General features: G+C 38.7%; 1 protein-coding gene and 1 pseudogene across 9 annotated transcripts; one reads left to right on the forward strand and one right to left on the reverse strand.

Moving 5' to 3' along the window:
* Window positions 1-845: 845 nt before the first annotated feature.
* Window positions 846-69727, reverse strand: SYTL4 (synaptotagmin like 4). Of its 8 annotated transcripts, none has more exons than XM_074323546.1 (20): window positions 69588-69718; window positions 68822-68941; window positions 68545-68731; window positions 68329-68407; window positions 26484-26663; window positions 26016-26231; window positions 25769-25878; window positions 25442-25544; window positions 16428-16529; window positions 15884-15959; window positions 15518-15608; window positions 15299-15402; window positions 14688-14786; window positions 13399-13577; window positions 13087-13189; window positions 12385-12546; window positions 7274-7382; window positions 5383-5482; window positions 4417-4625; window positions 846-2499 (listed from the first exon to the last, which is right to left on the reverse strand). In XM_074323546.1, the coding sequence occupies exons 5-20, from the start codon at window positions 26591-26593 to the stop codon at window positions 2351-2353; spliced, it is 2022 nt and encodes a 673-aa protein (XP_074179647.1). In that variant the 5' UTR covers window positions 26594-26663; window positions 68329-68407; window positions 68545-68731; window positions 68822-68941; window positions 69588-69718; the 3' UTR covers window positions 846-2350. The 8 variants fall into 8 exon arrangements, with proteins under 8 accessions (XP_074179647.1, XP_074179646.1, XP_074179648.1 ...); XM_074323545.1 differs by having other exon boundaries at window positions 68822-68944; XM_074323547.1 differs by lacking the exon at window positions 68822-68941.
* Window positions 69728-88124: 18397 nt separating this feature from the next.
* Window positions 88125-88938, forward strand: LOC109437422 (U2 small nuclear ribonucleoprotein B''; annotated as a pseudogene). The gene has a single exon (XR_002136248.2). The product of XR_002136248.2 is annotated as a U2 small nuclear ribonucleoprotein B'' (transcript).
* The last annotated feature ends 25223 nt before the right edge of the window (window positions 88939-114161 follow it).

Here is a 114161-nt window from a genome sequence, read left to right on the forward strand (position 1 = left end):
AGTTGTGAAAGGCAGGAGGCAAGTTATGGGCAGAAGGCAAAATACAATGAGTTAATGTGGGAAGTCTCCGGTCAGAGAGTCTGCAGTTCCAAAGGCAAAGATTACACATCAGGCAAGGTGAATGTCCTTCCTTGTCTTTATCACTAACACGCCAAGTGGCAAACCAGGGCATGTGAGCAGGTCAAAGGCCCAATGATAACATGAGGAGGCCCAGTGCCTGCTGAACACAGTTCCCCCCTGGGCCTGACTTCCACATATAAATGCTCCTCTAGCTTAAAAAAAATTAAAAAGCTTTGGTTTTGTTTTATTTTAATGAGTAGTCAAGGCAAGTCAATGTTACATTCTTTAGGTCAAGTTTTACTGTAACCTTCTTTGGATTATGATTGAAGAAATATTCACTCCTAAAGTAGGGGGAGAAGACAGCAGAAGAATCAGGCCCAGCCAGACCCAAAGGGGCTAGCCCAACCCCAACCCTGTACATACCTCTGTTTCTATTCTCTGTGCCCCTCTCTGCCCCCTCCCCAAGATATTCAATGGGGGGTGGGGTGGGGGCACAAAGCTAAAGGAGGAGTTCCATTGGTACTTGAGAGAGGGAAAGAAAAGTAGTGCCACTTTTAAGATGGCTTTCCAGTTCTTTCCCTAGATACCAAACACAAAGGATCAGAGCTCAGCGGAGGTATCAGGCAGCAACATGGGGACATGGAAATTTTCTTTGAATCAGCACAGGATGGGAAGGGAAGGACATTTGTCACTTTCGTTCTTATCTTTCAAGCCACATGAAAAGCAACAACAGTAAATCAGACATCAGAGACAAAAGCACCTATAGAACTAACAAATGCAAACACTTGACTAATGAAAACACTTTATTGTAGAACACACACATTTCAGGGGGTGGAGAACAAAGGATCAAGTTACAGCCCAGGATCCCAAGTTATGCCTTCCATTACAATAGCAATCCACACCAAATAAACCTTTTAAAAACACTCCTCCTTTCAATTCATACAAACAACAGAAACCATCCAGCTGCCCTCAATCCAGTGGCCTCCTAGGAGAGTCAGCTAGGATCCAAATGGACTGACAGGGATTTCTTTTCTCATAGAGACTCCTTTCACAAACAACTTTGTGTAGATAGACTTGGAGGAATAAAAAGGTCATTTTGGAACAGTGAGTTTCAGAAAATGAACCTTAGATCACCAGAGCCTTCTTAGAAAGGTCTCAACACACTGCACCCATGTTACATGTAGGTCAAGTTTAGGAAATAATAGAAAAAATAAGAACTGAACTCACTTCAAGAAGGAAGTCAGAGTAACTGGGAGATTCTCTGAACACATTCTCTTGGAACACTAACAGTACCCAACCTGGAGAAACACTGGACCAGTTTAGACAGTACTTGGCTATTCTGGCTGGCATCATGGTATAGAGACCATAGTCTGTGTGGTAACATATTGCAGAAAAAATGCTAAGAAAGATGTGGTACGTGATGAGAGTGAAGATCTCTTGCCTTTCATTAGAGAAATGAGGAGCTCTCCAACAACTGTTGTATTAGTTTAAATGCAAAGAATTCAACACAGACTGGAAGACACTTCACCCTCAGTCACTCTGGTCCTATGGGATCACCAAGAAGCACTTGCTGGGCATGTCCATGACTCCATCAAAAGGCCATGATTTAACTAAAGTGCTTTTCTAAAGCAGCTCCATTATAAGGTCTAGTGAAGGTTTCTACAATCAGAAGGAACTGAAGAATTTTCTTAACATTTCAAAGAAAACCATTAGACCCAAGCAAGGTAGAAACTGCTTAAAAACAAGAGAAGTTAAAATCCAAGTTCCTTTAATGTATCAGGGCAGAAAATGAGTCAAAAGCACACATTAGAGAAGGAGAGGGCCTACTCACCTCTCTCTCATCTTCTCCTCATTAGTAACCCAACCCTGCTTCCCAGAGCCTTGGCCTCAGACCAGGAACACCTTGAAACATAGATTGGTACTAATGCCAGAGGTAGCCACGGCTTCCCGGGGGAATAGGAACAAGGATAGTAAGACAGGAGATAAAACATTGTTTTAAAAGATTTTATAAGTTAATTAAGCCTCAGAAAGATATAAGAAACAATGGACTCTGAAAGTATACTAGATTATGCACAAATAAAAACATTTTGAAGAGATCCTAATTCTTGAGCCCACTTTCAAAAGGGGAACAAGTCTGCATCACTCTACCACAATGAGACCTGTAGAAATACATGTTTGTACACACACATACATAACACGCACACATTAAATTATAAATCTTTGCTCTTGGTTTCTTCACTTCCTCTGATTTTCCCTGGCCAGGGCTTGGCCTGCAGAGAAGGGCAGGTACTCATAAGCCCAGCTTTTGCTTGGCCATCGAGGAACGGAGCTGCAGAGTCCCTTCTGCCCAAGACCCTGGGTACTGTCGCATCTTCTGCCACAGGCTCACTTCTTCCCCAGTCGAGTCCATCCAGTCCACCACTTCCCCATTACTGATTCCTGAGGAGAAACACCAGAGGAGGCTGAACAAGGGCCCCACTCCTCAGCCCACTGGGAAAGATGGGTCATACAACAATGGCAGCCACCCCATAAAAGACAGTGTGCTACGAAGATGGGCTGACGGGGACAGCAGTCTGGAAACTGTTCCTTAATAATCCTGCACTATTTCTGTGCTCCTGAGGCTCTATAAAGAGAATTCAGGTTGATAAAATGGGACTCCAAACGGCACACAGTAGCTAGAGACCTCTTATTCTGAGGTTTGTGTGGAGCTCTGGTGTCTGACACCTCATGCCAGAGCTACTGCCCTTCTGTTATTGTCAACTTGACTGGATTAAAAAACAAAAACAAAAACAAAAAAAACTGAAGAAGCTGAACACCGTTTTCTCCAGCTGTAGATTCCGGGCCTTAAATTAGGATTGTATGTGGCATCATTCCTATTCTCTTGTACATACATTCATTCAAAAAACATTTATTAAGTGCCTACTGTGTGCCAGTCCTCTTCTAGGCTCTGGGGATACAGTGGTAAACAAAACAGAAAACATATGCTCACAGGTAGCTTCCATTTGAACAGGGAGGACAGAAAATATACAAGTAAATCAACAAGAGTATTTCAGATAGTGGGGTAAATGTCATGAAGCTAATAAACAAGGTGATTTGGAGGGCCTAGATCCTTTAGATAGAGTGGTCTGAGGGCCTCTCTGAGAAGGAGACTTTTAAGTCAAGATCTGAAGGATAGCAAGGAGCCGGCCTTTCCAGACAGGGGGAACACTAATTGCCGAGGTTATGAAGTGGGAATAAGCTTGCTGTATTTGGAGAGGAGAAAGAAAGTCACTGTGGTTGGAGCACAGTGAGCAAGCAGGAGAGTGATACAGGGTGGATCATAAAGGAACAGAGAAGGTCTAAATCAGATGGGGCCTGGAGGCACAGTGAGAACTTTGGATTGTTTTCTAAGCACAACAGGAAGCCACTGAAGGGTTTTAAGCAGAGGACTGACACGAACTGGCTTACATTGGTAAAAGCATCATCCTAGATGCTTTGCGTTAAATGCCTTGTGGGAGTTATTAAAATTTACAAGTATTATTTAAGGCCACAGGAATGGAGAGACTAGAGAGAAAAGAAAAGGATGCCTTGAAAAGCACCAACATTCAGAGTTTGGGTATAGAATGAGAAACCCATCAAGAAAATTGAGGTGAGCAGTGAGTTGAAAGGGAATCAAGAGTGTAGTAGCAATGAAAGCTAAGTATTTCAAGAAAAAGGAAGTGATCAGCTACATTAAATAGCATTGAAAATTCTAGTAAGATTAAAACAAAAATTTGACATGAGCAATTGCTCAGTGGAGTGGTGGGAAAGAAGCCAGATCACAGTGGATTGAGGACTAAAGGAAAGGTGAGGAAGTGGAGACAATTCTTTCTAAGAAATTCGAGGGGAGATGTGGGGTCAAAGGAAAGTTTCTTTCTGTTTCTTAAGATCTAGAATACCAGAGCATATGTGTTTTCACCTCCAGTAGGGAGGCAGAGGGAGATGGAAGATGCCAATAGTGAGGTCATTGAGAAGGTGAGGACACTTGGAAAGAGATTGGCCTTTGCCAGAAAGGGCCCTTCTTTCTTTGTATCAGGATGGAAGATGGAAATGGTAGGTACAGATATAAGTAAGTTTTCAGATTGTTTTGGTGGGAGGATGATGGTGTTCCTGACAACCAGGGTCACATTTATCTGTACACATAACAGTGCATGAGCTCAGTCTTCCTCTAGGCCTGTACATAGTAGGCGCTCAGTAAATATTGGTGGAATGTTAACTCAAAGGAAAGAAGACAACTCCTGTCATAGAGAGGCTCTGTAGGGAAGGGCGTGGGTATATTAGGAGTCAAATACAAGAGGCCTTTAAGAAAGACAGTAAGGAAAGGGGAGAGGCTCTCACCAGTGCCAACCCCCAGCCTGACCCCTCCCAGGAAGTCATTGCTGGCCAGGGGCTCCCGGTCCCACACAGTCAGTTCCAGGCACATGTGTTGTAGATCTTCCAGCCTCACTCCATTGTAGACAAATGTATGGTTGTAGTGGGGATTCAGGGTCTTCTTCATCACAGGAGTTTTACGCTTATTGGCCTTGTTCCTCATGGGAAGGAGGTATCTGGCAGAGGGCAGGGAGTAATCAACAACGCACTCAAAGCTGGCAGTGTCTATCTAAATTCCCCTTTCCCCTGCCACAGGCCTACCCCAGGAGAGTGAGTCAACACTTGGATCCTAGTACACACACTCCTGCCCTTGAATCTGCTGAAGCAGAGTTCCTGCTACCTCTACTACATCATTCACCTGATACAATTCATTCAACCTGGAGAGCAAATTAACATAATGTTATTAGTGAGCTGTTATTTCTACTCGACCAAAAATGGGTTTTAAGTATTTGGTTCCATTTCTATTGGGCAAGGTCCTCTTTAAATAAAACCAATGGTAGTAATGATGACACAGCTGAACATGATTTGTTAGAGAACTTAAGTCAGTGTGATGATCTGTAATTTGGGGAAAGCTGGCATTGCTTAAATATTGCGGGGAACAAAGTCATGAGTTCCCAAATCTTGACAATCAGGGAACCGATTTTTATTCAAGATCAATCAAGAGCATAAGTCAATAATAAAGCAAAAGTCAGACCGATCTGTCCACCACCCTCCTCTTTGGCAATGAGCACCACATCCCAGTCCAAACTGAGCTCAGACCAGTGTAAACATGGTAGTGGAGGTTTTGCCATTATCCAATTTCAGGAACAAAGTTGGTTGCTGGAGGTGGTAGGACACACAAGGATAATATTCACAGAGAAAGGTTAAATTGGGTTTGTCTCTTAGCTCTCTTGTCCTGAAACTGGTTAGTTTGGTGCTGGTCCAGGGACTCACCCCTTGACAAAGCTGTCTGAGGTCCCTCCTGATTTGGCAGCCGTCAGGTTCCTGGCTTCTTTGATCCACACTTGGAGCTCTCCCCCTTCCCCACCTTTACCTGTAAGGGATGTCAGCCATAGCAAGTGAGCCCCTATACCTCCAGATTTCGCTCGAGGTATATCTACACAGTACTTCCTTTCCTTGCTCCTGAAGGCAGCAAGCTCAATAATAACTGGACCACACCTGACTTGGATTCTCAGTACCTAGCACAGTACCTGACAGTAAGCAATAGGTGCTAAATTAATAACAACAGCAATAAATGCTTATTGAAAACTAGCTATGTGCCCAATTCTACGTTAAGCGTTTAATTCTCTAAACAATCCTGAGATATATACTATTATCGTCCTCGTTTTGTAGAGAGAAAATTGAGGCTTAGAGAAATAAAGTTGTCTAATATTTGTTGAATGAATAAGAAAAAGAGAAGGACTCCTCCACTTGTGTCCTTGATCTCATCCTCACTTCACATCAGACATCATCAATTTCAACCCCCACCTCTCATTTTTAATATCTGTTCTCCACTGGTGCCATCCTCTCAGTCTAAATATATGCTAATCTCATCTCTCCTTAAAAAAAAAATCTTTTAAAGACAAAATCCCCCTTCATTCTTATCTCATTTTCAAGCTATTTTCCATGTGTCTCCTTTCTTTCACCATCAATTATCCTCCAAAAAAGAGTCCACACTCAACACCTCTACTTCTCAGCCTAGTTTCTAGTGAAATTTGGTTTCTGCTTCATCTAATCCACTGAGAATGTAATCTACCAACCATGAGCCATGTCCCTCAGTGGGCCTGACTTTTCAGTAGTATGTCAATATTGTTGACAACCCCCGCTCCCTTCTTCAAGCTCTCTCCTGATAATACTCTAGCTCACTGGCTTTTCTTCCTCTTTTCATTCTTTATATCATTGCTGTTCCCTATAGCTCTATCCTTGCCTCTCTTCTCTAGTCATTCTGCACAACCTCCTCGGGGATGTCATTGATTCCCCACATCCTATAGTTAGACCTTGCTGCAGGTATCTTTTTAAGAACACTGGCTTCCCATTGCCAATGGATCAAGTTCAACTCCTTACCATTACATTCAAGGCCCTTTTCAGTAAGGCTCCAGCCTCATGAACAATTCCAGTCCCACTCTCACATCTACATACCATAACTCCAGCCCCACCAAAATAAGTTCACTCCCTCACACTCACACACATCCCACATTTATCATACTTTTTTAAAACCTTTGCTCATGCTATCACCTCTCCTGGAAATGCTTTTCTCACACCATCCTCTTCCTTTTTGCCTGGTAAAGTCTTAAGTCCAGTTTCATCATTACTTCCTCTTCAGTGCTCTCCCAAATGTAACCAGACATAATTCATCACTGCTGTATCTGTGTTCTTTTAGCATATGACTGTCTTTCTTGCTAAATGAAGCTCCTCAAGGGATGATAAATGTCATCTCTTATTCATCTACATACCCAGAGTCTCTACTACAGTGCCTGGCACGTTGATTTACTTTTCCTCAGCCTTCAACTTCCTGCCCCTCATACTTCGCCACCCCATCCAACCACTTTTTCTCAGCCCCAAAGTTTCTATTCTATTCTGCCCTCTTAGTAGCCTGCCACAGCTGGACCAAGACCAAGTCATGTTTAATGGCTTCAAATAATGGAATGCAACCCTACGGCATTCCCTTCTGGTTGAAAAATGCAAAAAAGGCCTCCTTAGTAAGCAAAGGACACTTCCCTACAAGATGATCCCAGGCTCATCTCAATCTGGTCTCTCCAACAGTGCTACCCACTAGCCAGCACCACCTCACACAGATCCTGTGCAGAAAATAAGGGCTAAATCCAGGGCCCCCCAAAAAACTCACTCTTTTTCCGGTCACCTCCAACAGGGAGTTTGGAGGCTGGGATGTATTTCAATGAAACCACCAACTCGCCTTTGTGTGATAGCAAGCCAGTCGGGGACTCAGCACTGATCTGAAACACAGGGAGACCCAACAGGTCAAGCTGGGTTTCTCAGGAGTTGTGGGGGCCTCTTGCTGAGGAGATTCTACGATTACCCTCAACAACAGCTTCACAGCAATGAGGATCCTTCTCCTTATGAATACAATCCAGGGTCCCTAGGCCATGGCAGCCACAGTTTTCTAAGGCAGTTTCTTCAGAAGGAGATGCAGAAGAACCAACAAAAAGTCTTCTGCAATGCCCACTATTTTGCTACTTGGGTATATAGCTATTAGATTCCAAATACCCTCAAAGGTCTTCCAGCACGGTTGCCACACAAACTCACAGGGGACTGACACCATGGTAAAGGATCTTGCTACCAGCATTGTAATTGCCAAAAAGTGGAAACAACCTACATGTCAATTGACCTAGAAAAGATTAAATGAGTGATTTTAATGCCTTCATATGGCATATGGTATGCAGTCATCAAAAGGATGCAGTGACTATACATGCTGACATGGAAAGATAGCCAAGATGTACTGTTAGGTCGCCAAAGCAAGACAGAAAAAGTATCCCACTTACGAGGTCTGACAATTAAGTTCGCGAACTTGTTGCAATGATGTTGCTAACTTCTTTTGATATCAGAGGGATTATTCACTATGCGTTTGTACCAATTGGGCAAACAGTTAACCAAGTTTACTATTTGGAAGTGCTGAAAAGGCTGCATGGAAAAGTTAGACGACCTGAACTTTTTGCCAACAATTCATGGCTCTTGCATCACAACAATGCACCAGCTCACAGGGCACTGTCTGTGAGGGAGTTTTTAGCCAGTAAACAAATAACTGTATTGGAACACCCTGCCTACTCACGAGATCTGGCCCCCAGTGACTTCTTTCCTTACCCAAAGATACAGGAAATATTGAAAGGAAGACATTTTGATGACACTCAGGACATCAAGGATAATACGACGACAGCTCTGATGGCCATTCCAGAAAAAGAGTTCCAAAATTGCTTTGAAGGGTGGACTAGGCACTGGCATCAGTGCATAGCTTCCCAAGGGGAGTACTTCGAAGGTGACCATAGTAATATTCAACAATGAGGTATGTAGCACTTTTTCTAGGATAAGTTCGTGAACTGAAGTGTCCGACCTCGTATATTAAAATATACACATATTTGCATATGTGAATATGCATTTATGCAAATGATTATCATCATTATCACTTAAATAGTACTTAATTTGTGCCAGGCACTGTTATAAGTATATCATTTTGTTTAATCCACAAGATAGTCCCTATGAGATAGATACTATTATCCCCATTTAACAGATTATGGAACAGAGGAACAGAGAGGTTAAGTAACTTACCCAAGGTCACACAGTTAGTAATTGGCAGAGGCAGGATTCAAATTCAGACAGACTGGTTCCAGAGTCCATGCGTTCAACCACTATACTACACTGCATAGAAAAATCTATAAGGATACAGACTAACTGAACACTTGTTTCTTTCTAAGGAGGGGAGTGAAATGGGGAAAGGAAAGAGGGCTTTCAGTTTTTACTCTGTATATGTCTATAGTGTCTTTTTTTTTTTCTATGTGGCATGTTTATTTATTTTTTATTAGTTTCAGGTGCACAAGACAAAGTAAAACTTAGACGTTTATCATTTATATCCCTCACACTGTGTGAACCCCCCTCCCCCTATCCACTATCCCTCTGACATCGCACAGAGCCATTACATTTAAAAAAGTATTTTTTAAAATAGAGCTTACAAAGATTTGAGAGCTAGGTGGAATTCTGTTACAAGGATTTCAATATGCCACAATTGTTAACTTTACACTTATTTACATTTAACTTTACATTTATTTATTTACATTTATTTATGTTACTTTTGATTAATAATTATCTCTACCACTAGAAGCTAAATGCCAGGAAGATGCAAATCAAGCCTATTTTTGTTCATCTTACTTAGTATGCCTGACAGCAAAGTACCTGGCACATAGCAGGTGCTCCACAAACATTTACTGAATGAATGCAAAAGTGAATGAATGAACGTCTGGGATGAGCAGTAAGTGGCCAATCATCTTTGGCTGTGGGTGGCAGAACTGTGTCCCTCTATTGGCTCTCTCGGCATGGCTCTGTTCTTTATGCTTTGTATCCAGAATATGAGGTAGTATAGGCTAGAGGTGCCCGATCACCTGCCTGTGTTCACTGGGGCTCCTTTAAACTAGGTCCTCACTACTGAACATATCAATACCAGGATGGCATAATCCCCACGGGTTTGAAAAAATGTACCACATACCCAGAATGTACAAGTTTAGTGTATGGGACAGATAGAAAAGAATAGGGAGGTAATGGTGGTCAGCAGAGAGGAAGGGGGTGGGGGGAGGACAAAGAAGATAAAGGGGATCAAATACAAGGTGATGGAAGGAGACTAGGCTTCAGGTGGTAAGCACACAATAGAGTATATAGATGTTGTATTATAAAGTTATATACCTGAAATTTATATAATGTTATTAACCAATGTTACCCCAATCATTTCAATTTTTTTAAAAAAGAATGGGGAGCTAGATGCCAGGAGGAGAAAACTGACTGGGAGGCAAATGGACTACTGGGCAAAAAAAGAAAAATCAGAGACAATAAATGTAGAATGTTTTAAGTTAAAATAGATATGTAATACTGAAGTGGTCTTTGTGTTGTTTATCAAATGTCTACAAAATTTTAACTTCTAGATTGTGAACTTCAGTGGACCCTTAAGAATTAGAGTTTAGCCTTAGATGGAAATTGGCGTTACGTGTTTCAGTAGCATATTTTTATTCTGGCTCAAAATAATTACAAAGAGAAAATACATCTATTTTGATGCAGCTTTTTCATTTGATGTAAGACATTTTTATTGGCATTAGTTCGTGATGATTTACACTAACATTTCCAATATCAACTGTAGGCCCTTGAGAAAATGACTTGCATGCCAAATGCTTAAGAAATTCTAAATTTCTAATAATACGCTACAGTTTGTGATAATTGCTTTCCTGTTTTTATTAGTACTTAAAGGGACAGATTTAATGCTGTTACTGTTTTTTGGAGGGCAGTAGCTATCAAAATATTGGATGCACATTTCCTTTGACTCAGGAATTCAACCACCAGAAATTTCTCCTATAGTTTACATTCACAAAAGAAGACCAAGCTATATTATAGCATAGGTTTAACAGCAAAAAAAATAAAAAGCAAGCAAACAATTTAAATGCCCATCAGTGGGGAAATGGTAAATAAATTATAATATAGGTACATGAAAGAATACTATACAGCAACTAAAATGAGATAGATCTGTAAGTGATGGCACAGAAAAATGTCCATAATAAATGATAAATTGTTAAATAAAAAAATCGAGACACACACACACAAATGAGGTTTGTATGAGCCCATTTGTGTAAAAAGGAAAAAATATAAATCCATATGTGTACATCTGTGCTGCTAAATAGAAAATTTCTATAAAGATATCCAAGTAGTTGATAACAGTGGTTCTTTCTAGGGAATGGAACCTACTTTTCTTCTTATACATGTCTATGTTGTTTTCATTTTGAACCATGTACATATAAATCCTTTTGTTCTTAATTTTCTTAATAAACTATATATATGTATATATTTTATATATATATATAAATATAAATATAAATATAAATATAAATATATATATATATATATATATATATATATATATATATATATATATATATTTGGTGCCAAAAAAGTATACACATTTTAAGAAAGGAAAGCTGTATTAAAATTGTAATACTCAATATATGCCAATAACAAAAGATGAATACAAGTCACGTTTGACTTCTGCAATTACAAGAGGTGCTCAAAGTGGTTACCATCAGTGTCCAGACACTTCTGAATATGGTGAACTACTGCTTGAGCAACGTTGACCAAAGTGTCCACTTGTACACATTTTTTGGCACCCCTGGTGCATATGTGTGTGTGTGTGTGTGTGTGTGTGTGTGTGTGTGTGTGCGTATAGAAAAGTTCAAACGTTACAAAAGGGCATATAGAGAAAAAAACTAAATCGCCCTCCCACATCAGTCTCTCTTCCTAGAGGCAGCCACTACTACTAGTATCTTGTCTATCTTTTCAAAGATATTTTATGCACCATACTATTTATAGCATTTAAAAATGCTAGTATAAATATGTTTTATGTCAATACATAAGTTGTGTCTTTTTTAATTTAAATAAATTTTAAAAAATTAAAAATAAAAATGCTAGTGTGAAAACTTTTTCACAGAAGAACCTTGCCATTGAACAATTCTGATAATCAAGAAGTCTGTTTTGGCAACCTCATCTTAACCAGAACGATAGTAACCTATTCAATGTCCATTATGTGCCAGGTACTGATTTGTACTTTGCATACAATCCTGCAAAAGAGGAATAGTATTATCTCCATTTTATAGATGAAGAAACTAAGGCTCATGGAAGTTAGGTGCCTTACCTAAATTATTTTATAAATTGGGTGATTTTTCCTGTTATTTGCCAGGATTTAAATCCAGGTCTGCACTCAGATCCCAGGCACTATTATGCACACTGATACACTCTCACCTGAGGTGCCATTCCCATTTCCCTGGCTTGTGTGACCAAGAGCACAGAAATTGGAACTCCATGAATTGCTTCACTTCCCACTTCTTTAGTGAAAAGGTTAGCTTGGAAAAGGAGTGAAGATTAGGTTAGCTCCAAAAGGTTAGCCTGGAGAAGAGGTGCAAGTTAGGATGTTAGAATTTGCCCAGACTCTGAAAGGTTCGGAGGCAAAGCTTGGCACATATATGAAATACTGTTCAAAGGAAAACTATGGCTTTATCTTTTGCCTGGCATAGGCAGAAGAGATTACTCACACTTGACATACAAATGCATACGAGATTACTGTCAAACTCAGCAACCCCAGCAGGGTGCGCTAGAACTCTACAGAAGACTACATTTAAAGACGCTACCAACATATACCAGCAGAGGTCACTGCGAACAATTCTACCTCAGATCCAAACTATGTGAGTTGTTGACTACCTTTCCATGCAAAGGGAGGCAATGATCCAGTTTCTTATCAAGCTTCCAGGAATCCATCTGGACCTCTGCCTCTCCAAGGAAAGTGTTTCTGCCAAAACGACCATGATGCCAAACCGAGAACTGCAATGTCCTCTGGGCCAGGAGAGATTCTGGGATCTCATACTGTGAAAGAAAAGAGAAGCCCAGATAACTAATTATTGACAATTCCTCAATAAAGATTATTCCAAGATCTGAGCAACCATATCCAAAGTGCATAGTCCTAAATATCAAATTACTCTAGTCCCTCAGCACTTTGAGTTTGTTCATTCAAAGCCTCCACCTACCCCATTTCACAAAATCCTACCCTATTCCATGGGAGGACCTGGAAATTAATTTTTCCTTGAGTGGGTGAGAGAACACTGGAACACTAACCCCACCCCACAAAACAAAAACAAAGGTGCCATGGGATGGGTACTCCTGACCCCAAATGACTTTTTAAACTGAGATTTGTGGCCACGTGTATCTCCAACTTCACAACAAGACAGCCCGATCACCTTTGTTCTCTGGGTGGTCAGGATATGAACACATGCCCATAGTATATCCTCAGACACAGACATGGCCACTCAAAACCATGTCAACCAGCCACATAGCCGAGGAATAGCTATAGCTTAGCGCACATGACAGAGAACAAGTTCTCCTTCCTTCAGGGTTTTAGATACTTACACTGAAGATCTCATCATATAGTGGATTGATGGTGTCCCGCTTGATGCTGGTTTTTCTTTTTCCTTGCCGGGACTTGTCAGGCAGAAGATAAGTCTTCACATATCTAGAAACCAAGGAGAGTACTGAGTAATTCACTGTCTTCTCTCAACCCATTCTTCACTTCCCTGCTTTCCATATATATAAGCCATGACGAAATGAAAATGTCACATTGAGCCCTCTTAGACATGCCATTCTCGGTTCAAGTGTGCCCAGATAGATGCCAGGGTCTAAGCTCTCATCTCAGAGCATGAGTCAGGTTCCAGGAACACTCACGGATTAGAGCGCTTCTTGACTTCATCGGCATAGGCCAGCTCATGGCACTCCTTCACGTGGATGACCAGAGTCTGTGTTTGCTGCTCATACTTCAGGGAAAAGGCAATCTTGCCAGTCACAAAGATGTTCCCAAAATCGCCAGCTTCACTATAGATGCTCATCATGCTGCCAATTGTACTCTGAAGATAAAGACCCACAAACATCTGGCAAGGGCATACTCCCCTGCCCACATTGTTCACATCTTTCCTCATGATGAAGCCATAGTCACTGAACAAAACAAAAGTTTCAAAAGCCCCTACAACAAGCCAGTCCTGACAACAAGTTTGTACCCAGAGTACAGAGTACAAGAGAAAGCTAGTAGCACACTCCCAATTGTTCAGTGTAATAAATCAGCTCATGGATCACCCAGGCTTTCAGCTTCTCCTCTTTCCCTCCTTTGACACATTTTATTGTTAATTTTCACCTGCCCCAGAAGGTGAGCAAGGTGTAGAGGTAAGACGGACCTAAGTCCATTTTTGGTATATGTTATATATGCTAAAACACTGGCTAGAAGGGGACCGTTACTAATTAAAACAAGGTGCCTTGATTATCTGTGGGTTTCTTTTATCCACCTTATCCCTATCAAGACCTATAGAGAGAAGTAAATGGGTCAGAACCGGGAGGGGGGATACCCCACCAGAGGTAAAAAGACATCTTCCTCTTGGGTAGTAATCAGCTCTACAAGCCTGTCATTCTCTTCCTGTGTGTGTGGGTGGGAACAAACTCTAATCACCCTGCTTCCTGACTCTTGTTACCCCTAAACATCAATCATCATACTTATGACATAACTAGGCCTTGATTCTTAAGTGTCCCTTTAACTTCATGATTCTGATTAGTACTGCTGCTCCCTAATCATACCCTGATGCCAATTAACCCTGCTAGGGCCCTTCACATGCCACTCACTGCCCTTGAATGTGAGATTTGGGGAGGGCTCTGATGAAGAAATCTGGATCTTGTTCACTTCATGGCCTGGATAACTCTTTAGGGAAGAAGTCACGGGTTACTGTTCACAAAACTGAGAAAGCACATCTCTGGCCCTAATTAGACTCTCTAGGGCAGAGGCTGAGGAAGTCACCTAGCTGTGCACTAAGCAACTACAATCTAAAGTGAGGATAGAAACAAATGCATCTCATTGACCTGGAAGGAGTGAGTAGGATGATTTCCCCAGCTACTGACTCTGCTCCAGGGAGGCACTTCCTTCCTTCCTGGTACCCCAACGTGTCTATAGCCACAGAACTAATAGAACTTACCATGGAAGAGCCGCTTCGCAAGCTGCTTCTGGCTAGCTTTTGGCGATGCAACTTCACCAGGTGGTCAATGTCTTCTTCTTCTTCCTCCTCTTCCTCTTCCTGGAACAATAAATAGAGCTTCAGAGTTAATAAAAATAAGAAAAAGTTCAAAGACTAATATCCTTCCTGTAGTAGGAGCCATAATGGTTGCTAAGCTCTGTGGTGTCATGTACATGTGTCCTCACATATCCTTATTTTTATGTTCCTGCATTTCAGGCTTCCAAACTACATTCCAACCATCTTTCTCAAACACCAAAGAATAAGATAAGAATATCTCTTTCCCATTTGACTGCCCCAACCCCCCATCCCTTTACATTTTAATCAAAATAAGAATTTATTTGAGCCCCCAACTGTATATCAAGCAATGTATTAGAACATAAGAGACAGTGAAGACAATCTTTTTGTTTAAGCGATTCAGCAACCAGATTTACTTTAGAAATGTGGGGGAATCAAGATTCATGTTGCCTTTTCCTAAAGAACTAAACATGTTGGTTGAGAGTATCAGGTACTAAAGTCAAGTCTAAATATATAAAATTTCACATAATGACCAAGTGAAATGCAAGAGTACTTACCATATCCACGCTGAGGCCTGGGACAGATTTGCTTCTGTCTCCCAAGGATCCACTTTCATGCCCCACATCTTCCGGGCGAAGGTCAATCACAGATTTAGTGTATTCTGAGTGGAAGACCAAAAACCCAAATCAAAAGAGACCTACTCTTCTCCATACCAAGAACCCGTCAAGCGCATTCAGAACTTCAATCTCAAAAGGCTATAATGGGAAAACAGCTACCTGAAGGCCTGAGGATCTTTCTGGTGTTCTTCTTGAATATCATGTCACCCTCATCGACTGATACCACATTTTGACCCCCAGACTGAGTTTCCTAGGAAATGGAACAGAACTGTTGGGTAGGTGGGAGGATGGAATAAGGAAGGATAGCCTCAAGAAGAATAAGGCTCAGACTTACACTAAAACATAGCAATCTTAAAGGAAAGGTTAATCTTAGGGATTTAATTTAATACTAGGAAGCAGTCCAAAACCTATTTTCTCACATTTCAACCAAAACCTTAGCAAATGCCCCCAAGTGAATCTGAACTAAAATCTGTTTAGTTGAATTCTTGATTTAAATTCAGAAAGAGAAAAATGACTAAAGTTTACCTTTCCCACTTGAGATTTAGGGGCAGACATCTTCTTCCATTCTGGAAAGTGACCAGATTTATCCAGAGAGTCTCTTCTGGAGGTAGATACAGAAGTTATAAAAAAATCACCTCCTCCCCTTCCCCTTCTATCTGTGGACCCGAACTCTATGGAAGGAGAGCCATTGGCTTGGGGTCATTGTAGTAACCAAATCTAGAAGATAAACATCACATCAGATTTACCTTGAAGGAATGCAGATGATCAGATAAGCAACTGTGCACAAACACAAACACTCACACCCTCATTTCTATAGGACAGCAGCACCAGTTGCTACTGGTCCAGGAAGAATCCTCCAAGGCGTAGCAGCAGCCTGTGGAAGTTGCATGCTCCAGAAGGAAGTGCTACTGAAAGACTTGTGGCAAGGTCAGAGAAAAGACTTCATGTGACTTGCTGAAGAGAGAAGTTGGGTACACTGAAGGCACAGGAGCCCTGCATCCTGATGCTAGAGAATAAAATGGGAACTCAGGTCGAGCAGAGGCGCAGGGACTGGGGCAGGGGATCTCACCTGGACGTGCTATCCGAGTCAGCCGTGTAGCTATCCAGACTCTCACACTCAGCCTCCAGTGCATTCTTTCCACTTTTCAGCTTGGGCACTTCAAATGGCATACTAGAATAAAACCCAAGAGCCAAGATATAAAGAAAGTGGGCTCTCCTGCTGGGAGTCAGGCTTCCTGCCAACCTATTTACAATGGCAGCCTAAGTAATCTTTCTAAGATAAATATATACTTAGAGTATACTTTAAAAACTGTTCAGCAGTTCCCCATTGCTGTTGGGATTGAGTTCAAACTCCTTAGCATGCCAAGAAAACTCTTATGACTTGACCCTTGCTCACCTCTTCAGACTCATCTTTCATTCTCGACCTTTCCTTTTACTTTACATTCCAGAAAGATGAAGTTCTTTCGGTTCCTTGAATATGACATAGCCCTCTCTCTTCCCTCTTTTCTCTGCTTGGGATGTCCTTTTCACAATGGCCATTTTTCTTCATCTGGCTAAATCGACTCCTTCTTCACATCTCTCCTTATATGTCAATCCCTCCAGATCTCTCTGACCACGCCCCCACTTCAAGTCTGGATTAGTAACCTTCCTCACATATATAATTATTTGCTTATGTCTTTTAAAGAAATGATTTAATTTGTTCAATAATTTAAACAAATGACTTGTTTAGTGTCTTTCTCCATTAGACTAAGTTCCATGAGATCAGTAAGCACATGTCTTGTTCACTACTGTGTTCCCAACACCTAGAAGAGAAAATAGCATAGAGTGGGCACTCAAATATTTGGTGACTGAATTCTTGACTACATATATACATACATAAATAAGCAGTATGTTTTGAAGACAGTATTCAGAAGACAAGAATTCTTTTCCAGCTTAATGAAGGATGACCTCAGGAATTCAAAAAAGCAGCCCTCATCTCTAAAGGGAAGGACACAATTCCTGGGCCCCATACCTCAAGAAATTTGTGAGAGCAGCAAGAAAAGAAAGAAAAAGAAAAAAAAAACATTCTTCCTCAAGTACCTCAAGTAATTTCACTTAGCTTCCAGGACACCAAACTCTCCTGGTCCTCTGACCTCACGTCTGCTCCTTCTCAGTCTCCATTACTGGTCCTTCCTCGTCTGCTAGACCTCTAATCTTTGGATTGTGTCCAGGCTTATTCCTTGGACTGCTTCTCTTTACTGTCTAGAATTATTCCTAAATGATCTTATCTAGTCTCATGGCTTTACGTATTCTCTATAAACTAATAACTCCTAAATTTATCTCTCACTCAAATGCCAGACTTATATTTCCAAGAGCCTACTTGACATCTCTGCTTGGATGTCTCAAACACAGCAAGTCCAAAACCAAAGGCCTAATCCTCCCCCAAACCTACTCTTCCCTGAATTTCATCAAATGGCAACTCCTTCCTTTCATTTCTCAGGTCAAAAATCTTAAGAATCACCCTTGACTCCCCTCATTCTCTCACAACACAAATCCAACCTGTGAGCAAATCTCCTTGGCTCTATCTTCAATGTATATCTAGAATCTGACAAGTTCTCGCCCCCTCCCATTGCCATTACTCTGGTCCAAATCACCATCATCTAGCTCCTGGATAACTGTAATAGCCTTCTAATTGAACTCCCTACTTCTGCTCTTGTCCCCAATCTGTCTTCAAAACAACAGCCAAATTGAGTTTTAAAATATAAATCCAATATTGAATTACCACATGACCCAGCAATCCCACTCCTAGGTATATAGGCAAGAGAACTGAAAACATATATCCACACAAAAACTTGTACACAAATGTTCATAGCAGCAGTATTCTCAATAGTCAACTGGCAGAAACAACCCAAATGTCCACCAATGGACGAATGAATAAACGAAATGTGGTCTATGCATACAATGAAATATTACTGACAATAAAAAGGAATGAAGTTCTGATACATGCCACAACATAGATGAACCTTGAAAACATTATGCTAAGTGAAAGAAGCCAGACACAAATGGCCACATTTTGTATGGCCCCATTTATATGAAATACCCAGAAGAGGCAAATCCAAAGAGACAGAAAGCATATGAGGGGCTGGGAGAAATGAGGAGTGACTGTTTAATGGGTACAGGATTTCTTTTTGGAGTGATGAGAACATTCTGACATTAGATAGTAGTGACGGTTGCACAACATTCTGAAGGTACTCAAAGCCACTGAATTGTATACTTTAAAAATGTTGAAATGATGAATTTCATATTATGTGCATTTTACCTCAATGTATAAAAGAAAGAAAAATATCATGTCACTCAGAGCCCTCCTTCTCACTTGGAGTAAAAGTCAGAGTCCTTACAAGTGCCAACAAAGTCTTATGTGATCTACTTTTCACCCCATCTCTGTCTTCATCTCCTGCCACTCCTCCCTTGCTTACTCAGCTCCAGATTACTCAAATGTGCCAAACACAAACTCACCTTATGATCTTTATATCTGCCACTTTCTCTGCCTAAAATGCTTTCCCCCAGATACTCTCAGGGTTTGCTCCCTCATTTGTGTCACTTTTTGCTCAAACATCAATTTACTATTAAGAATTTTCCCTGGCTATCCTAAATAAAACAGCATATGCACACTTGCTTTCCTGGCACACCCTATCTCTTTAGTCTACTTCATTTTCTCCATAGCACTTATCAACATCTGATATACAATATATTTACTTGATTATTTACTGTACATGTCCCCCAACCCCAAATTTAAGCTCCCCAAGCAAGGGACTTTGTTGTATTCACCAGTGTATCCCATTGCCTAACCCAGTGCCTGGCATTCATAGATATTTGTTAACAAATGAACAAATTAATAAATGAACAAAGACTGAAGTAACAAATATCTATATCATAGATATTCATCTCTTAGGCAGTAATAAAGAATAAACTTTCTAAGTTATCAGATAATGTTTGAGATCTCTCTGAAAACCGACAGTAGTGTTTGAAATCATAGGTCATGCAAGAGGTGAAACAGAGGTCATTTCTTAAGAGATGTATTAGCTTTATAGTTCAAGACACAGCAGGGAGCTTGATTTCACTTTTACTTCAGAATAATTTTTCCCCCTTTGCTTCAAAGAATAAAGAACCCAAAGTGGAACCATTCCTCTAGAGAGCTAGTTTAACAATGGTTCATGGAGAGTGTTTTCTGCTTGCATTTTTCCCCTAAAGACTAATATGTACAGATCCAGAGCTGATAACAAATCAACCCTAGGGTAAAAAAGCAATTATTTGACATCTGTGCAGCAAAAAATAAACTAAGAGATGGGAGTCCTGGGCTCTAAGTATCTGTATCATCTCAGGTAAATCACTTATCCTGCCTTCTTTTCTGTAAAAATAAGGGGGTTAAATTAGATTATCTCTGAGGCTCCATAATTTTATGGCCACTTAGTCTGTTTTCATGTTTAGGGTAAATAAGAGGTGTCTGGGTCCAATGAGTAAGAGGTCATAAACAGCCAGAAGCAGTGGGTTTCAGAAATTACATTCTGACTGATGATGTCAGATCTGTTAATCAGATTCAGGACATAAAAATCATTCTTACGCTTATCCACAAAGGAAAAAGGGGGCCTCATCACCTAGAACATATGAATAACCCACCCAAGGCTGTGTGGGTAAAATCACAGTATAGTAAGTCCTCACTTCACATCATCAATAGGTTCTTGGAAACTGACTATTAAGTGAAAACGATGTATAACGAAACCAATTTTACGACAGGCTAATTGATATAAACAAGAGTTAAGTTCCTATGGCATATTTTCATCACAAAAACACCAACAAACTTCTAAATAAAGACCCAAAACACTTTTAATATTAAACACTGAAATAAACATGAGTTATGCATACATGTAAGAAAGATGAATAAAAACAAGTAAGATCATTATTTTCCAATTAGGGTCACAGTGCAGGGTTGCAGGTGGCTAGAGCCTCTCCTGGCAGCTCAGGGTACAAGATGGGACCCACCCTGGACAGGATGCCTTTCGACTGAAGACGCACTCACACACACCCCCACACCCACTCACACTGGGACCATTTAGACACGCCAATTAACTTGCACAGGTTTGGGATGTTGGAGGAAACCAGAGTACCCAGAGAAAACCCATACAGACATGGGAAGAACATGCAAATGCCACACAGTTGCCCTGGCCGGGAATCAATTTTTTTCTTATCAACATTATAATGAAATGATGCTGAAGGAAACGACGTTATTCAAGGACCTGCTGTACATACATACAAAGAAACACCTTACAGATATTAAAAAGAATGAGGTAGACCATTGGTGCTGACATGGAAAATATTGAAGTTACGTTTTTCTATCATTTTTTCCTTTTACACCTTGAGTTATAACTGACATAAACTGCATGTTTAAGTGTGCAATTTGATGAGTTTTGATGATGTATGTATACACTCGTGAAACATCACCACAATTAACTTTCCTTGTGCCCCTTGTAAGCTTTCTGTCACTAAAAGTTAGCATTTTCTAGAATTTGATATAAACAAATTTTCGCAATATGTCCTTTTGTTTGGCTTCTTTCATTCAGCATGATTATTTTGAGATTCATCCATGTTGTTGCATGTATCAGTAGTCCTTTCCTTTTCAGTGCTGAGTAGTATTTCACTATATAAACAAACCCTAATTTATCCCTGTTGATAGACATTTGGGTTCTTTCTAGGTTTTGGCTATCACAAATCAAGCTGTTATGAACATTCATGTATAAGTCTTTGTATGGACATATGCTTTTATTGCTCTTGAGTAAATACCTTTTGACATATGCTTTTATTGCTCTTGAGTAAATACCTAGGAATGGAATGGCTGAATCACAAGGTAGGGATACACTTAACTTGTTAAGACACTACTAAATTGTTTTTCAAAGTGGCTCCAGTGCTCTGCCAGCAGTGTATGAGAATTCCAGTTGCTCTACCTCCTCACCAACAACTGGTATGGTCAGTCTTTTTAAATTTTAGCATTCTAGTAGGTATACAGTAGTATCTTTTGGTGAAATATCTGTTCAACTCTTTTGCTCATTTTCTATTGGATATCTGTGGTATTGAGTTTTTAAAGTTCTTTCTCTTTTATTTTCTTTTTACTTAATGTGCATGAGTATGACCCTCTTTTAAAAAAAAAAAAAATTAAAAAATTAAGAATCCAACCCATATATGTATACTTAGACAGTCTGATAGTCCATACACCAAAACTATTAACAATTATTAACAATAATTGCTTGGGGCAGAAGCAGTGTGGTTACTTACTTTACGTATTTCTATATTTCTTCTCAGCATCATATAAAATGTGATAAAGTTATTCGCCTTTGCGTGAAGGAAAGTTAGAAAAAAACACAAATAAAAAGCCAAATATTGGGGCCGGCCCGGTGGCTCAGGCGGTTAGAGCTCCGTGCTCCTGACTCCGAAGGCTGCCGGTTCGATTCCCACATGGGCCAGTGGGCTCTCAACCACAAGGTTGCCAGTTCAATTCCTCGAGTCCCGCAAGGGATGGTGGGCTCCGCCCCCTGCAACTAAGATTGAACACGGCACCTTGAGCTGAGCTGCCTCCCGGATGGCTCAGTTGTTGGTTGGAGCATGGGCTCTCAACCACAAGGTTGCCAGTTCAATTCCTCGAGTCCCGCAAGGGATGGTGGGCAGCGCCCCCTGCAACTAAAATTGAACACGGCACCTTGAGCTGAGCTGCCGCTGAGCTCCCGGATGGCTCAGTTGGTTGGAGTGCGTCCTCTCAACCACAAGGTTGCCGGTTCGACTCCCGCAAGGGATGGTGGGCTGTGCCCCCTGCAACTAGCAACGGCAACTGGACCTGGAGCTGAGCTGCGCCCTCCACAACTAAGACTGAAAGAACAACTTGAAGCTGAACAGAACCCTCCACAACTAAGATTGAAAGGACAACAATTTGACCATTGTTCCCCAATAAAAAAAGTCCTGTTCCCCTTCCCCAATAAAATCTAAAAAAAAAAAAAAAAAAAAAAAAAAAAAAAAGCCAAATATTCACCAGCAGCAACCAAATGAAGAAAGAAGTAAAGCCTCAAGTCATAAAATTTAAAAAATTATGGCTAAGAAATCAGAAGACAGATTTAGCTCAGCAAAACTCCTCCAATGTGGGGATGTGCAGACTGAGTGAGTAAGTAGGCAGTCCTGTGATAAGTCAAGGAAAACAAAGTACTCAAGTAGCCCCAGGTATTCCTGGGGGACCCCAACAGAGGCAGACAAGACTGTTGGGGTATGTCACCCCTCAGGGCACTGGTATGAGCTAGAGGACACATCCAGAGCTGGACTGAGTGAGCTGGGCCATTTTAGAGAATTTCAGGACACCAAAACCCAGGACTCCCCATGTTGCCTTTTGTGCCTCCCATAGGGTTACAAAAAAGAAGTATATAGAAAGCAATAGTCTATCCTTAAACTAAAGTGTAATTGGGTGTGGGGAAGAGATAAATTGTTTCAAGTTGAGGTGAGAAGCCTCTCAAGAAGAATTTACACACACTGTATCACAGCAAACAAAAGATATGGGCAGAATTCTCTATGTTAAACATGAATAAAATGAAAAGAAATGGTCTGACATATATAAATATGCCATGGATGGGGGGAAAATAGAAACAACTTGCAGAGTGAACAAAGAACCCATTCTGGAGAAGAATATAACCCTAGGAAAATAAGTAGCTTTCTTCTGAGTCTTTTACACTGTACAGGTATTTGGTAAAAATATAGATTTGATGAAGTGCAAGAGTTCAAATAGAAGATGATAAAGCAACATAACTAAATTAAAATAAAGACTGAGAGCACAGAACAAGTTAAAACCTAAACAAGATAATTCATTCAAGTAAGAAAATTAGATAGAGCAAAAAAGAATGGAGGGAGGGAAGAAGGGAAGGAAGGGAAGAAAGAAAATGGATGGAAATCAAAGTAACAACACCGAGAACAGAGCTGGGCTAATCATGGTTTTAATTGTTTTCATCTTTCTCTTTTTCTTTTGCTTTTAAAAGAAAAGGACTGAAATGGAGGATAAAGAAATACAATGTCCCTGGGGTGGAGAACTTAACTAATGAAAAAGAGTTCAGAATATACGGTACAGAAAATTTTTTCCAGTAATGAAGAAAGAATTTATCAAGTATACACCGCATATTAGGGAAAAATGATACACCACTGAGATTATGTCCTTGTTAAGTTACTAAACTTCAATAAGAATTTGCCAGGCAACTACACACACACACACACACACACACACACACACACACACACACACACAGTAAGTTACCTACAAATGAAAAAAAAAACACAAAAAACAAGTGGCTAGCTGGCCTCAGACTTCTTCACAGTTACATCCAGTGGCAGAAGACAATAGGCTAATGTCTACAACTTTCTAAGGGAAAGAAAGTGTGGCCCATGAATATAATATCCAGCCAACATATCGCTGAAGTATAAAGGCACTAGGCAGACATTCTTAACATAAATGAAATAAAAATAGCACCCGCAAGCCCTTCTTGAAGGAACTTCTCAATAGTAAAATCCAGACAATTAGGAAATAAATCAAAGTAAAGAATTCAGAAATATAGAGAAGCCCGGGTACAACACCTGTTATAAGCATACAATTCTTTGAAATATGAACTTAAAACTAAAGACATGGGTAAAACAAGCAGATGATGTACGATAGCATAACCAAATGTAAATGCCGCAAGTCCTGACAAAGTAAAAATAATTTGATTAATAAAAATTGGAAGTAGGGGAAAGAATTGGGAGGAAGTGTAAGAAATCTAATCTCCTCCTCTTTCACAGCAGAGAATCAATCCACTAACGATGTTTAATATTGAAACAGGCAGATTTTTAAAAATGACTAAACGAATGTTTGACCTAGCAACTGCACTCCTATGTATCTACGTAAGAGAAATGAAAACATATGTCCAAACATAAAACTCGTAATGAATATTCATAGCAGCATTACTCATGAAAGCCCCAAAGTGGAAACAACCCAAATGTCTACCAACAGGTGAGTGGATAAACAAATGTAGTATCTACATATAATGGAAATATTATCTGACAGTGAGAAGGAATAAAGTACTGATACATGCTACCCACATGGATGAACCTTAAAAACATTACATTAAGTGAGACAAGATAGTCACAAAGGACCACATATTGTGTGATTCCATTTAAATGAAATGTCCAGAATAGGCAAATATATAGACATTGAAAGTACATCAGTGATTGCTTAGGGATGGGGAAGGATAGGTTGTAGGGAGTGATAACTAAAGGGTTCAGGGTTTCTTTTCAAGGTGATGAAAAGTTCTAAAATCTATTGAGGCAACAGTTAGACAATTCTGTAACTATACTAAAAATCACTGCATTGTAAACCATAAATGGATGAATTGTATAGTATGTGAATTATATGTTGAAAAGGTTGTTAACAAAAAGACATTAGAAAAAAATGACTAACTGCTCAATGTTTTCATGATATTTTTTCTTAAGCTTAGGGGGATGCTAATGACTAGTATCTTTTATGGTAAAGAAACATTTGTCTGAAGATTAGCAATTCTTCAACTTTATTTCAGTGTTTTATTCTGTTAAGTTCAAGTAAAATTAAACAATACTTTTAATTTATTATTGTCCTATATTACAGTTTTATTCAATCTATCCATTTACCCATCTTTCTCTCTCTCTCTCTATATATATATAGATGCACAAATGACATCTGAAATAATTTTCACATAATGTGAATACCGGGGCATTAGGAATTTAGGTGATTTGTTGCCTTCTTTATTGTTTCCTATGTTGGCTAAAATTTAAATAATGAGTATGTGTTATTTGTATTTGTCTTCAAATTGCCCTTATAAAGTGAATATGCCAAAATGTTAATGTTGCATGTGGGTAGTAGGATTAAGAATATTTTTTCCTTCCTTTTTAATTCTTTTCTGTACTTTCCAAATTTTCCTATAATGAACATCTATTATTTTATAAACAGAAGAAAGTAAAACAAAATAGAATTAAAGGGATGTGTAGCATTTCTTTAAATGATTGCTTGGTTCTTACCTGGACACTTTCTGTTGTTCCTGAATGATCTTTCTTCCTGGCCAGACATCACCCATCTGTGACTGATGAAGGAGGGACTGTCCCACTGTCTCTCTTTTATTCACTTCAAGACAAACAAAAGCATGGCAGAGTGGTGGTGACAATGGGGGAAATGGAAACACAACACCTTTGCAGAAGGGATGGCAATATAATCTCTTTATTTCCCACAAACAGGCTGAGCCCATGGAGGTAGGATGCCACCAGTAAGAGTACACAAGGATTCCACACCAGAGGTTCTATCACTGAAGTAAAATACTTCAAGGAATCACCTCCAGAAAGATCCAGTACCTGCAGGTTTCCGGCGCAGGGACATCCTGATTATCTCACTGCCTGTGCGGTAAGCAAAGCGATTCACTTTCTGGTCATAAAACCAGTCTCCAGTTGCCTTCTTCAGCTCTCTGGGAAGGAATAAAAGAAAATGGCAGATAGATAAAGAATGGCCCTTGTCATTCAACCAGCAAGGGCTCAGGGGAGAAATTCTCACCACAGCCAGGGCCTCATTTCCTCTCTCTACTCAGCCATAGGTGACACTCACATCTCCTTGGCGCACACTTTGCACCTCCAGGTACCATTGCTTTCCTGGATACGGCAGTCCCAGCATACCAGGTGATTACAACCCCGACAAGTGTTGGTCTTAGGAGTCAAACGGCCCAGGTTCTCCTGGCACCGGGCACAGGTCCAATCACTATAGTGTTGGCTGCCCCTCTTGGCTCCTTTCCTTTTTATCTCCAGTAACTCATTCTTCAATCGCCTGCCAAGACACAAAAGAGAAGTACAAGTGAATTCGGGAGCTGCATAGGTTAGATGAAGAGGGGTTGTGGGGTAGACACAGTAAGACTATTCAGTTCTGTGAAAGCAACAACCTCAGAGCCCAACCTGACCCAATGAGGAGTTGTAAACCTCATACACAAGTTCCTTTGAAACTCAGATGAGAGGTACAAGGAAAAGTCCGGATATCATTGGTCAAAGGCCTGGGAACCCATGTTTTATCTGGGACTCTTACCTAATCCTTTTCTCATCTGCTTTCTGGAGCTCCTCGTCTCTTTGTAGGACACTAAGGATCAAATCTCTTTCCACCTCAGACAGAAAAGAGAGGTCAAGGATCTCCGACATGACTTATTCTATTTTTTCTTCTATTCTTCTTTCTGTGAAGCGACCAGGCCAGGAGAGTTACCGGAGTTGCCTGAAATAAGGTAAGAACTAATTTCACACAGATAACTTACTCCAGTATAGGCCCACAGCCCTAGCACCTTTCAATAGGCTACTTTCCTCTTGAACCAGGCTAGAGACAATGTAGAAGTATCTGACCTATTTAACATTCCTACTCCCATCTGAATCCTACCCTGAAAATGAAGAGGCTTTCATTTTTCAAGAAGAAAAACTTATTCATGACTCTGGGAAAGGGTTGGGACTTTCAGCATAAGCGTCTTGGTTGGCAAAGAGCACGGAACAGCTGAGTCAAATTCCCCCTCTACCAAGCAGATCCTCAATCATCCAATTTTCAATACATTAAATGTTCTCAAGTCCCAAGTCTATTAATGCAAATGATCAGACAACTAGTCTCTGTAACAGAGGAGAAAACCACATGGGGACTCCTGCCTGGTGAAGCCCGTTTTTCCTTTCCAGACCAGCTTTCATGTTCCCAGGATTCAGTCAGCTTTCTGCTATCGTGCTTCCCCAAAAATAAGACCTAGTCAGACAATCAGCTCTAATGCGTCTTTTGGAGCAAAAATTAATGTAAGACCTGGTATTATATTATATTATATTATATTATATTATATTATATTATATTATATTATATTATATTACATTATATAGACTGGGTCTTATACTAAAATAAGACCAGGTCTTATATTAATTTTTGCTCCAAAAGACACATTAGAGCTGATTGTCCGGCTAGGTCTTATTTTCGGGGAAATACGGTACACTGCAAAATTTCCATCACCCATTTGATCTCCCAAACTTCTTATTGCTAACACTACATCAAGAATATTTTCACTCATTTCATGCACATTTTTTGAGCACCCACTCTGACAGGCATTGTGCAAAGTGCTGGGGATACAAAGATGAGAAAAACAGTTCTGGTCTTTGAGAAGTTCACAGAGTAGTAGGGGAGACCGACACACATAAATACAATACAATGTACTAAGTGTTATCAGTGGGATAATAAATTAAGTGTTATGGAACTTAGAGAAGGTAGTAACTAATTTTATCTTGTATAAACAGGGAAGAGAGAGAGCTGTATACATGGAAGTTTTCACAGAAGAGGTGGATTTTGCCTTGTAGAACAAAGTATATGTTTGTTGGTTGGGGAGAATGGTAGGAGAGACAGGTCAGGCCATGTTATATAATTCTGAAATACTCTTAACAATTAAGAATTTTTAAAAAATCATTATATAGATAATAGAAATTCATCAGACATCTTTGTTGTTGTCTTGTTTTTGATGTTAGGAAATCACATGATCAAATTCATTTTACAGAGATCACCCTACCTATACTATGAAAGACTAATTGAAAGGACAGATTGAAGTGCAATTTGGTAGTACAAAACACTTGTAAAATATGCATATTCCTTAGCCAAGCAATACGACTTCTAAGAATCTGCCTAATAGAGATATTCACACAAATATGCGTGCAACGGTATATATATAAGAATGTTACTACAACATTATTTATAAGAGAAAAAAATTCCTTAAGAGAGGAATCATTAAACCAAATAATAATTCCATATAACGGCATAATATGCAGCCATTTAAAATATGGTAGATCTGGATGAAAATACACCCCTGAGTTAAAAAAAACAACAACAAAAAAAAACAACAACAAACAAAAAAAAAAAAAACAAAGGTAGTTGCAGGACAATATTGAATGATTTCTTTGGTAAAGTATTTATCTATACATTTGTATATGCAAAGAAAAAGTTCTACAACAAAAACCCTTATTGGTTTCTCTTCGGGAGTAGAATCAGAAGGGAGCAACTTTCGCTTTTGAATTTTTATACAGTTCTCATTTTTTTACACATATGTCTCACTTTTAAATATCAAAAAAAGAAAACAAGTTAAATGAAACGGGGATTACTATAATAGTCCAGACAAAAGACAACCTAGGTTTACTAAGTATGCCTCCATCACTCTCTGGTTCCTCATTTCCAACATAGCCTACGAGGTGTGATCAAACATTATGGTGAATGTTTAAATTAAAAAAAACATTATATTAAAAGACACACGGCCATTAATCCCCCTCAAAATAATCCCCCTGACTTCCAACACACTTATCGTTCTTGCCACTTTCTGAAGCAGTTCTGGAAGTCGTCTTTTGTAAGTGTCTTTAGTGGCACTGTTGTGGCTGTCTCGATGTCCTGAATCGATTCAAAACACTTTTCTTTCATGATCATTTTGACTTTGGGGAAGAGTCAAAAGTCACAACGTACCAGATCTGGTGAATAAGGTGGATGAGAACATAGTGTAATGTTTCTATTTGACAGAAATTGCCATACCAGAAGCAATGTGTGAACGATGCCTTTACGTTGTAATCATAAAATACGGTGAATGCTGCTGCTGAGTGCCATCCAATGGAAAGGCAGGGATCTTCAATATGCAAAGCAGTGTGTTGAACCTTAGTAACAGTGTGTGACAAGTTTCAACTTGTTCGGTGCAGTCAGTAGGGTGTGAGCATAGTGCAATCAACCGTAAAACACATGGTTGAGAGACAGTGTGTTTTAAAGTGCACCCTAAGTCATCCTCCATCGTGACAATACTCTGTGGTAAACAAAGCCCATCAAGGTCAAACAACTGACTGGCTAGTGACAATCCTGACAGAGATAAGAGCTACAAGAGAAGAAATGGGATTAGAAGTAAAGCAAATACTGATATTAGATGAAACAGACTTCAGGATAAAAAAGGTAACAAGAGACAATGATGGACATTTCATAATGGTAAAGGGGACTATACAACAAGAAGACATAACAGTCATCAATATTTATGCCCCCAATCAGGGAGCACTGAAATATACCAAGCAACTACTAACAGAACTAAAGGGAGAAATTGACCAAAACACAATTATACTAGGGGACTTAAATACATCATTGACAGCTATGGACAGATCATCCAAACAGAAAATAAATAACGAAATAGCAGCCATAAATGACACATTAGATGAAATGGACACAATTGATACATACAGAGTACTTCATCCTAAAACATCAGACTAACATTTTTTCTAGTGAACATGGAACATTCTCAAGGATAGACCATATATTGGGCCATAAAACCAAACTCAACAAATTTAAAAAGATTGAAATCATACCAAGCATATTCTCTGATCACAAGGCTTTGAAATCAGATATCAACTGCAAAAAGAAACAGGAAATACCACAAATACATGGAGATTAAACAACATACTGTTATAGAATGACCGGGTCAAAGAAGAAATTACAGGAGAGATCAAAAGATACATAGAAACAAATGAGAACGAAAATACAGCCTACCAAAATTTTGGGGATGCAGAGAAAACAGCTTTAAGAGGGAAATGTATATCATTACAGGCCTATTTCAAGAAACAAGAAAGATCCCAAATAAATAACCTCACATTACACCTTAAAGAACTACAAAAAGAACAACAAATGAAACCCAAAGCCAGCAGAAGGAAGGAAATAATAAAAGTCAGAGCAGAACTAAATGAAATAGAGAACAAAAAGACAATAGAAAAAAATTAATGCAACAAAGAGCTGGTTCTTTGAAAAGATTAATAAAATTGGCTAGACTCACTGAGATAAAAAGAGAAAAGACGCAAATAAACAAAATCAGAAATGAAAGAGGGGAAGCTACTACAGATGCCAAAGAAATAAAAGGATCATGCAAGATTACTAAGCAGGACAATATGTCACCAAATTCAACAATCTAGAAGAAATGGACATGTTCTTAGAAACATATTGGCTTCCTAGGCTGAATCCCGAAGAATTGGAAAATCTAAACAGCCCGATCACCAGTAACGAAATTGAATCAGTCATCCGAAACCTTCCCGAAAGCAAAAGTCCAGGACCAGACAGCTTCACTAGTGAATTCTACCAATCAAAGAGGATCTAATACCTATCCTACTCAATCTATTCTAAAAAATTGAAGAGACAGTACTCCATAATCACTTTATGAGGCCAACATTAGCCTGATACCAAAACCTGGTAATGATAACATAAAAAAAGAAAACTACAGACCAATATCTCTGCTGAATACAGATGCAAAAATCCTAAACAAAATTCTAGCAAATCAAATGCAACAATACATTAAAAAGATTATACATCATGACCAAGTGTGGTTCATCCCAGGGGCACAAGAATGGCTCAACATGTGCAAATCCATCAATGTGATACATCACATAAACAAAATAAAGGACAAAAATCATATGATTATACCAATTGATGCAGAAAAAGCATTTGACAAGATACAACATCCATTTGTAATTAAAACACTTCATAAAATGGGTATAGAAGGAAGATACCTTAACATAATAAAGGCCATATATGAGAAACCCTCAGCTACTGTCATGATTAACGGTGAAAAACTGAAGCCCTTTGCTCTACATTCAGGAACACGACAGGGCTGTCCCCTATCACCTCTGCTTTTCAACATAGTATTGCAAGTCCTAGCCAGAGCAATCAAGCAAGAGAAAGAAATAAAAAGCATCCAAATGGGTAATGAAGAAGTTAAATTGTCACTTTTTGCAGATGATATGATGCTATATATAGAAAACCCTAAAGAATCCGCCAAAAAGCTGTTAGAAACAATAAACAAATACAGTAAAGTTGCCGGCTACAAAATCAATGTACAAAAGTCCGTTGCATTCCTATATATACTAACAATGAAATCTCAGAAAAAGAAATTTAAAAAAAATTCCTTTTGCAACATCTACAAAAATAATAAAATACCTAGGAATAAATTTAACAAAGGATGTGAAAGACTTATATATTGAAAACTATAAGACATTTTTTAAAAAAAATTGGAGAAGACACAAAGAAATGGAAAGACATTCCCTGTTCATGGATTGGAAGAATCAACATACCGTGTTTCCCCGAAAATAAGACCTAGCCGGACCGTCAGCTCTAATGCATCTTTTGGAGCAAAAATTAATGTAAGACCAGGTATTATATTATATTATATTATATTATATTATATTATATTATATTATATTACATTATATTATACCCAGTCTTGTATTATAGTAAAATAAGACTGGGTCTTATATTAATTTTAATATTAATATTAAGAGCTCATTCATCTCACAATCCCTCTTCCCATTCCTCCAGTCCTATCAGACATCCTGTCTCACAATTATAAAAAACAAAATGTGTTTAGAGTCAATTAGCCATGACCTCCATCATCTCCTTGTCTCCTCTCCCCCATCATTTGCAAATGTGACTCCTTTTAGAAAAGTCACACCCCACCCCTAGCCCTACCTTCAACCATGGGTTACTGTGATTTCCAACTCTAACCCTGTTATTAGCAAGTTCACTTGAGATGGGATCTTGGAGAATCAGTAGTGTGGAGAATAAAACAAATAAGAAAAAGATTTAAAGGCAAGCAGAAAAAGGAAAGCATACGAAAAAATGAGACAACTAGAAAAAAAAAAAAGATGGTAAAAACAAGTTCAAATATGTCAATAAACATAAAAAGCATATATGAGCAAAACTCACCCTTTAAAATACAGAGATTAACAGACTGAATAAAATTTTAAAATTCAGCTATGTGCCATTTATAAGGGACACACCTAACACATAAGGACAAGGAAAGATTGAAAGTAAAAAAGATGGAAAAAGATATACCAACTAAATGCTAACCTAAAGAAAATTGAGGCTACCTTAATACCTAAAAAATAAAACTTCAAGACAAAAATATTATAAAGGATAAAGAAGATCACTACAGAGTAAACAAACCTTTATATACTAATAAAACACCTCCAAATATATAAAAGAAGACTAAGTACAACTAGAGAGAGAAATGGAAAAATCAACCATTCAAATGGGATATTAACATACCACCTTCAATTACAGTGATGCACTACTTAATGACAGGGATACGTTCTGAGAAATGCTTCTTTACGTGATTTCGTCATTGTTTGAACATCACAGACTGTACTTATGTAAACGTACAGGGTACAACCTACTACACAAATATGCTATATGGTATACCACTATCCTATAAGCAGCATGTCATAGACTGAAACATTATTGCTAGCATCAGAAGATAAAAAATTTGTAAGAATATAGACAAGTCAAACAACAAAATATGTAAGCTTGATTTAATGGACATATGTAGAATTCTATATACACTTAGACAATCACACTGTTTTCAACCACATCTGGAACATTTATCCCCTCAAATGACCATTGTACTAGGTTATAATGCAAGTCTCAGTAATTTCAAAGAAATCATTTTCATGCAGACCATGGTTTCTCACCTCAAAAAAATTAAATATGAAGTAAATAACAAAAGATAATTTTTAATCCCAGTATTTTCTAGAAATTTAAAGAAACTTCTTAATAACTCATAGGTCAAAGAACAAATCATAATAATCCTAAATTTATCATTAACATCTTTTTTTAAAAATTTATTGGGGTGAAAATTGCTAGTAAAATTACATAGATTTCAGGAGTACAATTCTGTATTACATCATCTATAAATCCCATTGTGTGTTCCACCACCCAGAGTCAGTTCTCCTTCCATCACCATATATGTGATCACACATGTCTTTATAGATAAATGTTTTCAGATTTTTTGGGTAGATACCCAGGAGAGGGATTGCTGGGTCATATGGTAAATCTATTCTTAATTTTTTTTTATTCTTAATTTTTTGAGGAACCCCATACGCTGCCTTCAATAATGGCTGCACCAGTCTGCATTCCCACCAACAGTGTATGAGGGTTCCTTTTTCTCCACCGCCTCTCCAATACTTGCTACTATTGGTCTTGTTGATGATAGCCATTCTAACTCATGTGAGGTGGTATCTCATTGTGGTTTTTATTTGCATTTCTCTGATGATTAGTGATGTTGAGCATTTTTTTCATATATCTGTTTGCCATCTGTATGTCCTGTTTGGAGAAATGTCTCTTCAGGTCCTCTATCCATTTTTCAATTGGGTTGTTTTGTTGTTGTTAAGCTGTATGAGTTCCTTGTATATTTTGGATATTAGCCCCTTATCAGAGGCACTGTTTGCAAAAATCTTCTCCCATTCAGTTGGTTGCCTCTTTATTTTGTCAATGGTTTCTTTTGCTGTGCAGAAGATTTTAAGTTTCATATAGTCCCATTCATTTATTTTAGCTTTTACTTCCCTTGCCTTTGGAGTCAAATTCATAAAATGCTCTTTGAACCCAAGGTCCATAAGTTTAGTACCTATGTTTTCTTCTATGCAGTTTATTGTGTCAGGTCTTATGCTTAAGTCTTTGATCCATTTTGAATTAATTTTGGTACATGGTGACAGATAGCAGTCCAGTTTCATTCTTTTGCACATGGCTCTCCAATACTCCCAGCACCATTTATTGAAGAGGCTGTCTTTTCTCCATTGTATGTTTTTAGCTTCTTTGTCAAAAATTATCTGTCCATATTTATGTGGTTTTATTTCTGGGTTCTCAATTCTATTCCATTGGTCTATGTGTCTGTTTTTCTGCCAATACCATGCTGTTTTGATTATTGTAGCCCTGTAGTACAAGCTAAAGTCAGGAAGTGTGATACCTCCAGTATTGTTCTTTTTTCTTAAGATTGCTTTGGCTATTCGGGGTCTTTTGTGGTTCCAAACAAATCTGATGATTTTTTGTTCTATTTGTTTAAAAAATACCATTGGAATTTTGATGGAGATTGCATTAAATCTGTATATTACTTTGGGTAATATGGCCATTTTAACTATGTTGATTCTTCCAATCCATGAGCACTGAATGTCTTTCCATTTCTTTGTGTCTTCTTCAATTTCTTTTAAAATTGTCTTACACTTTTCAGCATATAGGTCTTTCACATCCTTGGTTAAGTTTATTCCTAAGTATTTTATTATTTTACTGAAATTGCAAAAGGAATTGCTCTTTTATTTCTTTTTCTGTAATTTCATTGTTAGTATATAGGAATTCAATGGACTTTTGTACATTGATTTTGTAGCTGGCAACTTTATGGTATTAGTTGATTGTTTCTAATAGCTTTTTGGTGGAGTCTTTAGGGTTTTCTATATATAGCATCATGTCATCTGCAAAGAGTGACAATTTAACTTCTTCATTCCCAATTTGGATGCCTTTTATTTCTTTCTCTTGCCTGATTGCTCTGGCAAGGACTTCCAATACTATGTTGAAAAGCAGAGGTGATAGGGGACAGCCCTGTCGTGTTCCTGAATGTAGAGCAAAGGGCTTCAGTTTTTCACCATTAATTATGAGATTAGCTGAGGGCTTGTCATATATGGCCTTTATTATGTTAAGGTATTTTCCTTCTATACCTATTTTATTAAGTGTTTTAATCATAAATGGATGTTGTATCTTGTCAAATGCTTTTTCTGCATCAATTGATATAATCATATGATTTTTGTCCTTTATTTTGTTTATGTGATGTATCACATTGATGGATTTGCGGATGTTGAACCATCCTTGTGCCCCGGGGATGAACCCCACTTGGTCATGATGAATAATCTTTTTAATGCATTGTTGTATTCGATTTGCTAGAATTTTGTTTAGGATTTTTGCATCTGTATTCATCAGAGATATTGGTCTGTAGTTTTCTTTTTTTGTGTTGTCCTTACCAGGTTTTGGTATCAGGGTAATGTTGGCCTCATAAAATGAGTTAGGGAGTACTGTCTCTTCTTCAATTTTTTGGAAGAGTTTGAGCAGGATTGGTATTAGATCCTCTTTGAAGGTTTGGTAGAATTCACTAGTGAAGCCATCTGGTCCCGGACTTTTGCTTTTGGGAAGGTTTTGGATGACTGATTCAATTTCGTTACTGGTGATCGGTCTGTTTAGATTTTCCAGTTCTTCATGGTTCAGCCTTGGAAGGCTATATGTTTCTAAGAACTTGTCCATTTCTTCTAGGTTATTGAATTTGGTGGCATATAGTCCTTCATAGTATTCTTGGATGATCCTTTGTATTTCTGTGGTGTCCGTGATAACTTCCCCTTTTTCATTTCTGATTTTGTTAATTAGTGTCTTCTCTCTTTTTATCTTAGTGAGTCTAGCCAAGGGTTTGTCAATTTTATTAATCTTTTCAAAGAACCAGCTCTTTGTCACATTAATTTTTTCTATTGTCTTTTTGTTCTCTATTTCATTTAGTTCTGCTCTGATTTTTGTTATTTCCTTTCTTCTGCTGACCTTGGGTTTCATTGTTCTTCTTTTCTAGTTCTTTAAGGTGTAACATGAGGTTATTTATTTGGGATTTTCTTGTTTCTTGAGATAGGCCTGTAATGATATAAATTTCCCTCTTAAAACTGCTTTCGCTGCATCCCAAAAATTTCGTAGTATGTATTTTCATTGTCATTTGTTTCTATGTAACTTTTGATCTCTCCTCTAACTTCTTCTTTGACCCAGTCCTTCTTTAAAAGTATGTTGTTTAATCTCCATGTATTTGTGGTTTTTCCTGCTTTCTTTTTGCAGTGATATCCAATTTCAAAGCCTTATGATCAGAGAATATGCTTGGTATGATTCCAATCTTCTTAAATTTGCTGAGGCTGATTTTGTGTCCGAATATATGGTCTATCCTTGAGAACATCCGTGTACACTAGAAAAGAATGTATAGTCTGATGTTTTAAGATGAAGTGCTCTATATATGTCAATTATGTCCATTTCATCTAATGTGTCATTTAGGGCTGCTATTTCGTTATTTATTTTCTGTTTGGATGATCTATCCATAGCTGTCAATGATGTATTTAAGTCCCCTAGTATAATTGTGTTTTGGTCAATTTCTCCCTTTAGTTCTGTTACTAGTTGCTTGGTATATTTCGGTGCTCCCTGATTGGGGGCATAAATATTGATGACTGTTATGTCTTCTTGTTGTATAGTCCCTTTACCATTATGAAATGTCCATCTTTGTCTCTTGTTATCTTTTTCACCCTGAAGTCTGTTTCATCTGATATCATTATGGCTACACCTGATTTTCTCTGGGTACCATTTGCTTGGAGTGTCAATTTCCACCCTTTCACTTTGAGTCTATGCTTGTCCTTGTAGCTGAGATGTGTCTCTTGGAGACAGCATATGGTTGGGTTTAGTTTTTGATCCAATCTGCTACTCTGTGCCTTTTTATTGGTGAGTTCAGTCCATTTACATTTAGGGTGATTATTGATATGTGAGGATTTCCTGTCATTCTATCTTTAGTTTTCTGGTAAGGCTGTGTCTCCATTGTTTCTTTGCCTTTTTGTTGTTGTCTATTATTTCTGTGTGGTGGTATTCTATGATACTTCCCTCTGTTTCTTCTTTTATTACAGTATATGTTTCAGTTCTGGATTTTTTTTGAGTGGTTACCCTTAAGTTTATGTAAAAGAAAGTTTGATATTTAGAGTATTCCATTTTCTTCAGCACGCTTACTTTCTCCTTTCCCATATTCGCTTCAGGCCTTTACTCTCCCCCTTTTTATGTTTTGGTTGCCACAAATTGTCCCTGTTGATGGTGGTCGAATAGCCTCCTTTCGTATTTCTTGTAGTGCAGGTTGTGTACTAGAAAATTCCTCAGCTTCTGTATGTCTGGAAAGGTCTTTATTCCTCTTTCATATCTAAAGGATATCTTTGCTGGATATATTATTCTTGGCTCATAATTTCTCTCTTTCAATAGTTTGAATATTTGGTTCCACTCCCTCCTGGCTTGTAGAGTTTCTGCTGAAAAATCTGATGATAATCTAATGGGCTTTCCTTTGTAGGTTACTGTCTTCTTTTCCCTGGCTGCCTTGAGGATTCTTTCTTTGTCGTTGATTTTAGACAGCTTCAATACAATGTGCCTTGGAGAAGGCCTGTTGGGATTGAGGTAATTAGGTGTTCTATTTGCTTCTTGGATTCGAGGATCCAGTTCTGTCCACAAGTTTGGGAAGTTCTCATCGACAATTTGTTTGAATATATTCTCTGTTCCCTTCTCTCTTTCTTCTCCTTCTGGTATGTCCATTATTCTTATATTGCTCTTTCTGATGGAGTCAGAAAGTTCTTGTAGAGTTCTTTCATTTCTTTTAAGTCTCAAGTCTCTTTCTTCTTCCATCTGTGTAATTTCCAGGTTTCTGTCTTCGATGTCACTGATTCTTTCCTTCATCTGGTCAACTCTACTACCTAAGCTGGTTATTTCATTCTTAATTTCTTCTATTGAGTTCTTAATCTCCAGAAATTCTATTTGGTTCTTTTTTAAAATTTCAATCTCTTTCGTAAAATGCTCATGTTGTTCTTGATTGTGTTTCTGAGTTAGTTAAACTACCTTTCTGTGTTTTCTTGCATCTCGTTGAGTTTTTCCAGAAGTGCAATCTTGAATTCTCTGTCATTTAAGTCACATATTTCCATATCTTTATGTTTCTTTTTTGGAGACTTTTCACTTTCTTTCTGAGCTGTCTTGTCACCCTGGTTATTCATGGCAATTACTGATTTATTATTTCTCTTCCTAGACATCTACAGGAGTGGCTTCTGCAACAGGTTGATAGGAAGAGGTCTTTCTTTTGTTTTCCAGTATTTGTTCGTAAAATGTTTTATTTTCTCTCTGACTGCAGCCTTTTTTTCTCTCTCTCACATGGTAGTGCTATGTTTTCTCTGCATTATTCCAGCTTCTCACACAATGGGGGGATTCCCTGGGAGACGGGCTTTTCCTCTGTTAAGTTCACCTGGATCACAGGGTGCAGTGTCCGTGTGGGTATGCGGAGAGCTTTTGGAGTTCCAAAGCTCTTCCTGCACCAGATTCAGAGCCCGTATGTTTCATCAGTTCTGTTTACTCCTGCAGGAATCCCCCCAGATAGGTGGGGCCAGGGGCAGGGTGAGTTGTGAGAGGTGGCCCAGAGCAATGGCGGGCGACCACCACCACAGCCGGTCCTGTTTCACAGCTCCCTCCACTTTGCCGGAACTAGTTGGGCTGCGAATCTGTGTCTGTGGTCCATAGTTCTCAGAACAGCAAATATTCTGTTCTTTTGATCTGACACTGCTACTGTTCCTCTTCTCGCACCGCACCGGGCAGGTGGGGGTGGGGCGAGCTCTGGGAGGGCTGGGAGGGGGTGGATAGTCTCAGTGCCTACGGCTTCCGTTCTCTGCTCAGCAGTGAGGGCTTAAACCACCATTTTCAGCCTTCTTCCCTCATTCTTTTCTCCGAGGTCTCTGCCGTGAGCGTTGGGTTCAGCCATGTTATATGCTGTCCCTTCAGCCCTGTGGGCCATAAACGGAGCCCTAGCAGTCCGAGTTCTTCCCTCTCCCGCAGCTGTGGTAGTTCCAGGATGCAGTGAGCTCGGAATACTGAGCTAGGTCTGCGTCCTGCGCCCGAGCGGCTTCGTCTCCGCACTTCTCCCTTCCCTCCTTCCCCACTCATGCGATTCGCCCACCTTTAGGTGAATTCAGTAGTGGGCCTCTTCATCTTGCCTGTCTGCTGTGCAGGGAATCCTTTGTGGAGTTATAGTTGTTTGATTAGTTGTAAATTCCAGGGGAGATTAACAGAGGCTCACCTCACACCACCATTTTGATTATGTCTCCCTCTAAATTTATCATTAACATCTTAAAGAAGAACCCTGCTGCCTAACTCACTACCCCCTTACCGTAGGATAGAGTATTTTCTAGAAACTCAAAAAGGAAAATATGGAATAAATCTAATGCTTTCGTATGCAGTGAGTTATGTGATATATTTTTCATGATAAATGGTAGATCACATTTGGAAAAAGGTAACTCAGAAAAATAATGGAAGCACAAATAAGAAATCCAGACAGATTTGCAGTTAGAAAACTTGTGACCTTTCATATTCACTCAACTGATGGACACTAGGGTTTAGTGGAGAAACCAAAGCCCAAAAATATTTGTTAAGGCCCTTCACTGAAATTCAATCACAGTGTGTGGTCAAAAGAGCACGGATTATCTAGTGAGAAAACCACAGCTCAGATTACATGGGTGACCAAACCTGAGCTCTGACAGGCAATTTGTTCCATGTTAGTCACGAGGTGTCAATACTCAGATGAAATATCTTAATACAGCATCCTTGTGGAACTTCAGTTCCAGAAGAAGATATTTTAGAAAAGATGGTTTGTTTAGTTAGAAAATTACATATATATGTATACATATATATATATATATGTATATATATATATGCACATACATATATATGTGTATGTATATATTTATACTATATATATATATATATATATATATATATATATATATATATATATAATTACATATGTATGCATATTTCTCAGAATTCAGGGTAATATTTTAATGCAAATACTTACAAAAGAGGGAACTGAAAAATGTACCATCAAAATGGGAGGTTAACATACCCCTCTTAAGTAGTAAATGTATGGACGAGTTGAATACAATAAGCTTGATATAAGGAACATATGTAGAATTATATATCCAAATTGATATATACCATTTATATCTTAATCCTATAGATTAGGAGATAATAATAATAAATTAGCATTAATAACAACACACCTAGTTTTCAAGAAGGGGTACAGAGAGCTATCTCAAATTATACTAAATTCTGAATACCAGTTTTAAAAATTAAAAAGTTGGCCAAACAGAAAGGAAGGATGAAATAATGAATATAGTGGTACAAGACAGACTTGGGTTCAAATCCTAGCTTTACTATTTATTAGTTATATTATTTTGTGCAAGGTCCTAGAATACAAAAAATTAGATATAGACTACACAGAATATAGAATTCCTTGTAATAATAGTACTTAGCTTAAAAATTACTGTTGGTGTTCCCAAAATAGAAACTGAAGTGAATTAGAAAAATACCTAATAATGTCTCTGCACTGGGCAGCAAATAAAACAGATTTTGCTGTGCTCAATTAGTTGTGCACATAGGTACTCCTTCCTCCCCTAAACATGCAATGTACATATAAATGGGAAAACGGTAATATTTATGCTCAAACTAGAAACTTCTACCAGACATGACCTACTTGAGGGCAGGCACTATATCTGGACTTCATACCCCCAGGAATCTACTTAGCACAGTGTCGGAAACACAGTATGAATGCAACAAATGTTTGCTGAATGTCTTCACCCAGAAATATATTTGTATTTATATGTTTAAACTTAAACTCACAGAAAATGAAGTGTGGTAATAGAGCAGAAAGAAAAGTGTTTTGTTTTCCTGAGGCAGCATGGTGTTATGGTTAAGAACATGGACTCTGGAGACAGGTTGCCTGAATTTGAATCCCAACTTCACCATTTACTAGCTGTGCAACCTTGGGCAAGTTACTAAACCTTTCAATGCCTACATTTTCTCATTTGTAAAATGAAGATAATAACTGTGCCAACCCTTGTGGGCTTCTTAGAAAGATTAAAAGTATTTTTAAAATAATGTAAAGTGCTAAAGTAATGTGACCACAGAATGCTAAGTGTTAGCTATTTTTACTGTCAGTTTTTATATGTGCATTTGTGTTTTAAGACTGAACTGGGTCTTGCATAACGACATTTATTTCCTTTTAAAGAATATAGATGAACTGTGAGTTAAACTGCATCTAAACACCATTTAAAGTTTCAGGCATTTTTTTTTTAAGTGAGAAATTATGTTGACAACCTTAGAGATGACAGAAGAATTTCAGAAAAATTGATCCATGATCAAGGGCAAAAAGACTGAACAGGCATTAAATTATTCCTCTAAATTTACAAGTAGTAATTATACGATGGTTTTGCATATAAATTCTATTGGATTATCAGTCACATACCACCCAAGTGATGTGATACAAGCTTTATTGTTTGGGCCAAGGACAATGGACAATTTTGGTAAAATGTATGCTTCACTGAACATGAAAACAGTCTTTCACAGGATATTAGTTTAAATGAGAAGCCCTGAATTAAACTGCTATTGTTAATCAAATGACACTATGTTTTACACAGAAACTGGGTAGTGATGTGAGATGTATACTGTTGCATGTCAGATTCTCTACACTTTTGAACACAGATATTTAGAACTGATCCAGCTATATTAAGAAATGTAATAATGTCCACATTTTTGAAAGATTACAATTGAAATTGGGCTACAAATTATAACTTATCATGAAAAAATTGGATTATAAAAATGGCAGTGAACTTCTACTTCTGGCCAACATAGTGTATAATGGAATGGATTTCACTCTGCCTGAAACAAGAACCCCTCAAAATGGATAAAATATTCCAGCAGCCATTTATGATAAAAACTCATAGCAAAGTGGGAATAGTGGGATCATATCTCAACATAATAAAGGCCATATATGATAAACCCACAGCTAACATCATACTCAATGGGGAAGAGCTAAAACCATTCTCCCTAAGATCAGGAACAAGACAAGGTTGCCCACTTTCACTACTTTTACTCAACATAGTTCTGGAAGTTCTAGTCCCAGCAATCAGACAAGAAAAATAAATAAAAGCATCCAAGTAGGAAAGGATGAAGTAAAATTGTCATTATATGCAGGTGACATAATCCTATACATAGACAACGCCAAAGACTCCACCAAAAATCTATTAGAACTGATAAATGAATTTAGTAAGTAGCAAGATATAATATTAATATTCAGAAATCAGTTGCATTTGTATACACCAATAATAAACTATCAGAAGGAGAAATTAAGAAAACAGCCCCATTTACAATTGCTTCAAAAACAATAAAATACTTAGGAATAAATTTAACCAAAGAAGTAAAAGACTGTACTCAGAAAATGATAAGACACTGAAGAGAGAAATCGAAGAAGATACAAATAAATGGAAACACATACCATGCTCATGGATGAAAGAATTAATATAGTTAAAATGTCCATACTACCTAAGGCATAGATAGATTCCACGCAATTCCTATCAAACTACCAATGACATTTTCCTCAGAAATTGAACATATAATCCTAAAATTTATATGGAACCACAAAAGACCCCGAATGGCCACAGCAATCTTGAAAACTAAGCACAAAGTGAAAGGTGTCACGATACCTGACATCAAATCATACTACAAGGCTATGGTAATCAAAATAGCATGGTACTGGTATAAAAACAGACACATAGATCAATGGAACAGAATAGAGGGCCTAGAAATAAATCCACACCTATATGGTCATTTAATCTATGACAATGGAAGCAAGAATTTACATTGAGGTAAAGACAGTCTATTCAATAAATGGTGCTAGGAAATCTGGACAGACACATGCAAAAAAATGAAGCTGGATCACCTCCTTATGCCATAAACGAGAATAAATTTGAAATGGATTAAACACTTAAACGTAAGATCCGAAACCATAAAACTCCTAGAAGAAAATATAGGAAGTAAATTTGCAAATATTACCCTTAATAATATTTTTACTGATATATCCCCTCGGGCAACAGAAGTAAAAGAAAAAATAAACATATGGGATTACATAAAACTAAAAAGGTTTTTTACAGCAAAGGAAACCATCAATAAAACAAAAAGGCATCCTGCTGAATGGGAGACAATATTTGTCAATGATACTTCTGATGAGGGGTTAATATCCAAAATTTATTTAAAAAAAAAACTCCTTCAACTCAACACCAAAAAAAAAAAAAAAAAAATTAAAAAATGGGCAGGGGACATAAAAAGACACTTTTCTAAAGAGGACAGACAGATGTCCAACAGACATATGAAAAAATGCTCAACCTCACTAATCATTAGAGAAATGCAAATAAAAACCACAATGAGATACCACCTCACTCTGCTCAGAATGGGTAGCATCAATAAATCAACAAACAGCAAGTGCTGGCGAGAATGTGGAAAAAAGGGAACCCTCGTGCACTGTTGGTGGGATTGCAGATTGGTGCAGCCACCAATTTCCATACTATGGAAATCAGTATAGAGGTACCTCAAAAAACTGAAAATGGAACTACCTTATCACCCAGCAATTTCACTCCTAGTTATCTACCCAGAGAAATCTAAAACGCTAATTTGAAAAAATATATGCACCCCTATGTTTATTGCAGTGCTATTCATAACAGCCAAGACCTGGAAACAACCGAAATGCCCACCAGTAGATGACTGGATTGAGAAACTGAGGTACATTTTTACAATGGAGTATTACTCGGCCATAAAAAAGAATGAAATCTTACCATTTGCAATGATATTGATGGACCTAGAGAACATTATGCTAAGTGAACCAAGACAGATGGAGAAAGACAAATACCATATGATCTCATTTATATGTGGAATAAAGAACAGAATAAATGAGCAAACTAATCAGAAACAGTCTCAAAAATATAGAGAAAAAACTGAGGGTTGCTAGATGGGAGAGGGATGGGGATGAGGGAGAAGGTGAGGGAATTAGAAAACACAAATTCATAACCACAAGATTGCCACAGGGATACAAAAGACAGTTTGGGGAATATAATCAATAATGTTGTAAAGATTTTGTAAGGTGTCAGATAGGCACTTGTCTTATTAGGGAGAGCAGTTCATGGACGGTGTAGATGTCTGACTACTGCAGTGTACACGTGAAGCTGAAGCTGAACAATACTGAATGTCAACTATAATTTAATACATATATGGTCACAGGATATGGAGTACAGCATAGGGAATAGAGCCAATGGAATTATAACAGCTATATACAATGTCAGAGGGGTAGTAGATTGAGGGAGGGGGTTTATCACTTTGTGAGGGGTGTAAATGTCTATTACATTATTTTGTACACCTGGAACTAATTTTAAAAGTGGATAAAATACATGAAACAATGGTGGTTTTCGAGACACTGAACATCAGACAATAAAGGACTGTGATCCCTGAGAAACAGAAAACAAATAGGATGAGCCCTCTGATTTTCCAGGCCTAGTGCCTTGAGACAATTTGCATGCCATCGCACCGGGAGGAGGAATGTAGGCAGAACCTGGTGAACTCCCTGAGTTGAGGTGACAGAGCTGAGTCTGGGAAAACCTAGGTGGCTAGAGTACATAAGACAGAGTGCCTGAGAGATCTGGATAAAGAAACATCTTCAGAGAGCTACAGAGGGTCTCCCTCGAGTATTCACCAAAGGACTAGTCAGCATACCTGTGAGGACATTACCCTAGACCAGGGAAAGAACCAGCTAAAAGGACTCAAAAGAACAGCGTCTGTCACTCATACAGTGCTTGTTCCACCAGGCAAACTTGAAAACCTCATGATTCACTGGGCACTGGGCAGGGTATGCAGAAGGGTCTTACCTCTGTAATGGAAATAATTAGTTGAAGACTGTGCACTACTCTGGTCTTGCATAACAAATCTAAACAGCAAAGCCTGAAAGGATTAATTTGTTTCCAAGTAAGTCAAACGCATCCCAGAACAGAGCTCAAGAATATTTATAGTAGAGATCCAAGATGGCAGAATAGATTAACACTCTGCTGCCTCCTTCCATGAACACATTAAAATTACAACTAAATTATAGAAAAATCAACCTGGAGATCCATTCTAGCTGAACAGAAGTTTTATAACTAAGGATATAAAGAAGCCAAGCTGAGATTGGCAGGAGTGGCAGAGACGTGAAACAGGCCAGCCCCAAACCTCCATGTGGCAGATGATAATCAGGAGGGATATCTCAGCCGTGGAGGTTTCCCCCTAGAAGGAGTGAGGGACTCAAGCCCCACACCAAGTTCCCCAGCCCAGGGTACTGGTGCCAGGAAGAGGAGCTCCCACAACATCTGGCTGTGAAAAAACAGTGCAGATTCTGACCATCTAGGTGGGATGGAAGGCTGCTGGAAAACCAGATGTTTTCTTAAAGGACCGTGCACAGATTCACTCACTCACAGGCACTCACCCTGGGCTCTGGTAGAGGGATGGTGACTCAGAAAGCTTTGGAGGCATACAGGGGGTACATTCCTGAAGCACCCAGAGCAAGTGACCAGGGAGACTGTACCACTGGGCCCCACAGGGCACCTACTACATGAGACCACCTGGCAAGACTGGGAGACATAGCAGATCTATCTAATACATAGAAACAAACACAGAGAGGGAGCCAAAATTAGGAAGCAAAGAAATACATACCAAATGATAGAACAGGAGACAACTCCAGAAAAAGAACAAAAAATGGCAAGCAACCTACCAGATACAGAGTTCAAAACAATGGTTATAAGGATGCTCAAAGAACTTAGTGAGAACTTCAACAAAGAGATAGCAAGCATTAAAAAGGACATAGAAAGCATTAAAAAAAAACAGTCAGAAGAGAAGTATACAATAATTGAAATGAAGAATGCACCAGAAGGCATCACCAGCATACTATATGAAACAGAGTATCAAATCAGTGATTTGGAAGACAAGGTAGCAGAAAACACCCAAACAGAACAGCAAAAAGAAAAAAGAATCCCAAAAAAATGAGGATAGTTTAAAGGTCCTCTGGGACAACATCAAGCATAACAACATTCGCATCACAGGGGTACCAAAAGGAGAAGAGAGAAAGCAAGGGATTGAGAAATTATATGAAGAAGTAACGATTGAAAACTTTCCTAACCTGAGTGAAAGAAATAGACATACAAGTCCAGGAAGCTCAGACAGCCCCGAACAAAATGAAGCCAAACAGGCCAATACCAAGACACATCAAAATTAAAATGCCAAATGTTAAAGACAAAGAGAGAATTCTAAAAGCAGCAAGAGAAAGGCAACTAGTAACTTATAAGGGAGCTCCCATAAGATTGTCAGCTGATTTCTCAACAGAAACTTTTTAGGCCAGAAGGGACTGGCACAAAATATTCAATGTGATGGAAAGCAAGGACCTACATCCAAGATTACTTTACCCAGCAAAGCTATCATTTAGAATCAAAGGACAGATAAAAGAGTATCTCAGACAAGAAATAGCTAAAGGAATTCATCACTACCAAACCAGTATTACAAGAAATGTTAAAAGGACTTCTTTAAGACAAAAAAATCAAAATTATGAATAAAATGGCAATAGCTACATATATATCAACAACTACTTTCAATGTAAATGGATTAAAAGTTCCAATAAAAAGACATAGGAGACCTGAATGGATAAGAAGACAAAACCCTTACATATGCTGCCTACAAGAGATTCACTTCAGATTGAAAGACACACATAGACTGAAAGCAAAGGGATGGAAAAAGATATTTCATGAAAATGGAAACGAAAAACAAAACAAAACTGGGGTAGCAATACTTATACCAGACAAAACAGACTTTAAAACAAAGGCTATAACAAGAGACAAAGAAGGACCCAGCAATCCCACTTCTGGGTAGTTATCTGAAGAAACCCAGAATGCTATTTTGAGGAGATGTGTACATCCATATGTTCATTGAAGCACTGTTTACAATGGCTAAGATGTGGAGGCAGCCAAGTTGTCTTTCGATAGATGAATGAATAAAGAGTAGGTACATATATACAACGTAATACTGCTCGGCCAGGGAATGGAATGGGTTCTTGCCATCTGCAGCAGGATGGATGGACCAAGAGGGTATTGTACTGAATGGAGTATGCCTGACAGAGAAAGACAGGTGCATTGTGATTTTGCTTATACATGGAATCTAAAGAACAAAATCCAAACTAAACACAAACAAACTCATAGATACAGAAAGCATTTTGATGGTTGCCTGATGGGAAGGGGTATGGGGGTATGGGTGAAAACGAGAAGGGATTAAGAAGTACAAATTGGTTGTTATAAACTACTCATGAGGATGTCGGGTATAGCATAAGGAATATAGTCAATAATATTGTAATAACGGTTCGGTGTCATATAGGTACTATATTTGTTGAGGTGATAGATGGGAGGGAGTTGGGGGCAGAGTTCAAAAGGTAAGGGGATTAAGAAGTACAAATTGGTAGTTACAAAATAGCCATGGGATATAATGTAAAGCATAGGGAGTACAATCAATAATATGGTAATAACTATGTATAGTGCCAGGTGGGTACTAGTCAGGGAGATCACTTCACTAATTATATAAATGTCTAACCACTATGCTGTACATCTGAAATTAATATAAAATAATAATGAATGTCAATTGTAATTGAAAACTTTTAGAGGAGGGAAGGTAAATGGGAATAAGAGGTCCAAATTTCCAGTTATAAAACAAACAAGTTATGGGGATGTAATATACAGTATAGGGAATATGGTCAATAATATTGTGATAGCATGGTGTGGCATCAGGTGGTTGCTAGACTTATTATGGTGATCACTTCTTTAAGTATATAAATGTTGAATACTATGGTGTACCCCTGAAACTAACATATTTTATGTTAGCTATATTTTAATAAAAAACTTTAAATTTAAAAAAGTATTCTTAACAAAAAAAAAGAATATTTATAGTAATATAAAAATGTGCAGCACCCAATGAGGTAAAATGCACAATATTTGGCACCCAAAAAATAATTAACAGGCATGCAAAAAATCAGAAAAGTACATTTCATGATGAGGAGAAAAAGCCATCAAAAACTGACACAAATGTTAGAATTAGCAAACAAAGTAATTAAAACCATTATTATAACTGCATTCCATGTTTCAAAAAGTTAAATAAAGACATGGATGATATAAAAAAATATTTAAATCAAACCTAGAGACCAAATCTACAATGTCTAAAATGAAAAATACTCAGGATGGGATTAACATCAGCTTATACATACTGGTAGAATAGATTAGTGAACTTGAAGACATAGCAATAGAAACTATCCAAATGAAACAAAAAGACAAAAGACTGAAAAAATGGAACAGAGCATGAATGAGCTGTTTAACAACTTTAAGCTGCCTGATATACATGTAATTGGAGTGACCAAAGGAAATGGGGGGAACTGAATACATATTTGAGGAAATAATGTCCATTTTTTCCCCTAAATTTGTTGAACACTATAAACATATAGATCCCAAGCAGCTCAATCAACTTCATGCACAAGAAATATAAAGAAAACTATACCACATGGCACACCATAGTCAAATTGCTTAAAATCAAAGATGAGAACATCTTAAAAGCAGCTTGGGGGGAGAGACATGTTACATACAGAGGAATGAAGATAGTGATGAAAGCAAATTTATCATTGAAAACAATGCAAATGAAAAGATAGTGGAACACCTCTACATACCGAAAAGAAAAAAACAAACAAACAAAAAACCCCCAAAAACTATCAACCTAGAATTCTAAATCCAATGAAATATCATTCAAACGCTGAGGTGAAACAAAGACTTTTTCAAACATGCAAAAGTTGAAATAATCACCAGCAGATCTGCACTATAAAAAATGTTAAAGAAAATCCATCAGGCAGAAGAAAAATTATACCAGATAGAAATATGTGTCTACAAAAAGGAATGAGGAGCTCATGGAATGGTAACTATGTGGGTAAAAATATTTTTTCTTACTATTTAAATCTCTTTTAAAAATATAATTGACTGTTTTGAGCAAAAAAAAACCCCAATATATTGTGAGGTTCAAAACACATGTAGAACAAGTTGGAAAACTAACAAAACCTGATTTCAAGACTTGTTATAAAACTGTAGTAGTCAAGTGAGTGTGATATTAGCACACAAACATACAAATAAATCAATGGACTAGAATAGATTCCAGAAATAAATCCTTATGTTTACAGTCAGTTGATTTTTGATAAAGGTGCGAAGGATCAGTAGAGAAATTATAGTCTTTTCCACAAATGGTGCTGGAAAAACTGGAGATCCACATGCAAAAAAAAAAAAAAAAAAAAAATGCAAAGGTTTCTTAGATATGACACCTAAAATATGATCCAGAACTGGATAAATTAAACTTCATTAAACTTAAAAACTTCTGCTCTTTGAAAGATGCTGATGACAAAATAAAAAAACAAGCCATATAAGTGGAAGAAAATATATGCACATATTACATCTGATAAGGACTTGTATCCAGAATATATGGACTCTCAATACTCTATAATTTAAAAAGCAGATTTCAAAAATGGACAAAAGATTTGAATAAATACATCACCAAAGAAGATATATGAATAGCAAATAATCACATGAGAAGATGCTCAACATCATCAATCATTAGGGAAATGCAAATTAAAACCACAATGAGATACTACTACACATTATTAGAATGGCTAAAATTTTAAATGTACCAAATGTTGGCCAGGATTTGGAACAACTGGAACTTTTATACATTGCTGTGGGAATGTAAAATTGGTATTACCACACTGGAAAAGAGTTAGTAGTTTCTCAAAAAGTTAAACATGTATTTCCCGTATGACCCAGCCTTCCTACCTTCAGGTATTTATCCAAGAAAAGTAAAAGCATATGTCTATGCAAACACTTGCATATGAATATTAATAATGGAAATATTTGTAATAGCCAAAACTGAAAACAAGTTAAATATCCATCAAGTGCTAAATAGATTTAAAAAAAACAAAACAAAACTGTGGTATATCCATACAATGGAATACTACTCAGCAATAGAAAGGAATGAACTACTGACATACACAACAATATGGCTGAATTTCAAATAATTATGCTGACTGATAAAATGTCAGACAAAAAAAACCACATACTACATAATTTCATTTAAACTCTAGAAACTGCAAATTAGTCTATAGAAGAAAACAGATCAGTGGTTGCCTTGGCAGGGGGTATACTACATACTGAGAGGGAAAGAAGGATTATAAAATGGCACAAGGTATGTTCACTATCTTGACTTTGGTGATGGTTTCATGGCAAATGCAGATGTTATAATTTATCAAATTTATACTTTAAATATGTACAGTTTATTATATGTAAATTATACCTTAATAACATTGTTTTTATAAATTTTAAGATTAAGTGTAACTAAACATTATTGTAATCAGAAGTTTTACTATCCTAGAATACCTATAAGGCAGTCAGAGATTTTAAATGCATTCAAAGTCAAAGGTTGTTTTTTTCCATAGAGAATAACTAAAACAGTAGATTTGAAAATGTTTTATTATTATTATTACTTTAATAGAGGTATAATTGACATATAACATTATATTAGTTTCAGGTGTACAAGATGATTCAGTATTTGTGTATATTGCAAAATGATCACCACAAAAGTCTAGTTAATATCAGTCATCATACATAGTTACAAATTTTTTTTCTTATGGCGAAAATTTCTAAGATTTACTCTTTTAGCAACTTTCAAATATGCAACACAGTATAAAGTAACTATAGTAGCCATGCTCTATATTACATCAACATGACTTATTTATTTTATAACTGGAGTTTATCCCACCCCCACTCCACCTTCTCTGGCAACCACCAATTTGTTCTCTGTATCTGTAAGCTTGGGTTTTTTTGTTTGTTTGTTTGTTTGTTTTTTATTGCACATGCAATATTTATTATTTCATGTACGAAAATATACAGCTTTCACCACAATACTGAGATTGTAAGGGCACATTAAACTTTAGATTTTATCCACAAAAGTTGGGTATTAGACATCATACCCTTTATTAAGGCATTACAAATCATATATTGATGACAGGAGCTCTATTACTCTTTTACAGTAAATTAAAGTGTTTTGAAACCAAAAGATTTAAACTTATAAAAGATTTATTGAGTATACAATAGAAAATTCAATTCAGTTAAGCTTGCGTTTTTTTATGCTAAGTGAAATAAGTCAGACAGAAAAAGACAAATATCATGATTTCACTTATATGTGGGGTCTAAAAAAATGTTTCCATTATTATTTAATTTTGTTGCCTAAAAGATGTATTTTATCTTCCAAATGAAGAATTTCAGTAAGTTTTGAACCATTTGTCAAAAATGTGAAAAAGACAGCATACTCCAAACAGCACCAAATCATTTATATAATTGTTTCCTAAAACTATAATATGAGAATCATTATTTAATGAGTGCATCCAATGATGCACTTCTTTTATTTTTAGATGAACAAGGTCAGACAATTATATTCGCAAACTCATCCTAGAAAAAGTGCTATTGAAAGGAAGACATTTTGATGACATTCAGGACGTCAAGGGTAATACAATGACAGCTCTGATGGCCATTCCAGAAAAAGAGTTCCAAAACTGCTTTGAAGAGTGGACTAGGCACTGGCATTGATGCACAGCTTCCCAAAGGGAGTACTTCGAAGGTGACTGTAGTGATATTCAGCAGTGAGGTATGTAGCACTTTTTCTAGGATGAGTTCACGAACTTAATTGTCCAATCTCATATGTTATGGTGATTCTGCTCACTTACAATTATGATGTATGTTAATTAGGAAAGACTAAATCATCCGATGACTGTAATACAGTTGTCCTGATGAAGTAGGGCAGCATAATGGATAAGGATTTGTGCTGCCATAAGGTATATTCCAAAGTGGACTCTATTAACTAATTGGACCAAGGCAGTTACAGTATCTGAAGCAGACCAATCTAAACCACTGTCCGAATTAATATCTATTATGTGTGTGTGTTTCCAAAACATGGGTGAAGCATAGCACTAAAGGCTAGCAAACTCCAGGAAGCCCTACAACTAAAAACAATACAGAAGAAGCCAACTCGAGACCAGTAGGAGGGTCAGAGACACAGAACGAACTGGTCCCACTCCCACGTGTGACCATTAAACATCAGAAGGGATATCTTGGCTGTGGAGGTATCCCCCAGAGGAGCGAGGGTTCCCATAACCTCCCCAGCCCAGGGTTCCAGTGCTGGGGAGAGAAGTCCCCATAACTTCTGGCTGTGAAAACCAGCAGAGATTGTTGCTGAGTGAGACGGAGGGCAGCTGACGTCACAGGCACTCCTCTTAAAGGAACTGCATAATGGCTCTGAGCTCCAGCATTGGTACAGCAGCTGGAGAGGTGACAGGGACATATGGGGGGGAAACTGAGTATCTGGCTTCAGGACAAGGACTGGAGGGGCAGCTTTCTCCCTGACAGAGGAGCTGGCAGAAGCCATTGTTTCCTTGGTAGCCCTCCCCCTTCCCTGCGTGCAGACTCAGGCAGCCGCCATATCTGAGTCTCCATCAAGCTGGCTAACACTATTTGGTCACCACACCCTGGTGATTCTGAGACCCTGCCCCACCCAACATTCAGGCACACCCAAGCTGATTCCAGTGGCTTTTTCATACCAACTACCTGCCTTGGCTCATGCTGCAGACTTTCCTAGGGTCTCTCAAAGGTTCACGGAACCAAGACAAGCAGTATCTGACTTGAGTATGTGCCATACTCCTGGCTGAGTAGCCCTAAGCCTGGCACTAGTGGCAGCCATCTAGGTTTGCAGCTTGGCCTCTCAAGGCACTTCCAAGCACAACGTGGGAGGTGCCCATCTCTGGATTGCTTTGTGGCTCCTGCTGGGTGGCCCCGGGTGGGGCACAGGCTGCAGCTGAACTTGACCTGTAGCGGGTCCCCTTCCAGGTGGTCTCCTCCTAGGCTGGCACACCCAGTGGCCAGCTTCAAAAAGAGCTGGAGCATCACCCAAATACCTCGAAGGACAACACACCTAAGGGGTGGATTGGGCAGGCACCAGAGCTCTGCTGAGGCAGATCCTGTTCTATAGCATCAGCCCCTGCACCACAGCTCCTCCACTGTAGTCACAGCCAGTGCTCACAACCAATGAGCCCAAGAGTCACTCCCTCCTATTGACATGCAAATAGCAACTAAGGCTCAACTACAAGAAGTTGCAAATAGCAACTACACACAACTCACACAAGGAACACACCTGGAGCACCCAGCCCAGGTCACAAGGAAGACTGTGCCACTGAGCCCCACAACACAGCTACTATCATGTTTCCCCAAAAATAAGACCTAGCCGGACAATCAGCTCTAATGTGGCTTTTGGAGCAAAAAATAATATAAGATCCGGTCTTATTTTACTACAACATAAGACTGGGTCTTTAATATAATATAATATAATATAATATAATATAATATAATATAATATAATATAATATAATATAATATAATACTGGGTCTTATATTCATTTTTGCTCCAAAAGATGCATTAGATCTGATTGTCTGGCTAGGTCTTATTTTCAGGGAAACAGGGTACATAAGTCCACTCTACTAAGACCAGGAGACATAGCATCCCTACCTAATACATAGAAACAAACACAAGGAGGCAACCAAAACTGGGAGACAAAGAAACATGTCCCAAATGAAAGAACAGAACAGAGCTCCAGAAAAACAAAATGGAGATAAACAATCCACCAGACACAGAATTCCAAACACTGGTTATGAGGATTCACAATGATCTCAGGGAGAACTTCAATAAAGAGATAGAAAATGTAAAAATGGAGATAGAAAATATAAAAAAGAACCGTCAAAAATAAAGAATAGAATAATGGAAATGAATAATACATTACAGGGAATCAACAGTAGATTAGATGAAGCAGAGGACTGAATCTGCGATTTAGAAGAAAGGTAGCAGAAAACACCCAACCACAACATCAAAAAGAAAAAAGAACCCCAAAAAAATGAGGAGAGTTTAAGGGGCCTCTGGGACAACATCAAGCATACCAACATTTGCATTATATGGGCAGCAGAAGACGAGAGCAAGGAATTGAAAACTTATTTGAAAAAAATAATGACAGAAAACTTCCCTAACGTGGGGAAGCCCAGTAACTGCAGAGTCCCAAACAAGATGAACCCAAAGAGGCCCACACCAAGACAGATCGTAATTAAAATGCCAAAGGTTAAAGACAAAGAGAGAATCTTAAAAGCAGCAAGAGAAAAGCAGTTAGTTTGCTACAAGGGAGCTCCCACATGATTATCAGCTGATTTCTCAACAGAAACTTTGCAGGCCAAAAGAAATTGGCATGAAATATTCAAAGTGATGAAAAGCAAGGACGTACAACCAAGATTTCTCTACCCAGCAAAGCTATCATTTAGAATCAAGGACAGATAAAGAGCTTCCCAGACAAGAAAAAGCTAATGGAGTTTATCACCACCAAACCAGTATTACAAGGAATGTTAGAAGGACTTCTTTAAGATGAAAAATAAAAATAAAAAATATGAATAATAAAATGGCAATAACTACATACCTATCAATTACCTTAAATGTAAATGGATTAAATGCTGCAATCAAAAGATAGGGAAGCTAAATGGATAAGAAAACAAGACCCTTACATATGCTGCCTACCAGAGACTCACTTCAGATCAAAAGACACACAGAGACTGAAAGAAAAGGGATGGAAAAAGGTATATCATGAAAATGGAAACAAAAAAACAAACAAAAAGCTAGGGTAGCAATCCTGATAGCAGACAAAATAGACTATAAAACAAAGACTATAGTTTTGTAAACCTGAAACTAATATAAAAAAAATAAAGTTAAAAAGAACTAGGGCCTGAGCCCAGGTCCTGAAAAAAATAAAACAAAACAAAGACTGTAACAAGAGACAAAGAAGGACCTAGTAATCCCACTTCTGGGTATTCATCTGAAGAAACCAAAAATACCACTTCGAGGGGACATGCCCATCCATATATTCATTGCAGCTTTATTTACAATAGCCAAGATATAAAGGCAACCTAGGTGTCCCGGAGTGGATGAATGGATAAAGAAGAGGTGGTATATATACAATGAAATATTACTCAGCCACAAAAAATAATGAAATCTTGCCATCTGTGACAACTTGGATGAACCTAGGGGGTACTGTGTTGAGTGGAGTAAGTCAGATGGTGAAAGACAAATGTCCTATGATTTTACTTATAAGTGGAATCTAAATAGCAAAATAAACAGAAGCAAACATAGATACAGAGAACATTTTGATGGTTGCCAGATGGGAGGGGGTTTGGGGTGGGCAAAAAAGGGGAAGGGCTTAAGAAGTACAAACTGGTTGTTACACAGCAGTCATGTGGATGTAGGGTATAGCAAAAGGAATATAGTCAATAATATTGTAATAACTATATATAGTATTAGATGGGTAATAGATCTATTGGGGTAATAGATGGGAGGGGGGTTGGAGGCAGGGTGAATAAGGTAAAGGGATTAAGAAATACAAACAGGTAGTTATAAAACAGTCATGGAGATGTAAAGTAAAGCATAGGAAATATAATCAATAATATAGTAATAACTATGTATAGTGCCAGGTGGGTACTAGTTGCTGGGGGGGGGGTCCTTACTAAATTATGTAAATGTCTAACCACTATGCTGTACACCTGAAATAAATATAAAATACTGTCAACTGTAATTGAAAAATTAAAACACGGGAGAAAATAAAGAGGAATAAGAGGTTCAAATTTCTAGGTATAAAACAAGTAAGTCTTGGGGATGCAATATACAAGATAGGAAATGTAGTCAATAATATCGTGATAGCGTGGTACAGTGTCAGATAGTTGCTGGACTTATCGTGGTGATCACTTCTTTAGCACAGGGAATGTAATCAATAATAAGCTAATAACTATGTCTAGTGCCAGGTGGGTACTGTTGAATAACTATGATGTACACCTGAAACTAATACAATGTTGTATGTTAGCTATATTGTAATAAAAATCTTTTTAAAAAGGCTAGCAAACTCCAGTCCCCTTTGGGGGAAAAACCTAATTATTTTAAAATCTAAAGATAAAAGAGAGTTGATTTTAGAGCATGGGAAAATGAGACAAAATGCAGGTTATGTGGTGAGTCAGCAAAACTTAAAAAAAAAAAAAGGATTCCATGTAGAAAAGAAAGTTTCCAGAGATGCAACCATCCCTAAATCCCCTTGTTTGAATCCAGTCACGTATGCACAAAGGCACCCACTGTTAACATCTTTTTTGGTTGGTAATAGCTGAGTGAAAATGCAACATTGCCGACAATCAATAAAATGTTTACATTGGGATATTATATTGATTATTTTATCAACTGTCCCCTTTACATTTAGGGTGATGTCCTTCCAAGAAAACTACTCTAAATATGTTTATTAAAATGTATCTGTCTTAGATATCTAGTCAAGGCCACTCAGACAAATTTAAGGTAGATTCAAATCACAAAGCTGCTAACTCTGGTTTCTCAGATCCTTCCAAGTTCTTTTTGGATACAGATCCCCACTCTCATCCTCCCAAACCCCTTCTGGCTCCTGGAGTAAATAATGTAAATGTATCTGGCCCCGAAGATTCTTCTGTGAAACCTCCCTCTGCTGTCCTGGTAGTTTTCTCTGAATATATGTGTGGTTTCAGGCCTTCAAAATCCTACTTCTTTCCCTGACCTAGGGTTCTGTGTTCTGAACTGTTTACAGAATGCTCACTAGTTAGGAGGGCCAAGTATGTGCTAAGTGCTGTGCTATCTGGCTAAGGATAAAAGAATGATGCATAGACCCTGCCCATAAAGAGCTCACACTCTAACAAAGGAGATGCTTAAATAGATAATCATAAAAGAACACAATAACCAAAGAATACACGTACAGGGCATTATGAGAATATCAAGGTGGGACACCTACTCCAACTTGGGGAAAGGAGAATAAAAAGAGATACCAGCAGTAGAATGTGAACTGGTTATAAATGTTGTGTGCCAGCTGGTTAGCCAGGTAGAGTGGACAGCATTTATAAAAGCATGGTGGCACAAAGCACCGTGGTGTGGGCAAGCAGTGCAGTGATACCAGATAGCAAATTGTAAGACAGCATGTGCAAGAGACAGGGGGGATCACATCCCATGGACAGAGGAGCTCAGTATGTTATGCTCAGAAACAAGATGAATCAGCCTTTGATAATGGGAACCACTGAAGAGTTTTAAGGAAGGCAAGGATGTGTTAGATCACTGTGACAGTGACACAGAATATAGATTTGAGGATGCTGTGATATAAATACAGGGAAAGGATGATGAGAGGCCAAAGTACGGGCCAGCGGTACTAGAGATGGAAAGGGGCATACTGAAGACATAACATGAGGGTAAAATCTGCAGGACCTGTGGATGTTCTGTAACACAGAATAACCTCTTCTATTAGGACTTGGAGTTCTGATGTGCTAGATTTCTAATTAAGAGCAGTAGAGAATGGAATTGTGCCTACAAACTCTGGATCTGGGCCCAGGCTGCCTGGGTTCAAACCATAGCTTCACTATGTTTTAGCCGCGTGACCATGGACAAGTTATTCAACCTCCCTGAGTCTCAGTTTCTGCATTTGTAAAAACAATGACTAAGAGCTCCTGCCTAAGGCTGTGAGGATTCAAGTATATGTCATGAGTAAAGGACATAGCACAGTGCCTGGTCTAGAATAAGCACCCAATATTGGTAGCTTTTGGTTTTAATTATTATTAACCATATGCTTTGGAAAATACATGAGCATATGGTTGTTTTGACATCTTACCATGAAATCTGAGAAATCTAATCAGTATTCTTGCCCAGATGGAAAGCCACGGTACCTCTCTGTATAGAAGTAGGCTGACAAGCATAAATATTAAGCAAATGTTAGTAATTAGACATGATCGGTTTAAAAGTACTTATTTATACACTGTTCCAGACAGGACTTAAAAAGTGACTTACAAAGATACACAAAACATAACAAACACAGCATAAAATTTAAAAATAGGATCAAAAACAAGAGTGGCGTCATAGAGGAGTCGGAATCAAGGCTTCAAAACCAAAGGGCAACTGAGGCTTCCCAGTCGCCGGCTTGGGTCTAGACCCTGGCAAGGTCACGTATGGAGCACATCCATGCCTCAGACAACATGCCCTGGCCTGACCACAGTGGGTCCATTCTCAAAAGTGTTATGGGAGCCAAGTTTTTACTCTCTCTTAACAACAAGAAATTTATAACTAGCTCTCAATTTTACAAGATTCTCATTTTGGTTTTGCACTAAGTTTCTTTTGATCCCACAATCTTTTTTTTTTTTTTTTTTATTAAATTTATTGGGGTGACAATTGTTAGTAAAATTACATAGATTTCAGGTGTACAATTCTGTATTACATCATCTATAAATCCCATTGTGTGTTCATCACCCAGAGTCAGTTCTCCTTCCATCACCATATATTCGATCCCCCTTACCCTCATCTCCCACCCCCCACCCCCCGCCCCCGTTACCCTCTGGCAACCACTAAACTATTGTCTGCGTCTATGAGTTTCTGTTTCTCATTTGTTTGTCTTGTTCTTTTGTTGTTTTTGGTTTATATACCACATATCAGTGAAATCACATGGTTCTCTGCTTTTTCTGTCTGACTTGTTTTGCTCAGCATTACTCTCTCAAGATCCATCCATGTTGTCACAAATGTTCCTATATCATCTTTTCTTACAGCCGAATAGTATTCCATTCCTTCGATAGATGAATGGATAAAGAAGTTGTGGTATATATACACAATTGATCCCACAATCTTTTTCAAAATAGGTTCTACAAAATTGTAGTCTGCATGTACTGAGGCATTTTGCAGTTTTAGTTCCTTTTAAAATGATGATGATGATGATGATGATGATGGATGATGATGATGGAGGAGGGGGAGGGTGGGAGGGAGAAAGGGAGGAGAAGAAGAAAGCAGCTAACACTTCTAAAATGCTCATTATGTACCAGGCACTTTTCAAAGCATTTTACACACACAGAGTCATTTAGTTCTCACAATCATGTTATGAGGTAGGTACTATGTTATCACGTTTTACAAATGAGGAAAGGGAGGTACACGTCAAGCACCAAATTTGCCCAAGGTCATATGCCCTATAACTGATAGTCTGGGTTTTTTTAACCCAGGCAATCTGGTTCCAGAGTCTAAGCTCTTAACCACAATGCTATTGGATCTCTTCATATTCTGACAATATTGCTTATACATGGTGATATTTGGAAAAAGAGACATCTTACACTTAGGCACTAGAGGCAGAGTTTTTAAAAAGTCCTCAGATAATAACAAATAAACGCTTGAGAGGCCCTTGGTCTGGCTTACTTTCTCAGTCCCCTGACCTCCCCCCGCAATCATGTGTAACGGATTCAGAGCAACTCTGCACATGGGAAAGGACCCATTCTCCTCATCTAGGATGTTCCTTCTCAAGGATGGTAGGAGCATATGGGGCGGGGGGAGGAGGATGGTAGTAACTAAAATAGAGTCTCTTTTGTTAGCTCTTAGAATCATAGGTGTGGAAAATTTCCTCCAGATTAAATCTACATGGTTACTTTTCAATACCACTGAATTCTATTCAAAAATGGTTTGAAGAAATTCCCACTGAAAGTAATACATACTTCTCAAAACTGAATCCCAGAGGGAAGCTAGTTGTCTCAATATAATACATATGTTTCTCTTGCAGAGTAGTTACTTGGATACATGGAAGTGTCATCTTATTTTCATGATTTCACACTTTTTTTCCTGCTCCTCAGCAACTCCGAGCATCTTAAATCTACCACCAATCCTAGAAAGCAGACCTCCATACATAGAAGTAGAAAAGATCATAAAAACGAGACTATGCATACAAATACACATACCCCCGCCACCCTGGCAACAGGGGAAATGCATATATTAAGACAAATCCCATTTGGCTTTCCAGCTTGCAAGAGCTACACTGGGAGTTTCCTCTCATATGACCCAGGTGGGCTCACAAGAGCCCCATGAGGTTGATGGGGTGAAGGATGATGAGTTCATCCTCTTCTCTGCCAAAGTCCCTTTCCTTAACAGCCCCAAAGCTTAAAAAGATCGGAAATCCCCAACTAAAAGAACAGAATATTTTAAAATTCATGTCATTTACATGCATAAAACATTTTTTAAACTCTGGTGAGAGCCAACACATTGTCATTTTTAAGCCTCATCATTGTATGGAACCCCGTTATCTTTCCTTAGTCAACAAGTTTTGATATACCAGCACCCCCATAGAGAAGACCCTCTTCTGCTGCCAAGGTCACAGATGGTGGGGCTTTCTAAACTGAACTCTAGCTACCATCTAATTCTTTCTTGCAGGCCACATCACCTAAAAATCACCCACGCAATTCCCTTAAATGAGAAATCATGATGGTTCGTGACTAATCCAGCCCATGTTCACACATAACTGTGATTTCATGCATTTGGTTTCTTTTTAATTTTAGGGATGCTGTGATCTAGCTATGGCCACAGAAACCTTAAACGCAATCCAATAACCTGTAGTTGAACTTAAATTGAACAGTATATGTGACAGATAATTTTAAGGTGTTATTTAAGGCCAATGAGACATAAAATAAACATCGGTATAGATTGGAGAATATAAAATAAAATATTAACATACTGTAAGCCCTCTTTCCCTCTTAAACTGCCTGTTCAACCATAATTAGTTTACACATTACATCAAATCCCTAGAACAAGATTAGTACATGCATTACCAACATCTGGTCTACAGCTAGAAGCAACATCCTAATATTAAAAAAATACTAAAGTGTGAAAATTTAAAACTGCTACAATGTCCAAATTACATGTGTATATACCCTGTTTCCCTGAAAATAAGACCTAGCCGGACCATCAGCTCTAATGCGTCTTTTGGAGCCAAAATTAATATAAGACCCGGTCTTATGTCATATTACATGAGACGCAGTCCTATATTATATTAAAATAAGACCGGGTCTTATATTAATTTTTGCTCCAAAAGACACATTAGAGCTGATGGTCCGGCCAGGTCTTATTTTCGGGGAAGCACGGTATTTGTTTTATCCTTAATTCTGACATAGCATATGAAAGTACCTTAAAAAGTTCTAAGGGGAGGACATAGGAATTTTCATAATTCAGTCAATATAACTTACAATAAAGTAAGGTACTCAAAATATCTAGATGGACTTCCTAGCCCCATATATATGACTATTTGCCCTTGGTAGTATTAGTATTATTTCTAATTAGAACCACACATTCAGTAACCAGCATATCAATGAGGATGCCCTTTTATTTTATAAAAATGAATAATCTCCCCTACTAGATAGAAAACTGTATGAGAAAGGGACTTTTTGTTCATCTCTGTATCTCCACTGCATAGAGCAATGTCTGCCACATAATATGCACACAATAAATATTTGTTGAATGAATGAGCTGGCATCAAAAATACCATATATCACATTCAGCCACACCCAAGAGCTTATGACCCAGGACTTCTCCACTTCTGATATTATTAATTCAAATACTCCACTCCACTCTGAATACAAACCCCTATCCTTCTAGTCTGTTCACACAGGTACTCAGACCTCACAGGGGAGAGTTCGTCTTTCCACAGAACTTCTACGTTCACCTTGTCTTCACTTCCTTTCCTAGACAGTTTGGATTCTATTGTTTCATTTGCACTCTTGTCAATATCCTCAATAACCCGTATCTTCATTGCAAATATCTGGTAAAAAAAACAAAAACGTAACCCTAGAGGAGTCCAACTGTTGTGCTTTTATGCCTGCACTGGGACTCCTGAGATCTCTGGAGAAAATAAAAATTACAAGCTGGTAGATTATTATCAATATGAATTCTTCGTCACCAAGCTTACCTCAACACTGCCTGACACTCCAAGTACGCTTCCCTGATCTTAGTTTACTCTCCTGGTCACCGCAATAACTATTTCAAACCTTCCTCAACCATCTCAAATCTCCAACCCAAACCTTGCCCCATCTCAATCCCTGCTCTAAGAGGATGACCTTTCCTCTTACATCATATAGAAATAAAAATGCCCTCAGACAAGTTCCTGCTGCCAAATCTATAAACTGATTTTCATTTATATCTATTCACTTTTTGTTCTTCCCAACACTAATGCTCTTCCTCTTTCTTGTTTAAGGGTAATCCCTCCACCTCATTCTGGATCCTTTTCTATCTGGTATAAGGACCTTCCCTGTAAAGACTTTGCTATATGAATCATCCCTTACTTCCCATCAGCCTTTCAAAACATCTAAGTCCTTCCTAAATTGAAGAAAAACAAAACATAACAAAACAAAACCTTCCCTGGCTCTCAACCTGTCCCCTACAACCACCCACGCTCTCTCTGCTCTTCAGAGCCAAATTTCTTTAAGGAATTGTCCATATTCACTTCCGCCACTTAGTCATACGTCCAATCATTTCTCAACCCACCAAACTCTAAAATTTCAACCCTCACTACCCTGAATTTCCTCTAAGGTCATCAAGAACCTTCTAAATCCAATGGACGATAGTCAGTCTGCATCTTCCTAGACCTCTCTGAATCTGTAGGACCACTGACCATTTATCGATGGATCCATTCCATTTTGAAAAACTTATCCTACTGATATTCAACTATATGCACAAATATATATCAGAAGAATGCTCAGTGTTTGAATCAGCAAAAAAAACAACAACAGCAATTTAAACATCTATCAATAGGAAACTGATTAAATAAATTATGGTACATATATAAAATGGAATACTATGCCATTGTTAAAAAGAAACAAGCACTTCTATATATACTGATGTTGGAAGCTTGCCACAAATATTAAGTAAACAATACATTGCAAAACATATATATTATGATTCCATTTGTATTTTTTTAATTAAAGTTTATTGGGATGACAATTGTTAGGAAAGTTACATAGGTTTCAGGTGTACAATTCTGTGATATATTTGCATTTTTTAACATTTAAGTGAAGACAGCATGGGAGGAAGGAAGGGAGGGAAGGAGGGAGGGAGGGAAGGAAGAAAGAAGGGAGGGAGGGAGGGAGGGAGGGAAAGAAATATTTAAGTGAAGACAGGGTGGGAGAAAGGAGGGAGGGAGGGAAGGAAGGAAGAAAGAAGGAAGGAAGGGAGGGAGGGAAGGAAGAAAGAACAAAGCGAGGGAGGGAGGGAAATAAATATTTAAGTGAAGACAGGGTGGGAGGAAGGAGGGAGGGAGGGAGGGAAGGAGGGAGGGAGGGAGGGAGGAGGAGGGAGGGAGGGAAAGAAATATTTATGTAGGCATGGAAAATGCCTGGAAAGAGAGACAAATTTAATATTGTTACCTCCTAGGAACAGGATGTGGAAAGAACAGAAATCTTATGTTATCTTTTATTGGGTCAAGTAATAATGTCGTCAGATCCCTAAGCACACCAAGATTTCCAATGCAGGTAAGAAAGAAGTTTAAAAGAGATCAAAAGGGAATGGCCTGAGAGACTGGGTAAAAATCTATTTTAGTGTTTCCAGAGCTAAGGGAGGAGAAAAAGAAGGGTGATTAATTATTTCAAACATGGAAAGAGAGATCTACTAAAAACAAGGAGAGGTAAGTATCCAATAAGCAAAGAGCATGAACAGATAATTCTTGAAGGAGGAAGATTTCATGGCCAATATACGTAAAAAAGTAAAAGTTTCACACCTGCTGATAAGATTTTTTAAATATTTGCCTATAAATTCAGCAAAATTACAAAACATATGCTCAATTTTAAAGAGGGGAAAAGGTAGGAGGTAATCTCATACTTCGCTGGCAAATGTAAATTGGTAAAACCTGTTGGAGAAAGCCATGTGACAATGTGATTTCTAAAAAACTGAACTTCACAGAACTATCACAACTGTGATTAAATTATTGATTATGTGCTACATTGTTCAATACATATCTCCCCTGCTGAAATAAGTTCCATAAAAAAGGCCATCGTCTATCTTCTCTTCTCCACTATATCTCAAGCACCTAGCCTAGAAAGTGGCACATTGTAGGCCCTCAGTAAATCAACACATGCTTTCTCATAAGTTGCAAGCAACAGTTAAAAGACACTGGTACTAAAGTTATTCTGATGCCTGAACTGATAGAGCTACGAACAAAAAACAGTGTAGATGCCATGGAAATTTTCCATGTCTTAAGAATTACTCAAGTTCAAGGTAGGTTTACATAGTCACAGCTAGCCACACTGGTCCGTCATTTCAACTATTCTGCCAGCAGTGACTAATCTCCTGCCCCCTTATATTTCTGTCACAGCCACCCAGAAAAATCCTCCAAACTAGATTGTGCACACTGTTTCTACACCAGGGCTTATGATTGTTGCTGGAGAAAATGGATACAGAGCTCTGTAATGGGGCAGAGACACACTCAAGTTATCAAGACTTTCTTGGCTCACTGATGTGGCAATCTGGATGATATACCTCTTAAAGAGATCCTCTTACCATCCCTCTCAAATGCTATTGCAACCCCTCATCGTTCTCATCAGATGGAACCTCCCTCAAAATCCTGTCTTTCCACAGCTGCTTCCTTTTCCACAGCCTCACCAATCCTGCCCACTTCCCCCTCCTGTCTCAATGGAAGAGCCACCTCCCTTTCTCTAAGGCCAGTCTTTTCACCTCTTTCACTCTGCAGCTCCCATCCTCCTGCTTTCTCAGCGACCTTGCATCATCAAGCTCTATGCCATCTACACACAAATGGGCTCACCTCTCTCCTGTATTTAAAATTAAGCAAAACAAAATTAACAACATTTTCTTGTCCCATGTGCCCTACTGTCTATGAGAAATACTCTCTCATTCCCATCACAGCCAAGCCCCTTCAAAGTGTGTACCATATTCCTTATCAGTCCTCAGTGCTCACTCTCCAACCCTCTACAATCTACCTCCCCTCCTGCTGCTGCACCAATGTCATCATTGACCTCATAATTGCCAAATCTAATGAACATGTTTTTAAAATGTTTTATAGTGTGTTTTATCTGATTTCAAGAGGGGTACACATCATGAACAAAGTTATGACATATGACAGACTAGAGAGAAAAAACCTTGCACTATATAGCAGGTGATGGGTAAATATCCCTAGTAATTACAGTGCTCTTACCAAAAAAATTAAATATATAACCCAAAAGAAAAATGTGCAAAGGATATTAAGGAGCAAGTTTCAGGAAAAATACAAATAGCTAACACACATGAGAAGATACTCAGCCTCACCAGTAATCAGAAAACTGCAAGTTAAATCAGTTAGATACTATTTTTCACCTATCTGATTGGCAAAAATTAAAAAAGACTCACTCTCATGGTGACAATATAAACCTTCTTAGATGTCACTTTGGCAGCGCCTACTCACATTTTTAAATGTACATATCCTTTGACCCAACCATTTCTCTACTAGAAAGCTAACTCATAGAAATATTTGCGTGCATGTGTGTCTTACATCTTATATTTACCCATCCTTCAGCGTTGTGCAAAGATGTTTATTGCAGCTTTGTGGTGGTTTGGACTAGAGCAATAGGCAGAGGAGATGGAGACATGTGGCAGAATATATACACTTGGAAGTTCAGGTCAATAGGACTTGCTGATGACCTGGATGTTGGTGGGGTGAGAGAAATAGAGGAATCAAGGGTGACCCTAGGTTCTTAATTTGAGCAATTGAATGGGTGCTAGTGCCATGTTACTGAGAGGAAGCTGAGGGAAGGGGCTGGGGATGTGAGAGGAATCAGGAGTACTGCTTTGGCCACATTACATTTGAGATGTGTTTTGACATCCAAGCAGAGATGCCGAATAGGCCAGCAGACATATGAGGCTGCAGCTTAAAAGAAGGCTTGGGTCAGAGACATACACCTGGGGGTGATGAGTGTATAGATAGATGGTATTTAAAGCCATGGGGCTGGATGAGTGCTTGTGGGAAGATTTTGGATGGACAAATGTTCATGGACTGAGCCCTGAGCTCCAATGTTCAGAGGTTAGCGAGATAAATTTAGTAGAAGAGGATGCTGAGCAGAAGTTTTTTGTACAAATTTGAGTTTCAAAGTTTACATCAAATGGTGAAGAATCACATATTTTATACCATATCAAGGGTCCGACTCCTTCCAAGCCTATCTTTTAAGGGATTCTAGCCCTTTTTTTCTTTCTGAATATTTCAAGGAGAACTGACTCTGGGTGATGAACACACAATGGGATTTATAGATGATGTAATACAGAATTGTACACCTGAAATTTCAAAACACATTTAAACAGATCAGTACTTTGTTTTCTTTTATGTTACCTAGTGGTTTCAAGCACTACACAAGTAGCACTCAGCAATGTCTTTTCCATAAAGTTAATAATCCAATAGCTATCTCATGCCTAAAAGGCTAAGGGTGACTTGAGGCCAGAAGCTTTATTTGTGGCATCTTATATTCTTTTAGGCTGTCCACTTCCCTATTGCACAGTAACTTACTCCAGCTTCTTACTGAGCTCACCAAATGCCTAAAATGTATCGAGACATCTGACAATCCACACCTCTCCCTCAGTGTAGCCTCCCTTCCTAGCCACAAGAAGCATAGCATCTTTACATTTCCACTTCAAACTTCAGAAGTTTCCATCCAGAGCCTCATGCCTTAAAGAGAGAGAGAAAGGAAGCACTTCCAACTAGGTCAAAGTTGTCATCAGTAATGCAATCTCAAAGCAAAACTCAGCAGAAGGAAAACAGTGAGAACGGGGCCCAGGGCAGCCTAACACTGTAGGGTGACAGACAGGGGACACTTAGTTTCAGTTCCAGGAGAGCACAAAAAAGTGCCAGTTCCTAGAACAGTAATGTCATTCATTAATTCATTGAACAAATGTTGGTAAGTACCTATGTCCCAGGCCCTGTTATAGGTGCTGGGGTCCACTAGTGAATAAAACAGACAGAAATCCCTGCCCACGTGGAACTTACATTGTGGAGGGGGGAGAGAGATAGACAATAAGAAAGAAAAATGAATGAAATATGCAATATGTTACATTAGAGTAATAAGGTAGGGAAGGGGCACATAGAATATTCCGGGAAGGGTTGCAAGTTTAAACAAGATGGTTAGGGAGGGCCTCACTGAGGTGACATTTAAATACAAACTCCTAGCTGTCAGATTTCAAGCGCCTCAAAAAAAGGTGTCTTTTGTACTTCAATCCCACCATTGCCAGACCTCAGGCCCTTGAAGGCATGGGACCCCCAGTTCTTAGCACAAATGTTTGTTGATTTTTCACGCTTAAGACAAAGGGAGCTCCAAGATCCAGACCTTGACCTTAAAGTGGTTAACCTTCCAGGTGGAAAAACAACTGAGGTGTTAAGGGCTTTCCTGAGGTATAAACAAAGAGCTTTTGGACACAGGATAACTGGTAATTCTGCATAGGGGAAGGAATTGTGTTCAGAAAGGCTGTCCCAAAGGAGGTGAGTTTAGAGCTAAATTTTGAGATAAATAGGAATTAATGGCAGGGAGTGGGTATGGGTGGCAAGTTATCTTTTCAGGGGGAAAAAAAGAGCAGTTTGAGCAAAGGCCCAGTGATCAGATCAGGGAAGATATTTTCTCCTGGACTGTCCCTGCCTCAGATATGCCATCCATCCCAGGATAAAATAAGCAAACACTTCCCCTCTGGCCCTCTGGCTTGACTGTTGGGAAATCCTTATCGCATACCACATCCTCATTTCTCCCCAAGAAGGCAGGAAAGGAAGAAGTTGAGTCAGGCACACATCCCTAGAATCCAGTTACCCTCTCTTAACTTCAGGACAATGACTGCTGAACTAAGAGCCCTGGAAGTTTCATTCAAACAGGTACAGTCAGGGGTGTGTACCTAGAGTGGCAATGTGGCAACTGGCCCCCTGCTGGAAGTGAAGTGGTGAAGTGGGCAAGATATCAGTGAGGTAAGAGGTCTAAAGTCTCCTCAGTGCATCCAGGGTAGAGTCAAGGACCAAAACTTATACTTCGGCGTGGAAGGGAAATTTTTAATCACTTAGTCCTCACTCGTGAGCTATTTAGTGTTCCTAACATCCAAGGCAGCAGAGGCGGTATGACAGGGGATAGGAACAGAGCTGTGCATTAAGATGACCCAGCTGTGTCCCTCATCTGTTGGGTGATTTGGAACAAGGCACTTAACCTCTCAGTCTCATTTTCATCATAAGACAATTATAATTGTAGTGCCTACTTCATAGAGTTATCATGAGGATTATATGAGATAATTATGTCAAGAACTTATCACAGCGCCTGGCTCAGTGGATTCTAACAACCATTATTAGTAGCAGCCTTTAAGGGGAAAACTCAAAGAGTATCAACCAGAATGCGACATACACTCACAGACCAGTCATCCCTGAACAGGCTTCATTTCACTATTCTGACTTAGAGTGAGGCTCCTGAAATTGTGTTACCAGAAATGTTTGCCTCCTGCCAGGAAAAGTCTCACAAGCCAAGATGGTGGTCTCTTTCTACTAGGATTTCCAGCAGGTGCTAAAAAACAAAAAACAAACAAACAAACAAACAAAAAAAACCACAACTACAACAAAAAACTTTCTCAGAGTCTCAACTCTGCATTAGACATTATTCTCTCCACAAACCAGTGGGTAAACACATTAGGTCATTAATACCTTAATATTAATGGATTTATGAGGGGTGGTGGCTGGGAGCTAAAAAAGCAGAAAAGCCAGTTTAAAATAGGAGGTCCAGGATGTACTGAAGACTAATGTCTGCCACAGATGTTCAAGGTCTAGGGTCAACCCTGCCAAAAGCTGTATTCTGGAGCGCTAGGTCCTCTGGTCCTGAAGAAGTAGGGTACTAGGGGAGGAAAAGGTTAGTTAATGAGAAACAGATCACTTGTTCAAGCCACCAGAACTCTAACCAAATGATTTCACCACCAAAACTAACCATTTCATTCAACGTTAAGGGCTGGAGACGTTCATAAGCCCCTTTATAAACCAAAACAGAAGGTAGAAGTGTTCTGGGCCCCTTCTGAGGGCTCTGAGGACTCTCCTCCAGGAGCAAAGCCTGCTTGAAAAGTGGCAAGATAAAGCAGTTCAACTCTGGAGCACACAGCCGGGTCCCCCGCCCCAAGTGCAGAAGAAGCCCACTGAGGCAGGAGTGGGACCAACCAGCCAGCAGCCTTTTTACCTGTGGCGTGCCCCCTGAGGTCCGTAAGGAGCACGGGGACAAGACCACGCGCAATGGCCGGGCACTGCCAGAGGACCCCGCGAAAAGGTGACTCGACGCCTGGGAGGGCGCAGTTCCCGCTAGGAGCTCCGGCCCCACCCCTGCCCCCGGGCCGGCTCTCCGGAATTGCCTCAGCTCCCGCAGGCGGGAAAAGCCGGCCACGCCGCTCGAGGCGTGACAGGGAACACAGAGAGGCACAGCCTTCGTTAGTGATCAGGGGGCCTGGGAAGGCGCCCAGGAGAAAGCAAACTGGCGGGGAGGGACTGTCCCGGGGGAGTCAAGCAGACTGGAGTCGAGGCGTGGGAAGGAGGGCTATCCAGGGAGGCAGAAAGGTGACAGGAAAGAGTGGGAGAGCGGAAGGGGTTAGGGAAGGACGCAGGGCCCTGAGATGGGGGTGGGGGCGCTTAGGCAGAGACAAGGGGCTGGGGGCCTGGCAGGAGTCCCCGACCGACGGTAAAGGGGCGGCCTCTGGCCGCGAACCTACCTGTCAGGTGCAACAGGTGCCACGAGAGGGGCTAGATGTCCCAGCACCGGATTCAGGGCAGGGTCTATGGCTCTGGGAAGACCGCAACCCCACTCCGGCGGTGGCCGGCCCGTCTCACCCTCCCGGGAGGCGGAAAAAGCTGCAACTTTCCCTGGAGCGGGGAGGAGCTGGACGCTTAAAGGGGCCGCACAGCGCTCCAGACTCCTTAGTACGGGACCGTGCCACTCCAAGAGGAGCTCTGGGAACCAAACCTTAAGGCACTGGAGGAATGCCCAGGATTATGAAAGGGAGCTTGAGGATTAAGGATAAGGGTCTAAGACTAGACCTGACCCCCTTTTTTTTCCATCTGTGGTCACCCTCTCAGATGATAAATCACAAACCTCTTCACTCAGCTGAGCCAAAAGTTGTCAAACTGTTGTGTACTTTTAGGGAGAAGAAAACTGTAGACCATATACTTTGGTAAGATAAAATATGATACCATTCTGATTCTTCGACTTTCAGCCTTTTATGGCAAAGAAAAGTGTCTAAAATAGAAACGTTTTGGGCAAATAACATAAGACTAAATTCACACACATGGAGACAAGTGGGTAAAACATTCAACTCACTATCTAATCAAAGAGTAAATTAGAACAATAATGAGGTTCCTTGGCAAAGTTTTTATTTGTTTGTTTTTATAACAATGATGACAAACTGGCCACCAGATAAGTTATCTTATAATTGCTGGTAGGAGTGTATTTTGGTTAAAAATCCTTTGACAAATCATGTGAGTAATATTTATCAATAGACTCTAAAATGTTTATATCTACCCAGTAATTGTAAGTTCCCCTCCCATTCTCTTCCTCCCTCTCTCTCTCCCTCCCTTGTTTTCATCACCCATTAACAATGCTCAAGTCCCTCTCACCTGTCATCAGCAAATAAACATGCTCAAGTCTCCGCCATCTTAAAAAAAAAATCCTCCTTACACACCAAATACCTCTCCAGCTCCTCTTTATGAATAAATTTATTCCAAATATACTTTACAGGCACATTTGTAATCTCCACTCCCTTAATTTTCACTCAACAATTTGACTTTCTTCCTCAACACTCCACTGAGACTGTGCTCAACAAGATACCCAGCTAATGACCTCCGTGTCAATAAATAAATAAATAAATAAATAAATAAATAAATAAATAAAAGACATTTTTCAGTCCTTATCTTGCTTGACCTCTTCCCTACATTTAATGCTGTTAACCATTTCCTCCTCCTTGAAAGTCTTCCTGTGGCATCTATGACACCATACTCTTCTGCTTTTCCTCATACCCTTTTGCCCTCTCCTCAGTTCCTTTGTAGATTCCACTCTGCTATCTAACCTCTGAAAGCCAGACATTCTCAAGGCTAGGCTACATATACTCTCTTCCTAAGTGATCTCTTTCACTCACTTGGCTTTAATTATCATCTGTATGGTCACACCTGAATTTTATAGCTTATCCAGATCTCTCCACTGAGCTCTGCTCTCTTGACATCTCCACTTGGATGTCTTGCAGGCACTTCAAACTCAACGCATCTGAAGCTGAACCCGCCATCTTTTCTCTTAAATTTGCTCCTTCTCCATTGTTTCCTGCATCAGTATGAAAAACGCAAGGCAGAAAGTGGGCACCTAGCATACCGTGTTTCCCCGAAAATAAAACTTAACTGGAAAATAAGCCCTAGCACGATTTTTCAGGATGTTCGTAATATAAAATAAGCCCTACCATATTTCCCTGAAAATAAGACTGGGTCTTATATTAATTTTTCCTCCAAAAGACTCATTAGGGCTTATTTTATATTATGAACATCCTGAAAAATCATGCTAGGGCTTATTTTCAGATTAGGTCTTATTTTTCAGGGAAACATGGTGGTACCTGGCACATAGTGGGACCTCGCTAATATTTGTATAATGAATGAATGAATGAATGTGTCCTAAGGAAACACAAACTTTTTGTACAATGATGTTAATTGCAGTATTACTTAGAATAATCAAATACTAGGGGGAAAACCTAATGGTTCAATGGTTAAGTAAATTAGAGCCATACGATGGAATATTATATAGCCAGTAAAATTGACAAGTAGTCTTCCCTTATCCATGGGGGATACATTCCAAGACCCCCAGTGGATACCTGAACACATACTGAACACTATATATGTTATGCTTTTTCCCTTTACTTACAAGCCTTTTCACTTAAAGGAAGCACTTTATGGCTTTTCTTTGGTATATTCGAATTGCCAGCATCACTACACTTGCACTTTGGGGCCATTATTAAGTATAATGTGTTACTTGAACACTGCGACAGTTGATATGATAACCTAGACAACCAAATATTAATAATGGGCAGGTATCATATACAACGTGGATACACTGATCAAAAGGGATGATTCCCATCCCTGGTGGGATGGAGCAGAACGGCACGAGATTTCATCACACTACTCAGAATGGTACAAAATTTAAAACTTACAAATTGTCTATTTCTGGTATTTTCCATTTAAAATTTTCAGATCACAGTTGACCATTAGTAACTGAAACCGTGAAAAGCAAAACCACAGGTAGCAGGGGACTACTGTATTTACACATAGTTCATAATGACAAGAAATACTTATGTGTAATATTAACTGAAAGTAGGATACAATATTTAATATACATATGATCACAACAATTAATGGACATGGGAGGATATGCATGAACAAAAGGCTAGAAAGAAATACGCAAACTATCAATAAGTGGCTGTCTCTAGGTGGTATAACTAAGTGAACTTTTCATTTTCATCCTAATTTTCTGTATTTTTCAACTTTCTTATAATAGTGTGTATAGCTTTGATAATATAAAACATACTTTTTGAAAATCTTTAATAGGGAAAGAAAAAATCATTTTAATTCTAGCAGACAAAACAGTAAAATTCAGCTCCCAGGCTCTACCCAGAGCTTTCTGCCATTCTGGAATCCTTAAATACACCACCCACAGCCTTAAGTGCAAAGAAGACTCTTCAAAAAGGAAACCCTTTTGTTCTGTCTAGCGTTGCTAACTCCATCCTAGGGGCCTCTCTGCCCCAGCTCTGGGCTTTGAATGTGTTCATCTCCCTAACCTGGCCTGTGGGAACTCAGATCAAGCACTTCTCTGCTTCTTCTTTGCAGGTGGTGCTTGGCAGGAGCTGGAAACACCCTCAGCCAGAAGGGACTTCAGAAAACATATAGTCCAATCTTCTTATTCCACAGCAAAATTTCCAGATATTATTTTAAGTTTTTCCTTCTTTATGCATGTGCAGTTTCTCACTCTCCAAGGTCCACCTCATTAAAGAGGATGTGTGAGGATCTGACGCCTATCACAGTTTCACTAAACCATCTGAAAATACTCAGAGACAAACATAAACAATGAACCAAAACCAAGTTAGTCAATGGCCTGTTTACACAGATTCCATGCTTTGCAACCTGCTGTCCACTTCTGTTTGATCCTCTTTGTTTGCCGCAAGGATTCTGTGCTCAAATTCTTATGCCAAATATTGTGAGCGCTCCAATGCAAGAAAACCCAGGCACTATCCTGTGCAACAATGTAAATAGGAACTTATGGATTATTATCTTATGTATGGTATGTAAACTCCTGTCCCATAGTGAATGATCGGATATGATGAGTTGTTTCATTTTACCACATTGAAGTAGTTCTGGATAGTGCAAACTAATAAGATACTCCATTGTTTGTTTTTTCCCTCAGCCCCAGGTGATGGGATGCCTCTTTTTAAATATTTCGAAAATGCATAAATGTATAGACAACAGTACAACAAAGAGAATATGCTCACAACCCAGCTTAAGAAATAAAGCATTACGCAGATTGGTGCAGCTGCTATGGAAGGCAGTTTGGAGGGTCCTCAAAAAATTAAGAATAGAATTACCATATGACCCAACAATCCCTCTCCTGGGTATATACCAAAAAATTCTGAAAACATTTATCCATAAACATATATGTGTTCCGATGTTCAGTGCAACTTTATTCCCAGTGGCCAAGACATGGAAACAACCAAAGCGCCCTTTGATAGATGAATGGATAAAGAAGATGTGGTATATATATAATGGAATACGATTCTGCCAAAAGAAAATATGAAATAGTACCATTTGCGACAACATGGATGGATCTTGATATTATTATGCTAAGCGAAATGAGACAGAGAAAATGTCGAGAACCATATGACTTCACTGATGTGAGATATAAAACTGAAAGCAACAAAGGAGCAAATCAAATAAATGAAAAAACAAAAACTCATAGACACAGACAATAGTTTAATGGTTACCAGAGGTTAAGGGGGAGGGGGTGGTAGAAGAGGGTAAATGGAGTCAAATATATGGTGATGGAAGGAGAACTGACTTTGGGTGGTGAACACACAATGTGATATATAGATGATGTATTACAGAATTGTACACCTGAAACCTATGTAATTTTACTAACCATTGTCACCCCAATAAAGTGTAATCAAAATTATATATATTATAAAATTTTATATATATATATATATATATATATATATATATATATATATATATATATAAAATTCAGCAAGGGAAAAAAAGAGATTTACATTCAAACCATAATTCCACCCATCTTCGCATCTCTTCAATAAACTTCTAAACATGAAAAAAAAAGAAAGAAAGCATTACCACTACAATCAGAGCCCTCTGTATACATCTCCGTCCCAAGGTTTTCACTATACCAGATTTGATCTTGATCATTTCCATGTGTGTCTTTATACATTTACTACATATGTGTCTATTGCTAAACAATATGTAGTACTTTACATAAATAGTGTCACTCTGCATGTATTATCTGCAATTTGCTTTCCTCACTCAACATTATGCTTATGAGATTTATCCCTGTTGATAGATGTAGCTCTAATTCATTCATTTTCACTGCTATAGAGCATTCCAGGCATAACGATATTGTAATTTATGTGTTCTCTTATTGATCAGGTACTCTTCTATTGCCAAAGTCTTAATTCCAGATGTCAGGACACTCCCTCTTCATTTCTTGCTAGGTAATAGTTTACTTTTGCAAAAACAAACAAACGAAAAAAGAAGTCTTCTTGACCAAGCATATTTAGTTCACTAGTGGTCTACAATGAGTATAGGATGTAAAAAGTAGATTCAGTCTCTTATTCAGTCAAGATCAGAGTTTCTCCACCGCCGCACTATTGACATTTTGGACCGAATAATGTTTTGTTGTGGGGGGCTATCCTGTGCATTGTAGGATGTTTAACAGCATCTCTGGCTTCTACCCACTAGATGCCAATCGTGACAACCCAAATCCAGCTATTGCCAAATGTCTTCAGTTGAGAACCACTGGTCAAGGTTTACTAGGCACCCATTATACATGAAGTACTTTAGTAGGTGCTATGGGAAGAAAGAAGATGAATAAACACTAAAAAAAAATAGTTCTTTCACTCACAGAGGTATGTATTGACATTTACTATGTGGAAAGTATACTGTGCTAGGCACTGGGATTTTGGTGACTGAGCATTTCCTCGAGGTGTTCACAATTTATTGCATGGGGGTGGAGGGAAACAGACAAGCCAAAAACACAAATTTGTAATATAGTGTGGAAAGTGCAAAGCTGGGAAGATGTGCAGGATATGTGGGAGCACCTAGCAAGGCCACTTTCACCAGTGTGGTGGGGGGTGTTCAGTGAAGGGATCCTGGAAAAGTAGTATCTTCTCTGAATCTTAAAGGATTAGAAGGAATTAGCTAGACTAAAAAGGCATTCCAGGCAGAAGAATAGCATAAGCAAGAACAAAGAGTCTGGAAACAATAGGCCTATGCAAAGGAAGGTGGTGTTGTTGGAGCATAAAGTGTAAAAAAAAAAATGTGATCACAGATGAGGCTAGAAAGATGATGTATTAGTTTGCTAGGGCTGCCGTAACAAAGTACCACAAACTGAGTGGCTCGAACAACAGAAACTTATTTTCTCATACTCCTGGAGGATAGAAGTCCAAGATCAAGGGGTCTACAGGGCTAGTTCTGAGGGATGTGAGGAAGAATCTGTTCCCCTCCCCTAGCTTCTGGTGGTCTGTTGGCAATATTTGGCATTTCGTGGCTTATACAAGCATCACTCCAATCTGTGCCTTCATCTTCATAAGGAGCTCTCCCTGTCCATATCTCCCTGTGTCCAAATTTCCCCCTTTCTTTTTTATTAGTTTCAGGTGTACAAAACAATGTAATAGTTAGACATTTACACCCCTCACAAAGTGATAACCTCCCTCCCCCAATCTACTACCCCTCTGATATCGTATATAGCTGTTACAGTTCCACTGACTCTTCCCTGTGCTGTACGCCACATCCTGTGACCATATATATATTAAATTATTGTTGATATTCATTGTAATTCAGCTTCAGCCTCGGGTGCTCACTGCAGTGGTCAGGCATTTACACTGTCCCTGAAGTGGTCTCCTTAATAAGACAAGTGCCCATCTGACACCCTACAAAATCTTTACATTATTGATTATATTCCCCAAACTGTCTTTTGTATCCCCGTGGCAATCTTGTGGTTACCAATTTGTGCTTTCTAATCCCCTCACCTTCTCCCTCATCCCCACCCCATCTCCCATCTAGCAAACCTCAGTTTTGCTCTATATCTCTGAGACTGTTTCTGATTAGTTTGTTCATTTATTCTATTCTTTAGATTCCAAATATATGTGAAATCATATAGTATTTCTCTTTCTCCGTCTGACTTGGTTCACTTAGCATAATGTTTTCTAGGTCCAGCCATATCGTGGCAAACGGTAAGATTTCATTCTTCTTTATGGCGGAGTAATACTCCATTGGATAAATGTACCACAGTTTCTTAATCCAGTCATCTACTGATGGGCATTTTGGTTCTTTCCACGTGTTGGCTATTGTGAGAAGCGCTGCAATAAACATATGGGTGCATAAATTTTTTTGAATTAGCATTTTGGATTTCTCTGGATAGATACCTAGGAGTGGAATTGCTGGATCATAAGGTAGTTCCATTTCCAGTTTTTTGAGGTACCTCCATACTGATTTCCATAGTGTCTGCACCAATCTGCAATCCCACCAACGGTGCATGAGGGTTCCCTTTTCTCCACATCCTCACCAGAACTTGTTGTTTGTTGATTTATTGATGCTACCCATTCTGACTGGAGTGAGGTGGTATCTCATTGTTCTTTTTATTTGCATTTCTCTAATAATTAGTGGGTTTGAGCATTTTTTCACATGTCTGTTAGCTATCTGTATGTCCTCTTTAGAAAAATGTCTCTTCATGTCCTCTGCCCATTTTTTAATTGCGTTGTGTTTTTTTGTTGTTGTTGTTTTTGTTTGTTTGTTTGGTGTTGAATTGAATGAGTTTTTTATAAATTTTGGATATTAACCCCTTATCAGATGTACCATTGACAAATATCGTCTCTCATTCAGTAGGATGCCTTTTTGTTTTATTGATGGTTTCCTTTGCTATGAAAAAACTTCTTAGTTCAATGTAATCCCATATGTTTATTTTTTTTCTTACTTCTGTTGCCCGAGGGGATATATCAGTGAAAATATTGCTAAGGGTAATGTCTGCAAATTTTCTTCCTATATTTTCTTCTAGGAGTTTTATGGTTTCAGATCTTACATTTAAGTCTCTAATCCATTTTGAATTTATTCTCATTTATGGCATAAGGAGGTGGTCCAACTTCATTTTTTCGCATGTGTCTGTCCAGATTTCCCAGCACCATTTATTAAATAGACTGTCTTTACCCCAATGCAAATTATTGCTTCCATTGTCATACCATGTTTCCCCCAAAATAAGACCTGACTGGAAAATAAGCCCCAGCATGATTTTTTTTCAGGATGACATCCCCTGAACATAAGTTCTAATGTGTCTTTTGGAGCAAAAATTAATATAAGATCTGGTCTTATTTGGGGGGAAACATTGGTAGGTTAAATGACCATATAGGTATGGATTTACTTCCGGGCTCTCTATTCTGTTCCATTGATCAATGTATCTGTTTTTATGCCAGTACCATGCTGTTTGGATTACTGTAGCCTTGTAATATGATTTGATGTCAGGTATCGTAATACCTCCCACTTCCTTCTTATTTGTCAAGATTGCCATGGCTATTCGGGGTCCTTCATGGTTCCACATAAATTTTAGGATTATATTTTCTATTTCTGTGAAAAATGCCCTTGGTAGTTTGGCAAATTTCCCCTTTTTATAAGGACACCAGTTATATTGCATTAGGGCCCACCCTAATGACCTCATCTTAACTAATTACATCTTCAGTGATCCTATTTCCAACTTAGGACACATTCAGAAACACTGCAGGTTAGGACTTCAATATATAAATTTTAGGGAGGGAGACATAATTGCCCTCATAATAGATGAGTAGGGATTAGAATTTCAGAGGCCTTGTGAGTCATGTTGAAGAATTTGGAATTTATTCAGTAGATAATTACAGCCTTTTGAGGAGCCCTGGAGTCCTCTACTCCATCATTTTTGGTGACATCATCCAAATCATTCTTCATTCTTTTTTATGGCTAAATAGTACCCCACTGTATGAATATGTCACATTTTGCTTATCCATTCACCTGTTGATGGACATTTGGGTTGTTTGCACATTTGGCTATTAATGAATAATGCTGATGTAAACATTCATATATAAGGTTTTTTTAAAACATGTTTTCAGATCTCTTGTGTGTTTACCTAGGAGGGAATTGCTGTGTCATATGATAACTCTATGTTTAACCTTTTGAGGAACTGCCAGACTGCTTTCCAAAGTGGCTGCACCATTTTACATTCCCACCAGAAATGTATGAGAGTTCCAATTTCTCCACATCCTCACCAACACTTGTTATTATTGTTTGTTTTTTTAATTATTATTATAGACATACCAGTGGGTGTGAAGTGGTATCTCATTGCAGTGTTGATTTGCATTTCCCTAACAACTAATGATGTTCATCATCTTTTCATGTACTTATTAGCCATTAGTTTATCTTCTTTGAAGAAATGCCTATTCAAATCCTTTGTCTATTTTAAGTTATTTGCCATTTTATTATTGAGTTGTAGGACTTCTTTATATATTCTATTTATATCCTTGAAAAGACAGGGTAGGTAAGGGGAAGGAAGAAGAACATTTTTAGGATGGGAAGTGGCATGGAGTTGTACGCACATGTCAATAGCAGGTTTTGTTGTTTGATTCAAGAGGAGAGTTTGGGTTGGGAAAAGTGTAGTGAATTGTATTAAAGATGGATCCTTTGTGGTTATGGCCAAAACTAAGTAAGTGCAGGACCGGTTTGTTCTTTGCAAGTTGGTAACTTTTAAGCTGAAAACTTTTAAGACCTATTCCAAGACTTATTCTGAGTGGTCATCCATTCTAATAAAAGCACCCCTAGGGCAAAGAGAACCATTACTTACCAGAATATGAAAGCAAAAAGATAGGGGCTTCTTGCTACAAAATGCAATGACCATATTTCAGTTATATTTTTCTTTGACACTCTAGCGATATTCGATGCTGTTGTCCATTCCTTCCTTGTTAAAGTCTCCTTTCCGGTTTCTGAAGTCACAGCCTCCTGGTTCTCCTATCTCTCTGGCTATATGTTGCTTAACCTCCTCTGACCCTACTTTCCCTGCCCACACCTTAACATTTAAAGCTTAAATTTCACTTTAATTTATTCAGAAGAAGCCTAAGGGCTCTAACATTTCCTAGTGCCTGTTATATGCACTATCTTTAAGAGCTGGAAATGCAGCAGTAAACAAACAAACAAACAAGATCTTGCATGCATGGAGCTTACACTCTAAGTCAATGAAAAATAAGCAATGGCACTAATCGCATAACAGTAAAAATGCACAGCACTATTATTCTACATACTGTTTTAAGGTATTAATCTAAGATATACACACATTTAGTCCTCACAAAAATCCTATGATGTAGAGTCTATTATTATCCTTATTTTACAAATAAAGAAACTGAGGCACAGGGAGGTCAAATGGTTAAGTCAGGATTTAAAGCCAGAAAGTATGGTTCCAGAGTTCAGGTTCTTAACTAGCACTCTATGTTGCCTATCAGCAATAAATAAATATATCAACTAGTACTTGCTAAGAGGTAACCAAACTGGTATTTCAATTATCATTCCTCACCATTCAACTCCAGTCTACATGAGGAAAATCTAGAGATCAATTAAAGAAAATGAAAGAGGATTTTTGAAGGAAAATCATAAGAGTAGAAAGTGCTATGGTTCCCCTGCTCAAACCAAGCAAAAAGGTCCCAGTTAAACCTTTCAAGAGGAGAGACTGGACTCTTACTCCCAGGCCGGAGTTTTGCTGCACTACAGAAATTTACAGGCCTTACCTGTGTTGCCACTGAAGCAGGAAGAGTTCATGGTAGAACCTCACATGTGTCCTCTGGTGTCTAGAGAAGATAGACACTTGTGCTTGACTTTTACCTGAAGAAATCTGAAAGCAGAAGGCTCACTGAAGTTGTTCACAATGGCAAGGCAAAGAAAAAGGGACCAGGTTTTCTCTGGGCCAGTTAGTTTCCTCTGACTATAGCCAGCAACTCCAACAGAAAGATGAAGATCCCATGAGAAGAAAATTGTGTGCCCAAGGGGGAAGATAGTTAGAGGGTACATTGCTCCCATCAGGAATGGTATAAGGAAGAGGTGCCCAGTAGAGGGATAGGGAGTGGATGTGGTCCCTGAAGAAACCACAAAAGCACATCACACAAAAGGGCAGTATTTGGGCCTCTACCTCACAAAGGGTATTGATAGCCAGATTATACTGGCCCCAGTCAATTAAGCTTCTCACAGTCCCTTTAAAATTTCCTCTCCTTATCCACCCCACCCCTGAAAGCTGGAGGAGTCAGAAGCAGCATAACAAGTAGGGAAGGAGGTGGAGCAAGGAGAATGAAAGAAAAAACCAAGTCACTTTCCTTCATTAGAGATCTGTGGTTCTCTAGTCAAACTGCACTGGAGGTTGGGGGCTGGATGAGATGCTTTAAATTGAAAGTGAGATAAAAATGTCAATTTTAAATGGTTGAACATTTTAATGCCTGTGAATTAAATTATTATAAATTCCTTCCCACTGCCACTATCCTAACTCAGGCCATAAGCATCTCTCACCTGGCCTACAACAATAACCTCCTGGCTGGTCACCCTACTTCTAATCTATTTTCCACACTGCTGCTAAAGTAATCTTCCCTAAATCCAAACAGGATCATGGAGAAACTTAATGGCTCTTGATAGTTCTTAGAATTGAGTCTTTTATGTGGCATAGAAGGACTGACCTGCTTCCTACCTATTTACAAGCCATCTCTTTCACCACTCTTGTTCTTGAGTACTCCTCTTCCAGCCAATCAAAAAGATTTGCACTTCTTTCAAACTCCAAATTCTCTAATGTCTCTTCAATCCTCCCTTTGTTTCCTCCAGGCTAATCCTTACTCATTTTTCAGCCCAAATGTGATCTTTTCTGGAAAGCCTTCCCTGCACCATGCTAATATGGGTCACCCTTCTGTGTGCCCCCATTGTCCAATAGCACCATTTATATATTTTTGACGTAGCACTCATTTCACCACATTCTCATTGTTTAAGTGGCTGCCCCTCCCTCTGAAATGTGAGCTCCTTGAGAGCAGGACCTATGTCTTATTAATCTGTGCCCATGAAGCCTGGCATATAAAATAGGTTCTCTTTCAAAATCCAGTGTATTCCTCTGCCTGAAGTCTTCTTTCTCGCACTCATACTTACCCTTTGAATTTCCAATCATTCCTAAAGATTTCCTTAGTCTACTCCTACAGGATGTTTATGTGCTAAAACAGCTAGCAGATTAGTTTCTCTTTGGGCTGGTTCTTAACCAGGAACAGTGTTGCCCCTCTCCTCAGGGAACATTTGGCAATGTCTGGAGACAGTTTTGGTTGTCATAACTCTGGGAAGGGGTGGGATGCTATTGACATCTACTGAGTAGAGGGCAGGGATGCTGCTAAGCATCCTATAGTGCACAGTACAGGCCCCCCACACACACACACACACACATACACACAATAAAGTATTCAAGTGAAACCATCAATAATGCCAAGGCTGAGAAACCCTGTCTGAGGGCAAGCAAAGCCCCTCAGCTATGGTGAACTTTCACGCTGAATTACTAAGCTGCCTGTGAAATTCTGTCCTGTCTTCTGGGGTCTAAGATAATGATGAGGAGGAAAAAGGAGTCATAAAGATAAAGTTCTTGTGGGCTGGGGTTTTGCTAGATGAGCTAAAACCCATATTTGGGAAAATGTTCACTTACAGAGAGATGGGCCATTCTACAAATGGCTCAAAGGACTTTAACTGAACTCAGACTCTTTAGAGCCACCATTTTTCTACTCAAGCTAAGTATACTAGACAAACTTCTGTACAAGTGGAAAAGGAAAGATTAATGAACACTTCTGAGCTATTTCTATATGACAAACACTGTATAAAGTGCTTTACATACGTTATTTCTTTTAATCCTCACAATAGCACTGTAAATTAGGTACTGTAATTATCTCCATTTTACAGATGAGGAAATTGTGGCTCAAGAAGTTAGATAACACATTAATGTTAGGTGAAGCTAAGTGAAATTAGTCAGACAGAAAAAGCAGAGAACCATATGATTTCACTGATATGTGGTATATGAACCAAAACCAACAAAAGAACAAGACAAACAAATGACAAACAAAAACTCATAGACAGACAATCGTTTAGTGGTTACCAGACGGTAAGGGGGGTGGGGGTGGGAGATGAGGGTAAGAGGGTTCAAATATATGTTGATGGAAGGAGAACTGACTCTGGGTGGTGAACACACAATGGGATTTATAGATGATGTAATACAGAAATGTACACCTGAAATCTATGCAATTTTACTAACAATTGTCACCCCAATAAACTTTAATTAAAAAAAGAAAAGAAACAAGTACTTAAATCCAATGCTTTTCTATTACACCATGCTAGGATGATTCAGTACTCAAGGTACGTAAAAATGAAGTTCTCAAGGCAGAAGATATCTTCCAATGCTTTCAACAATTTTTTTCCTTCCGTCAAACTTAAAAACACAAAAAGTAGTTTAGCATCCACTCTAAGACCAGTTGACCCTTTGTTTGATTCTTCACACTTGAGTAGGACTCATCTTCCTTTGGTACATTTCCATTTGGGGGCACTATAGTCCAATAGGATCGTGTCTAGCCTGGGAATCAAAAGATATGAACTCATTAAATTAATCATGTGTATTTGATAAAATGTGGCATTTACCTCACTATTCTTTGGTTTTTCATCTGCAAAATGATAAAAGTTGACTATGGTAATAACAGGCTGTGACAGATGTAAAATATCCCACAGGTAGGCCTTTCTAATATACAACTTCAGGGTCCCTTCTCAGGACCAAACCCATTCCCTAGCCAAAGGTCCCTAGGATTCGTCTGCCTTTTCCTCTTCCCAAAAGTGCTTCTACCCTTTATATTCCCTCGAGGTTCTTTTTCATCAGTATTCCCTTCCACCCATTCTGCAGAGTGGGAAACAATCTCAATATTCCAGAAGACAATCACAGGATTTCTTTTTATACAACTTGTTATATTATTACTAAACTAATCCTTCCCTTACAGAGAGTAACTATTTCATGGGCCAGAATCAGAGGAAAGCATGGATCATGCAACTTTTCTGCTGTTATTAAGAACACCATTAAAGGCTGCTCTGGCACCATATATAATGTTTCATAGGTATGAATGATGGCCATTGTAATAGGATTATACCTGCCATATAATGCCTCAATTACTCAGTTGTCAACAGTCGCCCCAACGCAAAGGGCAGTTTGTGCTGATGCTGTAGCATATAGTCTGACCATTGCACACCACAACCTGCGTTACTAGCCTTTCCTCCACGCTCTTATACCCATTCTAATATCACAAGTTTCATCTTCAAAGATCTTGAGGCTGCATCTCCACCTATCTTGCCATTGCCATTACTTTTTGATAATGCAGGTCAAAATATATCTCTCTTCAGACTTACAAGGAGAAAATATCTGCACATCTCTTCACATGGGTTTAATCCCTGCCTCCTTCTCCTAAAATTCTCTTTGCAATTCTTCTTGTGCTTCTGCTTGACAAGCATGAGGCTGTTCTTAATATGTAGCAAAAGGTATATGAGAATAAAGCCTGACAAAAATAAACTGCAATTAGATGTACAGGTGGTTACTAGGAAGCCTCAGCACATTTGTTGAGTCCTGGCATTCATTTTGAACAAACAGAAAAGTTTACTAAAAGTCCACCCTTCTCAGATATTCTTTCCATTTGAAGCTCAGTAAACTTGCAACTATCTCACCTCAGCATGAATTGAAAAGGTGCAACAAGATTTCCAAAAGAGAGGCATTTGACTAGCAGAATTAAAGTGAAAAGCAGTGTTCTTTCCTCTCTTTTTTTTCCCATTACCATTCACATTCAATATTATTTTTATTCATTTCAGGTGTACAACATAGTAGTTAGACATTTATATAACTTATGAAGTGATCGCCCCGATAAATCTAGTGCCCATCTGATACCATACATAGTTATTACAATATTATTGACTGTATCCTTTACACTGTTCCCTACATCCCCATGACTATTTTGTAACTACCCATTTGTACTTCTTAATGCCTTCACTTTTTTCACCCAGTCCCCTAACACTCCTGCCCTCCAGCAACCATTAGTTTGTTCTCCATATCTATGAGTCTGTATCTGTTTTGTTTGTTGGTTTACTTTGTTATTTAGATCCCACATATAAGTGAAACAGTCTTTTTTAACCCCTTCTTCCGCCTCCCCCCACCACCACCACTCCGATTCAAGCCGTTGTTTCTCAGTCTAGTTGTGTAGGACACAGCTCCCTGGCCCATGCTGGTATTATGAGCCTTGCGCTCCCCCCACACACATCCCAGCTGAGGCAGTTGGTAGCTGGTCCTCTGTCGGCCACTCACAGCAGCTCACAGCAGCTCTTGCGAGCTGCTGGCCACTCACAATGGCTGCCAGCCACTTGGCAGCTCACGCCAACCTCTGGCTGCTCACGGCAGCTCAGCTCCAGGGAGAGCCATTGTTCACAATCTTAGCTGTAGAGGGTGCAGCTCACTGGCCCATGTGGGAATGGAACTGGTGACCTTGGTGTTAGGAGCACTGTGCTCCAACCACCTGAGCCACCGCGCCAGCCCCAGTATTCTTTTTTAAATAAGATTGGTTCTCTCTGCACTCTAAGTCCTATAATTGGCTTGTGATAAATTTTTCACATGTATCTTTCTTTATTTCAAAAAAGGAGACTCGCAACAGGATCATGTTACAGTGAAACTGGAGGCTTGAAGAATAATAGAACAAGAAAGAAAAAACAAGCTTGAAGGGTGAGGTCCAAATTCTATCCTTCTATTGCTACTGGTAACTATCCAGAGGAGCAAACTGGTAGAAAGTTGATGCTTCAGTTGCTCTGAAGTAGTGAGACAAATAATCAGATGGGTCATTCCCCAAGGAAGAAAAGCTTTGCATCGGCATGAATCAGCTAGCTCAGAGTAGCTTCCACTCTGTGTACAGCCCTGCCTGTCAGATTGCCCCTCTCTGGGGTCTATTTTTCCCGCTTAATTTATAAACTTGATGTCACAAGGGTTGATCATTCGAGGTCAGTGTAACACTGGACAATGGAAAAATCAAATACAGGGGATAGGGACAAGATGTTCTAGACATACATAATAGTGTCATTTCTTTTGAGGAGACACAGGAACTAAATGGCAGAAATTTTTGGCTCTTAGGATTCTGAGGGGGAAAAAATGATCGTGGCATCTAAAAAATAAGTTCTAATTCTGAAGACTGAAGTTATTACTCATAATAAGATTAGTTTCTGCCCTATGGGAAAGCATGTGTGTCTGCAGGCCATTTAGGATTAACCTTTCCAGGACTGCCAGAGGATTAATTGGGTCTTAACTTCTCTCTCTGGGCTGCCTTAGGCTCCAGAGGTTTCCATGTAGTATTGCAAAGGAGGTTTGTGCAGGGCAGCCAGCTCTGCAACTGTGGCTTATTTACCCATGCTCTGGCTTAGATTCTTCCGAGTGTGAGAACTGGAGAAGGCAGCCCCTCCCAGAGAGCACACAAGCCCAACCCAGTCCAGCAGGACTTACTGTGGGTGGGGTCGATCCAGTGCATCAAATATGACAGTCCAGAAAGGGACTGAACTCTGAAACCATGAGAAGTCTGCTTCCTCTTCCTCTGTGCTTCTCTTTTCTTCAATTGCTCCTGCTTTGTATTCACTACCACAGTTGGGGAAAGTTGTGAAAATTCCAGAAGCCCAAGAATTCAAGTTGGTACTGCTTCAGGAATTGTGGATGTTTTTGTTTTGTTTTGTTTTTCAATTAGAGTTGACATTCAATATTATTTTATATTAGTTTGAGGTATACAGTGTAGTGGTTAGACATTAATATAATTTATGAAGTGATCTCCTTGATAAGTCTAGTACCCACTTGTGGATGCTTTAAAGAAGTGTACAACTTTGTTAAAAAGGATATTCATCAAAATGTTAAAATGGTTATTTCCGTGGAGGAGGATTACTGGAGATTTTTATTTTCTCTTTGTGGTTTCCTAAAATTGCCATCAAGACCACGTGTCACTTGTGTAAATTTTTAGACTTCTTTTTTATTTAAAGGTAAGCTTTCTCGATGAGTCATTTTTATTTCCCTGGTGCTCTATCTCCAAGCACTGTAGAACAGCCCAGATAGTGTACAGAAAAACACCCAAGTGGGGAGTTTTCCACTTCCAGTATCACTGTTCTTTAAAATCAGGGAGATAAGGCAAAGGATGAAGATATGAACAGACTTTATCAGCAGGGCTTCGGCAGGAAAATAATTCACTCCAGATGGTTTAGATGAATAGAGTTTGTGAAAAGACTATTTTCAGTGAGTGGGCAGGGTTACAAGAAATAACAAGGGATAGTGAAGTATGAGTAATAAACCATTACCATCCCTAGAGCCAAGGGCTCAAAGTAATAGAGTTACCAGAGTCCAGTGAGTGCTGGAACCACGAAAGTGAAGGAGCCCAGCAGGTGCTCTACTTGTGCAGGGATGCAGCTACTGCCAGAGATGTAGTGCCAGAAGAGGGAGGGAGTGGGGAAGAAATGCTCTAACCCCCCCCTCTCTTCCCACTATCTGATCGCTTACCATTTCTATCCCTTTACCAAACCCAACTACAAGCCATCAGGCAAGGGAGCCACAAATATACAGCCTGCAGGGGTACACCTCTTAGGACAGAGAGTGGAGCAAGGAAGAATAGAAATTAGATGCGGTTGGGGGTGGGGAGAATAATCAGCACACTCTACCCCTTTTGTCACTCAGAGGCCATTCCTGTCCTTTGTGCAAAAGAATAACTTTCATCTCCAACATAGAGGAGACACAATATTCTATGAGCAACCATATCACTATCATGAGGTGATACTGATCAATTATATTCTTATCTGGAACCTAAATTATCACATTAGCCAACACCAATACTCACCATCAAGGAAAGGAAAGTAGATAAAGAGATAATTGATTAATATAAAATATGCATAGCTTTTAGAGTCCTCACTTTCTGTGAAGCTAGGCAGTATTCCCTGATTTCCCCTCTGCCACACACACACATAACACACCCAGGGAACCATGTCTCCTCTGCATACAATCCTTTCAATAAATGCTCCTAGGGCATTTGCCAGACAAGCTAGTGTTTAGCCTCTGGATCCACATTCTCATCTGCTCCATAAAGAGAGGCCTATAAAGAGAATTAGAGTCCAACATTGCACAAATTAGAGAGGTACAAGGCCTAATCTAAGAGAGACAGCCGACACCTCAAAAGACTCAAAAGACCTCACCAGTCTGTATTGACAGGAGCAACAGGAAGCATGTATGGGAGTGAGTTCTAAGGGTGTTGACCAAGGGGGAAGAAATATAAGACTTGATAAGGTAGAAGTCATTGATACAGGTATACTCACCCGGAATTCAAAATTTAAAGTGTTGACTCAAGCATTAAGATGTATTGTAATGCTCTGTTAAATTGGCTAATCAAAGCCTGGAATCAACGATGGCCTTCAGTCACTGAAATCAAGCTGCATGGACTTCTCTGACATCCTACAGAAAAAGAAGTCCAAAGGTTCAGGGAAATGGATATAGTGGAATGGGTCTACTTGCAAACTGCTTAGCTACCCCGTACCATACCTATTGGGAAGACACATAGGAGAGTCCCTTCACCGAAGCATTAGAAAACTCTATTGATGCTCTTCCTCTTTCCTCCCATTCTTAAGTAATTCAGTCTGAACGCCATTTGGTGTGAGCCAAGCAAGGGGTGTTAGAACCTGAGTGGGGTAAAGGAGGCATGGCATAGGGTTATGAGCCTGAGCACAGTGTGTAGAGCACCTAGGCTATCTGGGGTCTTTTATGGTTCCACATAAATTTTAGGATTATTTGTTCTAGTTCTGTGGAAAATGCCATTGGTATTTTGATAGGGATTGCACTGAATCTACAGAGGGTGCCAAAAAAAAAAGTATACACATTTTAAAAAAGGAAAAAACTGGTGTTCTTACTGGCCACGCGCTGGCCTCAGGCTGTTTGAACAGTTTAACCCAAAACATGGATATCCGACCAAATCATACAATTTATATCAACAATATGAATGACAACATTAAAAAAGAATTGAAGAGATCCCTGTATGCCCTGCTTTCTCAATTTGGCCACATGGCAGATATTGTGGTTTTAAAGACCATGAAGATGAGGGTACAAGCCTTTGTTATATTTAAAGAACTGGGCTCATCCACGAATGCCCTGAGACAGTTGCAGGGATTTCCATTTTATGGTAAACCAATGCGAATCCAGTATGCAAAAACAGATTCTGACATAATATCCAAAATGCGTGGCACTTTTGCTGACAAAGAAAAGAAGAAAGAAAAGAAAAAAGCCAAAACTGTGGAACAAACAGCAATGACTGCAAATAAAAAGCCTGGTCAGGGAACACCAAATTCAGCTAATACCCAAGGAAATGCTACACCAAATCCTCAGGTCCCTGATTACCCTCCAAACTACATTTTATTCCTCAATAATTTACCGGAAGAGACTAATGAGATGATGTTTTCCATGCTGTTTAATCAATTCCCTGGTTTTAAGGAAGTACGTTTGGAACCTGGGAGGCATGACATTGCATTTGTTGAATTTGAAAATGATGGACAGACTGGAGCTGCCAGGGATGCTTTACAAGGATTTAAGATCACACCATCCCATGCCATGAAGATCACCTATGCCAAGAAATAGCATTTGGGATAGTTGTCTTTAAAGGACTTGGTGTTATTTATACTGTTTGTTTTGATAACATTTGGTCAGGCCATTTTAATAGTTGGGGGTGGGGGGTAGTAAAAGTGAAACTTTTGTTCAGGTTTTTAAAAAATTACCTTAGTGAACTATGAAATGTGAAGGCCTTAATTTTGTACAATAAACTTTTATTTGTACTCTATAAAAAAAGGAAAACACTATTAAAATTGTAATACTCAATATATACCGTTAAGAAAATATGAATACAAGTCACGTTTGACTTCTGCAATTACAAGAGATACTCAAAGTGGTTACCGTCAGTATTCAGACACTTCTGATTACGGCAAACTACTGCTTGAGCAACTTTGACTAAAGTGTCCACTTGTATACATTTTTTTCACACCCCTGGTATATATTGCTTTGGGTAGTATGGACATTTTTAACTATACTAATTCTTCCTATCCATGAGCACAGTATATGTTTTCATTTATTTATATCTTCTTTAATTTCTCCCTTCAATGTCTCATAATCTTCAAAGTACATGCCTTTTACTTCCTTGGTTAAATTTATTCCTATATGTTTTATTATTTTTGATGCAATTGCAAATGGGATTGTTTTCTTAATTTCTCTTTCCGATAGTTCATTATTGGTGTATAAAATACAACCGATTTCTGAATATTAATTTTGTACCCTACTACTTTACTAAATTCATTGATTAGTTCTAATAGTTTCTGGTGGATTCTTTTCAGTTCTCTTTATATAGTATTAGGTTGGTGCAAAAGTAATTGCGGATTTTGCAATTATTTTTAACCTTTTAAACCATAATTACTTTCGCACCAAACTAATATGTTATCTGAAAATAATGACAGTTTTATTTCTTCCTTTCCCATTTGGATGTCTATTATTTCTTTCTCGTGTTTGATTGCTGTGGCTAGGACTTCCAGAACTATGTTGAGTAAAAGTGGTGAAAATGGTCATCCTTGTCCTGTTCCTGATCTTAGGGAGAATGCTTTTAGCTTTTTCCCATTGAGTATGAAATTAGCTGCAGGTTTGTGTATATGGCCTTTATTATGTTGAGATATGTTCCCTCTATTCCCACTTTGCTGAGAGTTTTTATCATAAATGGATGCTGGATTTTTGTCAAATGCTTCTTCTGCATCTATTGATATGACCATACGATTTTTATTTTTATTATGTTTATGTGATGTATCAAGTTCTTTGATTTGCATACCAGGAATGAATCCCACATGATCATGGTGTATGATCTTTTTAATGTATTGCTGAATTTAGTTTGCTAATATTTTGTTGAGGAGTTTTGCATCTATGTTCATCAGGGATATCTGCCTATAGTTTTCTTTTTGTGTAATGTCTTTGTCAAGTTTTGCAATTAGGGTAATGGTGGCCTTGTAAAAAGAGCTTGTGAGCCTTCCCTCCTCTTGAATTTTTTGCAATAGTTTGAGAAGGATAGGTGTTAATTCTTTCTTGAATGTTTGGTAAAATTCACCTGTGAAGCCATCTGGTCCTGGACTTTTGTTTGTTGGGAGCTTGTTGATTAATAATTCGATTTCCTTGGTGGTAATCATTCTGTTCAGATTTTCTGTTTTTTCTTGATTTAGCCTTGGAAGATTATATGCTTCTAGGAATTTATCCATTTTCTCCAGATTGTCCAATTTGTTGGTGTGTAGTTACTTGTAGTATTTTCTTAAAATTTGTTGTATTTCTGTGGTGTGGGCTGTCACTTCTCCTCTTTGTTTTCTGATTTCATTTATTTGAGTCCAATCTTTTTTTATTCTTGATGAGTCTGTTAAAGTTTTGTCAACTTAGTTTATATTTTTAAGAAAAACCAGCTCTTGGTTTCATTGATTTCTTGTATTCTTTTTTAGCCTCTATTTCATTTATTTTCACTCTCATCTTTATCATTTCCTTCCTTGTACTCACTTTGGGCTTCATTTGCTATTCTTTTTCCAGATACCTTGGGCATAAAGTTAGACTGTTTATTTGAGATTTTTCTTGTTTCTTTAGGTAGGCCTAAATTGCTATGAATTTCCCTCTTAGGACTGCTTTTGCTGTGTTCAATAGATTTTTGGATCATTGTATTTTCATTTTAGTTTATCTCAAGGTACTTTTTAATATCTTCCTTGATCTCATTGTTGACCCATTCATTATTTAGTAGCATGTTATTTCACCTCCATCTGTTTCTGCATTTTTCAGTTTTTTTCTTGTAATTGATTTCTAGTTTCATACTATTGTGGTCAGAGAAGATACTTGATATAATTTCAATCTTCTTAAATTTATTGAGTCTTGTTTGTGGCCTAATATGTGGTCTATCTTGGAAAATGTTCCATGTGCACTTGAAATGAATATATATTCTGCTGCTTTGGAGTGAAATGAGCTAAAAATATCAATTAAATCCATCTGGTCTAGTATGTCATTTAAGGCCACTGTTCCCATGTTGATTTTCTGTCTGGAAGATCTGTCCATTGGTGTCAGTGAGGTGTTAAAGTCCCCAACTATGATTGTGTTACTGTTGATCTCTGACCTTGTGTTGGTTATTATTTGTCTTACATATTTAGGTGCTCCTATGTTGGGTGCATAAATGTTTCCTAGGGTGATGTCATCTTGTTGGATTGATCCCTTTATTATGTAATGTTCTTCTTTGTCTCTTTGTCTTCATTTTGAAGTCTATTTTGTCTGATATATGTATTGCTACTCCAGCTTTCTTCTTGTTTCCACTTGCATGAAATATCTTTTTCCATACCTTTACTCTCAGTGTATGTATGTCTTCTGATCTGAGGTGGGTCTGTTGTAGACAGCATATGCATGGGTCTTGTTTTCTTATCCATTCAGCTACCGTATGTCTTTTGATTGGAGCATTTAGTCAATTTACATGTAAAGTGGTTATTGATAGGTACATAGTCTTTGCCATTTCATTATTTATGTTTTTGATCTTCATTTGTTTGTTCGTTTTCTCCTTTCTTCTACATAAAGGAGTCCTTTAAACATATCTTATAATATTGGGTTGGTGGTAATGGATTCCTTTAGCTTTTTCTTCTCTGTGAAGCTCTATCTCTTTCAATTTTTAAAAGATTTTTATTAAAATATAGCTGACATACAATATATTAGTTTCAGGTGTGCACAATAGTTTCTCAACATTTATATACCTAAACAAATGATCACCATGATAAGTCCAACACTGTACCACGCTATCACAATATTATTGACTATATTCCCTATGCTCTACATTACATCCCCACGATTTATTTGTTGTATACGTGGAAATTTGAACCTCTTATTCCCTTTCACCTTTTCCCCCCTTTTGAATTTTTCAATTACAGTTGACATTTAATATTATTTTATATTAATTTTAGGTGTACCGCAGAGTGGTTAGACATTTATATAATCTAAGAAGTGATCTCCCTGACTCGTCTAGTATCCAAATGGTACTATACATAGTTATTACCATATTATTGATTATATTCCCTATGTTTTACTTTACATCCCCAAAACTATTTTGTAACTACCAATTTGTACTTCTTAATCCCTTCAACTTTTCACTCTGACCCCCAAGCTCCTCCCATCTATCACCCAGGTAAATCTAATACCCATCTGACACTATACATAGTTATTACAATAATATTGACTATATTCCTTATGCTATACCCTATATCCCCATGAGTAGTTTATAATATCCAATTTGTACTTCTTAATCCCTTCCCCTTTTTTAACCCACTCCAAAAACCCTCTCCAATCTGGCAACCAACAAAATGTTCTCTATATCTATGAGTTTGTGTCTGTTTTGTTTGCTTGTTTATTTTGTTATTTAGATTCTACTTATAAGCAAAGTCACATTGCATCTGTTTTTCTCTGCCTGACATAGTCCACTCTGCACAATACCCTCCAGGTCCATCCATGCTGCTGCAGATGACAAGAACCCATTCCCTTCCATGGCCGAGCAATAATGTACCACCTCCTCTTTATCCATTCATCCACCGATGGACACCGAGGCTGCCTCCACATCTTGGCCGTTATAAACAACACTGCGATGAACATATGAAAACACACATCCACTTCAAGTAGAATTTGGGTTTTGGGTTTTTTTTATATATATACCCAGAAGTGGGATTAATTGGTCCTTCTTTGTCTCTTGTTATAGCTTTTTTTTTAAGTCTATTTTGTCTGGTATAAGTATTGCTAACTCAGATTTTTTTTTTTTTTCATTTTCATGAAATATCTTTTGCATTTCTTTACTTTCAGTCTGTGTGTATCTTTTGATCTGAAGTGAGTCTCTGGTAGGTAGTATATGTAAGGGTCTTATTTTCTTATCCATTCAGGCATACTGTCTTTTGATTGGAGTATTTAATCCATTTATATTGAAAGTAATTGTCGATAGATATGTGGTTATTTCCATTTTATTATTCACACTTGTTATCTTTTCTTTTTTTTTCATCTTGAAGAAGTCCCTCTATGATTCCTTGTAATCCTGGCTTTGTGGCAATGAATTCCCTTAGCTTTTCCTTGTCCGGGAGGCTCTTCACCTGTCCTTCAATTCTAAATGATAGCTTTTCTGGGTAATCTTGGCTGTGGGTCCTTGCTTTTCATCACATTGAATATTTTGTGCCAATCCCTTCTGGCCTGCAAAGTTTCTGTTGAGAAATCAGCTGGCAGTTTTATGGGAGCTCTCTTGTAAGTAACTACCGTGTTTCCCTGAAAATAAGACCTAGCTGGACCATCAGCTCTAATGCGTCTTTTGGAGAAAAATTAATATACTGTTAATTATTAATAATTAACTACTAAATATTAATATAATATTAATTATACTATATTTATAAGACTGGGCCTTATATTATAGTAAAATAAGACCAGATCTTATATTAATTTTTGCTCGAAAAGACGCATTAGAACTGATGGTCCGGCTAGGTCTTATTTTCGGGGAAACACGATAGTTGCCTTTCTCTGGCTGCTTTTAGAATTCTTTCTTTATCTTTAACCTTTGGCATTTTAATTATGATGTGTCTTGATTTGGGCTTCTTTCAGTTCATCTTGTTTGGGGCTCTCTGAGCTTCCTGGAGTTGTATGTCCATTTCTCTGCCAGATTATGGAAGTTTTCTGTCATTATTTCTTTAAATGGGTTTTTCATTCCTTGCTCTCTCGCTTCTCCTTCTGGTACACCTATGATGCAAATGTTCGTACACTTGATGTTGTCCCAGAGGCCCCTTAAGCTATCCTCATTTGTTTGGATTTTTTTTCCTTTTGCTGTTCTGATTGGGTGGTTTCTGCCACCTTACATTTTAAATCGCTGATTCAATCCTCTGCTTAATCTAGTCTACTGTTGATTCCCTCTAATGTATTCTTTATTTCAGTTATTTTATTCTTTATTTCTTATCAGTTCTATTTTTATGTTTTCTATCTCCATTTTTGTTTCCTATCTCTTTGTTGAAGTTCTCCCTGAGATCATTGGCCATCCTTATAACCAGTGTTTTGAACTCTGCATCTGGTAAATTGCTTGTCCCTATTTTTAGTTGTTTTTCTGAAGCTTTGTTCTGTTCTTTCATTTGGGACATGTTTCTTTGTCTCCCCATTTTGGCTGTCTCCCTGTGTTTGTTTCTATATATTAGGTAGAGCTGTTATGTCTCCTGGTCTTAGTAGATTGGCCTAATGTAGTAGGTGTCCTGCCCAGTGGTGCAGTCTCCCTGGTCACCCAATCTGGGTGCTGCAGATGTGTCCCTTGTGTGGGTTGTGTGTGCCCTCCTGTTGTAGTTAAGTGTTGGTTGCTGTTGGCACATCAGTGGGTGGAATTAACCCTCAGGCTGACTGCTTGCGGGGTTTGGCCACATCCATAGTTTACAGGCTGCTGTGCAGGGGGCTCACCCTGTTAAGCAGGATTCACCCCAAGGGTTTCTGGGGTCTGCTGAGACTACCCTTTGGGTATGCCACTTGTGGGACTAATTAGGTAGTACTCTGTAGCCAGGCTTTGGGTATGTTGATTCTGGTGCCTCTTGGGAGGGGCTCTAATACAGGCCCAGGTCAGTTGCTGCCTGTGACCAGCCTGGGACTACCTGATAGGTGCTACAAAGCAATCCACGGGTGTTTGCTGTCTGCGCTGGACTTAGAGACTCATCGGAGAGGTCACATTGAGAATTGAGGATGGCTGCCACCTATACCATGCTTGGGATAGTTCCTCAAAAAGCCCAGGGCACCCTGAGGCCCACTGTTGCCTGCCAGCTTCCTGTAAAACTCAGCCACTGATAGAGCAAACATGGTACAAAAGTTTGGTGAGGCAGAGTCTCAGGGAGTAGACAACAGGCTGGGGTGGGTGGTATTCACCAAGTTAATGTAGATTCTTGTTTGGTGCCAGTGCAGAGCCTAGACCTACTAGCAAAAGGCTCAGAGAACACCAAGGCTAGTTGCCACCTGCCTGGGGTCCACGGAATCCCAAGTGTTGTCCAGGAAAGATTGTAGTGTGTGCTGGGGCTGACTCCTGGCCGCAAAAGTGCTTCTAGTGGCATGTGAGTTGAGGCCAGCTGTTTGCTGCTGAAAATGCCTTCAATAGTGCACAAGTTGGGTGGGGTAGGGTCCCAGGAAATCACCAGGGTGGAGTGAGCAGAGCTCACCAGGCCAATGCAGATTCAGAATTGGCCATGTGGGGGAGGGCTCAATATAGGAAAAATAGCACCTGCCTGCCAGCGTTACAGGAGGAGGGTTCTGCACAGGGAATGTGGTGACTGTCTCTCCAGTTCTTGCCCTGCAGCCACACAAGTCAGTCTCTCACTGTATGTCTCTGTCGCCTCCCAAGTCGCCATCACTCGGCTGGAGCCCAGGGTGAGTGCCTGCGAGCAAGTGAGTCTGTTTGCAGACCCCTTAAGTGGACGTCTGTGTTTCCCCCAGTTTTCCATTTTACCTAGATGTTCAGAATTCCCCTTATTTTTCACAACCAGATGTTGTAGGGGCTCCTCTTCATGGCACCAGGACACCAGGCTTGGCAGCCCAGTGTGGGACTGGAGTCCCTTGCTCCTCCAGGGGTGACCTCCAAGTCCGAGATATCCCTTCTGATTCTCAACCACCACACACAGGGGTGGGGGTGGCTTGTTTCATATCTCTGCCCCTCCTACTCATCTGGACATGTCTTATTCTTTATGTCCTTATTTATAGGACTTCAGTTCAAGACATAAGATGGCTCTCCAGGTTGATTGTTCTATAATTTAGTTGTAATTTTAATGTGGTCATGAGACGATGCAAGCACAGTGTTTCTCTCCTTCACTATCTTGCCCCCCTCTCCAGCACTCTACAGTTTATAACTTTAAATATTTTTTATTGTGAGTAATTTTAAGATGTAACTTTAAGAAATTTCCTTTAACATGGCATTTGAGGTCAAAACTGACATTATTTGCTAACAAATTAATACTTGGACCTCAAAGTATATGAAAAAATTTAACTGAATTTCCCATACATTTTATGTCTCCAGTTTATTGAGCATCAGTTATTATTAGACATTCCACATGGTTCACTTTATGTATATATTTTTCCTTTGGATTTTGAAATCTCACAATTTTAGAACCAAAATTGAACATGGATTTTCATTTCTATGATCTCTGTTTTCTTTTTCTTTTTTTTTTCAATTAAAGTTTATTGGGGTAACAATTGTTAGCAAAGTTACATACATTTCAGATGTACAATTCTGCAATAAATCATCTATATGTCACATTGTGTGTTCACCACCCAGAGTCAGTTCTCTATCCCTCACCATATATTGAATCCTCTTTACCCTCATGTACCACCCCTCCCCCTTTACCCTCCAGTAACCACTAAACTATCATCTCTTTCTATGAGTTTTTGTTTCTTCATTTGTTTGTCTTGTTCTTTTGTTGTTTTCAGTTTTATATACCACACACCGGTGAAATTACATGGTTCTCGACTTTCACTGTCTGACTTATTTCACTTAGCATGATGATCTCCAGATCCATTCATATTGTCACAAATGACACTATCTCATCTTTTCTTATGGGAGAATAGTATTCCATTGTGTATATATACCACATCTTCTTTATCCATTCATCTATCAAAGGACACTGGCTGTTTCCCTGTCTTGGCCATCATAAATAAAACTGCAATGAACGTTGGAGCACATATATCTCTACAGACAAATGTTTCCAGATTTTTGGGGAACATACCCAGGAGAGGGATTGCTGAGTCATATGGTAATTCTATTCTTAGTTTTCTGAGGAACCTCCACACTGCGCTCCATAGCGGCTGCACCAATCTGCATTCCCACCAAAAGCATATAAGGGTTCCTTTTTTTCCACAGTCTCTTCAACACTGGTTATTATTTGTCTTGTTGATGATAGCCATTCTAACTGGTGTGAGGTGGTATCTCATTGTGGTTTTTAATTGCGTCTCTCTGACGATTAGTGATGTTGAACACTTTGCATATGTTTATTGGCCATTTGTATGTCTTCTTTGGAGAACTGTCTATTCAGGTCCTCTGCCCATCGTTTCATTGGATTGTTTGTTTTTTGTTGTTGTTGTTGACTTGTATGAGTTCATTATATATTTTGGATATAAGCCCCTTATCAGAGGCGATGTTTGCAAAAATCTTCTCCCAATCGGTTGGTTGCCTATTTTGTTGATGGTTTCTTTTCCAGTGCAGAAGATTTTTAGTTTGATAGAGCCCCATTCATTTACTTCAGCTTTTACTTCCCTTGACTTTGGAGTCAAATTCATAAAATGCTCTTTGAACCCAAGTTCCATAAGTTTAGTACCTATGTTTTCTTCTATGCAGTTTATTGTGTCAGGTCTTATGTTTAGGTCTTTTATCCATTTTGAGTTAATTTTGGTACACGGTGACAGATAGCAGTCTAGTTTCATTCTTTTGCATGTGGCTTTCCAATTCTCCCAGCACCATTTATTAAGAAGCTGTCTTGTGGTATATATACACAATGGAATACTATTCGGCAGTAAGAAAAGATGATATAGCAACATTTGTGACAACATGGATGGATCTTGAGAGAGTAATGCTGAGCGAAACAAGTCAGACAGAAAAAGTGGAGAACCATGTGATTTCACTGATATGTGGTATATAAACCAAAAACAACAAAAGAACAAGACAAACAAATGAGAAACAGAAACTCATAGACACAGACAATAGTTTAGTGGTTGCCAGAGGGTAAGGGGGGCAGGGGGTGGGGGGTGGGAGATGAGGGTAAGGGGATCGAATATATGGTGATGGAAGGAGAACTGACTCTGGGTGATGAACACACAATGGGATTTATAGATGATGTAATACAGAATTGTACACCTGAAATCTATGTAATTTTACTAACAATTGTCACCCCAATAAATTTAATAAAATAAAAATTAAAAAAAAAAAAAAGAAGCTGTCTTTTCTCCATTGTATATTTTTGGCTCTATTGTCAAAAATTGTCTATCCATATTTATGTGGGGTTATTTCTGGGTTCTCAATTCTATTCTATTGGTCTTTATGTCTATTTTTCTGCCAGTACCATACTGTTTTGATTATTATTGCCCTTGGAGTATAAGCTGAGGTCAGAAACAGTGGTATATCCAGCATTGTCCTTTTTTCTTAGGATTGCTTTGGTTATTCTGGGTCTTTTGTGGTTCCATACAAAACTGATGATTTTTTGTTCTATTTAGTTAAAAAATGCCATTGGGATTTTGATGGGGATTGCATTAAACCTGTATATTACTTTGGGTAATATGGCCATTTTAACTGTGTTGATCGATCCAATCCACGAACATGGAAAATCTTTCCATTCCTTTGTGTCTTCTTCAGTCTCTTTTAAAAATGTCTTATAGTTTTCAGCATATAGGACATTCACATCCTTATTTAAGTTTATTCCTAGGTATTTTATTCTTTTTGTGGCAACTGCAAAACAATGTGTGGTTTTTTTTTAAATTTCTTTCTCTGAGATTTCATTGTTAGTACATAGGAATGCAATGGACTTTCATACATTCATTTTGTAGCCAGCAACTTTACTATATTCGTTTATTGTTTTTAGTAGCTTTTTGGTGGAGTCTTTAGGGTTTTCTTTATGTAGCATCATGTCATCTGAAAAAAGTGACAATTTTACTTCTTCACTCCTAATTTGGATGCTTTTTATTTCTTTCTCTTACCTGATTGCTCTGGTGAGGACTTCCAACACTATGTTGAAAAGCAGAGGTGATAGGTGACAGCCCTGTCGTGTTCCAGAACATAAAGCAAAGGGCTTCAGTTTTTCACCATTAATTATGATAGTAGCTGAGGGTTTCTCATATATGGCCTTTATTATGTTAAGGTATTTTTCTTCTATACCCATTTTCTTAAGTGTTTTCATCATAAATGGATGTTGTATCTTGTCAAATGCTTTTTCTGCATTTATTGACATAATCATATGATTTTGTCCTTTATTTTGTTTATGTGATGTATCACATTGATCGATTTGCACATGTTGAACCATACTTGTGGCCATGGGATGAACCCCACTTGGCTGTGCTGTATAATCTGTTTAATGCATTGTTGCATTTGATTTGATAGAATTTTGTTTAGGATTTTTGCATCTGTATTCAGCAGAGATATCGGTCTGTAGTTTTCTTTTTTGTGTGTGTATTATCCTTACCAGGTTTAGGTATCAGGGTAATGTTGGCCTCATAAAATGAGTTAGGGAGTACTGTCTCTTCTTCAATTTTTTGGAAGAGTTTGAGCAGGATTGGTATTAGATCCTCTTTGAAGGTTTGGTAGCATTCACTAGTGAAGGCACCTGGTCCGGGACTTTTGCTTTCGGGAAGGTTTTGGATGACTGATTCAATTTTCTTACCGGTGATCAGTCTATTTAGATTTTCCAATTCTTCGTGATTCAGCCTAGGAAGGCTATGTGTTTCTAAATATATGTCCATTTCTTCCAGGTTATTGAATTTGGTGGCATACAGTCCTTCATAGTATTCTTGGATGATCCCTGTATTTCTGCAGCATCCGTGGTAACACCCCCTCTTTCATTTCTGATTTTATTTGTGTCTTTTCTCCTTTATCTCAGTGAGTTTAGCCAAGGGTTTGTCAATTTTATTAATCTTTTCAAAGAACCAGCTCTTTGTCACATTAATTTTTTTCTATTACCTTTATATTCTCTATTTCATTTAGTTCTGCTCTGATTTTTATTATTTCCTTCCTTCTGCTGATTTTAGGTTTCATTTGTTCTTCTTTTTCTAGTTCTTTAAGGTGTAACGTGAGGTTATTTATTGGGATTTTTCTTGTGTTTTGTGATAGTCCTGTAATTATATAAATTTCCCTCTTCAAACTGCTTTCACTGCATCCCAAAAATTTTGATAGGATGTATTTTCATTGTCATTTGTTTCTATGCATCTGTTGATCTGCCCTCTTATTTCTTCTTTGACCCAGTCATTCTTTAAAATCACATTGTTTAATCTCCACGTATTTGTGGTTTTTCCTGGTTTCTTTCTGCAGTTGATATCTAATTGCAAAGCCTTGTGATCAGAGAATATGCTTGGGATGATTCCAATCTTGTCAAATTTCCTGAGGCTGATTTTATGTCCCAATATATGGTCTATCCTTGAGAATATTCCATGTACACTAGAAAAGAATGTATAGTCTGATGTTTTAGGATGAAGTGCTCTATAAATGTCAATTATGTCCATTTCATCTAATGTGTCATTTAGGGCTGATACTTCTTTATTTACTTTCTGTTTGGGTGATCTATCCATAGCTGTCAATGATGTATTTAGGTCCCCTCCTATAATTGTGTTTGGGGCAATTTCTCCCTTTAGTTCTGTTTGTAGTTTCTTGGTATATTTCAGTGCTCCCTGATTGGGGGCATCAATATTGATGACTGTTATGTCTTCTTGTTGTATAGATCCCTTTATCATTATGAAATGTACATCTTTGTCTCTTGTTACCTTTTTTATCCTGAAGTCTGTTTTATCTGATGTCAGTATGGCTACACCTGATTTTCTCTGAATACCATTTGCTTGGAGTGTCAGTTTCCACCCCTTCACTTTGAGTCTATAGTTGCCCTTGTAGCTGAGATGTGTCTCTTGGAGACAGCATATGGTTGGGATTAGTTTTTTGATCCAATCTGCTACTCCGTGCCTTTTTATAGGTGAGGTCAGTCCATTCACATTTAGGGTGACTATTGATATATGAGTATTTCCTATCATTCTGTCTCTGGTATTCTGGTAGAATGGTGTCTCCATTGTTTCCTTTCCTTTTTGTTGCTGTCTATTATTTCAGTGTGGTTGTATTCTATGATTTTTCCCTTTATTTCTTCCTTTTTTATATTACATATTTCAGTTCTGGATGTGTTTTTTTTTTGTTTGTTTGTTTGTTTGTTTGTTTTGAGTGGTTACCATTAATTTTATGTAAAAGAAAGCTTGAAATTTAGGGTATTCCATTTTCTTCAGCATGTTTACTTTCTCCATTCCCTTATGCCAGTTCAGAACTTTACTCTCTCCCCTTTTATGTTATTATTATTATTATTATTATTTTTACCCTTTCTTCTGCCTCCCCCCCACTTCGGTTGGAGCCGTTGTTTCTCAGTCTAGTTGTGTAGGACATAGCTTCCTGGCCCACGCTGTTATTATGAGCTTGTGCTCCCCCCAGCTGAGGCAGTCCATCGCAAGTCATTGGTTGGCCACTCATGGCAGCTCTTGCTGGCTGCCGGCCACTCATGGCAGCACACAGTAGCACATGGCAGCACACAGCAGCTCACGCTGACTACCGTTCAATCAAGCTGGCTGCCGGATACTCACGCTGGCTGCTGGCCAGGCACACTGGCCACTAGCCGCTCATGGCAGCACACAGAGGCCCACAGCAGCACACAGCAGCCCACGGCAGCTCACGGCAGCCCAGTTCCAGGGAGAGCTGTTGTTCACAATCTTAGCTGTAGAGGGCGCAGCTCACTGGCCCGTGTGGGAATCGAACCAGCGACCTCGGCGCTAGGAGCAAGGTGCTCCAACCACCTGAGCCACTGGGCCGGCCCAACCGTTTAATGTTTTTGTTGTCACAAATTACCCCTATTTATGCTGTGAGTTGATTTCTGCACTGCACTAGCAAGTTGTCTTTTTCCTCTTTATTTAAGTGGGTTTTTTTCTTCTTCTTTACCCTGTATGTTAAGTTTAAGTGTATAGTGTCATATTTGGTGTAGGGGTTGCTATTTCCTGCTTCTGTCTGTTCGTAATATCACTCATGGTTTTGTAATCAGGTTGACTAGCCTCCTTCAGTATTTCTTGTAGTGCAGGTCGTGTGTTAGAAAGTTCCCTCAGCGTCTGTATGTCTGGACAGGTCTTTATTCCTGCTTCATATCTGAAGGATATCTTTGCTGGATATATTAATCTTGGCTCATAATTTCTCTTTCAATGGGTTGAATATTTGATTCCAATCCCTCCTGGCAAGTAGAGATTCTGCTGAAAAATCTGATGATAACCTAATGCGCTTTCCTTTGTATGTTACCGTCTTCTTTTCCCTGGCTGCCTTGAGGATTCTTATTTGTCATTAATTTTTGTCAGCTTCAATACAATGTGCCTTGGAGAAGGCCTGTTGGGATTGAGGTGATTAGCTGTTCTATTTGCTTCTTGGATTTGAGGATCCAGTTATTTCCACAAATTTGGGAAGATCTCATTGACTACTTGTTTGAATATATTCTCTGTTCCCTTCTGACTTTCTTCACCTTCTGGTATGCCCACTATTTTTATATTGCTCTTTCTGATAAAGTCAGAAAGTTCTTGTAGAGTTCTTTCATTTCTTTTAACTCTAAAGTCTGTCTCTTCTTCCACCTGCGTCATTTCCAGATTTCTATCTTCGATGTCACTGATTCTTTCCTCCAACTACTCAACTCTATTACCTAAGCTGGCTATTTCATTCTTCATTTCTTTTACTGAGTTCTTAATCTCCAGAAATTCTATTTGGTTCTTTTTTAAAATTTCAGTCTCTTTGGTAAATGTTCATTTTGTTCTTTGGTTGTCTTTCTGAGTTCATTAAACTGCCTTTCTGTATTTTCTTGCATCTCATTGAGATTTTTCAGAACTGCAATCTTGAATTCCCTGTAATTTAAGTCACATTTCCATGTCTTTGAGTTCATTTTCTGGAGACTTTTCATTTTCTTTCTGAGTTGTCTTGTTACCTTGGTTATTCATGGCAATTAGTGAATTATTATTTCTCTTCCTAGGCCTCTATAGGAGTGGGTTCTGCAGCAGGTTGTTAGGAAGATGTCTTTCTTTTGCTTTCCTGTAGGTGTTGGTAAAGTGTTTTATTTTCTCTCCAACTGTAAACTTTTATTCTCTCATGCTGTAGGGTTATATTTCTTCTGCACTGTTCTGGTTTCTCACACAATGGGGGCATTTCCTGGAAGGCGGGCTTTTCCTCTCTGAACAAGTCACCAGGGTCACAGGGCACCATCTCCATGGGGGGATGTGGAGAGTTCCTGAAGTTCCAGAGCTCTTTCTTCACCAGTTTAAGAGCCTGTGTGTTTCAGCAGCTCTGTTTACTCCTGCAGGAACCCGCCCAGATAGGTGGGGACAGGGTGGGGTGGGTTGTGGGAGGTGGCTCAGAGCAACAGCGGCACCACCAGCACAGCCAGTCCTGCACTCAAGGATCCCTCCCTCTCGTAGGAATTGGTTGGGCTGTGAGTCCATGGCTTCGGGCCACAGTTCACAGAACTGCAAATATTCTGTTCTTTTGATCTGACACTGCTACTGTTCAGCTTCTAGCACTGGGCAGGTGGGGGTGAAGCAAGCTCTGGGAGGGTAGGGAAGTGTCGGCTAGGCTCTATGCTTATGTCTTCTGTCTTTTGCTTTCCAGTGAGGGCTTAAACCACCATTTTCATCCTTCTTCCCTCAGTGTTTGCTCCGAGGTCTCTGCCGTGAGTGTTGGGTTCGGCCGTGTTATATGCTGATTCCTCAGGTGGGACTGTGGGCCATAAGGGGAGTGCTAACAGTCCAAATTCTTCCTTCTTCCATGACTGTGATAGCTCTGGAATGCAGGGAGCTCAGAGTGTGGAGCTAGATCTGTGGCCAGTGCCTTGGCCCATGTCTCTGCACTTCCTGTTTCCCTCCTCCCCTGCTCACCCAATTTGCCCACCTTTAGATGATTTCAGTTGTGCGTCTCCTATTTCTTGCCTCTCTGTTGCACAGGAACTCCTTTGTGAAATTACAGCTCTTCAATTTGTTGTAAATTCCAGGGGAGATTTCAAGAGGCTAACCTCAAACTGCCATTTTTATGACGTCACCTCTATTTGTTTTCCTAAACAAGAATTTAGTGGTTCAAAAGGCTTTGGTGTCTAGCATCATTGTTTAACCTAATGTTTTAAAAACTTAATGTTTTTAAAACTTGCCACTGTTCGCTTACATTGGTAGCACTATACAAAGAGCTCGGTAAGGTTTCATAACGTTGGTATACCTATCAGTGTCTCACAGCTGTGTTCCTGTTGACATATGGCAGTGTTTTGTTGAGTGGCATTCATTATTTTTGTTGCATGTTTTTGTGTGCCGCTGTGAGACTGAGCTTGAATTAGAGCAACGAACAAACATTAAATTTCTTGTTAAACTTGGCAAGAGTGGAAATGAAATCAGTAACATGCTAGTTCAAGTTTATGGGGATAATGCCATTAAGAAAATGGCAGTGTATAAATGGAGTAAAAGCTATTCTGAGGGGAGCGAATGCATCACTGATGAAGAGTGGTCAGGGTGGCCAGCTACGAGAAGAACTGATGAAAACATTTCTAAAATGTATTGAATTCTGTGTCAAAATCATCGGCTGACTATGAGAAGTACAGCAGACTAAGTAAACATCAATAGAGAAACAGGAAAATCTTAAGTAAAAATCTTGGCATGAGAAAGGTGTGTGCAAAAATGGTCCTGAAGGAGCTCTTGCATCAGGACAATGCACCAACTCACACGGCACTGTCTGTGAGTGAGTTTTTAGCCAGTAAACAAATAACTGTATTGGAACACCCTCCCTACTCACCTGACCTGGCTCCCCAATGACTTCTTTCTTTACCCGAAGATAAAGGAAATATTGAAAGGAGGCATTTTGATGACATTCAGAACATCAAGGATAATACGATGACAGCTCTGATGGCCATTACAGAAAAAGAGTTCCAAAATTGCTTCGAAGGGTTGACTAGGTGCTGGCATCAATGCATAGCTTCCCAAGGGGAGTAGTTTGAAGGTGACCGTAGTGATATTCAGCAATGAGGTATGTAGCACTTTTTCTGGGATGAGTTCGCAAACTTAATTGTCAGACCTCGTAGTTACCATTTTTCTTTTGTTTGTGATAGGAACACTTGAGATCTACTCTCTTAGCAAATTTCAAGTATCCAATACAGTATTATAACCTATAGTCATTATACTCTAAATTAGATAAAAACTTAACACACCCTGCATAACTAAAAAGTTTGTATCCTTGACCAACATCTCCCTATTTTCCCCAGCCCCATCCCCTAGCAACTACTATTCTACTGTCTCCTTGTATGAGTTTGACTGTTTTAGATTCCATGTATAAGTGAGATCATGCAGTATTTGTCCTTTTTGTTTGTTTGGCTTATCTCACATAATGTCTTTCAGGTTCATCCATGTCATTGCAAATGGCAGGATATCCTTCTTTTTAAAGCTGAACATTACTCATTGTATATATATGCCATATATTCGTTTTCCATTCATTTGTCAACAGACACTTAGGTTGTTTGTATATCTTTGCTATCGTGAATAATATGGCAATGAACATGGAAGAGCAGTTATCTCTTCAAGATCCTGGCTTCAATTATTTTAGATATATACACCAATGTGAGATTGTTTAATTTCCTTTTCAAATTGCTCACTGTTAGTGTAACACAACTGATTTCTGTTTGTTGATCTTGTATCCTGCAATTTTTCTAAAATGATTTGTTCGTTTTAACAGGGTTTTTTTGTGTGGGGGATTTTTTGGGTTTTCTACATATAAGATCATGTCAATTGTATTCCATTGTGTATATATACCACAACTTCTTCATCCATTCATCTATCGAAGGACATTTTGGTTGTTTCCATGTCTTGGCCACCGTAAACAAAGCTGCAATGAACATTGGAGCACACGTGTCTTTATCTCTAAATGTTTTCAGATTTTTTGGGTAGATACCCAGGAGAGGGATTGCTGGGTCATATGGCAATTCTATTCGTAATTCTTTGAGGAACCTCCACACTGCCTTCCATAACGGCTGCACCAGTCTGCATTCCCACCAACAGTGTATGAGGGTTCCTTTTTCTCCACAGCCTCTCCAATACTTGTTATTTGTCTTGTTGATGATAGCCATTCTGACTGGGGTGAGGTGATAAATCATTGTGGTTTTTATTTGCATTTCTCTGATGATTAGTGATGTTGAGCATTTTTTCATATGTCTATTGGCCATCTGTATGTCCTCTTTGGAGAAATGTCTCTTCAATTTTTGTTTCAGGGTGTTTTTTTTTTCAATTCCCTTTTGATTCTTCTCTGATTGGCTGTTCAGGAGTGTGTTGTTTAATTTGAACATATTTGTGAATTTCTCAGTTTGCCTTCTGTTACTGATTTCTAGTTTCATACCATTGTGATAAGAAAAGATACTTGGTATGATTTTAAGCTTTCTATATTTGTTAAGACTTGTTTTGTGACTGAACATATGATCTCCCCTGTAGAATCTTCCATGTGTACTTAAGAAGAATGTGTATTCTGTTGTTGTTGAATGAAATGTTCTTTATATGTCTGTTAGATCAATTAAGTGTAAATTATAGTCCAAGGCCAATGTTTCCTTACTGATTCTTCTATCTGGATGATCTATCCAATGTTGAAAGTGCGATGTTGAAGTCCCCTACTATTATTACAATGTTATCTATTTCTCCCTCCAGAGATTAATATATTAATATTTAGGTGCTCTGATATTGATATATACATTGTTATATCCTCTTGATGAATTAACTCCTTTATCATGATAATGACCTTCTTTGTCTCTTGTTACAGTTTTTGACTTAAAGTCTATCATTTCTGATATAAGTATAGTTACTTCTGCCCTCTTTTGGTTTCCATTTGCATGGTACATCTTTTTCCATACTTTCACTTTGATTCTATGTATGTCCTTAAATAAAACTGAAGTGAGTCTCCTTTAGGCAACATATAATTGTGTTTTTATCCATTCAACTGTATGTCTTTTGATTGGATAATTCAATCTACTTACACTTAAAGTAATTATTGAAAGGTAAGGACTTACAATTGCCATTATTGTTTTCTGATTGTTTTGTAGTTCCTTTGCTTTTTTCTCTTTCTTGCTGTCATCCTTTGTGACTTGATGATTATTCATAGTGCTATGTATTGATTCCCTTCTCTTTATCTTTTGTGTATCTACTTTAAGTTTTTAATTTGTTATTGCTATGATGCTTATGTAAAACAGCTAACAGTTTTGTCTATTTTAATCTGATAACTATGTAATTTCAATCGCATACAAAAACTCTCCCCTTTTACTGCCTACCCCCCACCCATCCACACAGACACGTTGTTTTCATGTCATGATTTCTATCTTTTTATATTGTATATCCATTAACAAAATTTGTAGTTATAGTTCTTTTAAATACGTTTGTCATGTAATCTTTTTTTCTCGAATGGCAGGTGTGGTTTTCTTTTAGCACATTGAATATATCATTGCACTTCCTTCTTGCCTACAAGGTTTTTGCTGAGAAATCTGCTGATAATAGGAGCTCACTTGTGTATGATGAATTGTTCTTCTCTTGCTGCTTTCAAGATTCTCTTTGGCTGTGGCTTTTGATAGCTTGATTAAATGTGTCTTAGTGTAGTTCTCTTTATATTTATCCTAGTTGGACATTTTTCAGTTATTTGAATTTGTATGCCCATTTCTCCTTGGATTTGGGAATTAATTCTTCAAATTGGCTGTCCTTTTTTCTCTTTCTGGGTCTCCCATAATGCATATGTTGTTCTTTTTTATGGTGTCCCTTAGACTTTGCTTACTTTCTTCATTCTTTTTCTTTTTTTCCTCCTGTGCTTCAATAATTTTGAAGTCCTTCTTTGACTTCACTAATCTTTCTGACTAATTCTACTATTGTACCACTCAAGTGAATTTTTCAGTTCTATATTTTACAATTCTTGAATTTCATTTGTTTCTTCTTCATAATTTCTAAATCTTTGTTGATATTCTAATTTACTTCATGCATGTTTTCCTGATTTTGTTTGGTTGTCCATCTGTGTTCTCTTTGAATTCATCGACTATCCCTATGGAAGTTATTTTGAATTCTTTGGTAATTCATCTGTCACTATTTCTTAAAGGTTGGTTTCAGGATATTTAATTTGCTCCTTTGATTAGGTCACGTTTCCCTGTTTCTTTGTGTACTTTGTTTTCTGTTGGGATTTTGGCATTTAAAAAATCAGCTACTTCTACCAGTCTTTGTGGTGTGGTTTGGTACAGGGAAGACTTTCCCCAATCATTCAGCTAGAGATTCAAGAGACTGTGTGTAATCTCCTAATTGACTAGATTTGCCAGTCTCTACTCACGAGTTCCCTCTGGTGTCTGTTTGCGGTACCTCGGCCTCTTTGGTTGTGTACTAAGCCATGGTACTGGACTGCCATCTAGTGACTATTAATGGTACTGCAGACTCTGGTGCATGTTAATCTTTGTTCTCATCCGCTCTGAACCTGGCACCCAAATTCTTGTCACAGCTTGTATCCAGGCAAGACAAAACCCAGTCGCTCAGATAGTATCCCCAAAAGTCAGAAGGTTGGAATTGTGTTCTACTCGTATGTTTCTCTCCCCAGGGAGAAGTAGGGAGTTGGAAGTTTTCTCCCAACTATGCCTACTGTGCTGGGAGGAGGGGCTCTTGTGAATGAAAACTGTAAGTTGTTTTTTGGGGTTTTTTTCTAACAGGCTTTGATGCAGTTGGTTTCATGTTTCCTTTGGGTGCAGAAACCTCTTAAGTGGTTTCTTGATTTCTTACAAAGGCAATCGGTCTCTATATCGTTAAGTTGGTGTTTCTGTGGGGAAAGAAGTTCTGGGGTTTCCTATTCTGCCATTTTGCAGATGACACGCCCCATGAGTCAAGTCATTCTCTTTTTCTTAACAACTTTATTGATTTATAATTCACATACCATATAATTTACCCATCCATTTAAAATATACTACTCTACGATTTATAATATATTCACAAATATGTGCAACTACCCCCACAGTCAATTTTGGAAAATTTTCATCACCTCAAAAAGAAACCCTGTACAATTTAGCTATCAATCCCCCTCACCCCCATCCTCCCAATCCCTAAGCAAACACTAATCTACTTTCTGTCTATCTAGATTTTCCTATTCTGGACATTTCAAATGAATGGAATCACATAATACGTGGTCTTTGAAGACTGGCTTCTTTTGCTTAGCATAAAGTTTTCAAGCATCATCCATATTATATATAACATGTATCAGTACAGGCATACCTCATTTTATTGCACTTTGCTTTATTGTGCTTTGAAGATATTTGTGTTTTCTACAAGTTGAAGGTTTGTGGCAACTCTGCGTCAAGCAAGTCTTTGGGTGCCATTTTTCCCCCAACACCATTTGCTAACTTTGCGTCTCTTACATTTTGGTAATTCTCACAATATTTCAAACTTTTTCATCATTATTATGATTCCTCTGGTCATCTGTGATCAGTGATCATTAATGTTACTATTATAATTATTTGGGGGCGCCTTGAATCGCACCCACATAAGACAATGAACTAAATTGATAAATGTTGTGTATGTTCTGACCAGCCATCCCCTCATCTATCTACTTCTCCACAGGCCTCCCTATTGCCTGAGATGGAACAATATTGAAATTAGGCCAATTATCAACCCTACAATGGCCTCTTTATGTTCACGTGAAAGGAAGAGTCGCACATCTCTCACTTTAAATCAAAAGCTAGAAATGATTATGTATATTGAGGCAGTATGTCAAAAGCTGAGACAGGCTGAAAGCTAGGCCTCTTGCACCAGTCTGACAAGTTGTGACTGCAAAGGAGAAATTCTTAAAGGAAATTAAAAGTGCTACTCCAGTGAACACATGAATGATAAAAAAGTAAAATAGCTTTATTGCTGATATGAAGAAAGTTTTTATTCATCTGGATAGAAGATCAAACAGTGACACTTTAATTCTATGCAGGCTGAGAGGTGAGGAAACTGTAGAAGAAAAGTCTGAAGCTAGGACAGACTTGTTTGTGAGGTTTAAGAAAAGAAGCCATCTCCATTAACATAAAAGTGCAAGGTGAAGCAGCAAGTGCTGATGTAGAAGCAGCAGCAAGTTACCCAAAAGATCTAGCTAAGGTAATTAATGGAGGTGGGTACATTAAATAACAGATTTTCAATGTAAACTAAACAGCCTTATGTTGGAAGAAGGTGCCATCTAGGATTTTCATAGCTAGAGCGGAGAAGTCAATGCCTGGCGTCAAAGCTTCAAATAGGCTGACTTTCTTGTTAGGGGCTAATTCAGCTAGTGACTTTAAGTTGAAGCCAAAGTCCATTTACCATTCCACAAATCCTAGGGCCCTTAAGAATTATGCTAAATTGACTTTGTGCTCTATAAATAGAACAAAAAAGCCTCGATGACAACACATCTGTTTACAGCATGATTTATTGAATATTTTAAGCCCTCTGTTGAGACCTACTGCTCGGATAAAAAATATTCCTTTCAAAATATTACTACTCATTGACAATGCACCTGTTCATCCAAGAGCTCTGATGCAGATATACAGTGAGATTAACATTGTTTCCATGACAGCTAACACAACAGCCATTCTGTAGCCCATGGATCATGGAGTAATTTAAACTTTCTAGTATTATTAACTAAGAAATACATTTTATAAAGCTCTCTCTGCCATAGATAGTGATTTCTCTGATAGATCTGGGCAAAATAAACTTAAAACCTTCTGGGAAGAATTCACCATTCTAGATGCCATTAAGAACCTTCATGGGAAGAGGTCAAAACATCAACATTAACAGGAGTTTGGAAGAAGTGGATTTTAACTCTCATGGGTGACTTTGAGGGGTTCAAGACTTCAGTGGAGGAAGTAATAGCAGATGTGGTAGAAATATCAAGAGAACTAGAATTAGAAGTGGAGCCTGAAGATGTGAACGAATGGCTGAAATCTCATGAAAAAAACTTTAATGGATGAAGAGTTGCTTCCTATGGATGAGTAAAGAAAGTAGTTTCTTGAAATGGAAACTACTCCTGGTGAACAAGCTGAAATGACAACAAAGGATTTAAAATATTACTTAAACTTAGTTAATGCAGCTGTGGCAGGGTTTGAGAAGATTGACTGCTATTTTGAAAGTTCTACTGTGGATAAAATACTATTAAACAACATTGCATGCTACAGTGCACTCAACCATGAAAGGAAGAGTCAATTGATGTGGCAAACTCCATTATTGTCTTATTTTAAGAAGTTGCCACAGACAACCCAAACTTCAGCAACCACCGCCCTACCCTGATCAGTTATCAGCCATCAACAACGAAGCATGATCTTCCACCAGTGAACAGATTGCAACTCGCTGAAAGCTCAGATGATGGTTAGTATTTTTCAGCAATAAAGTATTTTAAATTAAGGTATGTACTTTTTTTTAGATATAGTGCTATTGCACATTTAATGGACTATGGTATAATGTAAACACAACTTTTATATGCACTGGAAAACCAAAACATTTGTGTCTTCATTTATTGCACTATTCACTTTATTGCAGTGGTCTGGAATCAAACCCACAATATCTCTGAGGTATGCCTGTATATCATCACTCTTTTACAGCTGACTAATATTCCATTGTATGGTTATACCACATATACCAAAAAGGAAATCTACAGATAATTCTCTCATTTAATTAGATTAAAATACTCAATAAAATAACAAACTGGATCCAAGAATGTATAAAAATAATTATATGCCAGGACCAGTTTCTTCCAACTATGTAAGGTTTGTTCAGTATTTTAATATCAATGTAATGCATTATATTAACAAGCTAAATAAAAAGTCACATATCAATTCATGCTGAAAAAAGACTTGAGAAAATTCAAACACTCATATGTGTATTTCAATAAAGCTATTTTTAAAACTCTCAGTAAACTAAGAATAGAAGGGAACTATTATTTTGCTGAGGATTTTTACATCTATATTCATAAGGAATATTGTTCTGTAGTTTTAGTGTGCGTGTGCGTGTGTGTGTGTGTGTGTGTGTGTGTGTGTGTGCTGTGTTTGGCAACTTTTGGCATCAGGTAATACTGGCCTCATAAAAGAAAGTTGGAACTGTTCGCTTTTCTTCTATTTTTTGGTAAGTTTACATACAACTGATATTCTTTTTTAAATTTTTTTATTAGTTTCAGGTGTACAAAACAATGTAATAGTTAGACATTTATCATTTATGTCCTTCACACAGTGATAACCCTCCTCCCCCCATCTACTACCCCTCTGACATCGCATACAGCCATTACATTTCCACTGTCTCTATTCCTAATGATATTAATTCTTTTTTAAACGATTGGTAGAATTCACCAGTGAAGTGATGTGGTCTTGGGATTTTCATTATGGGAACATGTTTTATTGAAATATAATTCACATACCATAAAATCTAACCTTATACAGTGTACAATTGTGAATTAGTATGTTTACAGAGTTGTGCAACCATCACCACAATTAATTTTAGAACATATTCATCTCCCTTAAAAGAAAGGCCGTATCAATTGGCATTCTCCTGCCCACAATGCTTCCTCATTCCAGTCCTACGCAACTAATTATCTAGTTTCTAGCTCTATGTTTTTGCCTATTATAGACATTTCATATAAATGGAATCACGAAATATGTGGTTATGACAGGCTTCCTTCACATAGCATAATGTTGTTAAGGTTCATTCATGTTGTATCATGTATTAGAACTTCACTGCTTTTAATGTCTGAATAATATTCCATTGTATGGATATGTCATATTTTGTTTATTCGTTACTGGATATGTCACATTTTGTTTATTCATTGGTTGATGGACATTTAGGTTGTTTTCCCTTTTTGGCTATTATCAGCAATGCTGCTATGAACATTTGTGTACAAGTTTTTGTGTGAATATATGTTTTCAATTCTCTTGGGTAGATACCTAGGAGTGAAAGTCCTCTATATTAACTCTATGCTTAACCTTTTGAGGTTTTGTTTTGCACAGCAGCTGCACAATTATCCATTCCTACTAGCAATGTATGAGGATTCCAACGGCCCCAGTGACCATCAGCAGAACCATTCTGAGTTTAGCCCACTGGTTTCTGTGGCTCATTCCTGTTTCCACTCAGATGGTGTTAGTGTTGGGCTAAACAGTGACCATAGTCTAAGTGGGTGGGTTGCCTCGATTAGACCAATCTGTACACGAGGCATCAGTAGGACTTTCCTCTATTTCTCTACAGGCCACAAGGGCTCCCATGGGAATAGAGGGGAGGGCATTTAGAGGATCTACATACTCTACAGGGCCTAGTACTACCTGCATTTCTAGAGCCAGTGGGCTGCTGAACAAGGTGCTCCTCTGCTGCAAATAGGCACGCCACTTACTTAGTGTGGGAATTTGAACCCTGGCTGAAGTGGGTTGATGGAACACATTCTTCATAGGAAGAGAAGTTCTTACCATAATATACTGTTCCTTCATGAGAGGCTCTACCTGGAGGAGTGATTGTACACTCCTAGGCACTGTTGCTATATAGGAGTATATCTGGTTTCTGCCCCTTCCAGAGATGGAACCAAAATCCTAGAGGCATGCTCTCCTTCTGTTTCTGCTATAGCCCAACCCATAGCTTCTGTAGTCACAGATACATGCAACTCAAACGGTAGCCATGCTTGGGAGATGCCCAGAGCTTTAATATGTTTAACTAGTATTTTTGCCTTCTTAAAAGAAGCTTGCTGCTCTGATCCTCAGTCCCACAGTGCCCTTTATCAGGTGGTGTAAGGAATGGAGGCAGTGTATCAGGTGGGGAATGAAAGTCCTTCAAAACCCTAAAATCCCTACAAGCCTTGCACTTCTTTCACATTCTTACACGTTGTCACGCAGCAGCCTACCCGTCTGTCCACTCGTACCTACCCCTAAAGAAAGGAGAGTCTGTGAGACTAATCCTTTCAGGGACTTTGCTTCACCTTTGTGCTTACACTTCATGTCTCTCTGTTTGGCCCCAGGGGATGAATGGTCAGCCAATGATGGGTAAGATTCCCCATGGAGGGAACCACCTAAGCCAGGTGCAGCCACATGGGGACCAACAGGAGAGCCCACGGTATTGATAGAGGTGGGCATAGACCCCCACCTTCCCCAGGCTAGAGAGCTTCTGCCTTTGT

This window comes from Rhinolophus sinicus, chromosome X (assembly GCF_036562045.2).
Source record: "Rhinolophus sinicus isolate RSC01 chromosome X, ASM3656204v1, whole genome shotgun sequence".
NCBI classification, from domain to species: Eukaryota; Metazoa; Chordata; class Mammalia; order Chiroptera; family Rhinolophidae; genus Rhinolophus; species Rhinolophus sinicus.

Bases quoted from the DNA above. Each gene is read 5' to 3' on its own strand.
- SYTL4 (XM_019716673.2), bottom strand. From the start codon at position 26,593: ATGTCGGAGATCCTTGACCTCTCTTTTCTGTCTGAGGTGGAAAGAGAT. The intron at 16,530-25,441 runs GTAAGAACCAAG...GTTTTATTCTAG, and splicing joins GAACAACAGAAAGTGTCCAG to TATGCCATTTGAAGTGCCCA. The intron at 14,787-15,298 runs GTAAGTACTCTT...TTATTGTTCCAG, and splicing joins CAGGCCTCAGCGTGGATATG to GAAGAGGAAGAGGAGGAAGA.